Below are 137,378 nucleotides of genomic sequence, written 5' to 3'. Positions count from 1 at the left end.
TGAAATTAAGTAGTGATACATTGTACAACATGGGTGAACCTTGAAAACATTAAGTGAAAGCAGCTAGTCACTAAATACCACATATGTACGATTCAATTTTTATGAAATTTCCAGAATAGGCAAATACTAGAGGCAGAGAGGAGATTAGTGGCTGCCCAGAGCTGGAGGTTTGGGCGTGGTGGTGGGAGGATTGGGGGGTGATGCCTCAGTGGTGCAGGGTTTCTTGCTGAAACGTGATGAAAATGTTCTAAGATTGATCATGGTGGTGGATGCACAACCCTGTGAATATACTGAAAGACATTGTCAAGTACATTTTTTTTTTTGCTGCACTGCCCGTTCCCCCACCTGGGGTATTAGTTCCCCCACCTGGGAATCAACCTGGACCCTCAGCAGTGAAAGCGCCAAGTCTGAACCACTGGACCCCCAGGGAATTCCCTCAAGTACATTTTAAATGCGTGAATTTTATCCCAATAAAACTGTTTAAGTAATGTATTTTATTTAGCTTAAGATATCTAAAATATTACCATTACAGCATATAATCAATATAGAAATTATTAATGATGTATTTACATTCTTTTTTTATAATCCAGTGTGTAATTTACACTGACAGCACATCTCCATTTGAACTAGTCACATGTTAATTGCTCAATAGTCATGCGTGGCTACTGTATTGGACAGCAAAGTTCTAGAGCTTCAAGGACCATCCTATGAGTACTAAACAGTCATCAGGGGCCTTCCTGGTTATTTTAATCTTGCTCTTTCATGGAGTTTCCATGTCCCCCAACTCCAGACCCTTCCGTAGCTGCTGCCACTGAACCAAGGCAGAGGGGCAAGGATTGCAACATTGTAGGAGAGAGGGCAGCAGGGGAGAAGAGAGCGCAGTCATCTGCTCCCTGGGCCTCTACTTCTGACCCCACTCTGGCTCACACACCTTTTGTAACGTGAGCCAATCAGAGTTCAACTTCAGACTTTAACACTTATTTGTTGTGTGTCTCATTTCCGAAACTAAGGATAATAACAGTTCCATTCTCAAAGATTTACTGTGAAGATTAAATGCAATAATGGGGGTAAACTGCTTTGGATGGCGTCTGGTACAAAGTAAGCATTCTTTAGCATTAGCTAATTATTTAATGATAATAATAATAATAGTAATAAGATGAGAAGGAGGAAGAAGAAGGAGCAGAGGAATATTTTTAACAGAATATATAATTATATACATTATATATGTATATTATATATAAATATATAATATAATGTAGTATATTCCTTATCCATTCATCCTTATCCGCATCTTTGTCATCCGTTCATCCATTGATGGACACTTAGGTTGTTTGCATATCTTGGCTATTGTAAATAACGCTGCAATGAACGAGCAGAGGAATATTATCATTCCTAACGTCTCTAGGTTTTAGCAGAGTGCCTGGCATATAATAGATACTCAGGAAACCATAGCTCTCCACCCTGGAAGCTTATGACATCCCCAACAGTTGGTTCTCTAGTCTCTGCGTGAATGCTTCCAGGGAGTTTCATATCAAATAGAGCCCATTCCATTTTTAGGTACTTCTACTTGTTGAAATCCACCATCTTATATTGGACTGGAACTTATAAAATGCACAGATCTCACGTCTTACCAAGTATGCAAACTGATAAGTCCTAATAATGAATACTCCCCTGCAACCAACACAACAATCATGATATAGAACATTGCTGTCACCCTAGAAAGTTCTCTCATGCCCCTTTCCAGTTAATCTCCTCCCGGAAACCCTAGAAGTAACCACTATTCCAATTTCTAACCCCATAGATTGGTCTTGCAAAAATAAAAATTGCTTTTAAAGTTCATGTAAATGGAATAATACAGTATCGTCACATTGTATTTTTATCTCAATGCACAATTTTATTCCTATTGCATTTAATCGTATTGATTTCAGTCTTCCCTTACAGCTTGTTGTGAGCATTTTCGTCTTGATCCCATCACCCATATCTGCTCATTTCTCCCACTTGGTGCCACCTACAGATTTGATAATAATTCTTTCTTGTCCTTTGTCCAACAGGACACAAGAACAAAGATGGAGTCCAGCAGTACCTGACTAGAAATCTCCACTAATTTGAAAACGTAGGAGATGAGAAGCATTGTGGAGGTGCTGCCAAAAAGGAGGCATGGGGAGAGGCTCCATGTTGATGGAGAAGACTGAGTTCTGCCTGGATTCATGGAAAGAGGGCAGTGCTGACATGGCATCCTGCTGGGGAGAGCGCAGGGCTGCAGAGGAAGGGCTGAGACTCACATGCATAGAAATGAGTGCTGAGCTGGAGGGAGGAAAAGAGCTTGGGGCGGGGTGTATGGAGAACCGAGGACCTATCACTCACCCATAGTTAGAGGGCCACGAAAGTTTCCAAGATCATCTCGGAAGTCCTGAGCTAAGGTTATTGTTTGGTCTGGTTTTACGTTTGGTTTTATTTGTATTGCTAAGTCCCAAATGGAGTCTGGCAGCTTATAAGAAAAATTATTTTCCTGGATTTAGAATCTACTGAAATTGTTAAAACCATGGAGCGCTCTTAGTCTCTCCCCAGCTTCAAATCAGCGAGGCTTTGGGTACCTGCTGAGTGCAGGCTGGAAGGTGGAGCTGCGGGAAAGGATGTTTGGGACTTGTTGGCTCTTTTCATCTTTCAGTCAGGGGATAATTCTGGTAAAGTAAAGCCCACCTTATCAAGATGTTCTTTAAACTTTTACTTTTTGATTACTTTTGATTCAGCATCATAGGGGCTTCTGTTTCTTTGACACACATGTGAACTCTGAAATGTAGATAAGTGCATGACCTATAACAAAGCAAACCTGAACCTCCACCTGCCATCATTGGCTTTGGTACCTTGAACGTGTGGCAGGCCTCATCTACCTTATCCTCAACTATAAATGGGTGAAGGTGAGTCAGAATCCTGTCTGGGTATCAGGAGCATCCAGCCAGCATTTAGAAAATACAGATGTGGGGTCCTGGAAACTGCATTTTTTTAGAAGCTAAAATTCTGTTAGAGGTTCACAGAGTCATATTTGGGAATCGCTGAACTATTGAGGTCTCTGGCAGTTCTAATAGTCTATAAATATGTGGTAGGAGATCCTAGCTGACACCAAACAGAATTGGTCCTTTCTGGTCCATGTATTTATTTTGTTTATTTGCACGCGTCAATATACATATTGGTCAAAGTTGAGAAAACACTTTTTTTTTTTTTTTTCCCAGAGATTTAGAGAAGATGGAGAGATAGACATAAAGACAGTAGGGATGGAGTGTCTGACCATCAGGTATGGTTATAAGTTCATGGTAGATTGACATTTGATGGAAACTTCTATGATGAGGAAATGAGGAGATTAAAAAGGTATGCCAGGGGAGTTCCCTACTTGCCTAGAGGTTAGGATTCCAGGCTTTCACTGCTGTGGGCCAGGTGCAGTCTGGTCGGGGGAACATAATTCAGCATAAGCAAGGTACTGACACCTCATCCCCAGTGGACTGAACTGTGAAACCTTTGAGCATGAGGTTACTTAGGCCTCTTAGGTACCATCAGAGCCGTCATTGAACTTGTAGAAGAATTAAATCCTTTCACTTCCTCCATTCTCCTTCTGCTCCTTGTGACCACAGCTACCTTTTAAGCCACTAAGTCCCACTTTCCTAGACCGGGTCTAATCTTACACCTGCCCAGGTTTGCACCAGTTTCTAGTTAAAAGAACCCAAGGTCTTAGCCGAAGCGTGTTCTGAGATCCAGAAAAAGGAACGGTAAAACAGAAGAGGAAAGGGAGCTGAGAGAAGCTAAAACTCTTTGTCAATCATGTTGCTCACTTTGCAGTTAAGAAACTGAGGCACAGAGCACTCATGCACAGCAAGAGCGTTGCTAGCCTGGTCTTCAGTCTTTCTGGGATTCACTGTACAGAGACTTCAAAGTCTCTCTTTAGGACTGCTGGAGGTTGCTTAAATTGATTTCCTACATCCCCTGGCAGGTGGCAATAGGGGAATTTTGAATAAGACTATTAATAGAAGGTATGCATTAGGGAATGTCTAGTGAACCCACTAATAGAGGAATTATGTCTGGTGACTTAAAAAAAAAAACTCATACTGAATATTGCTGGTGTTAAACTCTGAATATATGCTGAGGCCAAGAATGTTTGATGTGGCAAAGGCGTACTGGTGATGTGGCTCCCTCTTGCTACTGGTCTATATGCAAAGACTTTATTCAAAGACGAGCTCACTAAAGTATAAAGTTAATTTCAATATAGAATGTAATCCAGTTCTTAGCATACCTGATGGCATTATATCCTGGCTTAGAGTTTAAAAATCGTAGCAGTTCACACATTCCCTGTGGAGAACCTGGGACCTAGATGGGTGAACAGCAGTGCTTCTCAAACTTTGATATGCCCAAGAATCACCTTGGAGATCTAGTTAAAATGCAGATAAACTACTGAATGGGAGAAAATATCTGCAAATGATATGAGTGATAAGGGGTTAATATCCAAAATTTATAAACCGCTCATACAACTCAATATTAGAAAAGGAAAACAACAAAGAACACAATGTTTTAAATGGGCAGAAGACCTGAATAGACATTTTTCCAAAGAAGACATCCAGGTAGGCAACAGGCATATGAAAAGATGCTCAGCATCGCTAATCATCAGAGAAATGCAAAGCAAAACCACAATGAGAGATCAACTCACACTTGTCAAAATGGCCATTATCAAGAAGTCTACAAATAACAAATGTTGGTGAGGATGTAGAGAAAAGAGAACTCTAGTACACTGTTGGAGGGATTGTAAATTGGTGCAGCTGCTGTGGAAAACAGTATGGAGGTTCCTCAAAAAATTAAAAATAGAAGTACCGTATGATCCAGCAATCCTACTCCTGGGTATACATCTGAAGAAAACGAAAACACTAATTTGAAAAGATACATGCATATGTTCATAGCAGCATTATCTACAATAGCCAAGATATGGAAGCAACCTAAGTGTCCATCGACAGATGAATGGATAAAGAAGGTGTGGTATGTATACACCACGGAATATTACTCAGCCACAAAGAGAATGAAATTCTGCCATTTGCAAGGACATGGATAGGCCTAAAGAGTATTATGCTTAGTGAAATAATTCAGACAAATACTCTACATTATCACTTATATGTGGAATCTAAAAAATAAAACAAATGAATGTATATAACAAAACAGAAACAGACTCACAGATATAAAAAGACAAAATAGTGATTACCAGTGGGGAAAAGGTCAGGGGAGGGGCAAGATAGGGGTATGGGATTAAGAGACACAAACTGCTGTGTATAAAATAAATAAGCAACAAGGATACGCTGTACAGGACAGGGAAATATAGCCATTATTTTGTAATAACTTTAAATGAAGTATTATCTATAAAAATATTGAATCACTATGTTGCATAGCTGAAATTAATGTAAAATGGTAAGTCAACTATACCTCAATAAAAAAAAAATGCAGATTAGGATTCAGTAGGTCTGGAGGGAGGCCCAAGATTCTGCCTTTCTAACAAGACGTGGGAGATGCTCTGCAGCTGGTGTATGGGCCATGCTCTGAGTACAGAGAGAAGAGAGTATCCTGACTCCTGAGCAGAGACAGCCAGCCTGCAGAGTCAGCTATTCCTAACCCTGCAACCAGATACTCCTCTGACCATATCTTTATCTAGCTACATGTTGTTTATAAATAAACTACTGTATGCTTAAGTCTCGCTGAGACTTTTGGGTATTCCAGCACTCCAAACATCTTGGGAATCAGGATCTGAACCCCACAAGCCACCTCTACTTCCAACCCCTTTTGCTAACCTCTAAGTTCTTCTTTGTGCAGTCACCCTAATCCAAACCCTATAATCCATACTCCCCAATTTACTTTATTTCCCTGTTTTCCTCCCTGTGAAATAATTTGCTTCTATAATAGGAAACGTCAGTTGACTTCTATGCACCAGAACAGTGTTTTACGGTCCTATCAGGTTTGTAAACATCATTTTATGAGACAGTTATTATTAGAACAACCATTTTACTGACAAGAAACTTGAGAACCAGAAGGGTTAAATAAACTGCCCAAGGTCGTGGAATTAATAAGTGGAAATACCGAGATGTGATCCCAGACCATCTGACTCCAAAGCCCACATTCTTGGCCACTGTAATGTGGGAAGTTGTCCTGGGAGCGTGAGCAATCCATTCTCCCTGGGATGTCAAAGACTCTTACTGCCTCTTCTCAGCCAAATTGTATCTGGTCCTAACCCACTCTGGCTGCTTTCATCTCTCGTTAGCCTGGAACAAAGTTACATTAGGTCCTGAATGTCCGGGATCAAAGTCTGGGTTAACCTTTGAGCCTCTTCAGCACTAGAGAAGTTGGCCAGATTGATGTCTGAGACCCCCAGCCTCCTCTTCCTGACCCTCCCTGCTGGCCCCCATGGGACCACCTTTCAGTCCGCTCGTCCCTCTCACTTCAGGAGCCTTTGCTTTCCTTTGTTCTCTACTCTCCTTTCCTTCTACATCAAAGGTGGCTTTTAGAGAAAGATCTGAAAAGATTTCTCAGTGTCTCCACATGCATGAGTTTTTCGAGGCAGTTTGCATTTTAAGCCTTATCACTTCATCAAGGGAGAAAAGTTCTGGGGCGCTTAGGTCAGAAGGATACATGGCTGTTGATTAGGCCCAGGCTGGAAAGGGAAGTGGGCAAGGAAAGGGCATTCCAGGCAGGAGGACCTAAGCTTGCATATCGTAGTTACTCAATAAATGTTTGTTGACAAAACACTGAAGAAGAAATGGATACGTTTAGGTCCACTGGGACCAGAGAGGGATCTCCCTGCAAAAAATCTGGCCTCCCCTCCTGAGCCTTTATCCAACTCTAAGAGAGTTGGACAGAATATGCTTAATAGAGAGGGTTTTCCCCCTTCTCTTGGCCACATAGGTTGATTTTTCCTTTAATTTAGTATTCTAAAAGTAAAAATAATAATTCCGCCAGGTACCACTTAAACAAGAGGAAATCTCTGACATTCAACCAAAGGTACTTGTTATGATGGGACAGGTTGGAATTGCCTCCTTTACCTTCCCACTAGCTCATTTGGTTATTCGGGCCTCCACAGTTTCTCCTTCTAGAAGAGTGACAATAATCATTAGGAGTCTGGCCTCTGACCTTTGGAGCCTCGTCAGGAATAGGAACCAGAACCTAGACCTTTGCCAGGGAGGCTACCTATCAACCCAGTGCATGAACTGGCAGCTCCACCCATTCTTTCGTTTTTCTGGCCCTCGCTCTCCAGCCCCTTGGCTTGTCCGTCATGAGGACCTGTGACCACTCCTCTAAGAGAGCAGCAAGCAAGAAGACAGCAGCGAAAGCAGCTTTAGGGTAAATTTCAGGCAGCAGGAGGGCTCTACCATTAGTTGATGCCTGTGTACCAATGAATAGAAGTGTATTAGACTAGACTAGAATGGAAGATAGAAGTGTGAGGAGTGGGGACCTGGGGACGCACTGGGATCATATGTACAGGCCAAGGAACAAGGGTCCAGACAAACCGTCAACTTCTTATCATCTGCTGAAACATCTCCCCATTGTCTCTTGGGTTGAGAACCAGGGACACTTGGCTGGTAAGGGTCTACTTATAGGAACAAAGAGCAAGATGAATGTGTTAGCACAGACATTTAGAAGGAAAATTCTGAGCTTTTATATTGTCAAGTGTGGCATAAGAGATGTTAACCAGTAGAACATCTTGCTAGAAAAACAAAAGAAAGGTTCTCATCCACAGAACGTTTGGGCAGCGACCTGGAAAAGAACTAGCTTATTCTAGGAACTGCCAGGTTAAATTGTTTTAAAGTCATCTCTGGCTATTCAGTGAAGGTGGTCATCTAACTATAAGTCTTCATGTTTCTGTCCCCCATTAGACACAAGTTCTTCAAGGGCAGAGACCATGCGTCATGCTTGCTTTTGCATCCTTGATGATAGCCATACAATAGTGTGGGTAATCCACCGACCTTTAATAGCCAGGGAAAAGAGTTCACAATAAATATCAAGGGCAAGAAAAAGAAGTTGAATAGTGAGAACCACTTCTGCATCACCTACTTCTGCCCAAAGCTAAAGGCAAGGGAAGACCTAGGCCCTAAATTTGCCCTAATGGAAATGCAGCCTTCCCTCAGCCTCTACTGCTCTCGTGTTGAATTTCACCCATGTCACTGTTTTTTGGGTTTTTTTATTTTATTATTTTTGGCTGCACTGGGTCTTTGTTGCTGCACGCGGGCTTTCTCTAGTTGCAGAGAGCGGGGGCTACACTTCATTGCAGTGCGTGGGCTTCTCATGGCAGTGGCTTCTCTTGTTGCGGAGCTCAGGCTCTAGGCGTGTGGGCTTCAGTAGTTGTGGCGCATGGGCTCAGTAGTTGTGGCGCACGGGCTTAGTTGCTCCGCGGTGTGTGGGATCTTCCTGGACCAGGGCTCGAACCCGTGTCCCCTGCATTGACAGGCGGATTCATAACCACTGAGTCACCAGGGAAGCTCTCACCCGTGTCACTGTTGCCTAAGCATTACAGCTTTTCCCCGTCAAAGCAAAAACTTCTAATTCTGACCACTTTGGTCACTGAGTCTCAGTCGGGAAAAACCAACTATATGGCATGTGACTCCTCCTCCGATAACCCCATAAACAGTCACCGGCAAACCAGTGTCACTCGTTCAAGCGTCATTTAGGAAACATAGTCTTAAGGGTGATGGTGACCAGTTCAGAAAGATCAGAGGGAGAATTTGGGCTTTCCCATCATTGGCTTGAAGGAATAGCTCCCAGGCTGGCTCCAAGACAGCTGGCAGGCTCTGTGTTGCCACAAAAGAAAGATTCCCCCCTGTCCAAAGCTAGGAGGGCTCAAATTCTTTCTCTACAGCCTCTCCTACCAGGCTGATGACCCCAAACAGAACCAGTTAGAGAAGGGTGACCTGGTGACGCCCAAGAAACGATGGGCCACTTCTTCACATCTTCATGCCTTGTCATGCCTATAGCCCTGGGGCTGACAGAAACATTTCATTTGCTTTCGAAACGAGAATAAAGACACCTGCAACAAGAAAACTAAACGCTGCTGGCATCACCTTCTCTCGTCCCTCCTTTCTCCTGACTTATTTCTTCTTGCCTCAAAGATGAGTATCTTCCACTCAGGCTGCCAAGCGAGGCCCACTGACAGGAGGACGATGAGCTCTCCAAGCCTTAGCCTGGTGATGTAGCTTGAAGGCATCCTCTCTGCCGTCAGGCCATTTTGGAAGACTGTAATTCACCTAGCTGTCCTGATTTGTAGGAGGCAAATCGTAAAAGAATGAGGACTCTGAAGGAGTCATGGCCAGAGAAGTAAATATCTCAGTTAACAAAATGCTTTTATTGCATAAACTTCACAGGCCTTTAGAGCTTAAAAGAAGCTCATCTAATTGAACCCTTTATAAACAGACGGAGGCCCATGGTGACAGGGCTGGGACTCAAATCCATTTCTTTTGGAGCCCGAGCTCCATACTTCTTAGTGGCCCTGGACCTTCCATGTACTTCTAGATTGGCAACTTGTTTCCTGGGTTGGGAACTCCCTCCTGGAACCCCTCAATGTGTACCTTAAAACTAAGAAGGGAAGGAAGAAATGACTTTTGGGCTTCACCGTCAGGTCCCTGAACTGAAAGAGAGCTGCCACCTTAATAAAAATTCTTCATGCCTCCTGTGGGAGTCTTGGCTTCAGAGTTTCCCAAGCACAGGAGCCATGGCTGTGACCTTAGAGATCTTAGCAGTTCTCTATACCTTGGGTTGCCATGGAAAGGGGGTGACCCCTGAGCATATTTGACAGAGATGTGCATGGGAAGGATTGGCTGGCAGGAAGGACCATGTGCCAAGTTATACTTGAGGGCCTGGAATTGGAATTTACGTCACTGCTAGCAAAACACAGCAGTAGTTAAGCTGAGCAAATCCCATCACTTCTACTTTCAAAATATATCTAGAATCTGACAACCTCTTTCCACTCCTACTAGTACCACTCTGGTCTGAGACATGATCTCTAACCCCCTTAACAACACCAGTTGGACCCAGTACTCCTGTGCTTGACTCCCCCAGTCTATTACAAAGTGATTCTGTAAAACTTGATTCCAGTCATGTAACTCCTCTGTGCAAACCCTTCCACGGCTTCCCTCTCACTCAGAGTAAACGCTGAACTACGAACCACTTACTATGAACGACAGGATCCAACAGGATCTGGATCTGTAGTCTCTGACTGCATCACCTACTGCTCTCCATCTTCTCCAGCAACACTGGTCTCCCTGGGACTCCTTCTTGGTGCCCACCTCAGGGCCTTTACACTGGCTGTTTCCCCTGTCCGGAATTCTCTACCCACCCCCTCACCCCAATAACATGACTAGCTCTGTCACTTCTTTCAAGGTCTTTAATCAAAAGACACCTTCTTAGTGAGGCTCTCCCTGACTAGCCCCCTTTAAAATGTTAACACTCATCCCAGCCGGCTGACATTTCATACATCTCTTTCCCGTTTTGTTTCTTCTCCTTCACACCTGCCAGTGACACATTACATACTTTACTTATTTGTCTTATTTGTTGTCTTCCTCTCCCACTAGAATACAAACACCATGAGGGTTCACTGCTGTAACTCCAGCAACCAGAATGATATCCAGCACACAGTAGGTATGCAGTTAACATCAGTTAATTGTTGAAAGGCCAGTGGATTACCCCCACTATTGTATGCTTATCATCAAGGATGCAAAAATGAGCCTGACACATGATCTCTGCCCTTGAAGAACTTGTGTCTAATGGGGGACAGAAAAATGGAGACTGATAACTAGATGATCAACTTCACTGAATAGCTAGAGATGACTTAAAAAAATTCAACCTGCCTGTTCCTAGAATAAACTAGTTCTTTTCCAGGTCACTGCCCAAACATTCTGAGGCTGAATGAAGGAAAGTGTGGTTTGGGTGCCCATGACATGGTAGCACTGACCTGCACCTCAGCTGGGAATGAGGAGCCAGGCCCCCTGAAATAGCGACATTTGAGCATCCCCATCCCCAACTGTTTACAACTCTGTCTCCCCCTGTAGGCGATGAATAAAGACACGCTCCCCAGGGACTTCCCTGGTGGCGCAGTGGTTAAGAATCCGCCTGCCAATGCAGGGGACACATGTTTGAACCCTGCTCCGGGAAGATCCCACATACTGCGGAGCAACTAAGCCTGTGCACCACAACTACTGAGCCTGCACTCTAGAGCCCGCGAGCCACAGCTACTGAAGCCCACGCGCCTAGAGCCCGTGCTCCGCAACAAGAGAAGCCACCGCAATGAGAAGCCTGTGCACGGCAACGAAGAGTAGCTCCTGCTCACCACAACTAGAGAAAGCCTGCACGTAGCAACGAAGACCCAATGCAGCCAAAAATAAATAAATAAATCTATTAAAAAAAAAAAAAAAAAGACATGTTCCCCATATTCCCAAATCCCATCCCTTCAGCCTGACCCTCCTTTCCTACCCAGGCCCATCCAGCCTCAGAGATCCTCCTGCCAAGTCCAGTGAACCTCAACTTGAATAAGAGCAGTTGTTCAAGGGGCAGCACTTACTATGTCAGCCACAATGATAAGCACTTTTCGAACAGTATTTCATTTCATCCTCATGAGGTAGGTAATATCATTCCTATTCTCATATGAGAAAACCAAAGCTTAAAGACTGCACTGAACACCCAACTGAATGATTTTCCACTTCTTTCTCTTCTTTGAGGACCTGCTATCGACCCACAAAGGTGGGTCATTGCTGGCATGCTGGTACCAAGCATGCCCCACACTCCTCAGGCCACGGTGGAAACTTGACCCCAGAGCAGCAGGTTCAGTTTTTTTTCCCAGAAATGTAGATGTGGATATAGAGACATTACTGTAAGGCCCTTCATGACGGGGGGACTGGAACATCAGCCTGTGGTCATGTGTAGCATGAAGGCTAAGCCAGAAAGAAGAAAGAATCAGATGCGCTGAAATTCAGGTGCACAGAGAACGTTGCAACTCCAGGGAAGAAAGAGGAGGAAGAAAGAGGCCACGCCATGGTCCACGGTGACTCTTCCACTGGCTCCCAGATTTTCTGAGACTCTTTCAATTAGGTACTCCATTCTGATTAAGACAAACCAAGTGGCTTTCAATTATTTGTAACCAAAGGGGCGTGACTCAGAGAAGTTAAGTAACTTACCAAATTCCACATAGCCCCAGAAGGATGAAGCTGGATCTTCAAAGCCCATGCGTTTCCATAACTGCCAAACCACTCGGGCTGTGTCTTCTCCCAGAGGCTGGCAGGGTAGCTGTAGGGCATTCTCTGCCAGGTCACACTCTCCTTGTCCCTCCTTTCACACCCAATACATTGTCCCAAGGAAAACTGAGGTCACAAGAACCTCCAGGGCAGCCTCAAATGAGATGATAAGAATCTGTAGCAAGTAGAAAAGAGCAGAACCATATTGTGGGTAGGGAGGGGACATCATGGGGTCATTGATGTTTTTACCAAGTCTCAGGTCTTTGGGGGGAGCAGGTGAACCGTTTCCTTCCCTCCATCAGACCCAGCTAAGCAGATGGCTAGGGTGAGGAGGGGAGAGCCCAGGAAGGAGTATGGGGACAGTCTCTGGAGAGGGGACTTTGTCCATGAGGCCTCCAAGCCCAAATTCCCCATGAAGAGAACTGCATTCAGACTTGTCCCCAAATACGCAGTCACGCCAGGTGAAGCCCAAAGAAAAGTGGGCCAAAGGCTTCTCTGGGCAGATCCATCAGAGGTAGCCGCTCCCTCGGAGCCACTTGAAGCCTGCAGCTCCTGGAGCTCTGTTTATTGACTCTCTTTATTTCTCTAATTTGTCAAGTACTGTCTGCAAGCATGTGCTTGCCTCCTAAGTGCTCAGCTTCTATCCTGCCTCCCAGGCTTCTCCAATTTGATTAGTATACTCTGCACTCCATCTTTTGAGTCATTAATGAAAACACTGATGAACATTGGGCATAAGTCAGATCCCTGGGAGGCCTCTCCTCGGCTGCCACGTCTTCTTGACTTGCTAACAACCCGGCAGGGATGACCCCTCTTTTCAGACAGGCTTTGCCTGTTGTTCAAGGGTTTTTGCCTCCTATTTTCATTTATCCATTTATTCAATCACTCATTCGTTAATTGTGCTAGGGCTAGAGACTTCCCACGATTTCTGGCAAGTGCAAATTCATGGAAAATGCTTAACAAATACTACTTATTACTACTATGAAGTGCTGTGGGGACACAAAGATGCATGGGACAGACCCCAGCCCTCAGTAAAGAGAATGAGGATAAGAATAAGAGCTGCCTCCCGCCAGTGCCAGGTTAAGTATCACACAGATATTATCGCGTCTGTGCTGGACATTATCCACCCTAGGGGGGCAGCTGTTGGTAAGGATTAAGAGTAAGGATTCCGGGCTTCCCTGGTGGCGCAGTGGTTGAGAGTCCACCTGCCGATGCAGGGGACACAGGTTCATTCCCCGGTCTGGGAAGATCCCACATGCCGCAGAGCGGCTGGGCCCGTGAGCCATGGCCACTGAGTCTGCGCATCCGGAGCCTGTTGCTCCGCAACGGGAGAGGCCACAGCAGTGAGAGAAAAAAAAAGAGTTCAGATTCTAATCTTATAATAGCCTATAATGGAAAAGAATCTGAAAAAGAATGTGCATATATATATATATATATATATATATAAAACACATATATATTTATATATCTTTGAATCACTTTTCTATATATCTGAAACTAACACAATGTTGTAAATCAACTCTACTTCAATAAAAAATAAAAGTAATAAAGAAAAGAGTAAGGATTCTAAAGTCAAACTTTTTATTCTGGCTCTTCCACTTACTGGCTTAAACCTTCTTTATCTCAGATTCTTCTTCTGTAAACTTACTAAATCGGGTTGTTATAAAGGATTTAAATTATTAAGTAAGATAATACAGAAAAGGTGCTTAGAGAACAGCCGAGCGCATAATAAGCATTCAGTAAATGCTAGCTATTATTATTATTTCATGTCATACAACTATCTGATATGAACTACTATTATCTGGGTTTTACCAACAAGAAAACTGAAGGTTAGAGAAACTAATTTGCCCAAAGTCCTACAGCCAAAAACAGAACTAGGATCCAAGTTTGATGCCAAATCCCATTTGCTTAATTATTATAACCTAGAAAGGACAAAGACGTGCATAAATAACTATTCAACAAGATAGAAAAGCAGATGAAACTGTAAGGCACAGAATATTGTCATGACACAAATAGATTCTCAATAAATACTACCAAATGATGATGATGATGATATAAGTGCCACACTAAAGTTTTAAAAGAAAGTGTTTTAGGGTGGTGTCAGAGGAAAGAGAGATCATCTCTGGACAAGGAAATAGTTGGGGACTTTGAGGGAGGAGGTGCCGTTTGAGTAGGACTTAGCATATGGATAGGAGATGGACGCAATGAGAAAAGAGAAAATGATCCCCCACGTAGAGGACACTGCATGAGCAAAGGCAAGAAGATGGGGAACATGTCGGGTGTGTCTGAAAAAAAAAAACAGCAAGAAGTTCCCTTTAGATAGTATGTGATATACGCAAGGAAATAGTTGGGAATGAGCTAGAAAGGAAAACACACGCGCGCGCGCACACACACACACACACACACACACACACACACACACACACACACTACCACACCAGTGGCCTCATTTAATAAATGAGGCCTTGAACAAAAAATTGGCCAAAGCAGAGAGATTCGCACATTCCCAGAGTCTCCTGGAACTCATACTGGGGAAGGAACCATAGTGGGGATTTGGGAAGGAGGAATGGGATTTCTTTGATATTCGGGCAAGAGTAACTTCCAGGACTCCAGGGCAGGGCTGACATGCAGCCAACACACATGCCTAAATATGGGTCCTTAAAAGATCAATGTGCTTTGAACCTCGAGGACATGATGCCAAGTGAAATGAGCCAGTCACAAGAGGACAAATGCTGTATGATCCCACTCCTATGGAGAATCTAAAGGCATCCAAATCATAGACGTAGAAACTAGAAAGGTGTTACCAGGGGCTGGGGAGAGGCAGGAGGGGGGAATTCGTGTTTAGTGGGTAGAGAGTTTCAGTTTCACAAGATGAAAATGTTCCAGAGATGTGTTGCACAACAATGTAAAGATACTTAACACTACTGGACTGTACTTTAAAAATGGCTAAGATGGTACATTTAATATTATGTGTTTTTGACAATAAACAAAAAAAACGTGAATACCACCTCCCTCAAAATAGTGTTTCCCTTTTAGACGGTAAGTGGCACTGCCCTGCGCCTCCTTCCCCTGGACCTCCCTGACATCCTGCTATAAAAGGATTCATGTCTGGCACTATTTTGAAAATCACCCCTGGGGCTAGGGGACTTGGCGCAAAGATGCTTTTGCGCTGCATTTTTCTTAAGATGGAAAAACACAACCATTATATTGATGAATGGGGGAGGTGGGCAGGGCTGCTGCTGAAGGGTGTGGAAAAAGCAAACAGACTCAACCACTATACTCTGGCCTCAGATTTTCCTGAGGCGGGATCCCTGCAAAAGCGAGTAAGCACTGCCTGGAACTCTCTTCCTGCTGAGTCACCAGGGCGGTAACCCCACCCAGCCATGCCACTGTGCTCTTTAGGCGTCTGGAGGTACAGACCCTGAGATGGTTCCTTCCTGAGCCCAGGATGATCACGAGGACCATATCAGGACATGAGGCGTCGCCACCCCGCTGGGTACACACCCTGACTGTTAACCTTGCGGGCACCTGGTTTTCCTGATGCTCCCAGCATCAGATACCCCTGACCCCTCCATTAGCTTGGAAATGCTGTGGAAGGTGTCAGAAAGCAACAGTCCAGAAGAGTTTGTTCTTGGCAGCTCTGCCGCCATCATTTCTCTCCCTAATGAACCAGTGGAAAGCCGGATCTGTCCGCGCATCACAGCTCCTTGCCCGGCTCCCGGTTCATCATCTGTCAGGCAGGACAGAAAGGGAGGGGAGGTGAAAGCTTAAGGCCCTGCTCTCACCTCTGCTCTAACTTCCTCCTCCTGTCCCGAGCAGCGGCCTCTCTCAGTCCTGCGTGTCAATCTGATTCCTCCGACTTCCCACAATCACCTCCCGCCAACCCCCAGTCCTTCACAAAAAGAGAACCAAGAACAGGGAGGAAGGGATCCTGAGCCAGAGTCCCTGACTGGCCAGGGTCCGAGGGGTGATGCCGGAGGTCAGATGTGAGTGGTGCTCCAGGATGGACGGTGCCCCCAAGCCCTGCCTTCCGGGGGCCGTGCATGCCACATGCTGCTCCTCGCTTGGGAAGCAGTAGGAAGAAGCCTAGACCTCCAACATCTGCCCTCCTGCTGGGTGACGATATTCTTTCTTTAATAAAAGTCAAGGCCTTCCAGTCCTCCCATAGAGAAAACTTAGAAGACACATAGAAGACCTTATCATTCACTCTCAGCTACGGCTGCTCTCAGGGCTTTTCCAAGGGGTCTCCCCTGGGAGGGGAAAGGAGAGCCCATGAATGGCATTGAGGACCTGAACAAGGGAGAAAGGGCACAGGAAATGGAGGGGAGGCAGTTGTGACAATTAAAATGGTCTTTATTACAGTATGGAAGCTCCTCAAAAACCTAAAAATAGAACTACCATATGACCCGGCAATTCCACTCCTGGGTATATCTTAAAAAAAAAAAAAAAAAAGAGAAACACTAATTTGAAAAGATACATGCACTGCAATTGCATAGCAGCATTATCTACACTTGCCAAGGTATGGAAGCAACCTAAGTGTCCACCAGCAGATTAATGAATAAACAGATGTGGTGCACATACACAATGGAATACTACTCAGCCATAGAAAAGAATGAAATTTTGCCATTTGCAGCAACATGGATGGACTTAGAGAACATCATGCTAAGTGAAATAATTTAAACAGAGAAAGACAAATACTGTATGATATCACTTATATGTGGAATCTAAAAGATACAACAAACCAGTGAATATAACAAAAAAGAAGCAGACTCACAAATATAGAGAACAAACTAGTGGTTGGCGGGGGACTGCAATATAGGGGTGGGGCTATGGGAGGTACAAACTATTAGGTGTAGGATAGGCTCAGGGACGTATTCTGCAACACAGGGAATATAGCCAATATTTTGTAATAACTGTAAATGGAAAGTAACCTTTAAAAATTGTATAAAAATTAAAAACAAATTTTAAAGAAATAACAGGAAAGAAAGGTCTTTTTTGGCACATCAGTCCTGCTTACGCAGTGCCTCCTGCCTGCCTGTCTCCAGCAACTTCCTAGGGAAGCATATGTGTTTTCCATTTTGGCCATCCCTCCCCCTGCAGTGGCACACACTCTCTGTTCCCCAGCCCACTGCTGGCCTGATGCTCCAGTGAGTGCTGGAATGACGTCATCCCTGCCCGTGCAGAACCCACCTTCCATTCCCTAGCTCAGCTCCCCTTCTCTACGGCAGTCCCCACGTCTCAAGACGACGGTGCTGATTTGGGGATTTGGCTCAGCCTTTCCTGGGCATCACCAATGTTGGCTTGGCCACTCTGATGGCAGCAGACACTGATCTGTGCCCCCCCCACCATATCCTGGTCACCCCATCGTATCTCGTGATTCAGCTCATCATGGCTGGAAGGCGGCCTTTCCTACACACAGAAGAACTCTTGTTGAGCTATGGTACTTCGATTCATATTTATACAGATAACAACACCTAATTTTTCTAGAACTTCTCAAGTGCCAGGCACTACCCAAAGTGTTTACATGTATTATTCATTTAATCCCTACAGCTCCGCAAGTTCTATACTGTTGTAAGCCCCGATTTATGGACTAAGGAAACTGGTGTCTAAACGTTTGCTAATATACCCAGAGCGGCATGTAAGGAACAGAGCCTGGATTCCAACCCAAGCTATTAAACTCCAGAGTGCAGGCATTTTCCAAAATATCATGCAATGAGGCCACCGAAGGTACAGAGGACTGGTACCCAATTCTTTCCTCAAAACAGGTGGCGATGCGGTGGATGGAGAAGCATACGAGGAGGCAGATACCTGAAAGAGGGAGGGGAAAGAGCGCAGAAAGGGGATTGGAGCCAAAGGCCAAAGATTTGGGATTTGCTTTCCTGGTCCCCAAGACCTGGCTCCCATGGCAGATGGTAAGCTGTGGGGTGGGAGTGAGGAGAAGAGGAAATTCTGGATTTCCTGGAAAGAGAGTAAATGAGCAGAGGGGGCCTAGAGGCGAGGAACGCAGGCAGGCTTGCCTGAGACAAGCGGTGAGATGGATACGGCACATCCGGGAAGCATGATGGGAAGAGGGCCTGGGGAACCAGTGCTGACCCTTCTGTCGAGGTCGTTGATCCCGGGCAGAGCCAGGCAGTCGCTGACTTTAGCTGTAAGCCATGAAAGCAATCAGTTTATCACTACAGCCCTCTTATTGACCAAATGTTTCCAAAGGCATGAGACACCAGTGACCTCAAAATGGGTCTTGGGGAAAGGAGGGCCAGGGATGCAGGAAGGGAAACCAAACACTAACATTTCTGCCAGCAGGGCTCAGGGCCTGCCTGGCAATGCTGGTTCCCTGGCCCTGAAGCAGGCTGCAGGCTGCCAAGCCAGGCCGGGGCCTAGGAAAGGGAGGAAGGCCACCCCCCAATGCCCTTGGGATACCTTGTCAACGGGCTAGCGTCCTTTGGAAAACAGTCCAGAAAAAACAGCAAAAGTGAGACAGAGGATTTCCTTCCTCCTCTGACCTGTCAGAAATTCCCTTAGGGCTATTCCGGGAGCCACGGGTCTGTCTTTATAACAATCCTAGACACTGGTCAAATGTTTCAATCCACCCTGCAAACAGGAAATGGAGAAGGAAGCAAGATGGAAAAGATACGTCAGAGTCTGTCACTGTTGCTGGTTCCTGTCACGGGGGATAAAGCTTAGGAAACACAGATTTTTCCGAGTTGTACTTGATGGAGGTGGAAGCTGAGACCACAGCCTAGAACTGGGGGTCAGGGGGAAACAGAGCAGACCTTTACAGAAAGGGGTTAGCAGGAAAGAAAGAGAGTACCAGAGGCAGATGGGGGAGGGGCTGCAGGGAAAAGAGGGAAAAGGGAAGGATGGGAAAGGAAAGATGGGCAGAGGAGGAAGGGGAGGGAGGCGGGGGGGGGGGGAGGGGACGGGGGGCGGGGAGAGGGGAGAGGAGAGATGGAATCCTCATTGACTAGCCTGTCTTTACTTCTCGCTGCCTCTCCCATCTGCTATATGCTCTCAGTCAGCAAGTTCTTGCCATGGACACTTAAATTCTCTTCACTTTATCGGCCCCACTGCCCAACACTCCAGGTCCTTCCTGCCTCTCACCTGGACCTTGTCAGTGGTTTCCATTAGTCTCTTAGTTTCAGTTTCTCCCATCTCCAGCTCATCTTTCCACCCCTCTAGTCTTACCTTCCTAAACTAATTTTTTCATGACTTTCTTACCCTACCATATCATTTTTTTCATAACCCCCTCTTCAACTTTCACCACGCAATTTGGTGTAATGGAAAGAACGTGGGATTTTTGTAGAACAGACCTCAGGGGCTGTCAGTCTCAGCGCTATTGACGTTTGGGACCCGATCATTCTTTATTGTGGGGGGCTGTCTTGTGCACTGTTGAACATTTAGTGCATTCCTATTACCCAGTAGCACACCCCTATCTCCCCACCTCCAACTTGCTACAACCAAAAGTTTCTCCAGGCATTGCCAAGTGTCTTCTGGGGGACAGAACTGCCCCCAGTTAAGAAACACTGACCTAGATCCAAATCCTGACTCTGTTACCTACTAACTAGATTCCCTTGGTGATGTGATGGACGGAGAAGCATATGAAGAGACGTAACTTATTTGAACCTTTAGTTTCCCTGACATTAACACAGGGCTGATAAGAGCTACCTTACTGAGCCATCGTGAGAATTAAATACTTCTAACACGTAACACATACGTAAACCTAACACAATGCCTAGTACCCGATAAGCACTCAGCAAATATTTGTTTCTTTCCCTAATCTCCATTCTCTCACCCAAAAGACTTTAGCAGTTATCATTGTATACAGTCCAAACCAGAGGTCCCACCAACATTTAGCCCCATCCTGTATGTATCAGTTAGCCATCTGTCTGTTATTACAAGGTACAAACAACAGTAGATTAAACAACATAGGAGCTTCTCTCTCCAGTTACAGTCTAAGCGAGATCCGTCCAGGCCTGACACAGCAGCCAAGTGTTGTCTGCGTCCAGGCTCTGTCTATCTCGTTCCTGCCATCTTCAACATCTCATGGTTTAAGACAGCTGTTCCAGTGCCCACCAGCACACGTCCACTTCCAACCAGGGATGAGGAAAGAAGGGTGAAAGGGGAGGGTGCACTTCTTATTTTAGACAATTTTACAATTGGGAGGTTGGCCGCATCACTTCTTCCGCTCACATTTTATTGGCCAGAACCGAGTCACATGACCACACCTAACCGCAAAGGACATGTCTGGCCAGAGAGCCAAGTGCTCAGCTAAAGCTTCTATTAGCATGGATGAGAGGAGATCTCGGGAGGACCTGTGGCTGTCAGCGTCTGTGGATAGCCCCATCCTCCACAGTTCTACCGGAGGAGCCGTATCTTCGGCCAGCCTGCACTACAGGCTATCTCCCTCAACACCTCCCACTTTCTCCTCTCCACCCCTTTGCTAGCCTTGTCCCCCGAGGGGGGCTTGCCTTCCCTTTTGCCCTGCCAACCCCAATCCTGTACATGCTTCGAGGCTGAGCTCAATCGCACCTACTCCTTTATTATTTCTCTTTTTTGGCCGTGCTGTGTGGCATGTGGGATCTTAGTTTCCCTGACCAGGGATCCATCCCATGTCCCCTGCGTTGGGAGTGTGGAGCCTTAACCACTGGACCACCAGGGAAGTCCCCCACCTCCTCCTTTAAACGTCCCCCAACCAGAGCAAGGGCTTGCTTCTCTAACCTCCAAAAGGGTTTATTGCCAGCCTGATTACCCAAATCTGAGTCATACTGGCTAGAAGGGCCAGTTGCCAATCTCTGTGCTTCTTCCCTTCCTAAAAGACTTCTAAGTTCTCTGAGAGACTTAGCCCGTGATGTTTGCTTTTTCAAGTCCCGATGTAAAGCACTGTATTAGTTTGCTAGAGCTGCTACAGACTGGGTGGCTTGAACAACAGAAATCTATTTTCTTACAGTTCTGGAGGTTAGATGTTGGAGGTGAAGGCGTAGGCAGGGTTGGTTTCTTCTGGAGGCCTCTCTCTTTGGCTTGTAGATGGCCATCTTCTCCTTGTCTACACATGGTCTTCTCTCTGTGCCTGTCTGAGTCTTAATCTCCTCTTCTTATAAGGAAATCAGTCCTGTTGGATTAGAACCCACATATACGACCTCGTTTTACCTTAGTTACCCCCATAAAGTCCCTATCTCCAACTACAGTCATATTCTGGTACTAGGGTTTAGGGCTCTAACATATCGTTTTGGGGGGACACAATTCAGCCCATAACAACCATACTGTAGATGCTCAGGAAATATTTCTTATCTATCTGATTAAAAGACACAGAAGGAGAAAGAATAATCACACTGTTAACCAACTCCTGTGTCCAGGACCTCTCAGTAATGTTCAGTGTGGTTACTTCTCTTGCCTCCTCTTAGAACTCAATATTCTTTGGCTTCTATGACTCCACTCTCTCCTAGGTCTCCTTCTTCTCAGACCACTCCTTCTTCATCTCCTTTGTGAATTCTTCTACCTCTATCATCCTCTAAAACGTCAGTGTTTGCTGCTGTTCTTTTCTCCTAACCCTAAGCTCTTTCCGTGGTGATCTCAGGTACTCCATTGCTGCAGTCATCTTCTGCATCCAGATGGTTCTCAGATCCATAGCTTCCACGAAGACCTCTTCTGAACAACTCATTCAAAGCACTGTTGCAGAAAAAAACTGGGGCACAAGGGGATGGTTGTGTCCCAGGTCTCGAGTGAGTCCCTGGGATGGGCTGCTAGGTGAGGGTCCTTGGCTTCCAGCAGGAAAGAATTCAAGAGCGAGTCATAGTAAAGTGAAAGCAGGTTTATTTAGTGAGATACACACTCCATAGACAGGGTGTGGGCCGTTGCAGAAGGTGGGAGCAGAAGGCTGGAGCCGCAGCCCCAGGGCATGGGGTCATCTGGGAATGTGAGAGCAGTGGAGGTGTGGGGTGGTTAGTTTTTATGGGTTTAGTAATTTCATAGGCTAATGAGTGGGAGGGATATTCTAACTATCTTGGAGAAGGGGCGGGGATTTCCAGGAATTGGGGCACCACCCACCTTTTGGCCTTTTATGGTTGGCCCTGGAACTGTCATGGCGCTGGTGGATCCGTCATTTAGCTCGCTAATGTATTATAACGTGCATATAATGAGGCTCAAGGTCTACTAGAAGTAGAGTCTTCTGCCATCTTGGGCTTAGTAGGTTCTAACCTGTTTTTGTCGTATCCTGTACTTAATGGTTGTGTCATTATTTTTTTTTTTTTTTTTTTGCAGTACGTGGGCCTCTCACTGTTGTGGCCTCTCCCGTTGCGGAGCACAGGCCCCGGACGCGCAGGCTCAGCGGCCATGGCTCACAGGCCTAGCCGCTCCGCGGCATGAGGGATCTTCCCGGACCGGGGCACGAGCCCGTGTCCCCTGCATCGGCAGGCGGACTCTCAACCACTGCGCCACCAGGGAAGCCCTGTCATTCTTTTAATGGTTGTGCCTTGCCCCCTTCCTTCCAGTCTCAGCAGCAAGCTCTGTTTGGCCATCCTGCTGGTGCCAAAGCTGGATTATTTATTAATTCCTTCTATCTTCTCCATCATGACACACTATCTTCCCCAACACACACACACACACACACACACACACACACACACACACACACACATTCTTCCTTCTCTGAAGATCCTTATCTCAGTGAACTGTATCACAATCTCCCCAGGACTAAACTCTCCCTCAAGTTTTACCTTCTTAATACTCCTTTTCATTGCCTCTTTTACCAGTTGACTTTAGGCCACTGTCACCTCTCACTTAGATTACTGAAAGCAGCCTTCTTTCCAATCTCCCTGCCTTTAATCCACTCTCTCCTCTTCAACCAAAGCGATTTTTCGGAAACATAAATACAATGATATCACTCCCCTGATTCAGACCTTTTAGGAACTTACCACTGGCCTTAGACAAAATTCCAAATTTGTTAGTCTGGCAAAAGAATTCTTCATGCTGTGAGCCCTTTTCAATTCAGCTTCATCTCTCACCCATCCCCCCTGACACTATTATGTTACATTACTTTATCACATTACATTACCATATTACATTACTTACAATTTCTCAAAGAGGTCTATACTCTCCTTCAGCCTCCAGCTTTTACACACGTTTTTCACTCTGCCTGGACTCCTTTTCTTTTTTTTCTTCTCCTGGTCAATTCTTATTGATATTTCAGGTCTCAGTTCAAGATACTACTTCCTCCAAGAAGCCTGATCATCATTTGAGAAAGAGTTTGTCTGCAAACCCCTTCCCAGGAACCAACCACCTCCCCCTACCTTCACACACATTAACACCCTCCCCCGCAGATTTCATTTCCTGACCCTGAGCTCCTCCTGTCCTTTGCTCATGTCTTTGTTAAAGCATTTATCACACTGTAATTTGCACTCCTGTCTCCCATTCTGGTATGCAAGCTCCTTGAGGACGGAGGCTGTGCCTGATTTCTGAGCTAGAAATCTGTTTGTCCTTCCAGATTCCCACTCTGCTCTTCTCTGCCCTGCTGTGAACCCCAAGAGGCTGACTCATACCAACTATATCAACAGAGTTCAGCCAATGGAGGGAAGTGAAGGAGGTCAAGGTTTTCGCCCCACCAGCAAGATAAGTCCTTCAACCTAAGGTCACACACAGCTCCTGCCAGGTGGCCCTCTCCACATGGCTCTCTCTTTTTGGATTCTGGGAATGTTCTCTCCTTTTACCCCTTCGGCCCCGGGTTGATAACATCATCCTTATATTACTAGCTCCAGGGTACTACGCTACGCCTTGTTTTTCTACACTCTATCCACCTTTGAAAAGTCCCTTTAGTAACTCTCCTCAAATGACTAATTACCCAACTTAAGTTTGCCAGGATTTGACTAGTTTCCTCTCTGAATCCCTTGCAAATAACCTAGGACATAAAAGTTGAATGAATGAATGATGAGTAAGTGAATGACTCAGTGAGAACAACCCAAGACCTCGGCTAGCGCGGCTTGATCAACCTCCATGTCACCTCCATTTCACAAGGAGGGGGAAGAAATCCCAGTTCAGAACGTGGAACTGAAGTGAGACGGTTCTAGGGTTGGCAAATAAGGGGATCCCGGGGGCTCTTTTGGCGGGACGTGTGGTGGGAAATCGGAAAGGGGCTGTTGGGCAGATGAGCTTTTACAAGCAGTGCCCAAGCCCTTCTGCAGAGCTTCCGGAGGGCTGGACATATCTCCCCCGTGAGCCCACAAAGGAAGTCCATTTCCTGCGGTGATGCTGTCCCAGGCAGTGACTATGGGTGGGAAGGGCTCTCAAGCCTTCCTTTTATTTCTCTTGGTCTCACCCCCAGAGAAGTGCTTAGAAAATCACTAGATATGTTGCTTCCTCCATCCTCCCCCTCAAATCCAGCAGCCAGAAATTCAAGCGCTAGAGGTGTGGGAGGGGAAAGGCCAGCAACTGTCAGAACAGGATAGACTGTATTATTGAGGAGAGTGGGGTTAAGGCCACAGCCTGGGGGCAGGATCTTCTGTCATGATTCATACACCACACAACCCGGTGGTGTCCTCCACGGTCCTGAGGGCTGTTTCGAGCTGGGAGAGACCTCAGTGCTCATCAAACCAGTAGAACCTGGGGCCCAGGGAGCGGACGTGATTACCCAAGATCACACAGTAAGAACAGACCTACCATCTCCTCTGCTACATTTACCACGATGCCTCCCGAGGACAGGGGATGCTTCCAAGATGTCACGTTTCAGTGGGAAGGACAGGTTCACAACAGAAGAGGGGGCAGACGGGCCACAAGCTTCTTACGCTCTGTGACTTGGAGAAGGGAATTAGCCCTGGCCAAGCCACAGCTACACAGCAGGCCCTGTGCACGATGCTGTCAGGGTTAAGAGTGCTGGCTCTGGGCTCAAACAAATATGGACCTGCATTGTGTGTGACCCTGGATAGATGACTCAGCTTCTCTAAGCCTTAGGTTCCTCTTGTGTAAAATGAAGATAAAACGAATATCTCATAGGATTTGGGGGAGGATGAAACAAAATAATCCCCATTAAGCATTTGGCGCATTTGAAAACTGGCACTGAATAAGCAAGTACGAAATATATGTTGGCTGTTATTTTTATCTCCAGCAGTTGTCTTACTTAATTCTCACACCATCCTTTAAGAGAGGGAGGACATAGGCTCAGAAAGGTAAGTGACTGTTGCTCAAATTTATGTATCCATTTGTATTTGTTAAGTTCCTACCAATAGTCAGGCACTGTTCCAGACACTGGGGTTGGAGCCCTGAACAAAGCCGACGAAAATCCCTGCCCTCGTGGAGCTTACATTGTAGCTGGGGGAGACGGACAATAAATAAGAAATATAGGTGAATTGTACAATACGCCAGAGGGTGATAAGTGCTGTGGAGAAACAAAGCAAGGAAGAAGATGGAGTGAGGGCGTGGCGGACTGCAATTTTAGAGCGCGGCCGTGAAAGGCCTCCACCCAATCACATTGGGCAAAGGCTTGAGGGAGGCAGGGGTGTAGGCGTGTGGATCTCTGGGGGAAGAGCATTCCAGGGAAAGGAAAGCACACGTGCAAAGGCCCTGAGTCAGGCACCGAGGATTAGAGGGGTAACCTGGAGGCTAATGCTCTGAAACAGCCTTAGAAAAGGGTTGTCCATTATGATGCTGGAAGCTGGGGTTTGAACCCAGAACGGATCCCCAAGCCCAGGCTCACAAACACACTCTGCCTTGCTGGGCCCCGTCACAGGCTCCCTAGATAATTAGCTGGTGTGATTGTGAGGGCGGGGTGTTGATTCTGTTCTTTGTATGGTTCAAAGTCAGATACCAGGAAGGGGGTGAAGAATTCCACTTCCAAATAAGTGTAATGTCTCTATCTTTAGAACCAAAAACGGGAATGTAAATTCCGGTTAAGTACATGAACTTATAAAGACAGAATATTTGAAATCAGGGCATCCAAGACATCCAGGACATGGTCACCGTAAACAAACAAAAATGCTTTTCAATCCCAAAGATCCTCAGCTATTTCTCCTTTATCCACCCCTAATAAAGAGCATATGAGAAACTCCTCCTTCACTGGCCCGGGGAAGGGGAAACTGGGTCTCGTTCAAATCCTCTATCTGCTGCGGTAGCAACAAGGTCCAAATAGGCAGCATGAAGGAGGGGTGGCTGGGAGGCTCAGAGACCCCGTCCTGACCTCTGGTCACTCTCGGGACCTTCTGTGTGCCTTCCTTTTCATCCTCTAGGAAGAGGCCCTCCACCTGCCCCCACCCACCCACCCACATTTCTGAGCGCATTGCTAGGAAGGATCGAAGAGAACCTCTTGAAAGGTTCCCACTCCAGATTATTGCCAGGTAAACACACAGTGTATTTATAATGTAATGGGCCTGTGCAGGCAGAGCTGAACAGAGGAAATTGCTCACTTTGGGGAGGGGCAGGAACTCTTCCAGGCCATTACGGTCCACTAAGTAAGTTGCCTTTGCCAAGGTGAAATGGTTCCCTCGTGACTTGAAAAGTGAACTATCGTCTACCATTTCATAAAGCATTTAAGTTACCTGGGCTGTGACCTTCCTCTTCTCTCTCCTTGAAACATCTGCAGCAGGGCTGCCATACTTCTGGTCAAAAGACTGGGAGAACAGCAGTATTTCAAGAGGGTGGGAGTTCATGTGGAAGGAGGTTGGGCAGGGAGCAGGATGGAGAAGAGACAGCCTAGAGCTATGGGAGGGGCCTCAGGGTTATACCAGAGAGGACCCTGGGCCCAGGTTCCGGTCCCGGGCATTTCCTGATACCACCCATCACCTGAGTCACCTTCAGGAAGTCCACAACTCTGGCCTCAGATTTCTCATATATAAAGTGAGAAGGTAATTGCCAAGTTCATATTCAGCTCTAAAATGCTGTGACGATAATCCAAAGAAGAAATTGCACGGGAGCATTTGTAATGACTGGGATGCCATGGTTGGGCTGAGATGATCCATCTTTGTTTCCGATCCACAAACCCCTTCAACTGAATGTTACTGACGCAGGACAGACTGAGACCTAGATGGGGCTTTCATCCGGGCGCCAAAACAAAACACATGAAGGGAGCTGGTCATTTTTACGTGGAGCTTGGAGGCCCAGAGAAAAATTGTACCAATAGGAGAGGGACACACACACACTCAGCCCCTGAAATTTTAATATCAGAAGATCATAAGCTGTATCAACAGCCTGGTATCCCAGTTGGTGCCAACTAAGCCCGCTCGCTTAATTACATGCCGAGAGCGCTACAATTTAAAATTCTGGCAACCGTGTTCTATGCAATTAAAAACAAACCAACAGGCCTTCCTTGCGCCCCAGGATTTTGTTAGTTTGCTCCTGCTGTTCTCCCACATCCCTGGTAACACAATGCTTTTCACCAAACATCCTCACTCCCCTGTTCCCCTAATGCCTGCCCATCATTCTCTGACTTCACACAAGGGGCCCATGGTCAGCTATGATTTATTGCCGTAAACAATAGCTTTGCTTACTGCCAGCCCCAGCTGCCAGGTCACTGTGCTTCCATTTTTCCCCATTAAGGAACAAGATTCCTGGACTGAGTTGAGGATGCCGAGTGGATTTTGCATCATCACTGGCTTTGAAAGTGAGAATTGAGCATCCAGCCTCAGTTAGCCTCCATTCATTAATCAGCTCTGCTTTTTCTGCCTTTCCAGGTTTTTGAACAGAAATCTTGAGTGCCTAAGAGATGCTCTCCATCGGCCAGAATCACAGGGGACAGAGAGCCCTGACCCCAGCACGCACACTTCCAGGGATCATCCCAACCAAATGTTAACGCCAACTACATATTCTCGCGAGAGCTAGGAACCAGAAGCTATTGGGTCGGGCGTGAAGTTTAACATCTCCCCAACCTCCCACCCCTTCCTGCCCCAGCAAATACTGACACTTCACCAGGGAGCAAAGGAGGCCCCATGGGGTACGCTTAGGGATGGAATCTCCACATCAAATCCATCAGCAAGACCTGGGTGTTCTCCTTTTCTTCACCTCCGGTGCCACAGCCCCAGTCCAGGCCTTCCTGGGTGTTGGGCAGACAACTGTAACAGCCTCCGTTGACAGCTGTGACTTTCTGTTACTCTAGTTAATCCACCCTCCACTCCACAGCCTGGAGGAGCTTTTCAAAATTCAAAGTAGATGATGTCACCCATGACTAAAAACAATGAATTCTTTCTACTTAGAGTAAAATCCAAACTCTTTACTATGGCCTCAAAGACCCCCAATGCAATCCTCTCTTGAGGGACTCCTTATCTTTCGGGTCTCAGCTTAAATCAGTGCTTCTCAAGCAGGAAAAATTTTGGTCCCAAGGGATGTTTGGCAATGTCTGGAGTCTTTTTTTTTTTTTTTTTTTTTGGTTCTTACAAATGGGGGTGGAGGGTCCTCCTACTGGCATCTCGTGGGCAGAGGTCAGGGATGCTGCCAAACATTCTACAATGTGCAGGATAGTCACCAAAACAAAGAAATGTCTGGCCTGAAATGTCAATGGTGCTGAAGTTGAGAAATCTTGGCTTAAATTCATTTTCTCTGAGAGGCCTTCCCCGACCATCTTTATCTCAAGCTGGTTCCCACCCCGTTGTCCTTCACATCACTAACCACAATCTGTCAGTATGTTTTTGTTGTTGTTTACCTACTTGTATTGTTGTTTACATACTTGTATGCTCCACCAGGTTAGAGACCAAGCACATCTTGTTCAGCTCTTTTGCCTCAGCACCTATCACTTAGTAGATGCTCAATAAATATTTGTGGGAAGAAGAACAGGAAGGAAGGGAAGAAGGAAAAGAGAAAGGGCAGCCAAGATTGAACGGCATCCCTTCCTATCATTTATGAGCCTGTTGCAGTGTCACGCCCACCTTCATCTTTATGTGGGAAATCTTCCGCTCAACTTGGCCAATTGCACTGATGGTTTTAATAGAGAATAAGCTTCCTGACCTTTGAAGTGTTTAAAAAAGTCTATGCTGGGTGGTGGCATGAAGATATCTAGATTTCTTCAGTATTGACCTGGTTTCCATAAGATGTTATGGAAAACCCGAATGAACTTTTTGGCCAACCCAATATGAGTGGAAGGCACATGTAAACCCCCAGCCTAGAGGGGAGGGATGGGCGATACCACACTGCATCCATTTCTCTAGCAGCTGGTAAACCCATTCAGAGGGCCAGCCCCCAGTTCAGGCTCTAGTTCCTTTTCTTTGTGACCCTTAAAAGAGCGTTGCCGATAAGCACTTCACCTTCGGAAGAGCATTCTGTCCTTTGTCAGCTACCTCAGACTGCCCTTGAAGGAAAAATAAATTGGCTTCAAGTTTTCCCAACGCCCATTTATAATTCCTCACACAAAGCCCAGCCATTTACACTATTTTGTCCTCCAGAGGCCAGCTAACTCTCTCAGAGATGACCTTCTCTCCACCTCCACCGCAACGACTCCCAACCCAGTCACCTCTCCGCCCACTCAGGGCCACCAAGGACCTGTGGGAAGGAGCTGCCAGCTCGGAGGTTACTACAATGTGCTCCTTACTGGAATGAATCTGCCTACATTTCCCTCTTAAACCCCAGAGATTAATGTTATCTTATTAACAACACAAAATGGAAAAGACGGAGCTCTTTCAGTTTAATCTGCTTAGTTTCCAAGGCTGCACAGAGCTTCTCCGGGGAATGCACTTGGCTTTTGTTAGAGGAAGTAAAAAAAAAAAAAAAAAAAAGAAAAGAAAAGTCTAACATATTATTTGGCATAAATCTGCCTATTTAATTTATATTGTGAAAACCCACTGATTAAATCCTGGGCCTGTCACTTTCTTCCTACGGAGTCTACAAATATCATTGCTATTAGGACGTCTCACACCATAAAACTCCCTACTGCAAATCCCACGTTTATTCACACACACACACACACAAGATCTGCTCTTTATTTTCATCAGCGCCATCTGGTGGTCTCTCAAATCCTCTAGGACTTTTAAAAATTATTGAAGCCCCCAAAGAGTGCCCGTGTATATATGTGCTTTCTATCTATCGTATTTGAAAATGAAACCAAGAAATTTTTAAAAAATTATTGATTCATTTAAAAATAACAATAAGAAACTTGTTAAATTTTAAACATAAGGTATCTTAATGAAAAATAACTATATTTTAAAAAAATTCTATGAAAAGAGAGTCATTATTTTACATTTTTGCACATCCCTCTAATGTCTGGCTTAATAAAAGGCAGCCGAACTCTCCTATCTGCTTCAGCATTCAGTCTGTTTCAACATCTTGTTTTGGTTGAAACATATGAAGAAAACCTGGCCTCACACAGATATGTAGTTGGAAAAGAGAGGCATATTTTAATAGTCTTTTCAGATAATTGTGGGCATTCTTCTTTGATACTATACCAAAACTCAACAAGTTGTAGTTTCTTCAAGATTAGTTGGAATGTAGAATCTGAAACCGTATCCATGATCTTTTTATACTATGCTGCATTAGAACCCATTGGTCTATCCTGGGCTTTGAGTGGATTTTTGTCTTGTTTGTTTGTTTTGCCTGCACCCTGCAGCACATGGGATCTTCCCTGACCGGGGAAAGAACCCACGCCCCCTGCAGTGAAAGCACAGAGTCTTAACCACTGGACCACCAGGGAAGTCCTTGAGTGGATTTTTTTTTTTTTTTTGGTTTTTTTTTTGCGGTACGCGGGCGTCTCACTGTTGTGGCCTCTCCCATTGCGGAGCACAGGCTCCGGACGCACAGGCTCAGCGGCCACGGCTCACGGGCCCAGCCGCTCTGCGGCATGTGGGATCTTCCCGGACCGGGGCACGAACCCGTGTCCCCTGCATCGGCAGGCGGACTCTCAACCACTGCGCCACCAGGGAAGCCCCTGAGTGGATTTTTGAATGCTTGATTTTGTAGCTCCATTCACTGTATTATGGAAAATATTGGTTCACTGAGTTATGCAGAACTTCTAGAAGTTGACACATTTCGTTATATGACATAAAAAAAATCACAGTCATTAATATTGCTACCAACCTCATCAGAAAAACCTTTTAAGTATCAGCAGGCTGTCAAAGCACATGACAGACTCAAGTTTTCCAAAATCCTAATTTTTACCTGAAAGCTCAAATTTTATCATTGGGTAACAAATACTGTCAGTTGTTTTCCTTGAAGTAACAGTCTCACTTCATTCATTTTCGAGAATATATCCGCCAAATTCTCAAGCCCGAATAACCATAGTTGGCTTGACAATCATTCTCTTGAGTAAAAATGGTGACCTATGACAAAACAAAGCAGCCAGTGCAGCCAGCAACTCAATCACACGTGCTTTCCCTCGAGACAACCTCTACAGGCAGCAGGTGTGCTTTATGGGAACTTCACATTTCATCACACAGAACCTTCAAAAGATGACCTCATGAGTCAAGATGTCATTAAATTGGTAATATTTACTGTTTTATCCAGGATGTTCTTAAGTGGAATTGGCACCTCCTCCGTTACTGTAAGCACGTGGTGGTGGAGAATACAGGGAGTTCTGTGCAGTTGGGTGTCACTGCCACGGCAGGTGCTAAGGTGCCGGGAGTTTTACCTATCATTGTTTTTGTACTTCCGGTGCAGATATCAACACAGCAAAAAGACAATTCTTTAATATGATTGGGAAAATGGTTTTGATCTCGCAGACCCTGGGACGTCTGTGGGCCACACTTTGAAAACCATTGCTGTATGGGCTGTGGGACAAAGGAGGGAGGGGCCGTTATATTCTGTCATTAACATCGTTTGCTCAGAGATGGCTACAGCAATAAGATCCCCATGCCCAGAACCCACCTCCTAAACCCCACATCCCATGTTATTCCCATTGTCCGCAGCCTGTTCAGATTCCCTATAGAAAGTCTCCTTAGAGATACATTTTTTCCTCACTCCTGGGCAGCCTAAATAGCACAGGTGGGAACCCAGGTGGAAGCATTACCCCCCCCCCATACCCCCACACCCCTGTTTATCACCTAACCTAACACAATGATAAAAGAGGACAAGAACAAAGTACCCTGTGAGGTGAGGAATGCAAGATAAGCAGTCTGGCAGAAGCTAAAAATCCCCTTTACATGGGCTGCTTGCAATCTTGGAATCTCAGTTACCTTTACCACCCAGTGCCTATTTCAGCCTTACTCACCTTTCAGGTCTCAATTTAGACATCACTTCCCACCTCTCCTCTCTCCCTGTCTCCCTCTCCCTCTCCCCACCCCATTTCTCCCTCCCCCGTCCCTCTCCTTCTCTCTCTCTCTATGTATATATACATATATACTTAGAGAGAGAGAGAAACAGTATATTCTCATAGCGCCTCATTTGTCTGTAGCTTACCCGATTTTCCCCACTAGATGGTAAACTCCCAAAAGGGAGAAGTCATTCACTCTTGGGGTTTAAAACACAGAGGGGGCGTGTTTAACACGTTTTTTATTAGTGGATGCCTTTAGATGGGGCTTTGCCTCTCATGTGCCACAGTTCCCCCAGCTCCGCCCCCGACTGCATCTTTTTGTCATAAGAATGCATCATTCGTTGACCTGCCTGACCCCCCAGCCCCCCACCTCCTGCATCCCAGACCAGAGGAGGCCCTCCATAAGCATTTATCAGAGGGATGATTTTTTTCTTTTCAGGTTGGGTAAAGCACAGAACAAGATGCGAGTCAGTATTTCTTTAACGACCCCTGCCCCTCACTAGCCATGGCCCTCAAGACTGTCTTGACCTGCAGGAGTCCTGATACCAAAAGCTCAGCCTCTCTGTACACCTGTGCCAAACTGAATCTAAGAGACAAGAGTTTTGGGCGAAGTAGAAAAGGATAGCTTTTCTGCTTTGCCAGGCAAAGGGGAACACAGCAGGATCCTGCCTCGAAAAACTGTGTCCCAGCCCAGGAGGATTTGATGAGAAGTTTTATAGCAACAGTTCAAGGGTGGGGTTGCTGACAAGATTAGGGTGTGTGCAGGGCCTCAAGTGGTCGTCCTAATCTTGATGAGCTTCTGTCTCCCATTAATCTGGCCTCAGGCGGTTTCATGATGCTCCTCCCTTGATTAGCAAATGTTCAAATGTGCTCTTTGGAACTCAGGAAAGATCATGGAGGCTGGAGTCTTGCTTACAAGAAACAGGGGACAAAAAGGCCTCTACGCCTGGGAGCCCCACAGGGTCCCACTCGGTTTCACTCCCATTGTAAACTTCTTCAGTGCATCCTGGCATATTTGGTCTCACAAGGGGGACTATGAACTTCGAGGGGCAGAATCCAGCCTCTCTTTCTCTGGCCCAATTCTCCATTGCCTCTCACCTCCCCAACCCAAATGTGACCACTTAATTTGTCAACCACTTAAGTTACAGTCAGCTTCGACACCTGGGTAGATAGCAGAGCGTCTGCTTGAAACAGGAGGGAAGGGGGCAGGGTACAACTTTTAAAAGAATGACATAGACATAGGACATGACAAAAACTGGCTAGAACCAACTAAGTCCAAGATGGCGGAAGATTTGGCTTCCAGTAGACCTTGAACCCTCATTATACACTCATTGTAACACATCAGCGTATGCTAAATGACACCCCCACAGGCACCATGACAGCTCCGAGGCCAACCATAAAAGGCCAAAAAGTGGGCAGTGGCCCAATTCCTGGAAATCCCCACCCCTTCTCCAAAATAGTTGGAATAATCCTCCCACTCGTTAGTCTATGAAATTACCCAGCCCATAAAAACTAACCACCCCATATTTCAGGGCCACTCGCCTTCTGAGATGGCCCACTGTCTGTGGAATGTGTTTCTCCCTTGACTGCTCTCACTTTCCGAGATGACCCCATACCTTGAGGCTGCTCTTGCCTTTTGAGACAGACCGCATTCTGTCTATGGAATGTGTCTCTCTCTAAATAAATCCACTTCTTACCTATCACTTTTTATCTCACTGAATTCTTTCTGCGGTGAGACATAAAGAACCTGAGCCTCACTGAGTCCTGAGACCAGGTGTGTGATCTCAGATGACTACGGGTTCAAGTCCCAATCTGGGTTTCAGCTGGGTTCAAGTCCCAGCACGTGGGGTCAAGTCCCATCTGAGTTGTGCAGTTTCCTGCTCATGAAGAAGAGAATTCTCTTCAAGCAGGAGGACTCTGTTCCTGGAAGATCGAGTCTTACAGAAAACAGAAAGGGGTATGGTCTTATGTGTGGGGAAGGGCTGGGGGCAGGGAAAGTGTGGTAGGAGTTGGGGAAGGTAGGTTAGGAGCAGATCGTGAAGGCCGTGCTAAAGAATGTGGCTCTTCAACAGACGTTGGGGTGTAACATGATCAGACCTGTATTCCGTGAGCGTATTCGCTAGGGCTGATCTTCTGTCCCAACCCTCCCCCTTTTCCTCTTATCACAAGGAAGTCTCCAGCGCCTGCCATTGAGACTGCACAAGAGGCCCTCCTGATTGGGTGGTTGCCGTGTGACCAGCGTCTGAGAGGAGGGGCAGGGCAGACGTCCACCCTTCACCACCACCACCCAATGCCCCTACGCCAAAACATGTTCTCCAACTCAAGCTGGTTAGACTAGATCGGGTGGGGACCCGAGGGCTCAGAGGATTAGTACATCCCAGCCTTGAATGAAGCACATTCCATAGTCAAGTAAACAGGGTGTGGTGTACCTTGGTCCAGCCCAGCTCCTTTCATGGAGGGGTGTGTCCATGTGTCACAAACCTAAGAGCGCACTGCAGGCCCGTCCAGGACCTGACATTCCTAACCAGCTCTGCCCTCTAGGAGGCCTGCATGCACCTTCTCTCTTAGCACTTTCTCTGTTCATGTATTCTCACCAGGTGCTGCTTGCATTGCGCAGGTGGCTCCCCTCTCTCAGCTGGGAGGAAGAGATGAGGAAGGGGGTGAGGAAGAGATTCCATTAGGACCAGGAAGCGGGTCCTGGCCCTGGCCCCAATTCTACTTTTCAAGAGCAGGGCTTCTGTAGTTACCTTGCTATATTACTTGGGGCAGGGGGGCAGCCTCGAAGCAAATGACCTCTGGAACATCTGCAGAGAAACCTGAGCTCATGAAGAAGTACCCTCAAACTGCTGTATTCACCGTGGTTCTGCTGACTGTAAAAGTAACATATATTCATTGAAAAAAAAAGTTTCCAAAGTGCTGAAAGTAAAGAACCTTTTTAGATTATCCATGATACCTCTCCATAAAGATATCAGTAACTGACTGTTTCCATCTTTTTCTTATGCCGACCAAGTGGATATTTTTTTTAAAAGATAGAAAGGAAAGGAAATATATTTTCTGTATATAATTGGGATCAAGTTATTTTTGAAGTTTTTGGTATCCTGCCTTTTAACTTTTGAACACTTCCCTATTTCCTTAACTATTCTTGAACAATCTAATTTTAATGGCTATGTAACCTCACATACGGTTGAATAATAAAATCAGAGATAGGAATGAGGGTGAGGTATCGCCTGGGGCCACTTTCACACAAAGAAGAGACAGGCGTGTGCTGCTTGCTCTGAGAGGAAGCCACCTCAAGCCTTTGTGCTCCCCCTTCCCTTAAGACTCAACTCAGGTGTCACCGCCTCCCTGAGGCCTGTGAAGCCCCAGCTCAGGCACTTCCCTGGTGGCGCAGTGGTTGAGAGTCCGCCTGCCGATGCAGGGGACACGGGTTCGTGCCCCGGTCCGGGAAGATCCCACATGCCGCGGAGCGGCTGGGCCCGTGAGCCATGGCCACTGAGCCTGCGCGTCTGGAGCCTGTGCTCCGCAACAGGAGAGGCCACAACAGTGAGAGGCCCACGTACCGCAAAAAAAAAAAAAAAGGAATCAGCCTGGCAGTGCAGGGGACACGGGTTCGATCCCTAGTCCAGGAAGATCCCACATGCCATGGAGCAACTAAGCCCATGCACCTCAACTACTGAGCCTGCGCTCTAGAGACCGCGAGCCACAACTACCGAGCCCGTGTGCCACAACTACTGAAGCCTGTGTGCCTAGAGCCCGTGCTCTGCAACAAGAGAAGCCACCGCAATGAGAAGCCCCCACACTGCAACGAAGAGTAGCGCCCGCTCACCGCAACTAGAGAATGCCCAGCAATGAAGACCCAATGCAGCCAAAAATAAATAAATAAATAAATAAAGTTTTAAAAAAAACATGCTCTCATGTTCTCAGATCCCATGTTGACTGAGGAAGAGGGTAGAAGTAGACCCCCCAAATCTTGTTTGGGTCATTTGTAGTCACTAGAACCCTCCTGTAAATAATGCTGAGACGACTTGTTAAACAAGTCTTGTCTGCATCTGACTCATTCTGTGATATGAGTGCAGGGGCTAGAATCAGACAGATCTCGGCTTCACTGTTTGAGAGTTCTGTGGCCTTGGGCCTGTTACTTGACTCCAGTCTTCATTTTTCTCAGTATACAATGGAGAGAATAATGGGATCCGCTCTTACGATGTTGAGATGTTGTAAATGAGATAATGCAGGTCAAGTCTTAGCACAAGGCGTGGCGCATTGTAGCTAGTTGTTATTACTAAATGAAATTTCTGGGTCCACGTTATAGAATTAATGCCACATGGTCAAACCGCTTTGCAGAAACATGGAGCCATTTATATACATACTCCTCTCACGGCATCTTCTCAAGCAAGGAGTTGGGTCAATTTTTCATCTTTGCCCAATCAGCCTGACAAAGGTTATGTGGCCCTGGTCACACCTACTTTGAAGTCCAGCACAAGGTCACCTTTCCCCCCACAGTCTTAGCGCCCAGCACCCACCACAGTCACCGTCCGTGGGTAGCAGAGGACGGGGCTAAGAGGGATGCAGTGAGTGAAGGTCACAGTATTAAAGCACGAACGGGTCAATATAAAAATTCAGAAGCCACTTTTCCACATGCAGCTGAATAATGAAACAGTGGACTAAAGTGCCAAAGAATGCCCCCAAACAAGATTCTTCTGTCTGTTTTCACCCTCATCCCCACCCAAAGCACAATCACGGCAAGTGAGAGCACAAAGCCTGCTTTGTGATCAGCCTCTGCTCCAGAAGAGGCCCAGAGAGAGTAAGTGGTTTGCCCAAGGTCACAGAGCTCGCAAGTGCTATTAAGAGTTATCAAGACCGCGAGGAAGCCGTGACTCACAGCTGGCAAACCTTGTCCACAAGTGTACAAGTCCATTGGTGTTTGTCGTCTTAGCCACATTTGCAGCTTCACCAGGAATGTCAGTGTGGACAGTGATAGGGGGTGAGAGACAGCACATACTTGCTAGGAGCTCTGAAAGCCAACATTCACGACCTGGGCGAAAGGAAGTTATGTGAAGAAACTGAACTGCCCGGGCAGGCATTGGTCAGTGCTACGTTTCAGAAAGGCCCCTGGGGTCCAGCTGGGGGCTCTAGGACCTTCAGGGAGGTTCCTCAGCCACCTCCTCTTTCCTGTACCATATCTGCCCCTCTCTCCAGTTATTTCACCCCTACGTATGGAAATTCTCAAGAAACAGCCAGTTACTTGGACATCTTGTATAATCACCAAGAAAAGAGGGGAAAAGGACAAGTTTACAAAGCACCACAGCAAACCAGAAGTCATTATTGTAATCGTTTTATTCAAGTCTGTGTGTGCTCTGGTGGTGAGACCAGGCTGAGATCAGCATCACACTGTAATACGATAAGAGGTTTAGCCATTGATCCAAGCCTGCTTGGCATCCCTAGTTAACAATTTACAGTACTTTGAAAAAAAAAAAAAGCCGAAGAAAAGAACCTGATAAGTTTCCTTCAGGACTTTTCTATTTTTAAATATTGTTGACAAATTACAATAACTTAAATCCCAAAGCAAAATGGGAATTCAAGGACACGGGGTCATCACACATGGACAAGACACTGGAGCAGAGAGGGCTTAAGATGAAAACTAGGAGCTACATACTGAGGAACAAAACTAACGTGTATGTGAACTTCCACTTCACCTAGACTTGAAGGCTCTAAGGGGGAGGAAAATCCCAAAGAAAGGTTTTCTGTGAATTAAGTAAAACCCATCTCCAACTCCTTTCCTTAACCCTCTAGAAGATACAGATAGTCTCAGACTAAATCTCCGTGTGAGTGTGTGAACATGCGTGTGTGAGATTGAGTGCGTGAGCATGAGTGTGTGTGTGTGTTTATCATGGGTAGTTAGAGGAGAAAGTCGACAGGTTCGCCACCTCCCTTCTTTGCTACAACTAGGTCTTAAGAGCTTGCGGCTCAATACAATACAAAGACAAAAGCCTGATTTCAAGTTCCCAAGAGGAGCTACAGTAAGGCTTCCAAACTCCAGAGGCCGGGAGGGATGTGGGTTGAAGCTGTGCTAAAGGGCGGTAATGGGGCAACTGTGGGCTGGAAACAGAGGCGAGAGGCCCATGGGCCTTCAGTGGTCCTGCGAGAAGAGCTACAGGATGGACACGCTCAACCCTCGCCCCCGTGGAACAGGTCCCTGAACAATCGTGGAGAGGAAATGATGGATGAGGAAGCAGCAGGAGCAGAGAGGAGGTCGGCTGAGCTCCAGGGAGATTGCACGTCCTGCTGGGTGTCTCCAGTCACAAAGGGAGGTGATGGCTTAGCCACAGGACAACTCCTCCCCGGACAACGAGCTACCTCAGAGCCTCAGTGGACCTAAGCTAGGCTGATTTTATCCCAGAACTTCTAAACAGTGCCCTAAAATGTGTTCGGAGGAAAATAAGACATGGCTTTGGAGCCAACAGGTCAGCAACACTGCTTCCTAGCCATGTGACCTTGGGCATGTTTCACAACCATCTGAGCCTCAGTTTCCACGTCCTTAGATGGAGGTAATATCCCCCACCCCACCCTCCCAGGATTATTGTGAGTCCAAAAAAAAAAAAAAGAAGAAAGAAAAGAATATAAACCTTTAGGACAGCACCTCTCACCTAGAAGAAATATAATGGTTTCATATAATTTATTGTTAGTCCCCATACCCGGGCCAGGATAAACCCATGCCTCATTCAGTGATGAAGAAAAGAGCCACAGCCAGCATGGCTTCTGGAACTGGAGGGAAAGATAAATGATGAGAGTAAAATAAAGATGACAGAGAATAATAATGGTAGCGAAAAAGATCCCAAGGGAGGTGATATGACGGCTGAAGGTCACTGTAGGCCAGGCACAGTGCTAGGCAGGCACGGGAGTAAAAACACCTCTAACTTCTGTCCTTTCTGGAACTGGGAGAGAGAATGATTTATTCACTTCTCTGCAAGTTCAAAGATGGCCCAAAGAGGTTTCAAATGGACTCTGAAGAACCCTCTCCACTGTAATCCCTTCCCTTTCCCTTAAAACACATACACACCTCTAAGTGGCCTCAGGGTTTCAGAGAGGCTGAAAGGAAGCTGGGGGACATCCAGGAAGAGTCACCTCAGTCACAGGTCCAAGGCTGAAAACTGCCCTAGGTGTTTCACTGCTGTTAAGTCAACACATTCCTATTCAAACGCAAACACTTTCAGAGAGCTGCCACCCGACTCAGGACTGAAGGGAGGGGCAACCAGGAAAGACCTAACCCTACCTCACAGCTCTGCCTGAGCTTGTTCAGGGGAGGAACAGGTAGGGCTGAGACTAGGATAAGGTGAGGCACTCGCCTTGTACACAGAATTTAAGGGGTCACCAAAAACAAAACAAAACTCAGTTATCCAGATGAATCATTATTTCAATGCAATACTTTTAAAAGTTAAAGTTAATGAAAAGTGCACGATGAACACAATATCAAAATTTTAAATAAAGTCGGGATCTGTCAAAGCAAGTACCTCGGTGTGAAGGATTTCAGGAACGTGGGCCAACACGTCACGGTCTTGGACTACAGGGAGTGTAGAGCAAGACCACCACATCCACGGGGCCATCACTCACCAGGACCCCTCTTGATAAATCAATCTGACCTCTGGGTTCAGATTTCCTGAATGTCTAGCTCACACATCCCAATAGGAAAGGCCTATCTCTGAACCTCTGAAATTGTACTCTGGTGTCTGTCCTGAGATACCTATCTAGCTGCCAGGTTCACGCATGCCAATCAGGCTAGTAAAACTAGGTTGTGGGTGTTTGCAGGGAGGGGGGGTCAGACCAGTCAGGAAGGAGATTGGGTCAGGGAAAAGGCAAGTCTGTTTCCAAGAGAAACAAAGAGAGGAGTAGGAAAGCTCATGCCTCAGCTAACCAGCTGGGCCCCGAGGCTCTTTGCAACTAGCTGTGGTCATGAGTGAAAGACCCAAAGGAAGGCCATGGGCAGGGGATGCAGGGAACCACACAACCGGTAAGAATCAGGAAGAACCAGTCCTACTGGCTCCAGATCAAGGAGCAGCCCAACCTCCGGCAGGACAAATCAGGGCTCCCTGAAGTGGACAAGGGACAGGGTGAGGCCTGTCAGTAGTGTAACAGGACAAATGGAAAATAATCTAAGTGAATGAGAGGCTCACCTGGCCCGTACAGCCAACCAGAAGCCCGGGCCGGGTCAGGCTAATTAGCCACCTAAGCCCCGTTAATTAGCCTTAATCAGCTAGGACTCCAGTTTCTGCCTCCTGCCCTTCCAAAGCCAGTGCCTGGGGCGGCAGGCACCCAGGAGGCAAGGCCAGGGCAAAGCCAGGGACTGAGGGCTCCCTGGAAGTAGCACTGGGTTTCCCCTTCTGATGTGGGCTTTTATTCATTTGAATTCCTGATCTAAGAAAACAATGATCTGTCTGAACAAAGAGAGACATTTGGGAATGTGTTCCTCACAACAGCTGGAGCTTGAAAGGAAGTCATCTCAGGCCTGAAGCCAAGGAGAAGAGGCAGGTGGTCTAGTTGGTCAAACCACATGAAATGGCCAATATTTGACTGTTTTTGACTTCCAACCACACGCACACGCACGCACACGCACACGCACACACACTGTTCTCCACAAAAGGAAGCAACCCAGCAAGGGGAGGCTTACCAGTGCTAGACCAGGGGCCCCAGGACCACAGATTTTCAAGCTAGAAAGGCTTCGTGCTTCATCATCCTCAGTTCACAGCTGGGCTCAGAGGTCCAGAGAGGGGAGAGATGTTTGCGACATCACACAACATGCAGGCGGGTAGCTCCGATCACCAGATTCCTGCCGCTCGTGCCACCACGTTCACTTACAAGGCACTGTGAGCTGCTCTCCCCCCAACCCCGGTCTACAGTCTCTGGCAGAGTCCTCAGGAGAAGCCTGCCGCTACAGAAGCGGCAACACCTGCTCCTTCCCCGAAATTCTTCAGGAGACAATGGTGTTTCTGACCTGCCCGACCCACACCTGAGTCAAAGGCACAGGCTAAAAGAAACACACGCAGAAAAGGTCAAGGTCCTGCATTCACAGAGGGGCCTGCCGCACGGACATTTCAACCGTGCGGTGTACCACTCAGAGCACCCAGCCCTCGGCACCCGCTGCTCTGTGCTTTGTGAAAATCGAGCTGGAAGAATTAGGAATGCTCGGGAGGGCTCTTTCCCTGTGGGGGAGGGAGCAGGGAAGAAGCCTCCAACGGGGGGCTGTGAAGCAAGACTGTTGATACCACGTTAGGCCTAGATGCCCTTGGGGTGTCTTATGGCGTCCCTGAGCAACTGTCGTCTGAGGGGAAAGGGGCCTTGTGAGGAAGCCCACACCATGACCCATGTCCCCCTTTCCCAAGGATTCCTTCTGGAACCGGGCTGCTTCCAGCCTCTAAACACATCAGAACTTGGGAATGACTCCAAGAAACAAGAGACCCCGAATCATCACCGGGATGTTGCCTCCAGCTCCCCGTCTCCCATCGCCCCCTCTGTAAGACACTAATGGTAGGACCATCAGCCTGACAAATCAGGTGGGGGAATTAGGAGGGATGCTTGTGAACACCAGGGGCGACATAATGCAGTAGAAGAGCATGTGCCTGACCACCGTCCCCATCAGTCATGCTAAGCCAACTCCAAATCATTCCTCTTCCAGAAGCCAGAGGAAGCAGGCAAGTCCCCTAGAGGCAAAGGCGGTAAGAACTGCATCGTCAACTTCAGCGTTTGTCCTATTCGCCGGCAGGGAGCCACGGGCTTCACGGACCTGCTCTGATGCACACTCTCTTGCCCTTGTGAGGGAAGCAGGTGATGGTTGCTTTTACAGGAAGGAAATTTGAGAGGGACTAAGAGACAAGCCCAAGGTCAGATAGCAAAAGCAGAACGGAGAACAGAGCCAATCTGTTCAGGTCTCAGGAGTCTGGTGCCCGACTCAGCAATCAGTCCAAGCAGCTTTTTAACCTCTCTTCACTTGAATCTTCATCTTTAAGCGCTTCCCCTTCTCTACCAGTAAGCATAACGAATGTAGAAGGCAAATAATGTAATTTTGTAAAGGTCAAGAGGAAAGGATAGCACAATTCTGAGTCATCCAAATGCAAGGTACCACCACCACCACCATCATCTTCACTACCAGACCTCCGGATACTAAAAGATGGGAAGATAAGAGCATCTGTCAAAGCATCTTAGACATAACATATGAAAATAACTGGGACATCTACTCAGCCCCTGGCAGTGGCCTGGATCCCCAAGGACAGAGGACAGTCCTGTGCAAAATCAGTGGAAGGAACTGAAGGAGTCAAGGAGAAGGGGCAGAGAGCAGTATCTGTTTCCCATCACCATCTTCCATGTGGCAGCACCTGCCAAGAGGGGTGGGAAAGTGTCTGAGGAAAGGGAAAGGGGGTCAGCTACTGCTGCTGCAGGGGTTTGATCCCCCGCTCCCAGGCCTGCCCCTGCCCATGACCGTGGAGACAAGGGAAGCTGAGTGGACAGAAAGCAACACAAACCTGTTACTATTACAGGATCCTTATCCCACCTGAGCCTTGCCCCACAGAGAGAGTGTGGCAGGCAGGGGCCCCTCGGAGACCCGGTTTGGAGGAGCTGCGAGATGGTAAGTCCTCCATCTTCGTGGAAGTCCACAGAAGCACCTTCAGAATAACCTCGCTTCCGCTTCTTGCGGGTATAATCGCTCCCTTAGCAGACACCCAGCCTTCCCTTGTCTTGCCCTGGATGGATGAGGAAGAACCGGGTTCAACCTCTTACTCGGCGGCAGCGAGCCATCAGTCTACTCCTCACCAGTTACACTACACTTCCAAGACAGACAGCTGCAATCCAACAAAATGACAGAAAGCAGAAAATGAGCAAAGGAAGACTTCCTGCCTCCTTCCACAGAGCACTGTCCAGAGCCAGCATGGTCTGGACGACACTGTATGCTGCACCCACCGGGGGGCCATTTAGTGGGGCTAAGGGTTTAGAGATGTGTTAGTGGCTTAGGGCCTGGGGCCCTGGAGAGTCCTGGGAAAGGGCACAGAACAGGCCATCTGTGTCCCTCTCCCCATCGGGAATGAAGGGGAGTCACGTGGTTGGCTGGAACTGCTGACGGGATTCACACTTCCCCCCTCCTAGCCGAGGAGTGGGGCATGGGGGCAAAAATAATCTCTTACGTACTGTCTTCGCTGAACAAAGAGACGGAGAGAGATGAGACGCAATAACAGAACCCTGGACAACAAAACCAACAGTGCCTCCCCGCCCAAGACTACACGGGGCCCTTGAACCAGAGGGTCTGCCAGTGGGCTCGTAAAACAACGAACAACTTGAAAGCCAAGGTCTTCCCCTTTTGTCCTCCCCAGGGCAGGACTTCTATTGTAGTTACAGAGCAAGCAATGACCAAATCCATCCCTCGTGCCCGGATGGCTGCTCTCCTGTCCTGGCATCCAGGCAGCAAACGCAAGGAACCTGCAGGTGGCCCTCCAACACCTGCAGAGAAATAGTCCAGGACAGAAGACAGTGATGTGTAGAGTCTTGAGGGGGGAGGAGCGTGACCTAAGGACTCTACTCCTGTCAAGCTGTTATTCCCATGCAAAGACAACTGTTCACACTTGCTGCAGGAGCCTGAGGGTAAGAGGAAATGTGGAGATACACGTCAGAATGCTCCAGAAGAAGCTCAACATTCAAGTTAAGGAAACAAATTCCAGAAAAGCCGGGGTTGGCCTCTGTTGTCCTTCCTACCCAGCTCATGGTCCAGAGCCCAGCAGGAGGGCTATCTGTGCACAGAGACAAGAAGCCTTGGTTGGCCTCCAGTGCTCGGAATTTGAAGGTTACTGTACATCAGGGGCTCACTGAGCACCTTACAGACATCATCACTCACCACATCCATTCACACAAGGAACTAAAAAGCGCTCCGTTCTACTTCAAGGGCATCACAGAGTAATGATGGATGAGAAGGAATCCCCACAGTTCCAACTCCCAGGGTCCAGGACCCACCCCCATATGCTGTTCTGGTGCAGTGCAGAGATATCTCCCCACCAAACACATAACCTGAAGTCCACTAATTCCAGGGGCTGCAAGAAAGATCAAGGGAAGGGAAGAACACATACAGATCAGATGACCAAACGGACTAACACAAGAACTTTGTCTCTGGTTTCAGAACTGTCACCAGTGAGTCTCCCTGGAAACTATTCCTGGGATGAGAGTGTGTTTGTATCAGAACCTGGTCTGACCACATCTGGAGCCCAGGTAGGAGATGGGTGCCGTCAACAGGTGCTGGTTTCTGCCCTTCTTTGAGTGTTTACAAAAGGAGTGAGGACAGACAGACTCCGTTACCCTCTTTGCTGCAACTCAACTGTATTTCCTAACTCCCTCCCCACCCCTGTCTCACAGAGGCAGGTCCCTACCACTGGGAGGCTCAGATGAATAAGTGGGGCGCCTGGAAGTGCAGTAGGCGGTACTAGCTGCATCGACTCCTGTGCCCGACACTGGGGCACTTTGCCTTTAGTCCTCTGGCCGGCACCGAAGGGCTCAGGACACAGAGAAGCTCACAGCTCACACCAAACGAGATTCTGATTCATGAGTATCAGGGAAGAATGTGGAAGAGGTGCAAAATCAATCACAGAACATCCAATACTGGTGTTTGGAAAGGCTGAACTCAGGGCTAACAGAGGGAGCCCAGGAGGGCACACCCAGGGGGCTGAGGAGAGGGGGCAGCAGACAGATTCGGCTGAGGGACTCTGCAGGGTCACCTCGAAGGCAAGGAAGACTGTGGAGGGTGGAGGACATGCACGCACCCCTCCCTGCCCTACACAGCCACGGCCCTTCCAGTGGACCTGGGGAGAAGGGCCCTGCAGGGCACGAAGCCCTCTCAAGGGGCCCTGCTTCCATCCCTTCCATCTTCAAAGTGCATTATCAGTGCAAGAAGGAGGGCGGGAGCTCAGGGGGTCCAATTCTGGGACAGGGCTGCGCCAGCCGGCTCCCCCCATCTCCTGCTTCCCCCTTGCCCGCCCCCAACCCTTTTTGCGCTAAGACCAGAACTCTTGCTGGATCTCGTAAGGGGCAGGCCTGTGTGTGTTCAGTGCGGCTCTGCACAGCGGCACGGTGCCGTCCTGACTCTGGCCCTCCGCGTCCAGGTCCAGAAGCGTCCGCTCGGCGGGCGGCAGCGGCCCCGCCTGGAAGGGGGGCAGGGCTGGCAGCCCAGGCCGCTCCTCCACGGTGCTGCTGCTGCTTGCCAAGCAGGAGTCCAGGTTGCTGGGCGTCTCCGTGCTGGAACTGTTGGCTGGGGAGGCGCTGCGGGCGTGGCTGGGAGACACGAACCACCAAGGGTCCAGTCGCTGCCGGTTGGCAGAAGGACGCGGCCGAGGCAGAAACTCCAGGGTCTTGGGTCTCTCCAAGGCAGAGTCCTGCTGTGTGTTCCAGCGCCTTGGGGTCGGGGGAAAGACCACATTGGGGTCAGGGAGACGGGGGAATTCCCCTGGGTCTCGGCTGGGGCTGGGGGTTTTCAACATTCCTGGTCAAAGAGACAAAGGGAGAGGCGTTCGATCACGGCGCCACACACGCTGCTTCCTCCCCACCTCGCCGCGTCCCTGTCCGCTCGGGGTAACGTGAATTGCGAGCGCCTACTATTTTTCATGCAGTGTGCTGGCAGGCACCGGGGATGTAATAGTGAACTACAAGGCCACGGTCCCTGTGATCTGATAATAATGGGACACACGGGGCTCGTATCTGTCGTGAAACTTGAGGAAATGTCTGTTCATTCGCAGTTCATCCATTTAATAAACGTGTGACAAGAACAAAGCTAGGTGTCAGAAACCTAAAGACGAGTAACCTAGGGGTCTCTTTTCCCAAAGAGGCCACCTATCTGATTGTAACCAAAAAATCTAAGCAGGGGAAGGGCAAGCTGAATGGTCCAGTACTACTGTCGTTCACACTCAAATCTCACTGAGAGGGTATTGCCATGTTCTCTTCTCCTACGGGATCCGAGGTGGTTTCTAGGTCAGACTGCGGTCTTCTAGGGCGCAAGGGACAGGGTGGGGAAGGCCCAGAGTGACAGTGCACGTCAGGGTGTGCTGGACGTCAGACGGAGAAGGCGAGCGCGTGCACCGGCACGGCGGTTCACCTGGACACATCTCCGCGTCTGAGCGATGGGATGAGTGACTAAGGGATGAGTGATGGAGGGCGTGATGCCCGGGCGGAAGCTCGCCTTCTGAGAGTGTCTGGACTCACACTGTAACGAGAGACAAGAGCCCAGCTGCGTGGCCGAAAATACCCTCCTGCGTGCAGGGCAGGATTGCTCTCGGTAACTGCAGCCTCCTCTGCAGGGAACAGAGCTGGACTCCTGCCCTTGTCCTGAAAGCACCGCGCCGCACGCTCCCAGACCCAGGGCCTGAGCATCCCACCGGAGTCCTGATGGGATTCTTCCCAGAGCCTGCCTGTCTGCTCTCCCTCCTCAGGGAAGACCCCCTGAGGCACAGGACAGAGAGGAGTCGGCCACCTCCCGCGGCCCAGAGCGGCCTGTCTCGACTGGCTAACGGAGCTGACCCCGATATCTCCACTCCTGGGGGAAGCACGAAGGCGGGCAAGAGGAAGGAGGGGGCGGGCAGGCCTCACCTGCTCCAGGGCTGGGGCTCAGCCCGTTGCTGGAGGGGCTCCTGCTGGCTCGAGGGGCCGCCGGCTTGAGGGCCCCATCGGAAGGAGTCCGCCGGTGAGCGCTGGGCTCGGCGCGGGGGGCCGTGAGGGTGACGTGGGTGGGGGTCAGGGACTGCCTCGGGTCTCGCTTGAAGCGCTCCACTCGGACATTGACCAGGGGATTGCGGGTGCAGGGGCTCAGGGGTGGGGCCTCCCCGGGGCTGACGGGCATCTCGTACACCACAATCTCATCACTGTCGGAACGCAGCAGGGAGCGCGTGGAGTTGCACTCGGAGATGGAGGAGAGCGAGAGCAGTGTGAGGGAGGCAGAGGGGTCTCCTAGCAACAGCACGGGCTCCTCCTTCTTGAAGAGCTTCCGGGATGGGGGGCTGGTGCTCCGACGGGGGCGGCTGGCTCTCTGGAAAAGGCCCTCGCGCCTCTTCTTCTCCTCCCGGGCTGGCGGCTCGAGCTCCTCCGGGGGCAGCAGCTGGCACTTGCCAGCTTCCAGCAGGTCACAGCCGAGGCCCGTGGCTGCCAGGACGGCCCCACAGCCGAGCAGAGCCACCTCACAGCGGCGGTGGTGGGGGCCGCCCCGCTTGAGGCTGTTGGTTGGCGTCAGCTGGGGGGTACTGGTGGCCGAGTTGACTGGGGTGGGCTCCTCGCGGACGCCGTCGCCGGGGGGGCCGTCCCCATCCTCTCCACGAGGGAATGGGATACAGAGGTAGGACTGGTTGGGTGACGGCTGTGGACGACTCTCCCCACTCCGTGGACCTTCGCTGTCCTCGTCCTCTGCGAAGATGAGAGGAGTGGAGGGGGAACAGAAAATGGGAACGAAGCGGCAAGAGTAAGAACCTGGTCCTTCTCCCCGACCCCAGGCCCCTGGCCTAGTGCCAGGGATGCAGACGTTGAACAGTCTGAGATGCAGGACAAAGAACCAACAGGGCTTCATGCCTCCACACTCAACTGTGACCAATGTGGGGGAATCACTCTCCACTCCACAGCCTGTTTTCCTATGTGCAGAAAAGACGATCTGCTAATTTGCTCCTTCTGTCGTGGGGACCCTCAACACAAGAAGTGCGGTATGAGTTTCCTAGAACAGACAGATCCCTAATTATTTTACAACTTGAAACTGGAAGGGACCTTGGATTTTTAGAATAATGGCCTACAGACCTGTCTTAAGACTAGCGTCCTGCAGGACGTCCCTGGTGGCCCAGTGGTTACGACTCCGCACTCCCAAGGCAGGGGACCCAGGTTCGATCCCTAGTCAGGGAACTAGATCCCACACGCATGCTGCAACTGAGAGTTCGCATGCCCCAACTAAAGAGCCCACGAGCCACAACTAAGGAGCCCACCGGCCACAACTAAGGAGCCGGCAAGCTGCAACTAAGGAGCACGCCTGCCGCAACTGAGAGCTGGTGCAACCAAAATTTTAAAAAAAGAAAAAGACTAGTCTCCTGCAAAGGATTAGAACCCCCTGCGTGGGTGAAGGCCCATCTACTCTGTGGACTGACTTATTATGATCTTGGAATTCTAGAGAGAAGAGTACTTTCTGAGAGAGCCTGGAGAAGGCCTTACCCATTCAGTAATCACAGGGCAACACTGGAAAAGCTTCCTTGGAGGAACACTGAGGTGTCTTCTATCACCATCTCCCATTCTGTGGACTCCCCACATTAAAATACACAGAAATAGACCCAGGAAAGGAAACTGCCTGATTCTAGGCCTCCCCCTTCTTCACTGCCCTAAGAAGACTATAACTGGCCCCTTGGGATAGGAGGCCAAAGGCAGGTTCCATGGCAGCAGTAGTGATTTGAGAAGACTCAATGGAATGAGAGTAGAGCAAACGGAGAAGGAACAAGCGGAGTGGAGGGTGGGGGGGACCAGGAGTTGAGGAAAAGAGGAAACACCCCCATGAAGCAGTACTAGGGGTCCTTAAAGATTCCGAGAAGCTTGGCCAAGAATTCCCTGAGGGAACAGGAGGAGAGTCAAGACAAAGGCAGTACTTACCCATCTCCATAAGGCTGGTGAACCCTGGCAGGGCTGGACTATTCCTCGGCCCCTTCCCCAGGTTGGGGGCACTGGACGACCACTGTTTGTATCCATCTACCAGGGACTTGAGGCTGAATGAGAGGAAGTGAGGAAACTGTTAGAACTGGTTACTTCCTTTACCCTCAGCTCCCTGGGCCTATGGAAATGCCTCTCCCTGTCTGCTTGATTACAGCAAAGCCCAAGAGCCTCGGGGTATAGGCAACAAGCCTTACTGAGCCCACCCGCTTCATTAGCAAAAGTGCACATGCTCTAGGGAATGAAAAGCAGAGACATAACCCACCCCTCACATGCGGCTATGGAGCTGCGGGAAGACCTGCTGGGCAGGCTGGCAAGAGGACAGCGAGAATAAGGACTGCCGGGCACTGGCCAGGGTCTTGCCGAAGCCCAACTTAAGGGAGAGGCAATCACTCCGCAGGCGCTGACTATAACACACTGGTGACATTAGAAAAACTGCAGTGCTGAGATCTGCAATGCAAGGCAAGCACCGGGCAATGAGCTAGCAGAGATGGGCCAGGCCAGGCCACTCCACTCACACCCTTTCTCAATTTCTCCTTCCAAGCTTACGGCATGCTCAGGCAACTTTCAAAGCCATCCATGTTTCAAAAACAAAAATCAACCAACAAGGCTGCACCAACCCAGTGCACTTTGGGACAGACCTATGTGGGCAGTACATAAGGCTGGACTCGAACCCTCGGTTTGTCTGGGAATGGAGAGGAAAATGACAGGCGCTTGCTTTCAAAACCCTGTAATCAGCTCACAGTGGCAAGCCAGTAACTCCAAGGTCACTGACTGGGTACCCCGCCAACTCTCTTATAGGATAGGGGCATCAAAGGCCCAGAAGCACTGGTCTTTCCCCTAAAGGACAGTAAAGAAGGAAGACTGAGGAATCTGTGGGCTATGACTGCCCTGGAGATACCAGTATATAACCAGGGTGGCTCTCATTTTAGGGCTAGAGAGAGCCATTCAACTAAAACCCACTCTTCCCAGCCCATCTTGAGGGAGGGAGAAGGACCAACTTTCTCCCTGACTGCAGACTTCTGCTTCAAGTGCTATCAGAAATACCACTGAATTAAAGTACCTCCCAGCCACCAGTGGTTTCAACCAAAATACACAGCCAGAGAGAAGCGTGCTGCCCAACCCACAGCCTGAGACTTCTCACTGGAAGTCTTATAACATCACCTCCAGCTCTGGGTCCAAGGAATCCAGATCAGCAGAGTCAAAGCCAGTGCTGACGACCAAAGGATAAACAGCCATGGACTGTCTCCCTATAACTAAGGATGCTGGGAGAATCCCAACAGGAGTGGTCAGGGGAGCAAAGGAAACGTCAAGTCAGACCAACACAGGAATTTTCCCAAGGTGCACGATGGTACCGCTTCCAAAAAAAAAAAAAGGAAGTCAGCATGGCCCTGGCAATAATGAGGCTTGATTCTGCGGGGTGCGCTGTGAGGAGAAGGAAATGGAGGGAGGGTTATTACCAGTACATGTGATGAGAGGGTGAAGATTAGACTCACCCCAAGTGGAAATGTGGAGATTCTGATGGGGTACTTAAACCATTAGCTTTCTCACGTCTCTGAGGGGATCTTCAATGAATAAAGAGAATCAGTAGCAGGCAACAGTGGGTACATGCAGCTCAGCCTCTCCCACGTGAGAACCCTCAAGGCTGGGCCCCAGCCATGTCGCCAGCTGCCCTCCCCTTGTCTGGTCAGCAAAGCCCCACACCATGAAGGAATCTTAACAAGATGACCAGGCCGGAACTACCACGGGCCCAGGACCTCCCAATCTGTGGGACAAACATCGCTGGGCAGCCACAGCTTAATTACAGGGGGCTTGTGAATCCTCAGATCCCCGCTGTCTACAGACAGTGCATATGTTTCCTACAGATATGTACTATTGTTTTAAAGGATGGAGATGCAAATTCACTTAACATTACTGAATTCAATACAGCTTTTTGTCATTACATATTTTCTTCAGTCAACAGGAACTAACATTAGAAATAGTATCCTATAGAGGCTCTCAACATTTTCTGACATGGAAGAGGTCTTTTCTTGAGACTGGGTGGATTTTCCTTATTTCTTCAATAGGAACTGAGAATCATGAAAAATTAAGTCACATATTTTGAACTGCTTCAAAAGTTTTGAGGGCAGATCTATGTAAGTTAATGTAATGTAAGAAAATTCCGAAGTTAATGTTTTGTGTGATGTGAAATGCAGTTAATTTACTAGCAAGAGAAAAAATACCTTTAAATGAAGCAGAACCAGAGAAACTATTGGCATCCATAGCCAGCCTGGTAAAGCCTATCTGGAAACACACTAGTGTCAGAAACACCAAGGGACCCAGGGTGACGGAGTTCCTCAGGCTCGGCTCAACCCTACTTCCAGCCAAGGCTCAAAGGTCAAACTGAGGAGTGCTTGTACCTACAGAACTTAGTAGAGCAGAGCAACCTGCAATCCCCAGAGGACTCAATCACTGAATTCTTATACAGCTGAGGCAGTCTGCCCTACATATCTAAATATTCTGTTCTAAGGTAGCTAGTGATTTCCAAAGCCTGGCTTCAACTTCATGAACCAACCTGTTATTTTCACCTTCGGCACAGATCTGACATGGGGAAGTAGATTTTGGACATGAAATCGTAGTATTCAGAGAAATACCCAGGCTCGTTACAGGTTCAGGGCACCTCTAAGTCTAACAGTCAACCTTAGAAGCTCTTTGAAAAGCCACTAAAAAGGATGAAGGGGGCTACTGCTTATCCTCCCACTTGGAAAAGTCAAGAAATAGGGCTCTAGATTCTAACACAAGAATAAGAAGTATATCCCATGACATGCGTTCTTCGAGTATGAAGGAGAACTGCATGAGAAGCACGGACGAATCATGAGAGCAAGTATTTACATATGCTTACTACGAGCCACCCCATCTTCTAGGGACTTCCCAAATACGAGCTTATTCATGATCAACTCCATGAGATGGGTATGGAGAGAATCCCCATTTGATAGATGAGAAAACATAAGGTCCCACAGCTGGGCATGGAGGAGCCGGGATTCACACCCCGGCAGCCTGGGCTCGGCAGCCATGCTCTTCACGACTGCACTACAAGCAACTGGTCTGTGAAGCACTAGGACCACAGTGAGAACACAAGCACATCCAAGGCACCAGGGCGTGCCATGTGCTTTGCCTAGAGGGGCCACTCATACATGGTAGGCGTGGCTGGTGGGTGGGGTCATAAGGAAGTACCAGTGGCCCCGGAGTCACCTCCACCTGCACCTCCAGGGCGGGGTTATTCTGCCTGCCCCTGCTCTAGGATGAGCCCCACGCAAGGGGCGTGTCACCTCTGTCCCTCCTCCTCTCTCCTCTGGGCAGACGTTTTAAGGGGAAGAGCCAGGTGTAAACAGAACACTCAGGCTGAACTCCTCACACGCAGTGAATGCTTGGGCTACTTGCTCCTCTGAACAGGAGGCCTCCAGGGCTGGGCCAACTGTAACTCATGGGCTAAATCCTGCCCATCCCTTGTTTTTGTACAGTCTTACTGGAACGCAGCCATGCTCGTTCATTTACATATTGTCCATGGTCTGTGGCTGCTTCTGTACTACCACAGTGGGGCTGAGCAGTTACTACAGAGACCACGTGGCCCACAAAGCCTAAAATACTTACTATCCGGCCCTTTATGGAAAAAGTATGCCAACTCCTGTCCTAGGGGCTTCCAGGGAACAAGGAGATTGGAAAACCCTATTGTCAAGATCAAGAAGCTTGTCATTTCTCTGAACGCGGCGAAACACGCAACAGAGAAAAAGGTATTCCACATCATAGTTTTAAAGGATTTCCCATCCTCTGGCTCTTACCCTTCGTCTCCTGAGGCAAACTCCTTCTGACCAAGTGTGCCCGGCCCCCACGTCCGTCCCTTCTTCTTGGGGGCCCTCTTCTCCTCCTCTTCCCCCTCCTCCTTGGGGACGACACAGCTCCGTCCCCAGGTTTTGCTGCTTTCGCCTGGTGTCACTGTGAATAACAAAGGTCGAATGGGAGCTGGAAAGCAGAGAGGTCCCCCCAAACTAGCCTCTCCCCGACCGGACATGCACTCTCACATAACTGGAGCTGCGGGGGATAGTCAGACCTTGTCAAAAACTCTGTGCCCGAGTGGAGCCTGCCAGGTAAGTAAAGGAGTTCCCAGCCAGCACTCACTCAGTGCTTTCAAAGTACCAAACGTGAGAAAACCTCCCAGATTCTCCCGAGTCCAGCATAAAGTGGGCACTCAGGCCGGCCAGTCACCAGAGCTCCAAGCAGACCTGACTTCAGGAACATGTTTTGTTGCCGGGGACTGGCTTGGGGGGGGGCGAGGTGGCGGGTGAGGAAGTAGGTGAGAGATAAGGGGTAAGGAAGATGTAGAAGTGAAGACATTTTGGTAAGAAAGTGCTGGAAAGGAAGAAAGTGAGGAATTCAACACTGTGGAGAAGGAAGTCAGGGGTAGGAGAGGGGGAAGGAACAGGCCTGGAGAAATGTAACAGATAGGAGAGGAGGTGCCTTCTTCTGACCCTGATACCTTAGAGCAAGGGTTGAAAGCCAAATGCTTCAGAGACTGGCCTTATATCATAAATGGATGGAGTGACCCAGTTCCCAGAAAACAGGGAGTTGAGGGGACTGAGGCAAAATACAGAGCGTACGGAAAAAAGAATCCACTGGTTTGATTTGATTTTTCAAGGAAAGCCAGAAATCCAGGTCTTGGGGGGGGGTTTGACGAAATCTCTCTCTCTTTAAATTAGGGCATACAACACACTTTACATATATGCATATATGTGTGTCTGTATAAGTTCTTTTTAATAAACACCGTCATAAAATAAAATTGGTTCGGATTCGGCCTATCGCAAAGTAGCTGGCAAGTTGACCTTGGAACCTACACTTTGACAAAGCCCTTTCCTGGGAAGCATGGAAAAGAAAAACCATGATGCCCCAAACATGGCAGTGAGGGCACAAGGTCCCCAGGCCAGGGTACCTTCGTCGCATCCCAGATTGCTTTGTAATCCACTAAAGAGCCCGCTGGTACCCACAAACCCCTTTGCTGGTGTCTCACTAAGAGTGAAAGGGTCAAGGTCATGGAGAGACGAGGCGGGGGGTAAGGGTCTGCGTACACATGTGCGTGTATATACATATTGTGGAGGAGAGGTAGCAGAGTTACGGACGGAGCCAGCCTGGACCAGCTGGTGGCTGGACAGAGCAGGGGACAGGTGCCCCTGGTGTGTTCTGGCCCCAACTAATTTGGGAAACAGCCTCACACTGGATGGCTCGCAGGCGAGGGATGATGGTGGGGCTCGCAGGAGGGCTAGAGCGGCTGTTGATGAGACTCTTCCTTTTATCCATGGTGGGCGAGGCCTGTACCGTGAACTTGTGCTGGAAATCTGCTTGGGGAAAGACAAACAGATGCGTGTGCATTAGGATTTTCCCATTCTCAAATTCCTACGAGCTACAAGGATATATACTGCAACACAGGGAATACAGCCAATATTTTATAATAACTCTAAATGGAGTATAACCTTTAAAAATTGTGAGTCACTATGTTGTACACCTGAAACTTGTGTAATATTGTACATCAACTATACCTCAGTTAAAAAAAAATTCCTATGAGAGAACTGACACTTCCTGGCAGACTTGAGGGACAGGCCCTATTTCCTGAGAAGCTCCTTTTCACCTGGTAAATGTTCTCTTTCAGAATCATTTCTTTTTCCCATAGGGACATGGCGAGATGGACGTATGAAGAGAAGGAAATTTCCTTACCCAAGTGAACTTCATTATATCCTTTCCATAAAGCCGTCTATATAATGTACATATGTCTATATAATGTATATAGGTGTAGCAAGTACGTGCTTAGAATAGTTTTTAAAAATATCATGAGACCTTGTCGATTATTCTAGGAAATCTAACTTAAAATTCTCCATCTCATACAGTCTATCCGTACACGCCTCCTTCTCTCAGGGACCAAAGCAGGGAGACTGATGCTCCTCGATAAGTGCGGGGTACCAGGACTAACCCACAGAACCTGGGGAAGTGAGGGAGATGCGGTTAATGGTCCAAATTCTGATGTATTCCAAAGGCATTTACAGCGTACATGAGGAATGTAAAATGTACATTCTCTGAGTTTCTGAGCTTCGTTCTCCCCATCTATCAAAAGGCTATAAAAAAGATCTGCACGTTTGCACCTAGGCCTCCCCCTAGACTGTGATCTCCCTGTAGGGGAGCTCCATGGCTTTTCTATCTGCTTCCTTAGCACACAGCAAGATGTTGGCACGTGCCAGACGCCCCGGAGGTGCTTAAAGACTCTGTGTTGCCTGAAAAGAAAAAAATGTGCAACGACACATTCACTGAATTTCACTAGGTGGATTCTCTTGTCTGCACCTAAGCCACCATCCCAGTGCGTAAAGTCATCCGCTACTACTCCTATTATGCCATTTCCCCTTGGTTCCTTATACTTCTAATAAGCTTGCTTCCTGGGGCCTTACAGACTCAGAATACAATGAACTTTATTTACATAACACACACTTGAGTACTTACCTCCCTCCGTGGGTACGTTACGCCCCCGCAGAGATTCTAATTCATAGTTTCATATTTCTTTGCATTTTCCCAAGGCTGTACCTACTGCAAATGTACCTTTGTTCAGCTAATGTGTTTCTGAAAGGTTATGTGTAAATCAAATCCTTAAACGTTCATCCTAATCTCAACTGCACACAGAGAGCTAATTACTTACAGAAACCCTGAGATGAGTTATTTTGCAGACTCACACGCACGTACACACACACCCTGGGATTCTTTTCCCCAGTGACATAGTCCTTCTCCAGGTTTGCCTAGAGTGAGATGTGCCTGTGTGCACGGCCGTGCTACTCGCAGCCTGCAGCCAGGCCTGTCACACTCACGGCCTTCCCCTCGTATTCTGTGTGTAGTCAAACTACCAAATCCCCCTGGAAGGCGGAAGCTTTCCATCAGGCCACGCTTTCCACGGAATAGAATGGACCTTCCTAAACCAGCTCCGTGATGAGCCCTGGGGTCTCCCGTTTCTGAGCTCAGTCCCTGGTTCCCACAGAACCCCTGCCACACCAGCCCCTCGGTCCACGCCCACCTCCCCCAGGTCCCCGGACACCAACCGGAAGGGAGGCTGATGCGGTTTCCATCCTTGAGCTTCAGTCGGTTCTTCCTGAACTTGCCCTTGCGTTTCTTGACCCGGGGCTTCTCCTGGCACAGCTGGTGGATGATGATGTGGAGCTCCCGCTGCAGGATGTCGATCTCCCGCTCGGCCAGCTCCCGCTCCCGGCGCCGCAGCAGCTCCTCCTGGTTCTTCTGCTGGAGTGCGGCCCGCGTCAGCTCCTCCTCCCAGGTGTGCAGCTCCTGCCAGGCAGGTAGAACCATGGCGGGGGTGTGTGTGGCAAGTGGGCCGTGCAGAGGGGGCTCGCCCCTGGGGGGCCAGTGCTCACAGCAGCCTGGACAGCTCTCCTCGGACACCCCACGCTTCAGTCCCCAGCGGAGGTGGGGGCTCAACAGCTGGCTGGAAAAGGAACACCTGACCACTGCAAACGGAGGCCAGGCAGGCTCCGAAGAGCCATCCTGAGGATACAGCTCGAGGAGCCACAGGCCAAGCCCTGGAGACGGGGGCTGATAGTTCCCTGTGCCCCTTGATTGACTGATTAAAATTACCTGTGACCAGGACAAGCGATGGCGTTTGGGTGGAAAATATAATCATATACTCAAATGTTACAGATTTGGTTCTATTTTGATTTTTTCTCTCTGTTACATAAAGGAAAGTTTTTTAAAACCAGAGCCAACTTACTGTGATCTAGCTTAAAATGTGCGTGCTGTGAATGAATCACCCTCCAGGCATCGCCTAGCATTCAAATGAAAATAAATAGATTTCCAGGGTGGCTGTTCAAAAGGTTCGTGAGGCGCGTCATCTAAATCTCTGTTCACTTGGTGAGTGACTCCACTGAGCGTGTGGTTTAACTGGCACCTTATCTGAAAGGACAACCCTTTGCTCTGGAAGGATGCGGACAGCACAGCAAAGAGAAGAGGGAACATTTCCTGAAGTCTCTGCCAGGCGCTTTCTCTAGAAGGTGGGCAGAACCTCTTCCCTCCCTCCCCTTTTTCCTCCTGCATGAATTTACAAAGGAGCTCACCATGGAATTCCTGGAAAGAGGTGGGGGCTTACGGCATCAGGAAACAGGAGAGAGCCCAGGAAAGAGAACAAAGCATGCGTATAAAATTTAAACATGTGGACTCTAAACTGTTAACACTGGTTGCCGCAGGCCTAGGATCGAAGTCGGGTGGAGGCAGAGGACTAAAACTTCAGAAGCTTTCATGTCAACACCCTGAGAGAACCATGTCTAAAAAGGGAGAAGTTTTCTTCAAAAAAGTAGCCAGAGCAACACTTCTGTGGTTGAAATTCAAAATTCTCAATGAAATGCTCCCCTATAAGAAGTCATTCTGGACTAGAACAAACTACAGAAATGGAACCCAGGGCTAGAAAATAATATGTGAACACATATCGGGGAAGCAGAGCAGCGGGCAGACAGCAGAAGAGAAAACAAACAAAATGGGAATAAAGTATTCTGATGAAAGGAGATTTCCGTTCAACTTGCCTTCTATTCTCAAGAGTATATGAAAATGACCATGAAAATGACAGAAAGGAGAAAAATGAGAAGAGGATGAGCACCTTGAAAGTTGTCTGGTACGTGGTAGGTCCTCAGTAGTTGCTGATTAACTGCTGAGTCGAGGAATGAATGAGAGAAAGAAGGAGGAGGAGAGAGAAGACAATTTTATAAATGCAGGTCCTTCTTTATGGGAACATGGATTCATCACAGTGCCTGAGAAATGAGCTTGAACTTTTGAACTTCTCCTTCTTTGATGAAATAAGCCCCAAATAAGCCCCAAAGATTAACTGTTGTGCGCCCTCCACCTCCTTGGCTTCCCGGTCCCACTGCTTTGTTTTCACCATCAGAACAAAAACACATCGAAGATTCAGAAAAATTATTCCTGGTTGGTTATTTTGCTGCTAAATGGGAAAGCTGAAAATTAGTTCGAGCTAATCTCAGCCTTCCTAAGTCCTCTCTCCTGCATGCTCTTGTCTAAGGGATGACTTGGGTTTAAGCTCCTTCCTTTAAGGGAACTTGAACCCCAGCCCAGAGACCAATCCATCCTCGCATACACAGAAGCAGCAGTAGGTTGAGACAACCTGAAGAGTGAATCGTATGGGAAAACAGGACATTTATGGAGCCCTCAACTATGGTACCATATACCTGGAAACCCTCCAGCGTGGTAAATCCCCTTCTTGCGAAACACCTATTTGGGTATCAACTCCATCGTATGCAAATCACATCTTCCACATACAATGATTTAAGAGGAATCTCTCCAGAGAGAAAGCTAATGAGCTTTCTTGCCCAACTCCAAGCCTTATAATGGAGAGGTATCACAGCATGGGTGTTAAAAGCAAGGACTCTGGAACAAAGTAGCTGATTTGTGGCCTTGAGCAATTAAAATGGGCATCACATGTTATATGGAGTTAACAGCACCAATATCACAGGACTGTAATACATCAGGCAATTATTACCTTATTATGCAAGATTATGTAAGAATTCATATAAATCACTCATAACAGAGCATGGCAAATAGCACATGCTCTACCAATGTTAGCTATTACGAGAATTGGTTTGACTTTTTCTAGTAACTACCTCCTGACAAAATCCAACTTTCATTTTTCTTATTGGCTGGTACCCTTATAATTCCATCAATCAAAAGAAATAACCATGGAACTATATTCAATATCCTGTGATAAACCATAATGGAAAAGAATATGAAAAAGAATGCATATATATATATATATAATATATAACTGAGTCACTTTGCTGTATAGCAGTAATTAACACAACATTGTAATTCAACTATACTTCAATAAAAAATAAATTTAAAAAAAGAACAAGGAATAAGCAGGAGTCAGTGATTCAGCAATCTCAAAAAAGGCCAGGAACTCTGGGGTTCTTCTAGTTGGAATAGAACTAGTAATTGGAACAGTCCCTTTTAATCATTCTGCTCAATGGTCAGTACAGATCCACCCCTCTCTCCCCCTGGGTCCTTAAAGAATTGTCATAAGCTCACTGCATCCCCCTGCAGAATGCTCCTTGACTTGCCAAACAGCACAAGGATTGCTATGTTGCATCAAAAGAGTTATATCTTCAAATCAGCTCCAGAAATGATTTTTAAGTCCTTTGTTTAGGGAAACGATGATATTGGAAAGAAAATGGTTTTGGAATCAGAAGACCCCAGTTCAAGATTCTGCCTCCTCACTTACTAGCTGTGTGACTTTAGACAGACACTGACCCTCAGCTCTGAGATGAAAAAGTTAATAACACCTGCCCTACATGCTGGCAGCAGGGGCCATAAGACTCCTGGATGAAATGGGTGAAGAGGTCTCATCAGACCTTTCAAGTGAAAGAACTGGGAAGCCATAAAGATAATTTTACATTCTACTATTATTATACTGCTTCCCAAATTTCCACAGAGGGGAGTGAGAAGGGAAAGAAGAAATTAACCAAGTCTATCCATGGACATCCCTTGGGCCCCTAGCCACAGGCCCCGCAGGATAAACAACATAACTACTTTGATTAGCTTCCTCTGTGTGATGCTGACTGCTAGCCAGACACTACGGGCATAGAGAGGGGCCACTTAAGGAATGGTCTCCAAAACAAAAAGGCAAATGCGCTATGGGTCTCTGAACTCCTCAGTTGGTTCAGCCTTTGAGCCCTTTTCATAAAAACATGAAAAATGCCAAACAACTTCAGACTCATGGTATTTTTAGCCCATATGGTGTTTCTGATTCTGATCCCCAAAGACACTGGCAGGATGTTCTGATAATTGCTCTCAGTATTGAAGTATCCCTACATCCAGTTAAACCCCTTCTACAAGTCCACTGCAGAACAAAGAAAGCTTTCTAGAACGCTCTCGTATTTCCAGCCGGCGGGGCGAGACACCCTGCTGGTACTTGCCCAGCCGTGCTCCTCCTCCAGTTTGGACAATAAAGTAGATACTCTGCAAGGACAGCTTTGGATTCATGACTCCCCCCACTTATTCCTGCCACATCCCAAAAAGAAAGAAAACTTCTCCATCGTTTCAGGTCACACCTGAGGCCTGGAGAACTCTCCATGTTAAAGCCAGGAAGGAAAAAGCTGCTCTGTTGCCATAAACCAAGCAGGAACGTGGTCGTGTCAGAACCGGTCCAGAGGCCCCAGTGGAGAAGATCCACTAATTCAATGCATACCTTTTGCTTCTCTTTCTTACCTTTTCTTTGGCCCTGAGTTGGTCAAACATCTCCTGAATCTCATGTTTCCAGTCATCTTGCAGGCAGTGGAAGGAGTCCTTGGGCATTTCAAAGAAACCAGACTCCTCTATGGTAGTTAGCTGGTCCAGGATATTCGTGAAAGATGGTCGTGAATGGGGGTCAGGATTCCAGCAATCTGCATGGGGCACAGGAGTCAGCAGGAAGCATTAGCGGACAGAGGCAAATGTAAGATTTAGGGTATGACGTGACCTCATTTGACAGAAAACCACCTCTCATTTCTCCTTCTAGAAATAGAGACTGGGACTTAGGGAACCCCAAACAGGGCTCAGGAAGTAAAGCAATCTGCCCAACATCACAATCACCAACAGTGAAGCTGGAAACCCAGTGCAGCAGCTCTGCACGCATTCCATTCTCACTATTGATTTCACATAGGCAAGGCAAGTCCAAAGCGTTTTCTTGCACGAACTACAGCCACCACAGTTTATCAAGTTACTACACGATTCCAGTCCTGACAATGGGTAACTACACCTTGGGCCCCAATTTCCCATAAATAAATGAGCTACCCTTCCCCAACTCAATGAGCTGATGAGAAGGCAAGGATGAAAAGCATGGGAGTCAGGAAAAGTGAATTCTATCTACTCTCAGCTGAGCCACTAACCAATGGAGTGACCACCTATCCATCTAACCTCTCTCAGCTTAGGATTTCTCACTGACAAAATCATAGGGCTTGCCGAGATGAATTTTAGAATTCCTTTCTTCATAGATCTTCATTTCTATATGTAAGACACTCAGAGGTCTTGAGATAAAAGCTGCTATACCTTCTTACTTTGGATTAAATAATAATATTCTGAAGCACTGGATAGCAGCCTTCAGTTTCTAAGCTACGTTCTGCAGTCACTAGATGGACAGAAGGGACATCGGTGACGCCAGTGTAGCAGGGTGCTGACATCATCCTGTAGTAGCTCTTCCAACCATCTTCAGGATTCCTCCCTGACTGACTCATACTTCACCTCCTCTTTCAGTTACTGACCCTGCAGAACTGGCCACAATCTATCGAGTGCCGATAGAAAAATAAACGGTCTCCAGTTTTGTTCCAGCCAGGGGGCACTCACCTTCCATGAGTTTGGCAAAAGGTTCCGGGCATGTAGAAGGAATGGGAAGGGCAAGCTTGTTCATGGCCACTCCATAAGCGACTGCTAAGCCATCGATTCCTCGGAAGGGCACCTCACCGGTCAGGAGCTCCCAAAGCAGCACCCCATAGCTAAGGAGAGGAAGAAGACAGAAGCCGCACCATGAACCATAGGTGCAACTTCATGCAAATATCTCGCGAGGCTTTGACGAGCATCCCACAGCCTCTCTGACATGTAGGGAGACTAACAAAACAGAAGTACTGCTATAATATAAAAGGGAGACCATAAAGCCTACCGGCTATCAGCGAACACTCTGAAGTCAAGCACACTTGGTCTTTTTCCTCAAATCCTTATGTGTGAAGTGCAAATAACACAAGCAGTCTGACAAGGCTGTCATGAAATGAAATGCACTGCTCTAGTGTTTTAATCAGTGCTCAAGGGCCACGTCTATTTTGTGGTTGCTACTGTGAATGTAATAAACTGGGAGAAGAGGCAGGCTTCTGGGAATACATTTTTTCCTGCTTTAAGAAAACTTCAGCTTAAGTCACAGATACATTATTTTTTATTTTTTTTAATTTTATTGAAGTGTAGTTGACTTATAATGCTGTGTTTAATTTCTGCTGTATAGCAAAATGATTCACTCATACATATATACATTCTTTTTCATATTCTTTTCCATTATGGTTTATCACAGGATATTGAATATAGTTCCCTGTGCTATACAGTAGGACCCTGTTGTTTATCCATCCTGTATACAATAGTTTGCATCTGCTAATCCCAAATTCCCAATCCTTCCCTCCCTCACCCCCTCCCCCTTGGCAACCACAAGTCTGTTCTCTATGTCTATGAGTCTGTTTTTGTTTCGTTGATATGTTCATTTGTGTTGTATTTTAGTTTCTACATATAAGTGATATCATATGGTATTTGTCTTTCTCTTTCTGACTTACTTCACTTAGTATGATAATCTCTAGGTCCATCCATGTTGCTGCAAATGGCATTATTTCATTCTTTTTAATGGCTGAGTAACATTCCATTGTGTATATATACCACATCTTCTTAAACCAATCGTCTGTTGATGGGCACATGGGTTGTTTCCATGTCTTGGCTATTGTAAACAGTGCTGCTATGAACATAGGGGTACATGTATCTTTTCGAGTTATAATTTTGTATGGATATATGCCCAGAAGTGGGATTGCTGGATCATATAGCAACAGATACATTTTTTTTTAGCTTTATAAAAGCAGAGAGATGACCACTCGAAACAAACATATTTTGCTCCTGTGAAAGATTTCTTTCAGTGCCCACTAGGTTGAATAGATTCCTGCCCCCGTCAGCGTGAGTGCATCCTTAACGGTGACCTCTGTCTAATTCAAAGGGGAAAGTTTCACAAGGGTGGGCTGCATCGGTAGAGCAGAGCAGCGCATCAGCTGTGAGGGCTTCAAGTTCTTTCCCCACCTTTCAAGTCCACATGAAGAATTTCTTTTCACACGTTCTGTAGTTAGGGAATGGGGAGCACAAAGCTTACGGAATAATTATTCTATGAATTCACAATCAGAACCAGGCAAACTCATGTAGTGTTTAATCCTTCCAGAATAAGTCAGGACCAGAAACCATAAGGCCATGAACAGTTGCAAGAGGGCCTCTCCTTATATTTTCAACACAAAGCTCAATTTTTTGGTAATACTCATCAGTAGTTTACAACCAACAAGAAGACATATTTATTTTTTAAAAAAAATAATAAACCCAGCAACTATTCGATCATGGTACCTTTTATGTGCAGCATGCTAAGACATTTACAAACATGATACTCAATCCCTACAACAAACCTGCAAGATAAGTATTATCATCATTTTGCAGATGAGGAAAGCAAGTTTTAGATAGGGTTAGCAGCATATATTAAGGGCATACGTGGAGTAAGTCACGGTGGACCTGGACCAATTCTCAATTCTTTCTCCCTAGAATGCCCTTCGACCAGTTCTCTGCTTGGTAAACTCTACTAATCATCTCTCAAGATATGATTCAAATGTACCATCATTTATTCACTCATTTTAAACATCTATTAAATATTTACTATGCATCAAACTCAATGCCAAGAACTGGGATACAGGATAAAAAAACACAGATCTTATCCACAAAGAGACTACCAAGAGGAATAGAAAAAGCATCAATTAGAATATGGAAAGAGGAGTCACAACAGAGATACTATGACAGCACAAAGGAGGGTCACCTACACCAGACCAGGACGGAGGCAGGAGGTAGCTGAACACTGAGTGAAACTTTGCTAATTGAGGGAGGAGCCAGGGCTCCAGAGACAGGGATCAGAGAGCACAACAGCATGGGCTTGCCCTCAAAGGATCCCATGGCCTGGCCTGGCATGGCTCCAAAGGAGAGCAATGTGCCCACCAATGTGCCAGGACATCCCGGGGGTCTCTACAGAGGGACCCTCGGTGTGGACTGGCCAGTGTCCTTGGACAATGGCTTTCCCCGAGTGAGTCCTCCAAATACTATCATTTTCTTTATGTATTTTGACAGGAAAAAAAAAAAAAAAGCCCAGTAGACTGGTAGTTGCAGGTCTTGTCTTGTCCTGACAAGAAGGCGGATCTTAGTCTGAGGCTGATGGGAACAACTGGACACTTTAGGAAGCCTCCTGACACCACAGCATGTTACTCAGCCCTTGTTTGCGCTGTCAGGTATTCTAGTTGTTTGTTTACCAGCCTGTGGGCTCCTAAAGGGCAGGGACAGTAGTTCCTAATCTTTGCATTCTCAGGGTCTTGCTCAGGCTCTGGGATGCCTAGGCCCTCACATAATGAATGATTGGTGGGTGGGTGTAAGAGTGAGTGTGTAGTCCGATGGTCCTTCAGGCTGCCCTGGGTGCCCCAGAGTAAGCCCCAAATATCATCAAGAACTATACTAGGACACTTCCTGCCAAACCTTTCATGTGACTTATCCAGACAGCAGTCATGCTGGGCAGCGTCCACCCAGTGACCTCTAGGAGCTCTCAGCGTTGCTAACTAGATTCCCGGTTACAGAGACTCCCATCTTCAGTTGCCTGCTCTCGGCATTACTGCCCACTTCCACCCTGAGGAACAAAAACTCAAGGTTCCCGAAACCCCTTTCTTCCATCCAGGCAAAGACAATCGATGTCCCAAGCCTAACCACCTGGAAAGACAGGGTGTTTTCGAAGATCCAAACACGCGTCCTGTTTGTGTCCTGGCGTTTCCTCTGTGATGGTGTTTACACTGAGCTCTACTCCGTGGAGATGTCTCAGGCCACCTGGAAGGGAAAGAAGCCAGGGACCCTCCCCTCCCAGCTTCCACAAAGGCAGCTCTGCTCTCACCTGGCTTGGTCCTTTGTTAATGGGCATTCCGTTCCATTTGAAGGGCTCTACAACTAGGAAAAGTGGGAGAAGTGCTACTCAAGAAAGACTTAGACAGACTTGAGTCAAATGCCTGCTTTACCACTTACAGCCGTGGGACCTTAAGAAAGCAAGTTCACCTCTCCAAACCTGTTTCCTCATCTGTGTAACAGAGACAGCAATCCCTACCTCATAGAAGAGCTGCAAAGTAAGAATAACAATAACTACCCCGCATCCTGAAACCGCCATCTATGGTTCGTAAACACCGTGTGCTTCCCTCTCGGAAAGGCCTGAAATGAGAAAGTGGCTGGGGAGAGCCGTGCCGAGGGGTACCAGCATTCAGGGAAGAAGGCTTTCTGGGGATGACTAAACCAGTCGAAGTGTTCCTCTGCCAGCGTTCCTCTGTATTTTTATAACAGAAGGTGGGTGATGTAAATGAAGGCTTGCTGCTCCTCTGTCAGGAACAGAGTCCAAAAAGGGGGCTGGAGAAACACACATTAGATGGGTCTGAGCCTCAGGGAGAGGTGGACAGGAGAAGTCCACATGATTCACCTCAGGTTTAGCCTACTTTCTTGCCCTCCCAGGGTTAAGAGAAGGTCAAGAGCTCTGTTCAAGACTGTTTACGAGCAGCCTCGAAGTACCAGCTCAGCTAGAGCTCTGCCTCGGAGTCCCTTCCCCCCAGAGAAGTACCAGAGCCCACAGTGCTGCCAATGATTTCCCAAGAGTCAAAGCCTGAACCCAACCCTCAGAAATGCTCCCAGAGGTGCAGTCATCTTTTCCACTGTTTGATAATATCACATGTGGGAGAGGGATGTTTTATTTTTTTCAAAATGAAGAAGAGCCCTAGAGTGAATAGCAACCCTTCCCAACCGAAGGTGCAGCAATTCTGTACCTGTGCTGGGCCAGGGCTGTTTTTCTTATTAACCTGCATGGACTTTAAGACTGTCAACTCAGGGACCCGCCCTCCAAAAGGAGAGGGTGTCCCTTGAATGGGCTCCTGCACTTGGTCATCAGCTTGTGAGCCCACATCCCGGGAACCAAGCTGACTGTTTAATAATCTTTGGCAAAGACAACTGAACTACCATATGTGAAGGTACTTTGTAAACTGTTAGGTAACACACAATTTACTATTCTTGCTGTTAACCAGACCCTCATTCAAAATGACAACATATTTACTAACTTATGTATAAATGTGTATGTTAATATATTTATTGACATAATAAATACTTATTAACATGGCAATATGTTCATGCTCTGTTACATTCAAAAAGCAGCTTACAAAATAGAATGATACCATTTTAAGGGATGGGTGGGTGATCACAGGAACAGGAATAAACACACCAAAATGTCAACATAGATTATCTTTAGAAGTGTGTTGTGGGTGATTTTTTTCTTTTCTTTCCTTTTCTTTTTCTTTTTTTGTTTATTCATATTTTCTATTTTTTTCTACAGTGAACATGTTTTCCTTCCGTAATTTAAAAAACGTAAAATGATTAATGAACAAAATGCCTCCACCTCCTCCTACACACGACAGGCAGAGTCACCGAGGGACGATGGCCTCTGGCTGTCACCAGTGCCCTTCCTGCACAACACAACCAAAGGGCAGGCACTGCTTTTCTTGAGGGGGTCTGGGCCATTCTTATCTTACGCTCCACCACAGCACAGAGGAGGCCTAGAGAACTATACTCGAAGAACAGTGAGACAAACTCAGCTGGCCCTGGGCACCCACCAACTGCAGAGGCCCAAGGCCCCGCATGAGCTCCAGGAGGGGAGTGGGAGGGAAGGGGGTTGGATTCAGGCTCAGCCCTGTACCTGACAATGAAGCCATACCCTTACCTTACACACTCCAGGCCCATAAGGTAGAAACAAGATAGAAATAAAATGATACGTGGAAGACACCAAGCCTGTTTTGCAGAATACCAGGGAAACCACAGATATGCAGACAACCTGCTGGCAGCCCCTTCAGGCACACTGAGGGACTAGGACAACCAATGGTGAACTTTGATAGTGAACTTTAGACATCACAGGCTGAAAATCCACCCCAGTAACATAGGAAACCCCCCCTGAATTTGCACATGCAACCCATGAAGAGGCATGAAGAACAGCTGAGCCTGGGCAGAGAACTCCAGAAACGTACAAATTACTTTCCACCGACCATTTCCCAGCACCCACCGCCCCCGCCTCTTATTCCCTACTTCCATGATAAACATCCTGCTCAACAGCTGATCAACTGGGGAGACATATCTGAGCATTGCCTCCTGCCTCCTCGCTTGGCCACCCTGCAATAAATCCTTTTTCTCTCTGCAAAAGACCGTTGCCTTGGTGTTTGGTCTTTCCATCGTACAGCGGGAAGCAAGTCCACTTGCTTGGTCATAACAGAGTAAGTGTGTATTCAACAAACATTTCTTGGAGGAATAAATGCATTACAAGTCAGTCTGGGAACCAGCTCTGTCCCGAGTTCCTAGACATGCTTTGGCCCTCTTGGGACAGGCTGCTGGGTCCCAGGCATGGTGGGCCAATCACCCTGGAAGAGGGCGCCCAAAGCGCAGGAGTAAGAGTATATAGATGGTGACGTGGCTAAAAGCACAGAGTTTCAAGAGACACATATCTAGTTCAAATCACAGCTTTATCTCTACCACCTGGCTGAACCTAGGCAACTGATTTCAATCATCTAAGCCTTGGTTACCTCATCTGTAAAACAGAAATAATAATAGCTACTTTTGGAGTCATCTCCAAATTAAAGACAAGCTTCTTGCCATGGATAAGCTCTCTTTCCCCTTTTCTGTGGGATATAATTATTCTGAAGTCACTTTCACTCAGATGTAACCATTCAGAAAAGAATAACACGCCGAGGGATGCTGAAAGGACCTGAGTTCCTGAATGATCTCAAGGTGCAAAGCTGCCCCACCAGCCTAGACAGGCTGGACTACTCTTGAAAAAGAAGTACACTTCTACCATCAGTAGGTCTCTTTGCAATAGCAGCTTAGCTTAATTAATACATTAACTAATCTCATTAGCCTACAGTCAAGCAATGAAAGTGTAGGTTGAAGCATATGAAATTGCTGCTTTTGTGGGTGAAAAACAGTTGAATATCAGGATACAGCTCAACCTAATGAGATCTAGTCAGATATTTTAAGGAAAGGAAAACTCTTTTCTTCACAATAGGTACTTCACCCATAATTAATGTGTAGTGAAATAAGATTCAATATACAGAAGCTATAAAACATCATTGAAAGAAATTAAAGAAGGTCTAAATAAACAGGAAGATATCCCATGTTCATGGATTGAAAGACAATATTATTTAGATGGCAATACTCCCCAAAGTGATCTACGGACTTAACATAATCCCCATCAAAATTCTAGCTGCCTAATTCTCAGAAACTGACAAAATGATCCTAAAATTTGTATGGAAATTGAAGAGATTTGGAATAGCAAAAATAATCTTGAAAAAGAAGAAGGTTGGAAGACTCACACTTCCTAATTTCAAAACTTAGTACAAAGCTACAGTTCTTAAAACAGGTGGCACTGGCAAAATGGGAGACACATAGATCAATGGAGTAGAATTGAGAGTCCAAAAATAAACTCTTTCATTTGTGGTGAACTGCTTCTTGACAGGGATGCCAAGACAATTCAATGAGGAAAGAAACAGTCTTTTAAACAAATGGTGCTAGGACAACTAGATAGCCACATGTAAAAGAATGAAGCCGGACTCCTACCGCACACCACATACAAAAATTAGGTCAAAATGGAACAAAACGGAACAAAATGGACCTATATGTAAGAGCTAAAGTTACAAAACTCTTAGAAGAAAACATACGTATAAAACTTCATGACTTCGTTTCTTAGATATGACACCAAAAGCACAAGCAATCAAAGAAAAACTGATAAACCGAACGTCGTCAAAATTAAAAATGCTTGTGTTTCAAAGGATACCATCAAGAAAGTGAAAAGAAAACCCACAGAATGGGAGAAATTATTTGCAAATCATGTATCTGATAAGGGACTTGTATCTGGAATATATAAAGAACCCTTTCAACATAAAAATGGAAGGACATATAACCCAATTTTAAAATTGGCAAAGGATTTGAACAGATAGTTATTCAGAGAAGATATACAAATGGCCAATAAGCACATGGAAAGATGCTCGATGTCATTAGGGAAACACAAATCAAAACCACAGTGAGATATACCACTTCACATCCACTAGGATGGCTATAATAAAAAATAACAAGTGTTGAGAGGATGTGGAGAAATTGGAACCCTCATGCGTTGCTCATGGTAATGGCTGTGGTAAAAAACTGTCTGGCAGTTCCTGAAAAAGTTAAATATAGAATTACCATATGAATCAGAAAATTTCACTCCTAGGTGTATACCATCCAAGAGAACTGAAAACATATGTTCACACAAAAGCATGTAAACAAATGTCTATAGCAGCATTATTTACATTAGACAAAAAGTGAAACAACCCAAATGTCCATCAACTAAAGAACAGACAGACTGTGGTATACCCATATGACGGAATATGATTCAGCTATTAAAAGGATGAAGTTCTGAAAAACATATATGAACCCTGGAAACATTATGCAAATGAAAAAGCCCGTCACAGAAGAGCATATACTGTATGATTCCATTTATATGAAATGTCCAGAAGAGGCAAATCCACAGTGACAGAAAGTAAATTAGTGGTTGCCAGGGTGTAGGGGGAGGGGTAGGGGGTATGAGGGAATGACTACTAATAGGTATTGAGGGTTTTTTTGAGTGATAAAAAATATTCTGGAAATAGTCAGTGGTTGTCATGGGTTGAATGGTGGCCCTGAAAAGATATGTCCATGTCCTAATACCCAGAATCCTTATTTGCAACAGAATCTGCCCCAGAGTCTCTGGAGAGAGTATGGCCCTGCTGATACCGATTTCAGACTTTTGGCCTCTAGGCTGTAAATTTGTATTGCTTTAGGCCACCAGGTTTGTGGTAATTTGTTACAGCAGCCTTAGGAAACTAATAACAATGATGATCAATGTGAAACATTGTAAATTTACTAAAAACCACTGGCTTATACATTTTAAAAAGTGCACTTTACAGTATATGAGTAATACCTCAATAAAGCTGTTATTTAACATATACACACACACAAGCTCACTTTACAACAAGTAAAATATACACACACAACAAGCTCACTTTACAACAAGAAGCAACAACTTCATAGATGAAATACGATGATAATCTACAGTCCTTTCTTTTGCCTACCAAGGTGATGCTACCGTCTCACAGTCATGAGGATGCTTACTCTGTAGATGCTCATCCTCCCATCAGTGGGAGAAAGATTTTTAGATCCAACATGTCCTTGTGACCTCTTGGGCTGACATTAACTAAGGGGAACGGTTGGTCTAACCTTTGACTCTGCAGTTCTGGGCGCATGCTTGAGACCTATCTTTTCCCATTTCTATATCAATGCTCGACAGGCAAGACAGAGCCTTGACTAAAAGGTTAACTGGATAACTGGAAAGGATAATTTCCAGCCCACCCAGAAAAAAGAGACAGCACAAACAATACTCATCAGCTGAAGGGCTTATAGTGAGAACAAGTCCAACAGTAACAGCCACTGTTGCTAAGCAAGCCAGGGTGACCGTGGGGAAGGTCTCCAGGACTGTCTGGGTACCCTCACCACCCTGGAGGTCAGTACGCACTGCCCCTAGAATCTCCTGGTCCTTCCTAGGGAGCAATCACCAACACAAAGGGGCCTACACAGAGGTGGTACTTGCCCCCTAGCACTGGGGGGATTTCTGGCAGATGAAGGTGTTAGAAACTGTCCTTTGGCAACGTGGGATTTAGTGTAGATTCCTCTGAAGGGGTCACCTAGACCTACCTGGGGTGCCTGGGGTTCTATGCAACCCCAATTCTCCAAGTCCCGAAGCATCTGTGCAGCCAAAATAGATCTGGGGAGCGCTGACCCTGCACCTCTGGACCTTACCTCCACACGTCGCTGCCTTTGGAAAACATGGAGGCACGAATGACTTCAGGTGCCATCCAGGCATACGTCCCTGCTGCGCTCATCTTGGTGGTTCGGTGCCATTCCCGAGCCAGGCCAAAATCGGTGATCTTCAGAACCTTTTTGCTCAGGTCTCCGTTCTCCACCTTCTGAAGGATCAGTACTGGGCAAGGAAAGGAATACAGAAGAAACCAGAGTCTGCGTGAATCACGGGGAAACCACACAACAGAGCCCTCCCGCCATCCTCTTGTCCTCTCCTGCAGGCTCCATCATGTGGCTCCCATGGGTGGGTGGTGGGAGCCGCCATCTTTAAACACCTAGGACGCACCCATTTTGGCGCCAAGTACTTTACAGGCATTATCTTCAACCCTCGCAACAACCTCATGAGGTACATACGATTGCCGTCGCTGCTCTACAAACAGGTGAGGAAGCTGAGATACAGCACCACTAAATAAATCTTCCAAGGCCACTCAACTAATAAGCCAGGACTGAAACCCTGGCAGCCTGGCTGGAGAGCCTTCCCTGCTGCCATGCCACCATACGGCCCACTCACAGCCTACCCTTCTGAGGAGCGGCTACCCGGCCTTCCTGACCTCCAGGCCACCGCTGGGCTTTGAGCACTCTCACAGCACCAGGAGTGGAGGTTGCCTGCTGGGCTTCTAAGGTTTCCGACAGTGTCTCAACAGTTTCCATGAACCTCTCCACGTGACTTTATTTAAAGTCTTAAGAAAGCATGTCTTAGTTTCAGGTGGCCAACATTGTTAACCAACTATCCTCCAATATAAAATAAAAACTAAAGAAAAAAAAAAGCAGGTCATTTGGGCAGAGATTTTCCCTTAATCCAGGAACTCAGCAGCACCCACTGGGGAGTGGCTGACAGGCTGGGGGTCAGAGGGCACACACGCTGAGGCTCACCCAACATGACGGCTCCAGCGAGAAGCATGCCCTCGTGGGAGCCAATCTCCCCCAAAAGAGCAAAAACGCCCATCGACTAAAGTGCTGTAAGCAAAGGCCAGAAACCCTGCCTGAGTCGGCAGCGAGCGAGCTCCTGGGATACGAGGAGGCCGAGCCTCCATCTCCACAGGTGGGACGGTTCCAAGGGCCCTGGGTCAGCACCACCTCTGTGGGCCAGACGCTGAGCCACAGGGAGTTCAGAGCTCTGTACACAGGATTTCAGGGAAGGAAGGAAGATTCTCTCTGCTCTTCCAAGTCTAAATGGGGAGAGTGGGGTAAGGGGGCTGGATTTGGGGGCAAGAGCCGCAGGGAGTCCCTCAAGTCACACGACGGTACTTTTCTCTTCCTGCTCCCCCAAACCCCGCCCCGGCACACGTCCACTGAAGTGTTACATAATGAAAGGACATGGGCCAAAGATCTCTACGTCCTACATGCTTCCCAGAACATCAGCAGTAAAGAGGGATTACAAGCAGCTATAGGGCTGGAAGCATAAGAGAAGTCAGTGCCAGCCACTCCCTAGATCTAATGGACTAAGCCTCCTTCCTCCACACCCTCCCCCCTGCTCCCCTGACACACCCCGCCCGCTCCAAGCTTCCAGCATCCTGATGGGTCCAAGCCTCTAAGAGCTTGGGCAGATGAAAACGAACAAACAAAAAACAACTTCCTACATCTCATCTAATCACAAAACTCTTTCCAGATTCTTCTGTGCCTCTCTCCCCTTCTCTGCGGGTAGACAGATAACAGACTGACATGCATGCAGACTGCTGGGCAAGTGGCACCACAGAAACCCACCATGCCCTCTGCAGTGGCGGCAACCAGCTGCTGAGCATTTCCCTGAGTCGCCCTTAAACGGAGGATTCAGAGAGAGCCTTTCCCCTTACAGATCTAATGGGGCTCAGTCCTGTCACCCGAGGCCACCAGGTGGCTGGGACAGGGTGAGGTAGGAGCTGGGTAACAGTTTCACGATGCTGTATGGGTCCAGCTGAGCTTTCTCAGAGCCTCTGCAGGAAAGGGAAGGCAGAGAGGTTTAGATTCTGCGACAGGAAATTGGTTTTTACAAATGGGATGGCATGTTGAAGATGATTTTTAAAATACATCAGTCTGTCAGATGGCTTAAGAGGGATGGCCGAAAGATGAAGACGGGGCAAGAACCAGCCCAGGGGCAGTCTGTCTAAACTGGAATGCATTTAGACAGTGCACGTCCAGCCCAGTTGCACCTAATCTCCATGACTCCCTGATGCCTTACATCCAGCTGACCTCAAACATTTATCCCAACAGGATAAATGCCCCTGAAGGCATCTGAGTTAGAAAGCCCTGGCCTAGGGATTCTGCCCCCAGCAAAGGAGAGTGGGCTATAATCCTGGCAGCTAATAATTCCGGCAATGATTCTCAAGAACAGTGTCCTGAAATACTGATATCTACCAAGTACGCATTACTATTAACAATTAAAGCAACAAAGTTTGTGAAAGCTTTACTTTTTTTTTTTTGGAGATTTTAAAAATTGAGATGAAATTCACATAACGTGAAATTAACCATTTTAAAGTGAACAATTCAGTAGCATTTAGTACATTCACAACGTCGTAAACCATCCCCTCTACCTAGTGCCAAAACATTTTCATCACCCCCAAAAAGGAAATTCCATACCCATTAAGCATTGTTCCCCATTCTCCCCTCTTCCCAGCCTCTGGCAACCAGCAACCTGCTTCCTATCTCTATCGATTTACCTATTCTGCATATTTCATATAAATGGAATCATACAATATGTGACACATCTGGTTATTTCACTTAGCATCATGTTTCCAAGGTTCATCCACATTGTTGCTCATACCAGCACTTTACTCCTTCTTCTGACTGCATAATATTCAATCATATGTATATACCACTATTTGTTTCTCCTTCTGTCCATTGACAGACATTTGGGTTGTTTCCATCTGTTGGTTACTGTGAATCTACTATGAACATGTGTACACGTATACTTGTTTGAGTACCTGTTTTCAATTCTTTAGGAGTGGAATTACTAGTTTATATGGTAATTCTATGTTGAACTTTTTGAAGAATCAGCAAACTATTTTCCACAGCAGCTGAACCATTTTACGTTCCCATTAGCAATGTATGAAGGTTCCAATTTCTCCACATCCTCACCATACTTGTCATTTTCCTTTTCTTATTATAGCCATTCTAGTGGATGTGAAGTGGTATCTCACTGTGGTTTTGATTTGCATTTCCCTAATGACTAACGACGTTGAGCATCCTTTCATGTGCTTTTTGGCCATTTGTATGTCTTCTCTGAAGAAATGTCTGTTGTTTTGTTGTTGCGTTATGAGTTCTTTATATACGCTGGATACTAGACCCTTATCAAATATGTGATTTGCACATATTTTTCCCTCTCTGTAGGCTGTCTTTTTACTTACTTGATAATGTCCTTTGATGTACAAAAGTTTTTAATTTAGATGAAGTCCACTTTATCTATTTTTCCTTTTGTTGCTCATACAGTACTTTTGATGTAATACCAAAGAGCTGTCAAATTCAAGTTCATGAAGATTTGCCCCTATGTTTTCTTCTAAGAGTATTACAGTTTCAGCTCTTATATTTAGGTTGTTGATCCATTCTTCTTTAATTTTTGTATATCATATGAGAAAGGGGTCCAACGCCATCCTTTTGCATGTGGATATCCACTTTTCCCAGTACTGTTTGTTAAAGGGGAAAGCTTTACTTTTTAAAACAGAGTGGAGCATAGTTCTCTCCAAACACGTTTTCCTGGGTAGGAGAGAAAGGTTATATTCACAGCAGCTTACTTATCTGTACCACTGCTGTGAGCCCATTCCAAGCTTCTACCGCTGACAAGCAGCTGCAGCAGTAACAAACTACTGTGCTTTACTTCTTGGAAAACGTAAGGGTATTTTATCAAAATCTGGTGAAGTCCATGAAAGTGCATTGTGTAAACCTCCCCTTTCATGGGGGGGCAGTGGAACAAATGCTGAAAACTAACAAATCCAAGTCAAGAGGGGACCAGCCAGGATAAGAGAAAGAGGGAGAAAAAGATGCATTTGAACTAAAATCCTAGTGATTAACCAGATATAGGGGCTTGATGGAGAAAGGAGACATCTCCCGCCTTTCAGACATGGGTGACAAGTAGAATGGTCGCGCCCCTGACTGAGAAGTTGAAAGACAAAGCCCATTTGAGGAAACCAAGTTCAGTCTGGGACATAATGGATTTAGGGTGACAGTAACAACAGTCAGTGCAGAACAGAAAAAAGAAAAGAAAAAAAAAAAAAAGAGCAGACAATCTAAATCCCAGGCTTGACATTTTCTATGTAACCCTGGGTAAGTTTCATAGACTCTACATCTCTATTCCTGCTTCTGTAAAATGGGGATAAAGATTAAAGGCAATACAGTAATAAAGCACCTAGCAGAATGCCTGACACATAATTAGGAGCTCAGGACATTACAGCTATCATTACTATGATTACGACTAAGTGTCTCATACATAAGTGGAAACCATGGGACTCCAAGTTCAAGGTATTGAGAATCCTGGTAGGAAGCCTGGCAGGCCCTGACACAAAATAACCATGTAATAAATTTTTACTGTATAAATAAATGGAATGGTTGATTAAATAATAATGATAGCTACCCATTATTGCTCATTTACTATGTACAGGCATACCTCGTTTTATTGTGTTTCACAGATATTGCATTTTTTTACAGATTGAAGGTTTGTGAGAACCCTGCACCGAGCAAGTTTATTGGCGCCATTTTTCCAACAGCATTTGCTCACTTCCTGTCTCTGTGTCACACGTGGCAATTCTCACAATATTTCAAACATTTTCATTATTATTACGTCTGTTATGGTGATCAGTGATCTTTGATCTTACCGTTGTAATTGTTTTGGGGAACCACAAACCATGCCCACATAAGATGGGAAACTTAATCAGTAAGTGCTGTGTGTGTTCTGATTGCTCCACCAACTGGCTGTTCCCCCATCTCTCTTCCTCTCCTCGGGCCTCCTTATTCCCTGAGACACAACAATACTGAAATTAGGCCATGTAAGAACCCTACTATGGTTTCTAAGTGTTCAGGTGAAACTCTCTCACTTTAAATCAAAAACTCGAAATGATTAAGCTTGGTGAGGAAGGCATGTCAAAAGCCAAAAAAGGCCAAAAGCTAGGCCTCTTGTATCAGTGAGTCAAGTTCTGAATGTAAAGGGAAAGCTCTTGAAGGAAATTAAAAGTGCTACTCCAGTGAACACACAGATGATAAGAAAGCAAAACAGCCTTAGTGCCAATATGGAGAAAGTTTTAGTGCTCTGGATAGAATATCAAACCAGCCACAACATTCCCTTAAGCCAAAGCCTAAACCAGAGCAAGACCCTGACTCTCTATGAAGGCTGAGAGAAGTTAGGAAGCTGCAGAAGAAAAGTCTGGAGCTAGCAGAGGTTGGTTCAAGAGGTTTAAGGAAAGAAGCCGTCTCCATAACATAAAAGAGCAAGGTGGAGCAGCAAGTGCTCATGTAGAAGCTGCTGCAAGTTATCCAGAGATCCAGCCAAGATCATCAATGAAGGGGGCTCCACTAAACAACAGATTTTCAGTGTAGATGAGACAGCATTCTATTGGAAGAAGATGCTACCTAGGACTTTCATAGCTAGAGAGGAGAAGTCAATACCTGACTTCAAAGCTTCAAAGGACAGGCTGATTCTCTTTTTAGGGGCTAATGCAGCTGGTGACTTTAAGCTGAAGCCAATGCTCATTTACCATTCCAAAAATCCTAGGGCCCTTAAGAATTATGCTAAATTTACTCTGCCTGTGTTCTCTAAATGAACAACGAAGCCTGGATGACAGCACATCTGTTTATAACATGGTTTACTGATTACTTTAAGCTCACTGTTGAGACCTACTGCTCAGAAAAAGACTCCTTTCAAAATATTACTGCTCACTGACAATACATGTGGCCACCCAAGAGCTCTGATGGAGATGTACAATGAGATTCTTGTTGTTTTCATGCCTGCTAACACAACATCCATTCTGCACCCCGTGGATCAAGGTGCAACTTCGCCTTTGAAGACTTAAAACTATTTAAGAAATACATTTCTTAAGGCTAGAGCTGCCATAGTGATTTCTCTGATGGATCTGAGCAAAGTCAACTAAAAACCTTCTGGAAAGGATTCAACATTCTAGATGCCATTAAGAACATTCATGATGTTCAAAATATCAACATTAACAGGAATTTGGAAGAAGTTGGTTCCAACCCTCATGGATGACTTTGAGAGGTCAAGACTCGGATGGAAGAAGTAACTGCAGATGCGATGGAAACAGCAACTAGAATTAGAAGTGGAGCCTGAAGATGGGACTGAATTGCTGCAATCTCATGATAAAACTTTAACAAATGAGGAGTTGCTTCTTAATGGATGAGCAAAGAAAGTGATTTCTCGAGACGGAATCTACTCCTGGTGAAGATCATTGAAATGACAAAGATAGAATATTACATAAAACTTAGTTGATGAAGCAGCTGCAGGGTTTGAGAGAACTGACTCCAATATCAAAAGAAGCTCTACTGTGGGTAAAAGGCTATCAAAAAAGCATTGTATGCTATAGAGAAATCATTTGTCTATAGATGAGAAATAAAAGTCAATCAATGCAGTAGACTTCACTGTCTTATTTTAAGAAATGGCCACCCTGATCAGCCAACGGCCCTCGACACTGAGGCAAGACCCTCCACCAGCAAAAAGATATGACTCACTGAAGGCTCAGATGATGGTTAACATTTTTTTAGCAATAAAGTTTTGTGGTTTTTTTTGTGGCCTCTCTCGTTGCGGAGCACAGGCTCCGGACGCACAGGCGCAGCGGCCACGGCTCACGAGCACAGCCGCTCTGCGGCATGTGGGATCTTCCCGGACCGGGGCACGAACCCGTGTCCCCCGCATCGGCAGGTGGACTCTCAACCACTGCGCCACCAGGGAAGCCCGCAATAGAGTATTTTTAATTAAGGTATGTACAGTTTTTTTGTGGACATAATAGACTACACTCAATAGACTACAGCATAGTGTAAACATAACTTTTATATGTACTGGGAAACCAAAAAAATTCATGTGACTTGCTTTATTGCAATACTCACTTCATTACGGTGGTCTAGAACCGAGCCTGCAATATGTCCAAGGAATATGCCTGTAGTGGCTTGATGCTCTTTACATGCTGTATGTAAAGAGCCTGACAACCATCACCTTAGTTACTCCTTAAACCAACCCTATGAATTAGGCATAATTATTTTCCCTAGTTTACTCGTGCTGAAACAGACACAGAAAGGTTGTCAGTTGTCCACAGTTAGTGAGGGTTGGAGATGGATTCCAAAGCCAGATCTCTGTTCACATGCTGTGCCATCCAGAGGACAGAAAGGAATCCTATGAGTCTTTAAGGCTTGGCTCAATTTCCACCTGATCCCTAACACTGTCATTAATCAACTAGTATTCACTGCTCTCCTTGTTTGTGAAGTACTCCTTCAGCACCCCAAACCAGTACCATACAATTTAACACTATATGCTTCTTTTAATTATTCCCAACTGCTGCATGTACGTGTCTCATCGTTTCCTCTAGAATGTGATGGAATATGACTCCTAGGGGGCAGAAACCCCATTCTCTTTCTTCTTTTTTTTTTGCGGTACGCGGGCCTCTCACTGCTGTGGCCTCTCCCGCTGCGGAGCACAGGCTCCGGACACGCAGGCTCAGTGGCCACGGCTCACGGGCCCAGCCGCTCCGCGGCATGTGGGATCTTCCCGGACCGGGGCACGAACCCGTGTCCCCTGCATCGGCAGGCGGACTCTCAACCACTGCGCCACCAGGGAAGCCCCAAATCGTGTTTTTTACACACTCTTTTATGTGTATATACCTTTGACAGTAAACTTTAAAAAAAAAAAGAAGACTAAACCAAGGGCTTCCCTGGTGGCGCAGTGGTTGAGAGTTGCTTAGTTTTGTAAAAGTGAGTGACAAGCACAAATGTAGCTGTGTATACTAGTTTCCTAGGGCTGCCTAACAAATTAACACAAATGTGGTGGCTTAAAACAACCGAAATCTACTGTCTCTCAGATCTGACGGCAAGAATTCTAGTCTAAAATCAAGGTGTCGGCCATGGCCATGCTACCTCCAAAGGCTGCAGGGAGAATCCTCCCTTGCCTCTTCCAGCTCCTGGTGTCTGCCAGCAATTCTTGGTGTTCCCCAGCTTAGGGCAGCATAACGCCAACCTCTTCACTGGCCATCTGCCCTCTGCGTCTATCTCTGTTCTTCACATGGCATTCCCATCGCTATGTGTCTGTATCCAAATTTCCCTCTTCTTATAAAAACATCAGGCATTGGACGAGGTCCAGTCCCTATCCAGTAGGACCTCATCTTCACTTGATTACAAAGATCCTATTTCCAAATAAGGTCACATTCACAGGTTAGAACTTCATCATGTCTTTTTCAGGGGGACACAATTCTATCCACAATACAGTAAAAATATTGCCTTTGTTAGATGAAGGCTCTCAAGGAAATAAGCTAAATACAGCGTCTGGCCATGGTCCCAGAGAGCTGACTAGAGCCCTTTCTGGGAAAGTCAGTAAGCACGATCATATATGAGTAGTAGAAAACCTGCAGAGATGACCACAGTGGGGACATGTGGCAGCAGGGAACTGCGGGGAGAGATGAAGATACTGGACATCCATCAGAAATTTGGTTGGGGAGTGGGCTCCCTGTATTTTCTGTTCCTAAATTCACTCGGGTTCTTGGGGTTGGGCAAGGAAAACACTTCCGTCTGCCCAGCCAATGGGACAAAGAGCTTCATCAGCACATGAGCAAGACAGCCAAATACAGAGAAGAATCCTGACCAGGCTCCCCAGGTAGTCATTCTTCAGGTTAAATTGACGGAACACCAGCAGTAGGTGAGTTGGTGATGAGCGTCCTGAGTCACACTACCGGATCTAAACTGCCCCCCTCTATGTCCGATGCACAGCTGCTCTCCTGGGATCTCCTTTCACAGTCCTCGGGTTTCCCTTCATCTATCTCCCACATCCTGTACCCCACTTTCTCTTTCTGCTGCTTTCCTCTTACTTTGGTGATATGCATTCTCCAACAGCTCTTTAGAAAGAACGCATGGAAGGTACATTTTTTTTGGTTAGAAAATGTCTACATTCCATCCCCATACTTGGCATAAAAATGATTGGAGATTTTCCTTCATCGTTTTGAAGGCATCATGCATCAATTTCTTGCTTCCAACACTGCAGTTAAGGAGCCCCGAGCCATTTTGCTTTCTGATGCTCTGTATGTGACATGTCTTTTTCTTTTGGGAAATTTTTAGTCTCTTCTTAATCCCCAGTGTTCTGAAATATCAAAGGAATAGGAATACACCTTGGGTGGGGACTTCGTGAGTACTTCCAAATCTGAACTCTCATGCTCTTCAGTTACAGGGAATTTTCTTGAAGTATCTTACTGTTATTTTCCTCCCCTATATTTCTCTGTTTTCTCTCTCTCTAGAACCTCTATTATTTAGGTATTAGTCTTTCTTTACTGGTCCTCCAGTTTTCTTATCTTTTCTCCTCTATTTTTCATCTTTTTTGCTTTTTGATCTTCTTTCTGAGATGTCATCACTTTTGTCTTCTAACCCTTCTATTGGGTTTCTTCTCATTTCCCCTATCATGATTGTAATTTCTAATGGACCTCTGTTTTGTTCTCTGAATGTTTTTTTCATTCAGAGCACATGTAGCCGTGTAATGCCTGTTTCTGTAATACGGGCACAATATCCTTTCTTTTACCTGAGCATATTACTAATGGTTCTTTTTTTATTTCTTTGTTTCTCCCAGTGCAGTCTGTCTCAGCTGCTTTTTCTATTTGTGCTTTGGTCTCTAATGCACTTTTGCTCAGAGTTGCTGTACTCCTTGATTGTCTGTTCATGATCAAGAACCAAATTGGGCTTATGCTTTAAAAAGGAAATCCTTATGTTTCAAAGGTACATACTGAAATATTTACCCAAAAAAATATAATGTCGCAGATGTACTTCAAAATAATCAAGGGTGGCAATGAGTGGGGTGACTGAAGAGACAAGATTACCCATGAGTTGGTCATTTTGGAAACTGAGTACATGGGGGTTCATCATGCTGTTTCTCCTTCCTTGTATGTGTGTTTTCCATAATAATAAGTTTGGGCGGGGGGTGAGGGCAAGGAGTGAGGGATCAAAAGCTAACTAGAACCTCTAAGCACACAGAAGGAATCTGTCAACTTCCAGCTTCTCTGTAGGGAGAGCCAGGGAAACCTAGACACGAATACCTGCGGTCATTCTGTTGAGCTGGTCAAGCACTCTTCCAACTGTGGGAAAATAAAGGTCTGGCTGCCAGTGTGCTGGGAATCAAGTTGGGGGAGGGCCAAGGTGGTCGCAGGCTTCCGTATGTAAACAGTTATCTCATCACTCCATTTTTAAATTAAAGTCCCCATACCCATACCCTGTGCCTGCGTCCCCCAGTCCAGAAACCAGTTTCCTCTTCCGAAAGGAAAGGCAGTCAGCTGGCCGCACGGAGTGGAGGAGGAATGCATTTCATATCATCGCTACCTGACCCGTTTTATTTTAGCACCCGCTTCGCTCCAGTTCTGGAGGTACCTGGTGCTGCCAGTTCCTAGACTTTTAGGGATTCTGTGATATAAATTCGTTCTTTGCTTTCCTCACTGTCAGGTTAAAATTATCTTTCTCAAACCTCCTAAGTTAGTTATGGCTCATCTGTTTTCCAGCTTCTAAAACTTCGCTACTGTTGTCTACTCTGCTGTTGGTCTTGCCGAGTTCCTGTAGTTCTAGCTGGGTTTTAAGAGAGAGCACAAGCTGAGGTAGTATTTGTATGTGTTCAGCCTGCCATCCCAGCCCAGATCCTGCCTTTGCTTTCGTTAGTTTGCTGGGGTAGGGAGAAGGAAACTGACGTAGTCTGTATCCAAAGGTATCCTGCAGGGGCTTCCGGCTTTCCTTGGCTTGTTTCTTCTATCTCTCCCAGTTGGAGAAATCTGTCCTCTTGCTCGCTCCTGTCAAAGCTCAGAGTTCAACCACCAGATGTACGTCACAGCATCCTCTCCCACCTTAACCAGAACTATCTCTGAGCTTCAGCTAGGCAGAAAGGAAAAAGCAACAGATGAAGACCCAGAACGCCTGGTTTCTGGCTTCAGCACTGTGCGATCTTCACCAGGCCCCTGTGCCCCCATCTCTGACATTCTCAGAGTCTATAATTCCCTGAAAGCTGTGTTGGTCTCTCCTGGGGTCAGCCAAGCTCCACCACCCACCTGAGCTGAAGGACGGCTACACTCAAGGGCGAAGAGGAGTTAGGCCAAATGATTCTACCCCAGAGAAAAGCTCCACTCACCAGACACAGCCAGGCCTGAGTCAGCACTGGAGACGCTAGCTTCCTGCAGCCCATTGCCTGCAGTGGAGGTGGGAAGAAGACCTTGGGCTCCAGCCCCACCCAGCAGCCCAGGGTACCAACAGGCCAGCAGTAAGCACACAGCAGGCCCTCTGTGGTGCTGAATCAGCCAGAGCCACATAGAAGAGCCTCACTCATGGGGCACCAGCATGCAGTGAGAGCACGGCCAACATCCAAGCCCCAGCCTCTCCTGCGCCCTGGCCCTCAGCCCACTGTCCCTCCAGGCAAGACCAAGAGAGGCCAGACAGACTTGCTCGCCCAGGCAAATGATTCACCACCTAGACTTCTCGACTCTGCGTCTCAGCAGAGGTGTGGTGCTGCCATGCCGGCAGCCGCTGAGGACCCAGCAGCGTTCAGCACTGTCAGCAGAGCCGCGCTAAGCCAGCATAGAAAACCGTGCTTCCCAACAAACATTTGGGCACAGGCAGCCAGAAATCCCTGTCGGAAGAACTACAGAAAGGTGGGGAGGACCGGGTGCTTGGGGATTTCGGTTCCACCCCCTCTTGGTAAAGAAGAGGAAACCAAAGTTAACGGATGTGTGCGATGAACTCCTGGCAAAGCCAGAGAACATTCGGTACAATGAGTGACCTTGTCCTATGACCCAGAGCCAGGGCAAAGCTGAACTGTAATGACCTCCCTTTCTGGGCCTGTAACCTGAAGAGGCATAATAGGCGCTCAATAAATACTTGTCCTGAATGAATGCATACAAACCACCCGCAAAGGTTTCTAATTAAGTCAGTTAAGGAGTGGCCCCCAAATACCTGTTTGAGGGTTGACCACAATGGCTTCACCAAAGAAGCTATGGCAATGATTCCTAATCTTTTAAAATATGTCCGTTCAGCTTACAAAATGTTATTATGATGGCAGATGTACTTTTAGTGTGTGTTGATTAAGAAAAAAACAATAACCAGAGCTCATGTTCAGGGGGGGCCTTCGTGTGCGCTGCAGCTGAGCTAAGTTATTTAAATGCATCATCTTTTTTTTCTTTTTCTTAATAAATTTATTTATTGGCTGCATTGGGTCTTCGTTGCTGTGCACGGGCTTTCTCTAGTTGGGGCAAGCGGGGGCTACTCTTTGTTGCGGTGCGCGGGCTTCTCATTGCAGTGGCTTCTCTTTGTTGCAGAGCACGGGCTCCAGGTGCACGGGCTTCAGTAGTTGTGGCACACGAGCTCAGTAGTTGTGGGGCACGGGCCTAGTTGCTCCGCAGCACGTGGGATCTTCCTGGACCAGGACTTGAACCCGTGTCCCCTGTACTGACAGGCGGATTCTTAACCACTGCGCCACCAGGGAAGTCCTACGTGCATAATCTTATTTAATTCTCTCAACCATTCGGGAAGCCACTTCAGACGTGGAGCGTGAAATTCAGAGAGGCTGGTCCACAGGTGCAAGAGGCAGGGTCAGGACACAAGCCAGGTCTGGAGGAAATCACAATGAGAGCCCAGGACCACCATGCTGTATTAAACACCCCGATGAAAAGTGCTTTTAAATGAATTTGTATTTTATCAACACAACAGCACCTACACACCTTTGAAAAACAGAAATAGGAATAGTTACACTTTCTACAATGCATTTAGATTCAAAGGCACCTAGCAGTAGCCCCCTCCCCAGGGGTCTGCAGCCCACCACTGGGAACTGCTGACCACAGTGCTGCCACTGGAAGGCCGTTCTGCAAAAAAACAGCCAGTAACTGTCCCTGAGGAAAGGATCCACCTGTCTGCCATCATCTCGCATCCAAGCAGGTGTCCCAAAGCCTGTGCTTCCAGAGGAGTGGATGGGAGGGCATCTCCAAGGAAGGGTTAAAAGAGAAGGACAGAGTCAGCAGCATTTGTGATAAAGAGAAAACAAAGTGAAAACACAGCAGAAACGAACTGCTACTTTAGCAATCCTGGCAACGTATCATGAAAGGACTAACAAGGGATTAATGATAGGAAAAGAGCCTAAAATCTGTGACCTAGACTGCTAGTCGCCCTGCAGTGGTTACTCTCCCCTCCTCCCATAGTAACAGAACCCTCCATTTCAAGATGGGCACCTGGCCACGGATAACATTAACATTTCCCAGGCTCCTTGTTCCAAGGTACAGCCAAGTGACTAAAAAGTATCATGTGGCTGCTTTCTGTAACCTGTCTTGAAAGACATCAGCTCAGGGCCTTTGGCCCTTCTTTTCACCCCTTCCTACACTGTGCTGCCCAGAACATGAACGTGATAGCTGGAGCTACCATCTTGGACCAGGAGGAGAAGATTGTGCCCAAAAGTTGGCAGAGCTATGGATGGGAAGGAGTGTAGGGCTCATGGAACAGAGATGCCATGCCAACCATGGACTGTATCCCGTCCAACTTTTACATACAAGAGAAGAACTTCTTATTTCAGCCACTGTTACTTTGGGTGTCTGTTTCTCAGAGCTCACCTAATCTAACTAATACAAAGTTCAATTCCACTACTACAAAATCTCTTTATAGCAGAACAGAAGTAGACATATTAAAATTGAAAATCTAAACCAAAAGCAATATTCCAGGCAATAAAATCTCCATAAGATATAGCCAAAGATTTGGATGGCCTCTCCAAGCTGCTATAAAATGATTCAACTTGAAACGTGTTTCAGCTGCATATTTTTTTAAGTAGAATGTCATGTTCTATATTAAGTGTTTACTTAAATCCCTCCCCCCCAGAAGCCCACGTGTATAGAGGGCCCATATGCATTGTGTTAAGTACAGAGTGTTCAAATATAAATTAAACCAGTACCTCCCCTCAAGATCACTAACCAAGAGGGAGATTCAGGGAGTAAGAGAAGCTAGAGCAGGAGGTCTTTATTTTTTATTATGAGCCTTGGGATATAATTTGGCTTGTTAAACTAGATAATGTACATGCATTACTTTAAAAATATGTGTAAAAGAGATGCAGTAGGCAATTTAATAATATATGTGACTATATGATAATAAAGTATTAGTATACCAAAATACATAATTTGATCATACTACTTTTTGTTAAGAATATGCTATCGATCACATAGAAAAACACCTGAAGGATATATACCTAAATGCTATCAGTAGTTATCTCTGGGTACTGGGATTTGGGGTAACAAGTTATTTTTTTTTATGTTCATCTATATTGTTGAAATCGCTAAAATAAACATGTATTTTTTTGTTAAAATTATGTCATTTAATAATAACAATAGCTACCATTTCTTGCACGCCTGCTATGTCCCAGGTATAATACTAGGAACTTCACATACGTCACCTCATCCAGTCTTCATCGCAACTCTGCAAGGGGGGTAACATCCTCATTTTATAAATGGGAAAGCTGGGCTCAAAGGTTAAGTAACCTTTCCACATCTAGGCAGAGAGAGAGGCAGGAGGTGACTCCTGCCCGTGCTCCTTCCCCTATACCTTGCTGCCCCCTCCCCTCGGGGGTCCCAGTGTTTAATATTCATCTCTACAATACCTTGCATCTCCACAGTGCTGGTCTCTCCTATGCCACGGTGTATGAACCACATCTGCATCTGATGTGTCTTGGGGTGGGCTCAGATCATAAATTAATTGGGCAGGCTGCTCACCTAATCCTATGTCCTGTATGGACAGAGCCACTGCTAAGAGTGGTTTTCTCTGTCCAAGTTTATGGCTAATTGTCACTGGGAGGGACAAGGAGGGATAACTGTGTCCAGAGCTGAAGAAAACTGGCAGAGAAGCCCCGGAAGCTAGGAGTCAAACCTAATTCTACTTGAGTCCACTGTCCTTTCCACTAGAACCCTGAGGGTCTCTAAAACCAAACCATTTGAGTATTGCTCTAGATCCTTCTAAGGAAGGGAACCGGTCCCTTGACATTTAAATGGGAGTGCTTTAGAAGTAAAGGCTGTAAATACTTGAGGAGCTAGAAGACACTCAAAGTGGGACAGCTTTGGCAAGGTGCAGTGGCAAAAGCTTGCTGGGGGGCAGCCTCTCACCAGCCTTAATTCAAGGCACAGGTGTGCTAAGAGCACTACGGCTGAGAGTACCTTAGCTTGAGGGTTGGGCGAAAGGTATGGACGGCGGGCAGGACAAGTCACCCTCCTACGCCGCCATTTTAGACGCTTTGAGTTTTGCTTTGGGTCACACAGGCTGACCCTGCAAACTCAACACCACTGATCATCTTTAAGTCACAGCCCTCGCCCTCTAGATGGTATAGCTAGGCAAACCATCAGGAAGGTCAGTGGGAGAGCTGGGGAGAGAAAACTTAAATGTTCAAAAGTGTGAGGATAAGAACTCATAAAGCAGAGAAGTCCTAGGAGCCTAAAGTGCCGCTACCAACACTTCATCCTCGAGGCAGGTGTGTACCTGGTGCTAAGCAGTAGCAGGTGGGCCCAACACAGTTGTTCAGTGAAGCCCAAAACAAAATGTTCTCAATCCAGAATCTCCACTTCAATTTACAGAATCCTCTCCCATCAGCCCTTCAGCCACTAGGCTGTAATCACCATGAAACACCCAACACTGACCCATCTCTAACTTTCCACCCACCTCTAGGACCCCTGGTGCTTGGCCCAGTGCGTATCTAACTGTCCCTTTCACAGGGCAATCTTCAGTTCCTGCCCCCACCCATACCAAGCCACCATCAGCATCTCTTCTTCCTTTTCTAAAACGTGTGCCCTACCCAGTGATTCACCTCCCGAACAGCAGAAAGGCCCTCCACAGAGTGGTAAGAAAGACTGAGTCTCATATATCAGAAAGGCAAAGAATAAGCATCAGCTCTGAAACTCTGGACCTGGGTTCCACTGCCCACTAACAGGGAAACGTTACTCATTGCTCATTCATCCCAGAAAGGACCATTCTTCTTATTCAAAAATGGGGGAAGAGGTTATTTCAGGGAGGAAGATTCTCCTTGCTCCATCACAGTCCAGGGGTCAGAAAGGCTCCCCTATAAGTCCAGCCTGGAGCTATTAAAAATGGCCAAGGTGCACTGGATGGAATTCTGAGGCGCAAGGAGCAGCCCCTCACCGGAGGGTCACATGCCCCAGCAAGTCAACTCTTGAGATGCTGGGCTTTGTCCACAGACCTCAGGGCCCCACCCTGCGGAACTGGAGCGTCCACCTCCTTTCTGGGAAGGAGGCACCACCACCATGGGTGGAAAGGGATCTGAGGTTAACTAAAGCCTCTAAAATACAACCGACGTCCAGGATCACACCTAGAACTGGGAGAGTATCCAGGTTGTTACTCCTAGGGATGGACACTCGTCCCTACTAACATTCCTGCGTGAGAATCCACTGACTTTGGCCAGTAGAAGATACCAACTGCTTTGGTTCCTGGAAAAAGTCAGCAGACACCCAGATAGGCAAAAGGGGGAGGAACACAGAGGGATGAAGAGATCATCTTATAGAGGAAAATAGGAAGGCACGTCCCTCATTCTCACGTCTCTACGCCCATTCATTCTGGCCACAAGGCCACATCTGTAACCACTACCATCATCATTGCTGGTATTTACGGAGCATGCCAGGCACTGTGCTAAGCATTTTACGTGCACTATCTCATTTAAAAAACTCAGGAGATGGGTAGTGTTTTCACCTCTATTTACAGATGAAGAAACAAGCTGCGGCTGAAGCAAGTGAGGATCTGCCTCAAAGTCACACAGCCAGGAAGTGGCAGAGCTGAGATGACTGGCTTCAGCTGCCACGCGCTCACCGATGATCTGATTCTGCCCCATCTTATTTGAGCACCTACTGTTGAGGACTCTGGAAATAACAAAGGGACTTCCTCCGAAGATGGTCACAAAATACACATGTGCTCTTGAAGCCGTAAAGAAGGGTCAGGGCTTAGTCCAAGGGAGAGCATCAGAAGGCCACTCTCGGTAGGCGAAATAATGTGATTCCAATCCAAAGAGAGAAAAAACCTTGACGCCTTGGAGAAATAGGAAAGAGTCCCTTGTAGCTGGAGCAGAACCTTCATGAGGGGGAAAAGGAAAAGATGGAGCTGGAGTGCACTGGGCTGGGGCAGGAGCGAAAGACGCAGGCCGCACGGAGGAGCTGGGATCTACCCTGGAGTCACAGGCAGTTTTTAAGCAGGGAAGTGGTGTGATCAGATTTGTGTTTTAGCAAAACACGGTTGCAGTGAGACAAATGGAACTGAAAAAGCAAGAGGCTGGCAGCAAGGACACAATAAGTAACATATTACAACTGTCCAGGGCACGTGGTGAAGAGTGAACTAGATACTGGGGATGGAGATGGGGATGATGGGAGAAGAGACAGAGTCATTAATTACACGTACGGGGAGAAGGAACGGCTGGCTAGTCAGGGGAAGACCCTCTGGCTTTGCACGGCATGCGGGAAGGTATGAGCATCCAGTGAGTACAGGGGCTTTTAGGGGCCCTATTCCCCTACGTCTGCACCAACATCCTCCCACCCACCCTTCCCTTCCAACAGGGACCAAAGCTGCCCATCCCCCCCAGCCTCTCCACAACCACGGAGGAACACGGCTCCTTCGCTTCCAGTTGTAGCCACCAGCTCACACGTCACTGACTGCCACCGTCTGGACCACGTGCAGCTCCACGGTCCTGGCATGCCGAGACCAGACGTTATTTGCCACAGCGGCTCCGTCCTGCACTGATCTGGCATGACGGGCCAGCCCCTGATGCCAGGGCCCCGTGCTTCACAGCGTCGGCCACAGGTGTGCAGCTGAGAGCTCGGGGAACGGCCCGGGCTAAGAATCAGGCCAGAGGGGATGGATTCGATAGATGAGCTTCCCAGGGCCGGCTAGGGTGTTACTCTGGAGAACCAGTCCTCAGACAGGCACCTGGGCCTTAAGCACAATTCCGACAGGCTGGGTAGTTACCACGACTGCGATACGGGGGCAGTATCGCAGCACCCCAGGAGTGTCCAGGCTTCCGGGCCATGCCCCGACTCTGGCTGGCTGTGTTGTGACTATGCGCCACGGGGAATAAGGGAAAATCATGGGCACCTGTGTGGACCAGCGCTTGAGAAACAGCTCAGAGCACCAGCCTTCTTCAGAATGTGCCCACATGTGTGCTTGGCACGCAATTCAACAGCAAGAGAGGTGGATTTCTGCTGCCTTTATGAGCTGAAGGATAGAAGGGGACATGGTCGGGAACTACTCTATTTAGAGACTGACAATGGCTGGTCTCAGGCAGGCACAGCAATTCATCAGGCTGTTTCAAGCTATTTTTCAGTGACCCCTTGACCAGCCCCAGCTTTCCACAGGAACTTCCTTTTCATCTCTTCTTTGGATGCTCTACCCCCTTCCCACCTCACTCATGCCGCTGAGGAAAAGTCTTCTTACAGCCAAGCTTCCTGTGATTAAAACAGAAAAGCCGGTGCCACCTTGCTGGCCAGAGTCCCCAGCGTGTGTTTGCCGGACACCTTGCTGTTGGCAGAATCCTAAAATATGACTATTTCAAAAGACGTCCGTCCACTTGGGCACCTATAGCCATTGCCATCTTGTGCAAATTAAGCCCAGATAACACAGCTGGGACTCCAGCCCTGAGCTCGTCCAGACACGGCACCAGCAGGAGATAGAAAGCCAAAGGCAGAGCCCCCCCGCAGCCACTTTCCTTATTAAAAAAAAACACCTCCAACACCCGCCTGCCCTGAACACTCCCACCATCCTGGCTCAAAGTGACTGAGGACAGATGCCAGATCTCTGTCAGGCCTCGGACGCACCCAGCTACAAACTACATAAAAATAATCACAAAAGAGTCAGCATCTCAGACTGCTGATGATTTTGTCAACAAAGAGTCATTCTTCTTTCTTGGCATGTGGGTGTGGGGTGCTGCTACATCACCGGCTCCCCAGAACCTTGTATCCCCAGCTCTGCCACCAGAGTTCCCGGGCAGGCAAAGGAGGTTGACTTTCAAAATGGCACAACAACATCTCCCATCTTATATGCTTCCTCCAGTGGGACCCTGACACCCCTCCCACTGAAAGGTGGGTCTACTTTGCCTCTGGGTGAATCTGGGTGGGCCTGAGGCTCACTTTAACTGCCAGGATGCAGAGGAAGTGACACTGTGGGACTTCCAAGCCAGGCCAGAAAAGATGATGCAGCTTGTTCACCAGATCACCTGTGCTTGAAGCCTTGAGCCCCCACATAAGTAGTCCGAGAGCCCTGAGACAGCCACACTCAGGGAGGAGCGACACACAGGCAACCCCACCAGCCATCCAGCCTTCAAGTCCTCCCAGCCCAGGCACCAGACATGTACACAAACAAGGCTTTCAGAGGATTCCTGTCTCCATCTGTGGCCTCACCCAGAGCCTTCACATCTTCCCAGCTGAGGCTCCAGACGCTGAGAAGCAGGAACAAGCCATTCCTACTGAACCTTTTCCAAATTCCTGACGCCAAACCCCACGAGCATAAAGAAATGGCTCTTGTTTGGGGTGGTTTGTTCCGAGGCAATAGGAACGGAAACAGTTGGTGACATACTTGTGAGTCTATTCTCATATCTGCTGCCACCAAAGCAGCAGCTGCTCTTGGAAACAGAATTTTAAGGAAAGGAAAAGCTCCCTTTTATTGAGCATTTACTTTGTGCCAGGCATTATGCTAAGGGCTTACATGCATAAGTTCACTTAACGCTCATTACAGTGCTATGAGTTAAAGCTAGGATTATTCCCATTTGACAGAAGAAGAAATGGGCTCAGAGGTTGAGGACCTTGCCCAAAGCCAGATCTGCCTGACTCAGAGGCCCTAACACTGTACCACACTCTGCTCTCCAGCCACATAGAGACAGGAGCTGTATCCACAGGGAAGCCTCAACTACTTGGGAACCTGGCTTTCCTCTTCAGTAGCCCAGGTCTGGGAATTCCCTAAAGAACCCGGGTGACAGGGACACAGTGTCGACAAACACTTGGCCTTGTCTGAGCTGGGACAGGCCCCTTCCCTGGAAAGTCATTGCTGTGGCCCACCACCCTACTACCAGTTCCCCCTGAATCCTACTCCTTCTTCTCCCAACTCCTCCATCAAGGCCTTCCAGAGGATTCTGACTGCTTCAGACACCATCTCAGAGTCCCTTGGCACACCATTCCACACTGCTTCATACTGTCCTGGTTGTTTGGGTGTGTTTACACAGTATGGCTCCCGAGGGTGGGAAGAACATGGTGGCAGAGACATCTATGTAGGCCTATGATAAAGTGACCTGTCATATTGCCTACAGCATCTTCATAAGAGCAGACACATCCATTTCTCACAAGGATCTATTGGGTTGAGAATCATCACCCAGGCACAAGGCAAACATTCCAGGCTCTGTGACCTGCACTTCACCCAGGGCATCAAAGGGGAGAAAGGATTTTTTTTTTTTTTTTTTGCGGTACGCGGGCCTCTCACTGTTGTGGCCTCTTCCGTTGCGGAGCACAGGCTCCGGACGCGCAGGCTCAGCGGCCATGGCTCACGGGCCCAGCCACTCCGCGGCACGTGGGATCTTCCCGGACCGGGGCACGAACCCACATCCCCTGCATCGGCAGGCGGACTCTCAACCACTGCGCCACCAGGGAAGCCCGGGAGAAAGGATTTGAGGGCAGAGGAGGAAGCAGCACGCCCACTGCAGACACCCATCACCATCACCTTGCAAGCAAGGAATCCCCAAGTACAAAGTCTCAACACAGTGGAAGTTGCCACTTTGAACCACCAGTCCTTAATCGTCCTGGAAAGCTAAGAAACACAGATTAAAGTTTCCTGTGAGTCATCCGCAACCTCTCTGCCTAAGAGTAGGAGTGACCAACCTCCAGGCCTCCGCAGGTCACACTATCTTTGTTCTGACTCACCGTCTTCCTCTCTATGCTATGGATGTCCCTCCTAGTACCTTCCTTCCTCCTCCGTGCGCACTGGGCTGGGTGAGACAAGGTACGTGCCTGCACCTCTCCAGCCTACCTCCGAAGAGTACTCTACAAATCCCACTCCCTGCGGGATGGAGTTGAGGATCTTACTATGGCTGGGAAAACTCAAGACCACACAGATTCTCAAGGTGCTACAGGTCAAGTTTCCAGGGGAAAGCCGGTCTGTTCTTTCCATCCCTGCTACCTGGGAAGGTGCGCATATCGGGCACAGCCAGAAACTGCTGGGAATAAGCTCAAGTGCCTTATTTGCTGTACTTAAGGGATGTCCTTCCTTTTTCCTGAGCGGGGACATTCTTACTCTTCCCAGAAGGTCATTATGGTTGACTTTCCCATCTCAGCCGCTCCTCCTATATACTACATCCCAAATCGAGCACCAGAAAGCTTATGAGGGGCCTAAAACTGACCAGATTCATGATCCATCCAACCTAGAGCCATGCATATAAAGCCAGACTCACACGTTAGAATCACAGGGCAGAGATGTGTTCATTGCAGGGAGGATCCTAAAGGAAATCTAACTTAGGTGGATGTGGCTTATTTTGTCGGGCACCGGAGGGCTCACAGCAACACTTCTTAAATCCTTCTTTTTTCTCCCACTCATGGCCCTTCCACAAAGAAGCTCACAAATTTCCTGCTTAGAATTCCTTTTTAAAAAGTGTTTGTCGGGCTGAATGTGTAGGATTCTAGGCCTTGTCCCCTCTCCTTTCCTCCCATCACAAAAGCTCGAAAGTAGTAGTAGTAACAGAGTCAAAATTCTCTTTGCGAGGCAGGCAGGAAAAGGGAGCAGCTGAGAAGCTTTGCGCATAAGAGTCCGGGTGCTGTTCCCCCAGCAATCAATCAGAGAACTAAGGAATGAATGGTGAAAAGTCAAATTTCTTTTTCATAGCGTTAATCTAAAAATATAAGTGGGCACCACAAAACATGCCTAGCGGTCTGTCCTCCTTGGGGCATGGAATTGCCACACTGGTCCAACACGGTCCATCTGGTTACAAACTCAGCTGCAAAAGCAACGCCCCAGGAAGGCCTGCTCACCTCCCAGATGACACGGAGCTAAGAGTCAGGGCACCTGAAAAACCACGAAGGGCTCTGCCATTAACAAATGCGTCCAAACCCTTTCTGAATGTTTACATTACTCTTCTGGTTAGAAATTTTTAAATTCCATAAACCAGCATCTGTGAATTTATCTGAAATCTATACATACGTCCCTTGTTTAACCAAAAACAAAACCACAACACAAACACAGGCAAAAACAAGAGTCAATGAAGCAGAAACTTCTGTTATGACCCAACTTTTGCACAGCTGTACGTAAGCATAATTTTGGTTCAGGGCCAACACTAACAAGAAGCAAAGCTGAGGCAGGCTACAGAATGACAGCTGAGGTTCATGTGGTGCTTCTGGAGGGGGAAAGGAGAAATGAGAAACGAGTTCTCAGCTCCTGTGTATTTTAGGACCTCAGGTCTACAGGTGTCAGAGGCCCCTGGGCTGCAACAGTGAAGGATCCCCTCCCTGCAATTCTAGATGCGGGGACGATCTGCCCGACAAATGCCCAGGATTCAGGTTCAGGCACCACCATTCTCTAGCTCTATTCTTGCGCAAGGCAGTAAACCTCTCTGAACCCCATGTTCCTCTACTGTAAAATGGGGGTTATCACCACCTCTGCCCGGAGTACCTTAGATACTGTTCCAAACAAAATTCTATAGCACCAAATACAAAATGGGATCATTCTTCATCCTATCTCTAAGAATACTGGGGAGTGCCATTTACTGCTTCACCATGAATAATAAGCTAAGGGGAAAAAATCAGATAATGCCACATTACACTAATAATCTTAAATCAACTGAGAGAAGTTTTATGGGAAAAATTTACGTTGATTTTCCATTACCACCCGTGGGACTTGATGGGGCATCCTTCCTTGTCACTAGCTGCTACGCACATGGGACAGACAAATAATTTAATCCAAATATTAGAAAGGGTAGGTCTCCTATGGGGGAGGTGGGGAGCGGGGAGAGAAGAACCTCCAGTGGCAGGGAGATTGTTACTGATCCACCCCCGGGACTCCTGTCCCTAAGCTCAGGTAGCCAGGAGTTGACTGCTTAAGATATAAAAATATTTTTCAATCTGATTAAAAAATGGGTAGAGGACCTGAATAGAAATTTTTCCTAAGAAGATATACAGATGGCCAACAGGCACGTGAAAAGGTGTTCAACATCACTAATATCAGGGAATTGCAAATTAACAACCACAATGAGATACGACCTCACACCTGTTAGAATGGCTATTATCAAAAAGACAAGAAACAAATGCTGGAGAGGACATGGAGAAAAGGGAACCCTTGGGCACTGTTGGTGGGAATGTAAATCAGGGCAGCCACTATGGAGAACAGTATGGAGGTTCCTCAAAAAATTAAAAAATAGAACTACCATATGATCCAGCAATCCCAATTCTGGATATATATCCAAAGGAGATGAAATCACTATCTAGAAGAGATATCTCCACTCCCATGTTCATTATAGTGTTATTCACAATAGGCAAGATACATAAAAAACTAAATGTCCATCTACGGATGAATGCACAAAGAAGATGAGGTGTGTATGTATACACACACACACACACACACACACACACACACACACACAATGGAATATTATTCAGCCATAAAAAAAGGAAATCCTGCCATGTGTGACACCATGGATAAACCTTGAGGGCATTACACTAAATGAAATAAATCAGAGAAAGACAAATACTGTACGATCTCACTTACATGTGGAATCTTAAAAAGCCAAAGCCATAGAAACAGAGAGTAGAAAGGTGGTTGCCAGGGGCTGAGACATAGGAGAAATGAGGAGAAGGGTACAAACTTCCAGTTACCAGATGAATAAGTTCTGGGGATGTAATGTACAGTACCGTGACTCTAGTTAACAGCACTGTATTATACACTTGAAAGTTGCTAGGAGAATAAATCTTAAACATTCTCACCATACAAAAACATGGTAGTTATGAGAGGTGATGGATGTGTTAACTACCCCTACTGGGGTGATCATTTCACAGTATACATGTGTGACATCACATTGTGCACCTTAAACATACACAATGTTATATGTCAATTATATCTCAGTAAAGCTGAGGGAAAAAAAGAAGCAAAATGTTTCTACTGTTTTTTTTCCCTGAAAATTCAGCTACCTAGAAGAGCAGTGAATACTGTTATCCTTCTACATAACACAGTGAAGAAAATGACCAAGTTCATGTTGGCAAGCAGGAAAGACACAGACTTCACCCCTCAGCTTTGACCTCTGGGCCCTGTAAGTCAGTCATGCCTGATTCCTCAGATGGTGTCTAGAGCCTCGTGCCACCACTGTCTACCATACTGTGGACTGGCTGGAAAGCCAGACAGAGTAACCGGCCACTGTCAGGGTCTGGGGGTGGCTGAGAGAAAGAACACAGTCACGAGACTCAGCAACCCCGAGGGCGTGGCTTTAGGCAAGCCACTCAATTTCTCCAGGTCACAACCGAAGGCTCCTTTAAGCTCTAACCTTACCAGTAAACACAAGAGAAAATTAGAATCACTGGAAACCGAAGACTATCACTGTTTTCCCCAGCCATGCCGCTTTCCCCTTCCTCTGGGGTTCTGAAGGTTAACAGAATGCAGAAACAAAAACATACAGGAAGTGTCCAGACAGCAATGTGCACTATGGCTAAAATGGCAGGAGAAGATGAGGTATACTGAGCAAATCATATATGACCATTAAAAAAGCCAGATTCGCACAGCGGAATCTGGGATAACTTCTTGTCTTTTTTCAATCATCCTTCTTCCTGTTACACTGCCTTATCAGACAAATCAGGTTGCAAAAGTCTCAAGGATTTGCAGGGAGAGGTGTGAGCTACAAGACCCATCACTGCCAGGGCCCTGCAGCCCCACTGGTGTGGCGACAGGCCTCGCCCCTGCCTCACCCACAACCGTGCTCCCAGGGATGGGTAGACAGACGCAGCCTTCAGAGGTGGGCGATTCCAGAGGCAAACAGTAGGCTTCTGACTTTCCCAGCAACTCCAAGGAACCCCTTCCTTAGGGTCCCAAGATCCTGAAAAGTTTATGAAATGAATAGATAAAAGCCAGGGCTGGACAAGAACAAAGGCAGCTCACTCAGTAAAGGAGTTTGAGTCCATCCAGAAAGGAACTAGGGACAGAAAAGGCAGGATTTCACAGCAAAATTGGAATTTCTGCCAAACATAGGGAGTGCCATATGCAAGTCCTGTATTAGGCAGGATTCGAGGGATGGGGGAGGTAGGGAGCAGGGAAAGGTGGAAGACGGAAAAACAACACCTCTGCTGTCAAGAATCCTAGTGGGGGGAGGAGGGGTAAATTAGGAGGTTGGGATTAACATATATGCACTACTATATATAAAACAGATAGGGGCTTCCCTGGTGGCACAGTGATTGAGAGTCTGCCTGCCGATGCAGGGGACACGGGTAGGTGCCCCGGTCCGGGAGGATCCCACATGCCGCAGAGCGGCTGGGACCATGAGCCGTGGCCGCTGAGCCTGCGCGTCCGGAGCCTGTGCTCCACAACGGGAGAGGCCACAACAGTGAGAGGCCCACGTACCGGAAAAAAAAAAAAAACAAAAAAAAAAACAGATAATCAACAAGGACCTACTGTATAGCACAGGGAACTATACTAAATATTTTGTAATAACCTATAAGCGAAAAGAATCTGCAAAAGAACATATATATATGTATATTCTATATACCTGTAACTAACCACGACATTGTAAATCAACTATACTTCAATAAAATTTTTTTTAAAAAGGAAAAAAAATAAATTCTTCAAGCTCAAGGCTTAAGATATATATACTTTACTATATGTAAATGTTATGCTTTAATAAATTAAATAAATTTATTTAATAAATAAAAAATTAAAACACTAAGAAAGAAACAAACACCAAAAAAAAAAAAGAATTCTATTGGGATTCTTGTTTTCACGAAAAAAAAATTGTTAAAGGAGACCAAAAAACCCCTTAATTTCCTTTGCTTCTAAAAAATAAATTTAGGGTAGGAAGGAGACTGACTTTTCTTTATATTTCAGTTGTACTATTTTGACCATGTGTATGCAATGCATTTTGTATTGTAAAAATCTATAGTGCAGGGGAATTCCCTGGCAGTCCAGTGGTCAGGACTCTGCACTTTCACTGCCGAGGAACTAAGATCCCACAAGCCGCGCAGCGTGGCCAAAAAAAAAAAAAAGCTTACTGGAAAAAAAAAATCTATAGTGCAATTGGAGAAAATATGACTAAAATATTGAAAGTGCAAGTGTAAGACAAATTATACTCAAAAGTACAAGATCACAAATTGTGGATCTAAATACTGAGGGAATAAATATAGCTGCTGGAATTACAATACTACTGATCGCTAGATATATGGACAACTTACTTTGTGCCAGGCACTGCTAAGAGCTGCACCTAGGTGATTTTATTTAATCCTTACTTCTACCCTGTAAAATGAGAGAGGTGGGATTATGATTATTCCCATTTTACTTTTACAGAAACTAAGCAAGTACATCCTTTTCTGAAGGTCCCAGCTAGAAACAGAGCCAGGACTCAAACCCAGTGTCACCCAGAGCTCACGTGGGTTCATCTCCAGCAGAAAATGGGGTTTACATCTCAAGTGCGGGCTCTAAAGGAGGAGAGTTTTGGCATTGTTTGGAGCTCTGGGGGACACTGGGAGGCAAGGGGGTTCATGCATGGGAAAAGGCACAGGGCTGGAATCTGTGATGATCAAAACCGCAAACATTTCTTGAGAATCTTTTAAGGGCTGGGCAAACCCAGATTTGGAAATAAAGCCGCAATACAGAGAAGGAAAAGAGACAATCACACTCCATTCTCCTTCCAAAAAAAGACAATAATGCTCAAAATAAAATCTCTGAATATTCCAGAGTCTTAAAAGAGACTGTGCCACAAGAATGCTAAGTTGATTTGGGGAACCCAGGAGGGGGTATGAGAAAGGGCATTCTCTTTGACCCTGGCAGCAGACAAGGGAGCGACAGAATATACTGCCTTCCTCCTGGGGCAAAAGCATTTTAATTATCAGCTGAGAGGCCAGCAGAGCCATAAAACTGGCCAGCTGTCCCATGCAATCAGGCCAAAGGCCATAACAAGACGAGGCAGCATTTCTCAGGGGGCCGAGCGCTGCGAGTTAAGGCTGGGTCCAGAGAGAGCAAGAGGCACAGGCCTTTCCCACAAGAGGCCCACGCACAGTAGGAAGGAGCTGCAGGGGATCGATGCCTTTCTGTGGCTTCCACTGAAACAAATCTGCCCACCCATAAAACTACCCCTGGCTGACTCAGGAGAAGGCAGCTCAGGGCTGCCTAAAATCCCCATACGACTTTAAAAAGGGAAACCCAACTGTACCCTGTGTACGCCTAAAATAACAAGGGATAGAAAGAGGGGGAAAAGGGGTGGCCCCTTCACTGAATGTGGTTCCTGGGTGATACCTGCTAGACATCATTTCATGCCATCTTAAGACAGCACTGCTCTCTTCTGTCTTCTCCACATTTTACAGATGAGAATCCTGGCGCTCCAAGAGGCGTGCCCCGTGTCAGGGACTCAAGAAGTAGTTTAAATCCCAGTCTCTGACTCCCTAGCCGGTGTTCCTTCCATCAGACCACAGTGGCTCCCGATGCCAAGCTTAAGGGGGAAATGCTTCCTTCTCATATCAAAACCTCCAAGTTTCCCACAGAGAGCAAAAATCCCAAGGAAGTTAGAAGAGAAGGGGACGTGTGATCTACAGCTTTAATGCCTCGTTTCTGTGTCTCACGGCCACGTCTAGTGCACTGATCAGGCACAGCCTCCCGCTATCCTGTGGGGGAGTGGGCACAGAGGCACACGATTAAAACCGTCTGAAAAAGCCTTATGTTGATTCAGAGAACTGAGTGGGAAAGCAGCAGCAGGGCTCTGAGACACCAGGACGCCCCTCGCTTAGCTCCAAGGACAGAAGTGGCATTTGACTGACTGCGCCCTGCTTCCAGGATGAAGGCTGCCCTTGGTGTACTGCGAGTCCCCATCATGATTCATGTGACCGGAGTATCTTGTCTCGGCAAGGCCATCTGTCACACCCCGGGGAGCAAAGGGGGAAAGGAGCACCTGTGGGCTCCTGTCAGCTGCTTCCCTGCTGAACCGCTTGGCGAAGACTCCCCATCAGAAGCTTTGGCCCCTGCACTGAAGCCAGGAAGTGGGCAGCCTGGGTGCGCTGTAGCCTGACACACAGACTCAAGATAGACCGTGTGGTCATCACGCACTCCCAAACACACACATTCACACTTCAGGTCACATCATGTCAGTCCTGGGAGGGAAGGACTTCAGGGACCATCTTGTCCAAACCTCTCATTTCATAGATGAGGAATCTGAGGCCCAGCGAGATCACCAGATGTGCCTGGGAGCGCCTAGCCGGTGCTCTGCCCCCATCCTCTTCTTACCCAGATGTCCAATTAAAAAGTTCTCCTGGGCATCCCTGGTGGCACAGTGGTTGAGAGTCCGCCTGCCGATGCAGGGGACACGGGTTCATGCCCCGGTCTGGGAAGATCCCACATGCCGTGGAGCGGCTGGGCCCGTGAGCCATGGCCGCTGAGCCTGCACGTCCGGAGCCTGTGCTCCGTAACGGGAGAGGCCACAACAGTGAGATGCCCGCGTACCGCCAAAAAAAAAAAAAGAAAGTTATCCTTTCTTCATAACCTTCTCTGAGTCTTAGATTAATAAAAACTGTAACCCTCTTCCCCCAAAATGAGCCTACACACATTTTGTACAGATCCTTGCTTAATAAGAGGAGTACGTGTGGTTCAACAGGAAGCCGATGGGGGTCCTGACAGGGACTCCAAGGTAAAGAGATGGGTGATTTGGGGAAGAAGTTACATTTTTCTCTTGCCTCAACCAGACCGCTGTCACCACTCTGTGTCCCAGTTTCCCCATCCATAAGTGACCCTGAGCTACCTCACGGGAATGAGGGAAAGCACCAAGTCAGGAATGGAAAATTTTCCAAGAGTTGTGGACGGAAGGAGACACAGGCAGGCTCTTGTCTCCTTTGAGATCCCGAAGCACAAATCTTGACCCTGAGCGATGACAGTGCCAAAGGCCACCTGCGAAAAGGGGAGATCGCTACTTAGCTGTTGCCAAATTTGCTTGGGGAGGATTGTGGGGAAGGGAAGACATAATAATTTACCTGACTTTCAATCGTGGCTCAAATCAGAGGAAACAGAGGTGACGGGGAAGAGACTAAAGAATCATGTGGACATCAGAGCCCGTACACCTTTCTAAGCCCTTCTTGCCCTGAACCCAACCCCTCACTGTGGCTGTTTCTCCCAAGCTCAAGGCTCAATCACAGTCCAGAAATACCTACCAAGATCCTTCACACAACACAGTCCTCTGCTCCAACTCCAACCCAGGCTTTCTAGGTGTCTAAATGCTGCCCAGGGCCCCAAGCTTCTCCCTGCGCCTGAGTAAGCTGCAGAGAAGTCCCCAGAGTCACCAGAGGAAGGAAAGGTAGGCAGCTTCCCCAAGCAAGCTGGGGGGAATGAGGGCAAATGTTCCATGAAGAGGGCAGTTACCCTTATGAATCCTTAGAAGGGGTCCCTCAGCCCCACAAACTTTGGGAAAGGGCTGAGGCAAGAGAATCCAGGGGGATTGTCCAGGGCACCATCGCCTCCTGGAGAGCCACGCTCGCACTGGGCATGTGTGTGCTGGTTTTAGGTCCTTCTCTGTGACCCCACAGGGAACTCCTCAAGGGCAGGGACTGTGTCTGGTTTTGCTTCCTGTTATAGTCCCAACACCAAGCGCTCAAAATGACACACAAATGAGAACCATCTCAGCACAGGAGACAGCACGGCCAAGCGAAAGGGGGAAAGCAAGGCTCCCAGGCAAAGTTAAAGAAGTGAGAGGTGCAATGAAGCCTGCAGGTCAGACCTCCTGGCCTCGCCAGCTTCTCCTGCTGAGTCACCTGACTGGTTATTTGCCTCATTTCAGCTTTATTCACTTATGTATTTATTTTGACGTGCAGAACGTGTCTCTGTACTCATGGAAAATGCTATCCATCAACTGAACACAATACTTTGGGACATGCCTGGTACCTGTTGGCCAACCTTAGGTATAGCCTCCTGTAACCAAAGGAGAAGTCTAACTCATTGAGTGAGTGCTTGTACACTTTTGCCAGGAAAAACTCTCAAAACATGTCTGACATCCTCCAACTCTCTGTGCAAGGGAACTTGTAGCAAAGAACCACAAAGAGCAGAAATGGGGAGAGAGACTTGGCAGTGCCTGAGCCAGGTACTGCTGGACGTATCTCACTTGGGGATGCGTTCAGGAGGCACCTCTCGAAAAGAACTGGGAACTGGGTGCTCTGCCTGATACTCTGCTGCCTGCTAGATCTACCCTGGGAACGTCGTACAGTTTATCTCATTCTCCTATAGGAGAATAACAGCTACTCCTCATTCTTGTCTAAGTCCTTTCTGCCACATGGCTCCTTGCAGGGATGCCTGTGCCTTAGCGGCTGCATCCCTCGGGCAAGAAGGGGTTCCACCTCAGTGTACAGGAGAGAGGACACTAGGGCGTGGATTCAGTGGGTCACAGAGCTCCACAAGCCTCACGGCAGGCAAACCCTCAGCCTGGAGAAATTCTGCACAGGAAACGCAGTCAGGGGCTGTGGCCAGTATCCGGTCAGGGGGCACTCCAGGACTTAGAACGTGATGGCCAGCCTGACGCCAAGGGCGAGATGGACGCTCTGTCCTCCTCACACTTTAAGAAAGCAGGTCTCCCGCTTCCTTACCTTGGGAACTTTGAGAGAAGGCTGGAGAAAGGCACAAAGCACATGCTGGGTGGCAGGGGGGTGCTCCCAGGCATCCAGTTGCCAGAGGACCAGCCAACTGAACAATTCAACAAAACTGGAATAGATGTGGCGAGGAGAACCGCAGGGAATTCACAGCTGGGAACAAAAGGAGAGCTGAGGCTGGAGGCGACAGACAGGCAGTGGACCCAGGTGACGGGGGGAGTGGCCTGCTCCTGCAGCACCTGGCAGCCTGCACCTGGCCACAGGGGAGACATCGGCCAGTGAGAGTTATTCGGGCCTGGCATCCGGGAAGGGTGTGGGGAAAGAAGAGGGCAGGGGCGTTAGAGGTTGGAAACGAATGCCCTGTAAAAAATGCCGGGCTTCCCTGGTGGCGCAGTGGCTGAGAGTCCGCCTGCCAATGCAGGGGACACGGGTTTGTGCCCAGGTCCGGGAAGATCCCACATGCCGCGGAGCGGCTGGGCCCGTGAGCCATGGCCGCTGAGCCTGCGCGTCCGGAGCCTGCGCGTCCGGAGCCTGCGTGTCTGGAGCCTGTGCTCCGCAACGGGAGAGGCCACAACAGTGAGAGACCCGCATACCGCAAAAAAAAAAAAAAAAAAAAAAAAAGCCACACTTGGCGCCTGAAACAGGTTGACATTAGGAAGGATCAAGGGCCTGGAGATTATGAGGAGGAAGAGCAACTTCCATGCGAGTGAGGCACGGGGGATGTCCTCCAACAAGACAAGGGGAATCTTCACCCTCCGAGATCCTGCAAGTAGACTAATTCAAGTGATACTTTCTTCACTCGTTCATTCATTCATTCATGTGCCTGGAAGCTAAAGATACAAAATCCATTTGGAGATGCAGCAGATGCTCCTGACAGCACAGCCAACAACGAGAGGAGGCCAGGGGATGCGACAGGGCAGCGGGCTGCAGGCCAGCACGGTTTCGATCTGTCCTTCAATGGCCTGTGCTGGGTAGAGCCTGCACTCACTTCACCATCATGCCCACCACGCCCTACAGCGTTACACCGGTGCTTCCCAGACTACGGGCCCTGAATGCAAGGCATCTGAGCTTGCAACCACTGGACTAGCGGCTCTGGTCCCTTGTCCCCTTAGTATTCTTCTACATACTATCAGGTCATCTAGATTTAGCACCAAATGACTACTTAGCATTGACTCCAGTGACAGGCCAGTGGGAAGGAGAAGCGGCCGGGTTTGAGTTGAGCACAGGAAAGTGAGCAGGGTTTGGATAGGCAGAGAGACGAGGCGAGGGTACTCCTGAAAGCAAGGTTATTCCCATAGCAACAGTAAGTGTGATGAGGGCCCAGTGGTTGGGAAGTAGTACACAGTGTATTCCAGGGGAAGGAGGAAACCGGCTTGGCTTAAGGGGGAAATGCCTTCAGAGGAAGAAGAGGGCGATAAGGCAGCAAAGACCCAGGAGAAGTTTACGTTGACATTTGAAAAGAGGAAGGCAGGGATGGCTAGTCCCAAGCCAAATACGGTTCACCGCTCACCTCTGCTCTTCCGGCTATGAAATTAAGAATGAGTTCCTCACACGTCAATGAAATGTGGGTGCTCCCTGTGCGCAGAGGAATATTATTCCTAATTATATAAAACTAAAGCACTACAGGGTCACACAAAATAAACAGGGGGGCAGTGAAACACCCTGGCTGCCCCACTGCAGAGTGCCGGCAGCAGTGCAGCCATGAGGAGTCAGACCTGGGCCCAACATCTGGTCTTAGGACTGGCAGTGACAGCCTAGAGAACCGGCTGCCCACTCGGACCCTCCACTTCCTCATTTGTAAAATAAAGACATTCACAGTCTTTACTCTGCAGGGCTGCTGTGAGAATCAGATGAGAAGCCACATAAAATGCTTAAGACAGTGCCTGACCTAAAGAGAGCACTCAATAAGCATTAGTTGCTTCTTGTTGTTATTATTATACAGGGGTTTGGTGGTTGTTATTATTATTACTATTATTATTATTTAGGGCTTTGGTTATGATGATGACGATGATTATACAGGGGTTTGGTTTAGTTAATATACTGTATCTAAATAGTGGAATAATGTAAAACCTTTAAATATCTTGTGGCAGAAGACCATTTATTTAATAAGAAAGTGGTCACAGTACACCAAGCAGTCGGGGGCAGTGGGGAGGGGAGAAAGCACACTACAAGCGATGGACTTCTTAGGGTCTCCTGTGTGAGATTTAGGGGTGAAAACAAATATGCATAAATGCCAAAAAAAGGAAAAACATACACTGTGTTTAGCTCTATGTTCTTCTGTGCTTTCTAAGGGAAGGAAAGAAGTTATTTAATAATAAAATAAAAGTAATAACACTACCTTCACTTGGAGTAAGGCTTTTCATTTTCCAAAGCTTTTTCACATATCTCAATCTTATACTAATTTTATTTTTAATGGCCCCTATTAAACTGCTATTCTGCCAAACGCCCTTAAACCAAAATCCTGAAATCCACTTATCTAGCCCCAAAAGGACAATCTTTCCACTAAAAGACCATCTTTCACTAACACCTTTGCTAACAATCAAGTAGCTGGTTTTCGCCAACGTGAGGAGCAGAGACACATAAATCCACTTTTATAGCCAGGGCTTTAGTGAGTAGTTTCATGAAGAGGTGTTTAAGTTAACGATGCACTGTAATAAAGTAGTAGAAACCATCAGTTAAATCAGGGGTCTGAGCCACACGTCCCAGGGCCTGGCTAACCCTGCTCATTTGGCTCTAAGATGTTCCACATCTAGGATGACACATCCTCCCAATGCATGTCCCCAGATTCCGTGGTAAGACTGCCAGCTGCTTCCTCACCAGCCATGTTCTCTCTCTTCCTTGGTAACAGACCCTGATTATTAGCTAGGCTCCACGCCACCCAGAATAACATCCTCCATCTCCCAGCAGCCCCTGCGCTAGCCATGGCTGTGGGACTCCATTCTGGCCACTGAATACATGCAGATGCGTTGTGCTGGACTTCTGGGAAGTTAATGGGAGTCGACTCAGCCACAGGAGCAGCTTCTTCTGTGCTTCTGCTTTTCCTGTTCCTTCAGGCTTGTGACCTGGACCAAATAACTGGCATTTCACCAGCCGTCTTGGACCATATGACAGCCCCAAGATGCAAACCATGGGATGATGGAGAGAAAACAGGAGCCTGGGTCCCTGATGACATGTGGAGATGCTCTAAAACCCCATCCCGGCCTTCTTTTCAAAGACAACTTACTACAGATGATATATGAACGTAGGATATTATATGCTATACACATCTGGCAGACAGCACATGACTTTTTTAAGTGGGTCATCAGGATAATGAAGCATTTTAATAAATCACTTTTTTACTGAACCTTTTGTAACAGCTAGATGTTTATCACCAACTACTTTCTTTTTCCACAAAGACAGCCCCCCTATATACTTTACTCTTTTCTCTAGTGGTTCAAAGTCAACTAACACATATAATTCACAGAATTCTGCCCTCACAAGACTGTGATCAAAATCCAGCTCTCTGGAGCCCCTAATAAAAACCAAGAGAACCTGGCCAGTATCCTCAGGTCTGCAAAACACAAAGAAGTTATGACACTCAGACTGGAGGCAAACAAGCAGCACAACATTTCTAAAATGATTTTCAAGTCATGCACACACAGCAATGGAGCAAGAGCAATGGTGTCATCAGGGCTCACGTTGGATAAATTCAATCCCAGGCAAACACCCGCCCACAGACAAATGTCAAGGAGCCACCCCAACTCACATGTGAGATTTATAGCAGGCATTAACATCAGCACCACCCATGCAGCCCAGGGCGCTATGGACATTTCAGGGCCTCAACTGTCTTGACGAGGTCCTTTAAAATACTGCCCTATGTGTAAGTCCAACTCCTACCACCATACACTGTACCTGAAGGTCCCCCTCAGCAATCCTAAAACCCACGTAAGGACAAAGAAGGACCAGGGCTTTGTCTCCAGGGTGACAGAATGACATTCAGGTCCCTTGTTGTCTCCTGCAAACAGCATAACCTCGGCAAGTTAGCTTTTCCTTCACAAGAGCCTAGACTTCTAAACGCAGGTCACAAAAGGTAAAACCTTGTACTTACATCTTGAAATTACACCCAGATTTAAAACTTCGCAGAGGAAATTATTAACTTTTACTATCATCCTAGCCCAAGTTTTTAAATGGGCTCAATTACATAAGGTTAGTGCACTTAGCCTTATCTCCCAGATAAGGATGTAAGAAAACATTTTAAAATTCAGCTTCTATATCACATTTTCTACCAACACATCCGCTTGTGCTTACCCCATCATCCAAAGCAATCTCTAGGTAGAAATTATTTTGAGAAGCGGGTCACCAAAAATTTTAACTTATTTAATACATTTATAGAACAGAATTTTGCAGGAGGGATGAGAATAATCATACAGTAAAGAGATAGAATATGGCAGAAGGAAAAGAGAGACCAGATTTTATTTTATGCAACTTAAATCCTTCACATGCATTACGTCTAAAATACATATCTAATGCTCCATACTCTCAGAAGGATGAATCTTGCTTTTATTAAGGGGGAAGATGGTGCAGGCAGAAGAGGTCAGGGTAATAAATGCTATTTTAAAGTAAACCAGAAAGTATACTTGTGTATATATAGGCCATATATGCTTTTTATTTTTATTTTATTTTATTTTATCTTCTGGCCGCACCACAAGGCATGTGGTACCTTAGTTCCCTGACCAGGGCTCGAACCCGTGCCCCCTGCAGTGGAAGGAAGCATGGAGTCCTAACAACTAGACCGCCAGGGAAGTCTCCACATATGCTTTTTAAATGTCTGGAAAAATATGCCAAATGTAACCACTGGGAGGAAAACATGACGGGTGATCTTTCTCTTCTTTTTGTTTATCTACACTTTCTAATTTTTGTACAACAAAAACACTTACTACCTATGTAACTTAAAACGTATTTTTTAAAGTTAACAGATTCACAATAGCATCAACAGAAAAGTAAGCCACATCTGGAACAGCTCGGGACAGAACAAAGCCTGAAGGATTTCTGGGCTCAAAGCTGAAGGATGCAGACAGTGAAGTTCCTGGGGCCCCAAAGTCCTAACGCCCTCCTCTCTGGACAGGATGCTCACTGTGATTTTAAGCATATGCCATTTAGCAAACTGTATCCTCTCTACCATGCAGTTTAGGCAAGGGAAAGTCGAAATTACCACACAAAAGCAGCATCCTCCCAGCGCCTGCTGATTCAGCCAAGGAAAGAGACTGAAGTTTCTACCAACTCGCCATTTAATTATGTGTAACACTTGCTTTACAATCCAATTTATGGGTCCTAGATGTTTAATAAAGTTACCTCTCAGTTCCCTGCTATTAAACACTGGGCAGTTATGACAATTAATTAATACCACCCCAAGGCTACCAGGAGGGCTATAGCTCTACCAGCCAGGTCGCACTCTCCAAGTTGAAATGGCCACCTGAATGGGCCTCCCAGCTTGAACAACATGCCCCTTCTGGCTTATACCCCTTCTCTGGTGGGGACCTCAGGTTGGGGAGTTAGGTAGAAATGCAAACAGGTGGTATTGGTTTGCTTTACCTGTTGCTCCACTGAAGAGGAAAATCCCTTTTGTGATCACAGGCACCCCTTCCTCAAGTGGAAAAATAAATCTCTATGTTTTGTTTGCACAGTACATCAGAATTACATACTGCCAACCACGCCTGCTCATGAAAGCTCAGAATTATCCCAACCCCCTCCGGTGCCTCATTCTTCTCCTCCTAAACCAATTTTTCTTGGCATTCATCCCACCCCCTACATCTCAAGTCAAGGATGGACTGGTTTTAAGCAAAGCGTTTCACTGCCCCCTAAGATTCCTGAGGAATCCACTCCAACTGAAGCCATGGACTGAGTCTGAAAGTGCTTGTAAGCCCTCCAGCCTCATCTCTCCGTACTCACTGTTGCTGGATTTAAGGTCGCGGTGGATGATGGGGACAATTGCCTCATCATGTAAGTAGTTCATCCCTCTGGCAATCTGCACGGCCCAGTTCACCAGGATGTCTGGGGGAATCCTTTTCCCAGATAACACTCTATTCAAAGGCCCTCCACGAGCAAACTCCATGACCAAGCAGAGGTTGGGCTCCTTCAGACACACTCCCCTAAGGGCAATGATGTTGGGATGCTTCAGCATGGCGAAGAGCTTGGCCTCCTGGCGAACATTCTCTATGGTCTGGCTGATGTCCTCGTCCGGGTCGTGGCGAGCTGCTTTCACGGCGACCTCATCCCCTATCCAGAAAGCACGGTAGACCTTCCCAAAGCCCCCGATGCCAATAATCTCTTCCAGGGTTAGCTCCGCAAAATCAATCTCTAACACTGAGAAAGAACAGAAAAAAAGAAGCAAGTCAAAAAAATGTGAAAAACACCATTTTATCACCCATTTACCTGGGTGGGTAAACACAGCAAGTTGTCTGTGCACTTAGATTTTCTGTCTTCTCACTATAAACTCCCTAAAGACAGGAAATGTGATTCACTTTTTTTCTGTTACGTTATCCTTAGTGACTAGCACAGAGCAGGCATTCAATGCGTATTCATGAAATAACTTCCACTTGGGAATTCACGCAGAATCTTGTACCGAGGGCAACCATTCTAACTAAAAGGAAAATTGGGGGAGATCATTTTCATGAGACTTATTCACATTTCACTGTGTACATACTGGGTAGTGAGAAGCATAAAATCCAGTGCCACGGCAGACACACAACAACCAGACCACTTTAGTAGCGGTATGATCCAAAGATGAGGAAAATCACTAATTCCCACCGCAGGACAGGGATTAAGGGCGAGTGGGGAAGGGATTCTCAAGGAAGGAAACATTTGAAATGGGCCCTAGAGAATGAGTGGGAGGGATCTCGTCAGGCAATGACGATCAAGGTGGAGAAGGACAATCCAGGTAGAGGGAAGGTCATGAGCAAGAACTGTGGGGCATGGAGAACATTCACAACAGCCAAGACATGGAAACAACCTAAATGTCCATCGACAGAAGAATGCAGAAAGAAGATGTGATACATATACACACTACTGTATATAAAATAGATAACTAATTAGGACCTACTGTATAGCACAGGGAACTCTTCTCAATACTCTCTAATGACCTACATGGGAAAAGAATCTAAAAAAGAGTGGATATATGTATACGTGTAACTGATTCACTCCGCTGTACAGCAGAAACAACACAACATTGTAACTCAACCATACTCCAAAAAAATAAAAAAAAAGAACAAATAGCATTTAGTTGGAAAAAAAAATGTGATATATATATACAATGAAATACTACTCAGCCATAAAAAATGAAATAATGCCATTTACAGCAACATGGATGGACCTAGAGATTATCATCGTATGTGAAGTAAGTCAGACAGAGAAAGACAAATACCATATGATGTCACTTATATGTGGAATCTAAAATACGACAGAAATGAACTTATCTATGAAACAAAAACACAGATACAGAGAACAGACTTGTGGTTGCCAAGTAGAGGGTGGGAGAGGGAAGGATTGGGAGTTTGGGATTAGCAAATGCACACTAGTATATATAGAATGGATAAACAACAAGGTCCTACTGTATAGCACAGGGAACTATATTCAATATCCTGTGATAAACCATAATGGAAAAGAATCTGAAAAAGAATATATATGTATATCTGAGTCACTGTGTTGTACAGCAGACATTAAACACAACATTGTAAATCAACTATACTTCAATAAAAGGAAAAAAGAAAAAAAGAACATAGGCCATGAGAGTATATGGCCTATCAGGAACTTCAGGGAGTCCAGGGCAGCTGGATTACAAGCATTAGGGCAGATGAGGCTCAAAGCCTTGCTGGGGTCAGCCAGGTCATGAAGTGTTGTTAAAGCCATTCTGAGGGGCTTAAACTTCACACTGTAAATGGTAGGAGTCATGTATCTTTAAGAAGGAGAGTGTTGTCAGTCTTGTGACTTAGAAAGGAAACCAACTCCGGCAGCCATGTGGAATATAACAGCAAATGGAGGCCACTGCAGTAACCCAGGAGCACGAGCACAAGGGTCTGAACCTCAGCAGCCATGATGACAGGAGGAAAAAGTAAGGAGGAAATTGGGAGATCTTCAAAACTTGGTTCTACCAAGACCTGGTGATTAAGATGCTTGAGGAAGGAGTCTCCTAGGCAACATCTTACCCCAGCAGTAACCTGGGCCACAGGTCCACCCCTGAGATTGCCAGTATCACACCCAACCACTCATTCCCCATCCCAAATCCAGAGTTTGAATCTACGGTACTACGATTTTATCTTTAGCTCTGCTTAGAAAGGCTTCCATGGACAGTTAATAATAACCACCAGTGATTATAAATCTTGGGCTAGATATGGTGCTGCTATACGAGCCAAGTGCTATTTCATGTTTCTCTCATCAAAACCCTATTCTCTGTCTTCTAAGTCTCTTTCTTTGTCTTTACCTAGCTGACTCATAAGCATCCCTCAGGTCTCAGCTTAACCATCAATCTAATAGAGGAACTTTTCCTAACCCCCCGACTAAATGAGGTCAGGCCCAAGTCAAGCACTTCCATAGGAGTCTCTATTTGGCAAGACTCAACAAGGTTATAGTTACTTGTTCATCGCCTATCGTCCTGCTAGACTGTGAGATGCACAAGGGTGGATCCTGTCTGCCTTACTCACCACTGTCCTTATCATGCCAAATACTCAGCTGGTGACCAATAGACAGGGAAGGAAAATGAGGGAAAAAATCTATCTCAGTATGAAATAAACCAAACTCAGATCTGGGGGGAAGAAACTGAATTGGACCTCCTGAAACAAATACAGAGAATAGTCACACTTTGCTAAAAAAAATAAGAACACAAAGATATATTTCTGAACTCTTGGCAAGACCAAAAGAGGAACTGCCCACCGCTGACTGTTCTCTTCCATTCTCAGCCAGCTCCATGAAGCCTTCATTCTCCATTCAGATGCTGGTGGGGCTCAAAACTCTGTTTTTGCTTAGCTATAGCACTTCTATCCTACCTAGGGCTAATCATTTGTATTTTGTAATGCACCCAGCAGTCTGCACAAAGGAAACTCTTAGGAAAACTTAGTTGGACTGCCTTTAGGTATACAAAAGATTATCACCTCATCTAGCACTCTTTTTGAAGAATAAATGGTGTGGCAGGTCCTGCAGACTAGCAGTCAGCATCCATTCTACAATCCTCCAGCACACCTTTCAGTACTACAGAGGTCAGAAAGCTAAAACACTACATTTTCCAGACTCCTTGACAGAGTGCTGGTTAGCCAATGAGATGCACAAGATTCAGAAGGCAGAAGTGAGACGGAGATCATCTCCTCGCTGCTTCTTCTGGTAAGCATGGCTGTGGAGAAGTGGGATTTTTCCTGCAATAGCATGTCAATGTCCAATTAGCTCTGTGGATGTGTAAAGGAATGTTGCAAGGCCAAGCAGTCACCTAATCGGACAGCAACTACGACAGGGTGTTTGAGAAGTCAGCAACTCCTGATTCTGTACCATCTCAGTTAGAGAAGCAGCAGCTTGCCTGGTGGGCCAGGTCTGCAATGTTCTGGGAGTTGGTCCTCTAGGTCCAGCCGACAGCCCCTTCTCCCCAGCCTTCCAAAAAAATCTATAAGCAACTAACTTCTTGTGCTAAATCATTTTCTGCTTAAAATAGCTTGAGTGTTTCTGGGTCCTAAAATGAATCCTGACTGATTACTAATTCTTGCCTTATCTCATCTATATGAATGAGAAAAATATGCCAATGTCAAAGAGAGATTAGACACCCTCTTGGAGAAAACTGTAAGTTATCCTAGGAGTCCCCACGGTCATAGACGGAAGAAACACTTGTTTTTTCTGCCAGATTTTTCACTGATGAAAAGTTATGTGCCTTTTTAATAAATGTGCATTTACATACCTTATTTCCTCAACTGAATATCTGAATTCTCCTTAAGGGAATTAACTGTTGTATTTTCTCTTGTACCCACCCTCTTCTTTCCTCTGGTCTGAAGCATAGCTGTGAACACACAGGACGTGTTAGATATTTATTTAAACATATGGGGATTTAAAAGATGTGATTCTGAACCAGGGTGCTGAAAGGACAGCTCCTCCAATGGTATTTCACAGAAGGTAGAAAACCTCTGTGGGGAAGGCGAAGAAGCAATGATCTCTCTCTGGGTAGAACAAGAACTCTCAGGTTCTTGCTATTTCGTCGAGGAAATATTATGACCAGCCTTCAGAAAAAGTACAGAACAGAGCTTACAAGAAGAAAGACAAAACAGTGGGGGATGTGGGGAGGGTCCTTTCTTTTCCCTTCCCTGCTAAGAAGTCCCTTTGGATAGAAACTAGACCTTCACTGCAGCTGCGAGGATGTGGGACTCTCCTCCCTTTCCCTGCCCCAGTCAAGACCTGGTTGTAAGTAAGAATCAGGTCAACTCTCACACAGCACATTTTTCGGTTTCTGTGGAAGAATATTTCCAGGAATATCAGGAACAAAACCTTATCTCTTTCAGTCTTGGAGTCAAGATGTTATTCCCTCTCAATTATATCCCTGGAAACTAAATATACAGGCACCTTCTGGTGAGTTTGGGGCAAGTGAATGGTACATACCTCACTCATTTAAAAATCTTAAGTACGTCTGAAAATACACCCTTATATTGCTAGTGAAGGCAAGAAAAAGAAATGTAAATTAGTAATATCCTTAATTTATGCCCTGCTTGAAAACTGACACAACTCTCCTGTAAGAGAAGCTTTTTTTTAATACCTAGGGTTATATATCTCTGAAGATGATACATTTGGAACTTTACATTTTCCATCTTTCACTAAAATAAAGAAGATGAGCAAGCTCCTGGGTTATTTATATTTGTCAGCCCCGTGGACAGCTAAACTCTAATACCTACACTGGAGAGGATAAAAGCACTCTATAAACGTTAGATGATTTATAATATCACTCTTATATGCTTTCTTTGTCACAAGATTTAGTAATTTCCCCCTCTTCCGTTTTGATTAAAGTTTGAAACAGAAGTTTCACTTTGAAAAGCAGTATTTGAAAGTAAAACTGAACATTATTACTTCACTCTGTGTCTTCTATTCACAATCTAATATCAAAATTCATGTCCCAGAGAGGAAGTTGAAAAAAGTAACTGGGGAAAAGTTGTCAGAGGCTCAATTTCATTCTAAGTCTCTGGAGACCAGGTCAACAATCACCTTTATTTTCTGAGTGACACTAAATGAACCAGTGGACCCAGCATACAGACCAGAGGCCCTTTATCAGATCACCAAGATTTGCTCAAGATTTCCTTGAGCAAAGCACTGCACTGAAATTATATATTTACATCACCAATTTCCCTCACGTGTGACTTCTAAGTACCTCCTCATCTTCTCATTTCTTTATCCCCTGGTATTTAACACAGTATCTCTCTTTCACTGGGCACTCTAATTGGTTTTTGACTAGAATGAAATTTTGTGCATTATCAAAAATTAATTCCAGTCAAGATCAGAATTTAGTGTGGCTAAATAAAATAACTTACCAAGACCTTCAAATGCTGTTGTTCAAGTCAAGTCTTTCAATAAGTACAAGGTACTTCCTACTTTCTCATCACCTGAGTTTTGGATATCAGAATCTACGCTCTCCCAGGTAACTTGTGTTGCAGTCTGGGTGAAGTCCTGGGCACCCACTGGAGAAGCAGCTTCTAACCTGGCACAGTGTAGACCTGCCTGGCTTTCTGTGCGTGGGTTCTTCCCACCTAAGTCACATTCGCTCCTGACTGCTCTCACAGCAGCGAGCACAAGATATTAAAGAAACTCAGCTCCCCTTCATGAACCTCACAGAGCTCTTCTACTCTGATATTAGCGGTCTCTGAAAAAAAAAAAAAGATCACCAAACCTCCCCCACAAAGACCCTCAAAATCTGACACGTTTAAAACTACACTGTTTTCTAACATGCCAGGCCAACATCTCTTCCGGTATGTGACCAAGTTCATCTTCAACACTATTTGAGACATTATCTGCTAGGACCCTTAGCCTTGATCTTTCCAGCACTAAGGCAAAAAGGTGTAACACCTAGAAACAAATTAAAGTAATTTGTCACCTGCAGGTATTATAAAGATTAACTGTAGAAGGAGGAAGTTTTAAACTGAATAAGAGGGAGAGAGAAACAAAGGAAATTAAACATTTGAACATCAATTTGACAGTCAAAACACCAATAAAAAAAGGACAGTAGAAAAACAAGAGGTTATGATTTTGATATTAATAAATGGTATTTAATAAACATCTTAAGATATAATTGTTCAGGTGAAAATAAGTTACAGGACCAGAAAAATATCTGTTACAAATAAAATTTTAAAATTAAATGTTTAAAGTTGGCCCTTGGTAATGACTTTTTTAAATGAGCTAAGAGACAAAGTATACAAAATATGGAATAAATAATGATATAAGTGAATTAACAATACTTTTTTAACAGGAAAGAAATTACGGAAACCCTCAAATACAAAATAGTGTAAACTACACCGGAAGATACTTACATCTTTCTTCTAAAACCACCTAGCATCACTGATTAAAGGATTCTAATGGCAATTTAACTCCTTTGAAAAACAAAGAAAATTTCATTTCAGGGTGTGGAAAAGGGGAGCTCCTGGGAAACTGGTGAAAACAGGACCCTAGAAGAAAGGCCCTGGGAGGGACCCCTGGGCATGGTCCCCCTGAGATTTGGCAAATACCAAATATAGGCGAGGATCTAGGGTGAGAAGAAAGGAGAAAATATATTGTCTGGGTGTCAAGGCCCTGGGACTTAGCCACTATATCTTGTGCTCCTGATCTCTCATGGGGGAATGACATACTTTTCCCTTGCTAATCATTTCTCCACTCATCACCTGCCCCTACACACACACACACACACACACACACACGCACACACACACACACACCCTTATAGCACATTATTTGGTGAGACTCCTTAAGGGACCACTTTTTAAATACAAGATTAGGATCCAAGAAATCAACACCGTACTTCAAAGATACTTCAGCCTTGAGTTCACATAGGCTTCCGGGACTTGTGAGCCAGCCCAGCCCTGCGGGAGACACCCCCGTCTCCTTTAAAGCAAATGCCTTTCAGGGGCGGGGACAGGCGGTAGAAGAGGTCGGGAAGGTCCCTGATTTGGGGACTAATGTTATGACAGAAACCACCAGCTTGCCTAAAATCCTTCCAGACTGGGGGGGTGGGGAGGTTGGAGACAGGAAGATTCTCCTGCTGGGGCTTCAAGATGTGGGATCAGGAGCTGCTGCTGAGGCGGTCGCGTGAAGGTGAAGAAGCCCAAGCGCCCGAGGTTCCAGGCGAGGCCTGCGGCATGTCTATCTTACTGATTGCACCCGCCAAAGCCCCTGCAGCCCGAGCCCGCGCGCACACACACACCCCCAGGTCAATCATTGCCCACCCAAGCTTAACCCTCGAGGAGGGCTCCCCTCCCCCTGCGACCACCCCAAGGCATCCATCATACCCCCCACCCCGCTCCCCGCCGGGCTCCCGGGCCCCGCCTTCGCCTTACACTGAATGGGCGGGTAGCAACTGGGGTCTTCGCCTCCGGGCTGGCAGCGGCTGGAGAAGGCGCTGCGCGGGGTCACGTAGTTGCTGGGGAAGATGCCCACCCGCTGGTTCAGCTGCCCGGTCCACCAGCCCTCGTCGCCGGACACCTGCGAGTCCTTGGACAGCACCTCTACCACGTCGCCCAGCCGCAGGGTCAGCTCGTCCTCGCCCGCCGCCTCGTACTCGAACACGGCCGTCCAGTAGGGCAGCGGCGCGTCGGAGCCCAGCTCCCTGGGGACTGCCGCCGCCGCCTCCTCCTCCTCTTCCTCCTCCTCCTCGGCCCCGGCCCCCGCTCCATCCTCCCCCGGCGGGGCTGCAGCGGCGGCGCTCGCCAGGCAGCCGAGAAGCGCTCTGGAGGGCTCCATGGAGCGGCCGATCCATAGGGTGCGGGGCTGCTGCCGCCCGCAGGAGCCGCCGCCGCCTATTGTTCATGCGGCTCCGCAGAGCTGGGGGGACCCCCCTCCCCCGACGGCGGCCGCAGGTAGGGGCCGGGCTGGCGGGGCGGGGAGAGTCGGCTCGCTAGGGCTGGGGTTGGGGCTGGCTCAGCGCGGCTACAAGTGCACGGAGCGCGTAGTGCTCACCGCAGCATGGGGGCGCGGCGGGCCGGAGCCCCCGCCTTCGCGCTCGCCCCCTGGGGCGGCCTGGCCACCTCCGCCGCGGGTACCTGCTCGCGCAGCTGGTGCCCGGTGCCGCCACCCGGCCGCCGCTCACCCCTCGGCGCCGCGCCCCGCCCCCTGCGCCGTCCGCACGCCCGGGACCACCTGACGCGGACCTGGCTCCGCCCCAGCCCTGCGGACCCTAGGAGGCGGGGCTTCACGGCGCCCGGGCCCGCCCCCGCACCATCCTGCCTTCCCATTGGCCGCCGCTGACCGGTCCGCAGGTTCCTCCAGCCGCGGTTGGGGCTGCCCCGCCAGCCGCCCGCCCCGCCCCTCTCCACCCCCTGCGCCTACGTCGCCCTCCCCCCCTCCTCCCGCCCCAACGTGCGGGCTCTCTCATTCTCAAACCCCAGGTTGACCCATTTCTCTCTCCCATTGGACCCCCGCATCTCCAACCATTGGTCCGAGGTACCTGTCCGTTTCCTGGGAGAGTTCAACACCGCCCGTCAGGAAGAGGCTGCGGCCTCATTGGGCGCCTGAGGAAGGATGGGTGGATACTCAAAGGTAAAGCCGAGCCCTCATTCAGACCAAAAAGGGTGAAGGAGACCGTTCCCTTTGTTTGCCGCTAAGAGGTAGGGATTCCACTGGGCAGCATCTGTGTTCTTCATCCTAAAGTGAGATTTTGAGAGTGAGCAGAGGAGAAGCGAGCTGGGTTGCGGGCCCCGGGAGAGCTCTTTCTTCTCCAGCGCCTTCTTACCTTTGGATTTTCCCTAGTCTTGGAGCTGCCTCTGCCCTAGTCCTACCAGGTGGATCAGCTTCCACTCCAGTCCGACTGAATTGCACCCCGACTCCTTCCGTAACCTTTCATTTAGTAAGACCTTCAGGCCCACTGGAATGTTCTTTAGAACTCTTAAAACTACAGTTCTCGCCTCTGTGAAGACTGCATACAGCTCGCCCTTTCCTAGGTTCCTGTAAGAAGATATTCCAATACCGTTGATTTTTAGAATTCAGACGAAAGACCACTTTACCGGAGCGCAAACTGAGGGTGGGAAAGCTGTCGGTGAAGTGCGCTTGGTCTCTCTGAAGAGGCTCAGTTTCTCTACAAATCTTGGAATTTTTTTGCCTGGGGGGAATTGCACCTTGGATCACAGTGACCTTAACAGAAATCAGATTAAGAACCAAAGCTGAATATACATCAAAGCGATACTGCAGTTCATGAGCAAGGCTGACTTTTCTACATCCTTTCGTTGTCCTCCACTTCTCAAACATGAAAGAAAGAAAGAAAGGAAAGAAAGAAAGAAAGAGATGGCCCCTAATATTTCTTCTGTGCTTTAATCCTTTCACGGCAATATAGATTTCCAGTGAGATGGTTCTCGGACATTTCAAAACAAGCCCATGCTGAGAGATCTAGCCTGATCTCTACTAAACTTTTCCCCTTCCATGGTAGGAATAGATTCGATTTATTTGGCATCCACTGAGTGTTTTTTGTCTAATTATAGCTTGGGGGTAATTGTTAGACATACTGAAGACAGTGGGACAATTTGGAAAGAAAGCCAGGGCTGGCGTCTCCAGCTTTGCTGCCACCAGCTGCAAGATCTTGGGCAAGTACTCAACCGACTGCTCAGCCTCAAAGTGAGGGGGTGGACTGGAAGATCTCCTATGATCTTGTAGGCCTGACATTCTGTGGTTTGTACATGAGTATGGCTACACTCATGTGTCCCACATGAGTGTCCCACCCATTTCAGGCCTTGAAGAAGTTAGGGTAGAGTGCCATACCAAAGGTCAACTGCAGTAGGTCTTGAGAAAGAATTTCTGAGTAAATGCCCTAAAAGAGTGTTCAGATTCTTATTGTGCATAGGATCAGTGAACTGGAAAAGATATGGATGAGTCTTTGAGTAAACTCCCTAAATTTTGTTCAGAATAAAACTATGGCACTCCCAAGCAGAAGAGATCAAGTAAGGAGGGGGTAGAGGTATTTCATGTTTTAAAAAAGACCATAAGAAGAAAGGTTTTCTTGATAAAAATTTAATTTGGAGGAAGAAGGAATTTTCCAGAATGATGTAGACACACGGAGAGAAACAAACAGAAAAAAAAAAAAAACACTAAAAAGATGTAGAGAAAAATTGTCAGTGGTGATCTCTTTCAAGTGGTAGGATTATGAGTAATTGGGCAATTTTTATTGTCACTTTGCTTATTGATAATTTTGTATGTTTTACTATACAGTTTTGATCTCTACTTCTTCCCCACCCAGAAAAGAAGAAAAAAAAATCCTTGATCCCTCTCAGTAGGAAAAGTCTAATTACCCACATAACTTAAATCTTTCATGAAGTGTCATTCATCAAACATTTCAAGAAGTCATTCAGTAAATATTTGTTGAATGGATAAGTGCTAGGAATTCAAATGAGGGAATATCCTTCAGGCTAAAGCTGTCTAGCAGAAGTTGTCTAGCCAGGTTTCATGGAAGAGGCAGAACTAAAGCCAGTCCTGGAGGTGGATGTAGGGGAACAGGGAGGAACCTGCATTCAGGATTGGAGGGTGAACATGGACCCACCACAGAGGTGGGGAAGCCTGAGTAAGCCCAGGGATACAGTAAAAGGATGAGAAAGAACTCTGAAAAGATAGGTTGAGACCAGATTTGTCGAGGGCCTTGTAATTACTTGTTTCAGACAAGTAAATATTTAATTGACTATTTGTAATTATTTAATGTCTAGCTTGTTCACCATGAGGGCAGAAACCCTCTGGTTGTCCACAGTTATCCCAGCACCTAGAGGGCTCCTGGCACATAAATGTTTCTCAGTACATATTTGTGACTGAATGACTGACTTGAATACCAGGCTGAGAAAAAAAAGTCTGTATTTGGTTTAGCAGATAAAAGTTTAGCCCTGAAAGCTTTTGAGTAGGGCTGGGAGGTGATCAAATGTTACCATCTCTGAGGATGAGAATAGATGAGGAATGGATGAGGAGGTGCTTAAGTCGGGCATCCAAAGGTGTATACAGTTTGATTAGTGGAGAATAGGAAGCGTGGAAATGGAAATTAATGCAGTGGATAGAAATCACAGAAATATCAGCTTGAGAAGAGGTAAGAGAGCAAAAAGGGAGTGATGGAAAACAAACTTTACTAAATAAAAAAAGGGCAGATTGCAAAAGACTTTGAAAGGCAAGTAGAATTACCAAGATTTCACAACTATTAAGCAAAGGGTGACAAATGTCACCCCAAAAAGAATCATTTTCTCTACCACACTGAAAGGTATAGCATAAGGCAGGGAGAAAATAATAGCAATTGGTGATGTGGCTTGCCAGTGGACTTATGTCAGAAGATCATGCTTTCTCCTGGCTCTGTCCTTTGAAATCCATGTGACTTGGGGTAGGGTACCTGTTTGAACCTCAGTTTCCTTATTTTTAAAGAGATGTAAAAATAGAACCTTATTTTTATAGAGGTTTGTAGGATTAAATGAGACAAGTCCTACAAGAGCTCTTAGCATGCTGCCTAGCACCCACTAGATATTAAACGTATTTATTTTCTTCTTTCCTCTACCCATCACACTCAGAAGCACTCAAGGGAAGTAATTAGTTAATTGCACGCTAGGAAACTGCAGAGGCTTCTTTTTTCTTTTTTTCTTTTTTTTTTTTTTGCGGTACGCGGGCCTCTCCCGTTGCGGAGCACAGGCTCCAGACGCGCAGGCTCAGCGGCCATGGCTCACGGGCCCAGCCGCTCTGCGGCATGTGGAATCTTCCGGGACCGGGGCACGAACCTGTGTCCCCTGCATCGGCAGGCGGACTCTCAACCACTGCGCCACCAGGGAAGCCCTGCAGAGGCTTCTTGACTGAGAGTTAAACCAGGGTTTTTCCCTTAAAAAAAAAAAAGAGAAAGAAAGAAAAGGGAGAAAGAAGGAGGGAGAGGGAGGGAGAAAAAAACCAACAGGCATCATAGACTGATGATTAAAGTTTGGGGCCTTGGCTTTTAACTGAATCGGAATCCATACTCACTGTTTGCAATTAGGCAAGTTAATCCCCTGGTCCCCCTAGCTCCCTCATCTGGAAATTGGGGATAATAACTATCTCACTGGGCTCCTAGAATGATTAAATGACAGGATGTATATTATGTGCTTAGCACAGAGTCTGTCAAGTGGTAGTAGTTATTGTTATTATTTGAGCCTAAAGCATGATTTGGTAAATGAATATCACTCTCTCCTCAGGTCTTCTGGGAAGTATTTTAAATAAGTACTTTGATGCTAAAATCCCTCAGGCAGATGTTCAGCTTTTCCAAGAGTCAGCCCACCCCTCTCACCTCTCACAGTACACCATTTCAGGAGAGGAGCCCTAGTTCCTGATTCATAAACCCCATTTGCAGTAATATGACATTCAGTAAATGTCTGGGGACAATGTGTGGTAGGGCTGATAGGACAGAAGTTGGAGCCAAACATTCGGGACCAAATCATTGTCAATGTCACTGTCATTGTCACTGTGGACAAGGCACTTCATTCCTCTGAGTCTCCATTTCATTTGTTATAGAATGAGGCTGTTTGGTTTGTTTTTGTTTTTTTTTTTTGCGGTACGCGGGCCTCTCACTGTTGTGGCCTCTCCCGTTGCGGAGCACAGGCTCCGGACGCGCAGGCTCAGCGGCCATGGCTCACAGGCCTAGCCGCTCCGCGGCATGTGGGATCTTCCCGGACCAGGGCACGAACCCGTGTCCCCTGCATTGGCAGGCGGACTCTCAACCACTGCGCCACCAGGGAAGCCCTAGAATGAGGTTGTTTTGAGGATTAGATGAAGTCAGGAGGACTCCCTGCAGTACCTAATACATAATAGGTGCTCAATAAATTGTAAATGTTCTTATCACAATCGATAGTATTTTAATTCCTGTCTTCTGAGGGTTAATGGGGCTTGAAACAACAAAATGGTAAGAAATCTTCCCTCCTTTCTTCTCCCTTGCATCTCCTACAAAAACCTCAGTTCAGAAAACAACTGTACTATGGCAGCTCTTTGTTTATTTCTTTTTTTAAGATTTTTTTTTTGATACGGACCATTTTTAAAGTCTTTATTGAATTTGTTACATTATTGCTTCAGTTTTGTGTTTTGGTTTTTTGGTCACGAGGCATGTGGGATCTTAGCTCCCCAACCAGGCCTCGAACCCACACCCCCTGCATTGGAAGGCGAAGTCTTAATCACCAGACCGCCAGGAAAGTCCCATGGCAACTGTTTAGAATGTCTCGTCTCTTAACAATGATCAGAGTCTTTTAATCAAGGAATAAAGATCAAACGTAATTTCTGCTTCTTTCAGCCTGGTTGCAGAGCTAGCCCCGTGGGACGGCTCTCTATGAAATTACACCTCTTACGACCATGCTGGGTCTGCAAGGATTTCATTTAAGCCTTTTAATCAGGGACCCCAAATAGGTCCAATCAAAAGAGAATTAAAGGGAAGATTATCTGTACAATTGGGGTTTTTGAAGAACATGAAATGACTGGGAAAATGATCACATAAAGTGGAAAGGAAAAAAAGAAAACTATCTGTTGTAATCTTAAAAAAATTTAAAGTAAATTGGATAAATCAAGAAAAAGAACTGTATATGTAATATATTTATTTTATGGAATGTATATTTACATTAATATTATTGAAAGAAATATATCAAAATGTAAACTGGGCTTCCCTGGTGGTGCAGTGTTTAAGAATACACCTGCCAATGCAGGGGACACGGGTTCAAGCCCTGGTCCAGGAAGATCCCACATGCCACGGAGCAACTAAGCCCATGCACCACAACTACCGAGCCTGCGCTCTAGAGCCCGTGAGCCACAACTACTGAAGCCCGCATGCCTAGAACCCGTGCTCCACAAGAGAAGATCCCCACATACCGTGTAGCCACTAAGCCTGTGCTCCACAACTACTGAGCCTGCGCTCTAGAGCCCGTGAGCCACAGCTGCTGAGCCCACACGCCACAACTACTAAACCCCACGCACCTAGAGCCCGTGTTCCACAACAAGAGAAGCCACAGCAGTGAGAAGCCCGTGCACTGCAAAGAAGAGTAGCCCCTGCTCGCCGCAACTAGACAAAACCTGCGCGCAGCAACAAAGACCCAACTCAGCCAAAAATAAATAAATGAATAAATAAATTTAATTTTTTAACAATGTGAATAATTATCTCCAGTCTAGATGATTATCTCCAGTCTAGGAGTGATATTTTTTCTTTGTCCTGTACTATTCAGTATTTTCTACCATTAAAATGTACTGATTTTCTAATCAGAAAAGTATGTTATTATTAATGGTCATTATGAAAAATTTTAAGGATGTGGAAATGTGTATAGTATAACAAATGAAAAAGTAGTGAAAAAATCCTTCATACAATACGATTACAAATGTGTGTGGGTGCACGCGTGCGTCTGTGTGCATCAAGTGTAGTACCCAGAATCTCATTATTAGTTATTTCTGAGCTGAGTGGTGGAGTATGGGTAATTTGTATTGCCTTCATTTTACTTTTATTTTCCATATAGCTAAAATAACCATGCAATACTATTAGAATAAAGAACCACAAAATCTTTTTTTTTGGTAATAATGAAATAGATTTCAAGCTGAAAGCATTATTGCGAGTTAGAGAGATGGTAGAGGAGGTAAAAAAGACCCCGAGGATTACGATAATAATAATATTAATAACAATATTGATAATGACTCCTATGAATTGAGGGCACACTGCGAATGCCATCACTGTTTACAATCATTTTTATTTTTCAGAGTCTTTAATGACTCTTCCAAGCAAACAGAAATTCCTGGAATATGAACAGTCCATTGCTTGCCTATCTTTTCCACCTCCTGGAGGGAACATTCTTAGTTATATGCAGACAGACATGTGGCTAGGTACTTTTAGAACTATTCAGTAATTTAGCTTAGCTGTGGTCTTACTCACCTAACACAGGCATAGACTTCTTTTATTCTTCAGCTTTTCAAATCTCCGTCTTTAAATCATGTTGGTGACCAAGACTTAATTGAAACTTCAGCTCACTGTCTCGCTTTTGAGATTAATGCCTCCTTATCAGAAAAAAAAATCAATTTAAAGATTTTTGTTATTTCTTATTTAAATAAACCAGTAAGATCTGATGAATGAGCAACTCTCACAGTTGTTCGTGAAAAATAGATTTTATGAGAGCAGGAGCTGTGTAGTTACAGATGTGGCACAGCAATGCCCTCTTAGAGACCATGGTGGACAACCTCGCCACCGTGTGGTATTGAGGAGTATGGCGGCCATATATCTCTTTTTTAATGACATTTTTTTCTAGTTTTACACTTCTTTTTTAAGTAACTTTATTTATTTTTAATTTTTGGCTGCATTGCGTCTTCGTTGCTGCGCGTGGGCTTTCTCTAGTTGCAGCGAGCGGGGGCTACTCTTCGCTGCGGTGCACAGGCTTCTCACTGCGGTGGCTTCTCTTGTTGCAGAGCATGGGCTCCAGGCACACGGGCTTCAGTAGTTGTGGCACGCGGGCTCAGTAGTTGTGGCACGCAGGCTCAATAGTTGTGGCTCGCGGGCTCTAGAGCGCAGGCTCAGTAGTTGTGGCGCTCGGGCTTAGTTGCTCCATGGCATGTGGGATCTTCCCAGACCAGGGCTTGAACCCGTGTCCCCTGCATTGGCAGGCAGATTCTTAACCACTGTGCCACCAGGGAAGTCCCTAGTTTTACACTTTAAGTGCTGAAAGTAACCTTCGTGATCACTGGGTGGAGCCTCTTCAATTGTTGTGGAAACCAAAACCTAGACCATGGATATCACTGGGGCTTGAACCCAAATCTTCAGACCCTCTTCTGGCCCTTTCTTGCCACACAATTACTTCTAGTTCTTCAAGTTCGCTCAGAGACTAGCTGCATGTCATTTGCGGAGAAACTTAGCACCATCTAATGCAATAACTCAATTTTACATCCAAGGAAGCCCAAGTCTAGAGAGGACAAATTACTTGCTAAAGGGTCCACAGCTAATTCTGTGTCCCTTGTTTTTTATTCCATTCATTCATTTACTCACCAAACATTTACGCATGTGTCTACTATGTGACAGGCACTATTCAAGGCACTAGAGATACAATAGTGAACAAAAATAGACAAAAGGCCCTTCATAAATCACGTCTTCTAATAGGAGAGACAGACAAATAGAATAAGCAAGTAAAATACCCAATATAATATTACAGAGGGATCAGTGTTAAGAAGGGAAAAAAGGCAGTGGAGGGAGAGAGTGGAAGATGAAATGTTAGAAGAGGTTATATTTCAGAGTGGCCAGAGAAGTCCTTAGCAAGGTGACTTTTGAAATAAAGATCTGAAGAAATTGAGGAAGCCAACCATACAGATATGGGGCAAGAGCATTTAGGCAGAGGAAACAACAGTGCAAAGGCCCTGAGGCAGGATCATACCTGTGTATTGAAGAAAAGAGCAAGGAGACCAACCTAATAGGTATGAGAGTTCCAGGGTAGCAAGAAGTAGGAGAGGTAATGGGGTGCCAGATCATGGGGTACTTTCCAGTCAAAGGAGGACTTTGGCTTTTACTTTTGTGAACAAAGAAGAACAAAAAGCATTACTCATCACCCAGTTCTACCAGGGTGAAGTCGCAACCCACTGGGGTCTCCCACTCACAGTGTGCCCTGAGAGGAATTCAGAAGGCAAAACAAGATGAGGCACTCTGTGCTCAGGATAAATGGGCCGCTAGATAGTAGCCACATGTCTCAGGAAGAATTTCAATGACCCCAGATTCTTGCATCTTCCATACATGGAAAAGCACTAAAGTCATTAACTTGAGATGTCTGTTCTTTGTGACCAGCAACACTCTTCTACCAAGATGCATGCTTGACTGCATGTGTTCCCTAGCCCCCAAAATTTGTATGTAAACTGACTCCCTAATTTGGAGCAGTTCCTCAGAGCTCAGTGGCTGTCTCCTGGGCTACAGTCCTTAGTAAGTCCCTGAATAAAACTGAAACTCAACAACTCTTATGTTGTGTGTTTTTAAGTTGACACTTTGAATGAGATGGGAGCCATTGAAGAGTGTTCAGCAGGGGAGTTGCATGGTCCAACTTTAACAGGAACACTCAGGCCACTAGGTTCACAATAGGCTGCAGAAACAAGGGCAGGGGCATGAGATGGGGAGGCTCTTCAACAATCCTGGCAACAGATAACAGCAGGTTAGGCGATGGGGGTGACCAGGAGTGTGGTGAAGGGTGGTCAGAATTGTAAACTATATTTTGAGGGTAGAGCAGCTAGCTTTGCTGGTGGATTGGAAGAGGTGGGGAAGAAAGAGGGGTCAAGGATGACAGCAAGGTTTATGGCCTGAGCAACTGAAAGCGTAGCCTTGCCATTAATGGAAAACAGCATCTCAGCAGCTCACTGCTAGGCATGCTCAGTGTGAGATCACCGCCCCACCCCCAAGTGGAGACGTCGGGTGGGCAGCTGATTATGTAGGTCTGGAGTTCAGCCAAGAGCTGTTAAGTAGTAAGAGTCTAGTCCAGAAAGCATGAACTCCATAAAGTGACTAAGGGCACCATAGAAAACATTCAAGCCCAAATGGTAAAATACTTCCTATTTTAGCATGGAGCTTTCCAGATTTCTACCCCCCAAAATTTGTTTTTCATTTTCACTGAATGAATGGTTCTTTAAATTCTATAGTGCTTTACACTTTTCAAAAGTTTCACACACATGATTTCATATAATCTCATAATAACCCCTTTTTCCCCCACCCCTAGATTCCCCCTCCTACCGCCACTGGTAACCACTAGTTTGTTCTCTATATCTGTGAGTCTACTTCTTTTTTTGTTTTATTCACTAGTTTGTTGTATTTTTTATTTACTCTTTATTTTTATTTTTGTGGGGGCTGCGTTGGGTCTTCGTTGCTGCGTGAGGGCTTTCTCTGGTTGCGGCGAGTGGGGGCTACTCTTCGTTGCGGTGCACAGGCTTCTCATTGCGGTGGCTTCTCTTGCTGTGGAGCACGGGCTCTAGGCGCCCGGGCTTCAGTAGTTGCAGCACACAGTCTCATTAGCTGCGGTGAGCACGGGCTCTAGAGCGCAGGCTCAGTAGTGTGGCGCATGGGTTTAGTTGCTCCGCGGCATGTGGGATCTTCCCGGACCAGGGCTCGAACCCATGCCCCCTGCACTGGCAGGCGGATTCTTAACCACTGCACCACCAGGAAAGTCCCATTTGTTGTATTTTTTAGATTACACATATAAGTGATATCATACAGTATGTGTCTTTCTATGTCTGACTTATCCAAAGAAACTTTTTAAATGGCTCTGCCTTGCAGAGTTGAAGGCTGTTCACCTTTTGCTCACAGACGTGACATGAGTCTCGCGACACTGGTCAGGTCTGTGGGATGACGTTTGCATGTTTTCTGGGTTACAGAATGGAGCCCCGCGTGGGCCAGTGGGAGCCCCAGAGGGCGGCCTGTCAGGCCAGTGGAACGTCAGGGAAATGATCTTGTGCTTCCTGTTGAACTAAAGGTGGCTCGATCCCGATTTGAAGACTTCCCTTCTTTGTTTCTTTGGATTGTGTTGATGCCCAGGTAAGGTGCCATTGCTTGCAGCAGTGTGATCTGTCTCTTTATTATTTTATTACTTGCCCTTAACCCACCCCCTACTCCACCCTCCCATAGCTTTATATGCGATGGAATTGACATTCTTTCTTTTGCGTCTTGTCGTCTCTTGGGGACAACAGCAAGGGATGGCAGAGTGACTGAGAGCTTATTGAGTACCAGGCAATAGGTTAGGAGTCGATTCACATGCCCTCATTTGGCGTACAAGGACAATGCTGCTGACCTACCAACGAGGCCACCGCTTGTAACAACAACCAACATGGAAACAGCATTTTCAGTTCCCAAAACACTTTTACATATAGGTGCACTGACTAGGAGTATAGCTTCTAGAACCAGACTGTCTGTGTTTGAATCCCAGTTCTGTTATGACTGGCTGTGTGTTCTAGGACAATTTACTTAACGCGTCTGTTAAACCTGTTTCTTCATCTGCACAATGGGGATTTAAAAAATCGTACCTACCGCCTAAAGTGCTTTTCTATAGCTTTACTGCAGTATAATTGATATACAAAGAACGGCACGTACTTAATCTTTTAAATTTGATAAGTTTGGATGTATGTAAACGCCCACAATCTGAAGTGGTTTTAAGGATTGAGGTAATGCATGGGCAGCTCTAAGAACTGTGCTTGCAGTCTAGTGAACCCTCAATAAAGGCAGATGGGATTATATTACCTCTTTGGGCCCCCCCAAAAAAATTCCTATAAAGCAGGCATTCTTTTTAACCAACTTTGCTAATAAGGAAACTGAGGCTCAGGGAAGCTATTTAATGTGATAACTCAGTAATAAGTAGCAGAAGCCCTAGACCCAGTCACGGGTAACAGCCTTCGATCCCCAAACTTTTCCTAGTTGGAATCCATTTCCTCCAGAGGGTTGGTTTTTGTGTTAACTTTCTCACCAAGTCTTCTGGTGTCCACTGGCTTTGTGAAAGAACACACTGAGATTGGAGGAGAGTAACAGCAAAAGTAACCTTTCTTGGACACCTCAGTGTGTCAGGCTGGTGTCCAGCACTTCTCATGCCTTTCACATTTCATCTTCACCAAAAAACTATGTGCTGGGTACTTTTAAATAACCCCTTTGTATATAAACTGGGGCCCAGAGCCATTAAGTTACAGCAGTGGTGTGAGTTGGGGCAGAATCCAAGATCCACCCTTTTATGCACAGGAAGACTTTCAGGTTCCGATATGGGAAGGCTTTTAGATCCAGACTGGGGGAGGCAGATTGACTCCCGCCCCCTTATGCTAACCGGTCCCCAAGCCAAGCTGTGACAGCCAAGCAGTGACACCTGGGGCAGCCCCACCCACCCTTCAAGCTCAAAGGCTATGCAGGCTCTCAGCCCTCCCAGCCCAGTGCCGGGCCAAACCCCTCCACTTGAGACGCAGAGAATCCCTGGTCCAGAGGGTGTCTCCAGGCGTGGAGGATGGACTGAAGGTGTCTGTTTGGGGCCAAGGAGAGCGCAGAGGAAGTCTGAGATTTGGACTCCATCCCACGCCCCGTCACCATCCCCATCGCAGGCCTCACCCACCCTCCCGGGTCAGGGCTGGCAGTCTGCGCTTATTCCTTGCCTCCTGGCATTTAGATTCCCTTGCTCCTCTTCTGGGCCTCCAGCATGTCATAAGTAGAATTTCTCATGGGTAAATGGGACAATTTCCCCACTCAGACGTGAGGCTAGGTGTGGGAGAATAGAAACCTATGGGGGCTTGGCCTGAGCTTAGGTTTTAATCTGAGCAACCTGGTGTTTCTCTCTCTCGATCCTTCCTTCCCCTCCCTCCCTTCCTTCCTTCCTTTCTTCTTCCCCCCACTCTTTCCTTCTTTCCATCCTTCCTTCTTTTTACAGAGAGAGGCAGAACCACAACGTACAGCTTGAGCGAGCTCCGATCTCCCTACTCCCACCAGAGGCAGCCTGCTTCCTATCCTGGGCGAGCTGGGTTCAGAACAGGCACTTTGCACACTTCAGGTGTCTTTGGTGCGGGGCGCGGATGTGGCCGGGTGTGACTGTTCTCCCCCTAAGTAAAGCCACTGATCGTAACTATATGTCCGAGTGCCTATTAATAACCGCAGGCAGCCCACTTGTCCCCTGTCACTCCAGCTGCTCCAACAGTGACCCACTCTCTGCCCTGCCCTCCTCCCTCGTGAGCTACAGCTGGGTCTACAGATGCCATCTGCTCCACATTCCCCTCTCTCACGTGCCTCATTCTCCATCCCTGGGTTGCTCTCTTCTGGGGCCGTGACACCAGGTCACTAATACGGGAAGTGAGAAGGAAAGGAAAGAAGGAAATAAAATAATAACAACTGATTCTGATAAACCCTCCAACCCTTAACATTCTACACCCGGGTTCCTTCCAGTCATTCACGATGAAAATAGCGCTCCTGGGTCTCAGAGTTCCCAAGGCCTGTGGTTTGGATAAGGAGCCTTTCCACTGGGTAGGCTTGCTACAGATGCTGAACCCACTAACAGCCGAGGACATGTACCTTCTTGTTGGTGAAGCCTTCAGCCCTCCCATTCTGTTTGTTTCTTCCCTGACTCAGCTTCTCTCCTTTTTTATAAACTGCTACCAAGGAAGGACTTGAAATTTGAAGTATAAATAAATAATACCTCAACTATTACCTGAAATGAAGATTTGAAACTTAAAAGGGACCCGAGAAGAGAAGCATCTCAATAGAGAACAAGAGCTCTAGGAGAGTCGGCTCTGGGTTCTACGTCCCCAGTTACTGACTGGAGCATCTCTCATGCACATTCGCATCGTCAATAACACGAACCCATTCCTACCTTGGAGCAGAGGATGGCACCAGATCGCCCTCAAGATCTCTCCTAGCTCTGAAGAAACGGAGATGAACAGAGGAACGGACGCCACCAGCAAGCTGGGGAAAAGGAATCTTAAGAGCCTGTGATTTCAAAGAGCCTTCTGGTTGGGACCCCTGAAATCAGATGGCCAAGTGTGGCCTATACAGCATAAATACTATGACGCTGACAGTAGTGATATCAGCCTCAGGCCCTTTTGTAATTCCATCTCTTCAAAATCATCCTTCTCTACTTCCTGCAAACATAACTTCCTCTGCCTAGTGGACTCCTACCTACCCTTGAAGACCTAGCTCCAAAGCTCCACACTCTGGGAACACTTTCCTGACCATCCTGAAGACACACAGGAGGTTTCCTCTCTGGGTCACACAGGACTGACCTGCACTCAGAGCCCTCGCCACTTTGCACTGCCATCTCCTCCCCTCCCTTGACCATCAGATCTTTGAGGAAAGAGACTTGGCCTTCATCTTTGCCTGGCACATTCCTGGTTGTCCTACTTTGGATGGGGAGAGGTAAGAGTGGTTATATAATGATCTACCGTCATGAAGACTTTCCCTACATTTTCTCATTTAGCCTTCACACAGCCCTGGTGACATGACTTGCCCAGGTCATTTGGTAAATAGTAGAACTGGAAGATCTCACCCAGTTTGGGGACCATCAACCCCAGCTTGTAGGTGTCCCTGAAAGCCTCCTGTCATGTAGGAGTCAAGTATTCTTTTTTTTTTTTTTTTTTTGCGGTATGCGGGCCTCTCACTGTTGTGGCCTCTCCCGTTGCAGAGCACAGGCTCCGGACGTGCAGGCTCAGTGGCCATGGCTCATGGTTCCAGCCGCTCCGCGGCATGTGGGATCCTCCCAGACTGGGTCACGAACCCGTATCCCCTGCGTCGGCAGGCGGACTCTCAACCACTGCGCCACCAGGGAAGCCCTCAAGTATTCTTAAAGCACTGCGAATGTAAGCAAATATGTTATATGTCTTCTGTAGGAGACACCAGATGCGTTGTGTGCTCAGATCTCTCCTTTTCTAAGAACTGCTCCCATACCCAAATCCACATCATAATGGTGACGCCCCCCGCTCCAAGCGCCACTTTGGCCATTTTGGTTGATTGAGCCAGATGCAGACCCCTGGCCCAAGCTGGGCCACATAGCCTCCCTGCTCTAGGTTTGGAGTGGGAATGAAGGTAACTCAGATTCAGTCACCCTGGCCTCTTGATTAGAGCAGATACAAATCCTGGAGGCACAGACAGTTATTTTCTGACAAGGTGGACTGAAAAATTAAAGAATGCCAAACTGCCACATCTGAATGGAAGAGTGAAGCAGATTTAGAGAGGAGACAAGACAAGGGGCAGAGTCTACCTGGCATTCAGGCCTTAGTTCAGGTCTGTCCCTGGCTGCCAGAAATGGCATCCCAGTAAGGACCATCTTTTGCTAAACAGCTCTGATGGCCTTCAATCCCTTGCGACTAAAAGATGTGTCATTAAGCAGTTTCTAAACAAATTCAATTCAGGCTAATGTAGGACAGAAGTCCCTCCCTAGCCCATGTAAGAGCTGTGCCATTCATTCATTCAGTCAGTCAATTAGTCAATGAATATTATTGAATGCCAGCTATTTACAAGATTCATAAGAAGTAGAAGAGAAGTTGGCTGTATCTTCTATGATATAAACCAGGCACTGGGTGTCAGCCTTCAGGCCAGCCAGCTCTCAGAGCTCCTGAAATTCCCCAGTTGTGCCCTGGGAGCCCTTTGGTGGCACCTGATGGTGCCGTCACTTGCAGTTATTCCTGAGAGGCTCTGGAGCCTTGGACACCATGACATTTGTCTGCGCATCACCCCTCCCCTTCTGGTAGCAGCCACTAGACCCTACTCTTACCCCCCCCCACAACATACACACATACTTTTGGGGAGCTGCCCTACCCCATTCCATGGTCTTTTGGTGAAGCTGTTCATCACAGGACTCCTCCCCTGATCACGGTGTGGACACAGGACCTAAGTGGGCGATCAGAATCTCTTCCTGGGGAATCTGGATTTTGAGTTGAGACAAATACAGAGAGTCATCTCATGGCAGCACCCCATAAAACAGACTCCCCCGGTGCCCTGCTGAGAGCAGGGCAGCCCACTCCCCGGACTCGGTTGTTCCTTTAAAGCTGTGGTCACTCCAGCATCCGTCACTCAAAGAATAAATACCTTCTGAACGAAATCGGCCAATCAGTTACTTGTAATCTAAGAGTCCCGAACTGTGTCCTTTTCAGATCAGTGCTCATGGATGAATGAAGAAAAGAGAAGGAAAGTAGAAGAAAGAGGAAAGTTGCTTCAGGTTCCCTACCCAAGCCTACAGCCCAAGCCTCAATCCTATTTTTAAGACCCTTTACTGAGCCTGTATTTATCATGAGGTTTTTTTTTATTATTGATGGAAATCTACACAAGTAATTTGGCTGAAGGCTGAAGCTTATTTCAGGAAAGCAAGTCTTTCATTTCTCCAAAGCCCCTGTTAGCTCCTCCCGCACCTGTTCTCTCTTCTGTCAAGCCACCTATCGCTAATTTCCAGAGCAAAAAGAACCAGGATCCAGATTCCAAAACAGGATGTAAGTGATGCTTAGAGAAACAGGTGTGTGATTTTTGTCATAAATTGTCTTAATATAATCTTTCCAGTCAACACATATGCCTCATGAAAATGCATTTCTTATCTCACAAAGGTTGCCTCCCAAAGTAAGACTCATAGAATCCCCCCAAATAAACCACAAATCCAAGCCCCTCATTTTACAAATGAGGAAACTAAGGTGCAGAGCAGGTAGCTTGCACACTCGATAACATGGAGCTAACCAACAGCAGGTCCAGGACCAGAATTCATGTCCTTTCGCCACTAGGTCGGAGTTTTTCCACTATTTCATGCCTCCTCTCACACTACAACTCACTTTCTTTAAATATAAGAATTTCCTTAATCTGTATATAAATAAATATTCTATTGGGCGATAAATACCTGACAGAAGTTCTGTATACAAAAACCCTAAAGTATGTGCCTCCACTAGTATTCAAGACCATACTTTATGCAAATTGTCAGTACGGATATAGAATTCAATTGCACAATTTAATGTACACTCAACTCTTAACTAAATACAATGTAAACAAAGTTACCTGGTACTCGGTTATTATTTTTTTTCACTCCCCAAAGTGAATGGTAGAATTAGAACCAATGAAAGAAAAATGACAAGGAATTTGATTTGGGCAAGACGTGTTTAAGCGGATGCTCAGAGGTGGTGAGTTCTCCATCACAAGAGGTCAAGCAGAGGTCAGACAAGCAATCATTTTTCAGGGATGTTAGAGAGCACTGGTTCTCCAACTCTTTCATAAGCACCAGAATCATCCCAAGAGCTTGTTAAACAGAGATTGCTGGGACCTACCCCCTGAGTTTCTGACTCAGGGAGTCTGGGATGGGGCTTGAAGCCGTGCATTTCTAACCAGTGCCCAGGTCATGTGATGCTGCTGGCCCAGGACCACACTTTAAGAACCACTGCGGTGGTTAGGATGGGACATTTCACTCCAGCTAAGGTATACAAAGCTAGGTCACATTTCTATTCAATGTCTTATCAGACAGCTTGGGTTCAGTGTTGCCACATGAAACTGGGCTTCTTTCCTGCCTGGGGCTACCTTTGGTGATAGTCGAAATCCTGCACATACCTCTGTGCTCACCTTGAAGCTGGGACAAAGAGAGCCTCCTTGAGGCTGACAGACACCTAAAGTTGCTCGTAGTGTAGGATAGGCGGCCAGAGACACAGTGTCATAGCTCGCACCTGGACGTGACAATCCTCTGAAATCAGTACCATGGGCACTGGAACACACTGTTGATGGTCATCACGAAGCACCAGTCCTTACTTGTTCCGAGTGCCTCTCAGAGGGAGAGCCAGAGAATCTGCCATTGCTGCCCATGGGACCACAGTTGAAAAAAAGGACATTTTGCTCAGCCCTGTGATCCTTGCCTACACCTGTGAAAGGACACAGCCAACATTTACTGATCTTTCACTCCATATGAAGTATCGCTATTAGCAAGTAACACGTAGCTCTTATTTAATCCTTTTAACAACACTGTAAGGTAGTAATTGGTAGAATTGAGATTTGCACCCAGGTGCTTCAGTTCTACCAACCACACTCGTTTTTTTCATTGGAGTATAGTTGATTATAATGTTGTGCTAATTTCTGCTATACAGCAAAGTGATTCAGTTATACATATATATACATTCTTTTTCATATTCTTTTCCATTATAGTTTATTATAGGATATTGAATATAGTTCCCTGTGCTATACAGTAGAACTTTGTTGTTTATCCATTCTATTTATACTAGTTTGCATCTGCTAATCCCAAACTCCCACTCCATCCTCCCCCAACCCCTGAAACCACAAGTCTGTTCTCTATGTGCACAAGTCTGTTTCTGTTTCATAGATAAGTTCATTTGTGTCATATTTTAGATTCCACATATAAGTGATATCATATGGTATTTGCCTTTCTCTTTCTGACTTACTTCACTTAGTATGATAATTTCTAGCTCCATCCATGTTGCTGCAAATGGCATTATTTCATTCTTTTTTTATGACTGAGTAATATATCTAGATATAGATAGATAGATAGATACCACATCTTCTTTATCCACTCACCTGTTGATGGCCATTTAGGTTGCTTTCATGTCTTGGCTATTGTGAATAGTGCTGCTATGAACATAGGGGTGCATGTATCTTTTGCCATACTGTTCTCCATAGTGGCTATACCAATGTACATTCCCATCAACAGTATAAGAGGATTCCCTTTTCTCCACACCCTCTCCAGCATTTGTTATTTGTAGACTTGTTAATGATGACAGATGTGATGTGGTATCTCTGTAGTTTTGATCTGCATTTCTCTAGTAATTAGCAATGTTGAGCATCTTTTCATGTGCCTGTTGGCAGTCTGTATGTCTTCTTTGGAGAAACGTCTATTTAGTTCTTCTGCCTATTTTTCTATTGGGTTGTTTGGTTTTTTGTTGTTGAGTTGCATGAGCTGTTTGTATATTTAGGAATTTAAGCCCTTGTTGGTCTCATTGTTTGCAAATATTTTCTCCCTTTCCATAGGTTGTCTTTTCGTTTTGTTTATGATTTGCTGTGCAAAAGCTTGTAAATTTGAATAGGTCCCATTTGTTTATTTTTGCTTTTATTTCTATTGCCTTGGGAGACTGACCTGAGAAAACGTTGGTATGATTCATGTCAGAGAATTTTTTGCCTATGTTCTCTTCTAGGAGTTTTATGTACACCCCACACTCTTAATCAGAGATAAAATTGTTGTCAGTGTAAGGAGTAGAGAAAGAGCTTGTCCTTCCTCGCACTGTTACACTAGGCCAGAGTTTTAGCCCCTGGTTGTTATAACGGTCTTTCCTCACCTCTAAAAACCTGGGCTCCTGAAGTTTCATCTGTGTGTTTCACACATGCACACAGTTATTGATTCCAAAGCTCACTCAAAGTACTAGGTGACTAGGTCAGGAAGGGTTTCCAGCCTTAGACACATTCTGCCCACAACAGCCTTTCTAATCTGATAATCTCAGTACTAGTGTTGAGCCCAAATGGCCATTCTAGGCTCACCCTTGCCATTGATTTAATTTACCCTTTGGGGAGCCTTGGTGTCACTTCCTGCCTGCTGACCTTAGATGGGACCATCTCAGGCATCGGAAGTGTTGAATAATATTAAACTGTAAAGAGATGTAGTCTGAGTATTAAATCCCTTTCATTCAGGTAGACTCCTTGGCCCCTGATGCATATTTCTCCAACCTCTTCCCAACAGTCAACCACACACAAGGCATCAGACCACACCCTAGCCACAAAGCTTGCCATATTTGCTTCCTTCCTCCAGGACAATGGGCCACCACTGGCTCTATCTTTGCATAATTAAAGGGACAACTCAGACAATTCTTGCAAAATAGGATTTGCCCCAAGGTCCTTTGTAGTACCCATCCTAGACTTTAGCATGTGCCTCTTTGAATAGGCAGCTTCTCTCTCTAATGAAATAACTAAACTTTTACCTTCCTTAGGCCCTTCTATCCAAGCATTGGCAGTTTAATAGTGTCATCGTTCAACATATATTGAGCACCTATTATATGTAGGGCACAGTGCTAGGAGCAAAAGATAGAAATAAGATAAAAAGCTTTCCTAAAGGTAAAGGATAAAAGCTGTACAAGGCTGCAACATCCCCAGGTCTCCTGCCCCAAAGGTGACAGGAAGGGCGTGGGGAGGGGAGCAGTGGTAAACGAGAGGGAAGAGACAGTAATCAGTAGTCTGAAGACTGTCTGCTAGTAAAACCAGAACAGGCTGACATTAAGTCTATTTAAGAACAGCCTCAACAAAGAAAACTTATTAGCCAACACTATCAAAATAGACCCACTTTCTAAATATGTAGCTAAACTTTTCACTCTCCCACAACCGCATATAGAAACATCTCACAAGAATAACTTTTTACAACACACCCTCTGCAATACACGCCACTGTTCCCATCTGAATAGCAAAATAATTGAGGTGCAGATGGTAAGTGACTTGCCTGCTATTGTGAGGCAAGGCAGTGAAAACCCTAGAAACTGGTTCTAAGGAGCTTCCTGGGAACTGCCTTAGATTTCACAAAGGGTCCTTAGATAAGCATTGCAGTTACCTGTGACTGCACAACAAATAACCTATCACCCCCAAACTGAGCCACTTACAGCAATAACCATCTTTTGCTCATGATTCTGCATTGGGACTGGGCTTATGAGGGCAGTTCTCCCAGTCGTGCCTGGGGTCTCTCATGAGTTTGCAGTCATCTGGTGGGTTGACTAAAGCAGGATGATCTCAGATAACCTCACTTACAGGACCAGGGTCTTGATGCTAGCTGCTCCTCTCCAGTTGATGTCATTCAATTGTCTGCTGCAGGCTACATGGCTGCAGAAGCGTGTCAAGAGGGCTAAGGTGGAACTGCAAGATCTCTTAGGCCTAGGTTCTCGAACTTGTACAGTGTCACTTTTCCAACATCTCATTGGTCAAGAAGCAAGTCACAAGACCAGTCCAAATTCAAGAAGTGGGGAAATAGACTCTACCTTCTGATGGCAGGAGCTGCAAAGTATTATGGCCATGCTTTTCACAATGAGAGATAGCTAGGCCTCATTTTTACCAAGCTACACACATTGGCTGTTATTGTCACAGCTGGGACCCAACCAGCATCCAAAAGCCCCTGCTACCTATGGGGACGGTTGCAAGAAACATCTTCTATGTTGGAGCTTGAGAACTTGGGGGCTTAGCTTTAGCCCCTGGATGATGCCTGAACGCCTGGGATATCATCACATATATATGCTGAAATTATAAATGAAGTTGCAGACCAGCAATCATTGAGTAGACACGTTAGTGGTTATTGCTGCCATCAACGCCCAGGTACACAGAGCAGACACCATACATTCATAATCACATCCTCACATGATTTCTCAGGTGATAGCCTCGCATCCCCAGACATGGCCCATCACTTCTTCAAAGACAAGTTAATACAGAGCAAACTAATTGTCTTCAGATTTCACAATACGTTTTTAGAAGAAAATACTTTGCTAGACCTGATTATTGTTTTTCTTTATAGGCAGGCCTCTCAATATTTGGCAGAACACAAGAAATTCCTGGCTCAGGCAAGGAGATGAAGGAGTGAGGAAGGAGCCAGAAATGGCTCTGTACAAGATGCCTAAGAGAGGCCAACCTTGCTACAAACGGATTAAACTTGTCCAAGTGAGGGCTAATGAAATCTAAAAGTTTTACAGCCTCCTTTGAGATATAACTGATACAGTAAACTGCATATATTTAAAGTAGACGATATGGTAATGAAACCATTACCTAGGAAACCATGGACACAATCAAGATAATGAACATACTCACCAAGCCCATAAATTTTCTCATGCCGCTTTATCATCCCTTCCTCCTGTCCCTCTCCGCTTTACCCATCCCCAGGCCATCAGTAATCGGCTTTCTGTTGCTAATGATGACTTTGCATTTCTAAATGCAAATAGGAAGACCTAGTATACATTCTTTTTTTGCCTGGCTTCTTTCACTCTGCATGATTATTTTAAGTTTTATCC

At 46.6% G+C, this 137,378-nt stretch overlaps 1 protein-coding gene across 1 annotated transcript; it reads right to left on the bottom strand.

Annotated features, from left to right (window-relative positions):
- Positions 1 to 44,341: 44,341 nt before the first annotated feature.
- Positions 44,342 to 115,999, bottom strand: MAP3K9 (mitogen-activated protein kinase kinase kinase 9). Its single transcript, XM_060140091.1, has 12 exons — positions 115,319 to 115,999; positions 107,712 to 108,125; positions 70,798 to 70,978; positions 61,456 to 61,604; positions 60,343 to 60,518; positions 56,166 to 56,406; positions 54,306 to 54,428; positions 52,881 to 53,034; positions 50,559 to 50,627; positions 49,006 to 49,118; positions 46,984 to 47,790; positions 44,342 to 45,883 (listed from the first exon to the last, which is right to left on the bottom strand). Exons 1-12 carry the CDS (start codon positions 115,719 to 115,721, stop codon positions 45,399 to 45,401), a joined length of 3,315 nt encoding a protein of 1,104 aa, XP_059996074.1. The 5' UTR covers positions 115,722 to 115,999; the 3' UTR covers positions 44,342 to 45,398.
- Between the last annotated feature and the right edge of the window lie 21,379 nt (positions 116,000 to 137,378).

The sequence above is a fragment of the Lagenorhynchus albirostris genome, chromosome 1 (assembly GCF_949774975.1).
Source record: "Lagenorhynchus albirostris chromosome 1, mLagAlb1.1, whole genome shotgun sequence".
NCBI classification, from domain to species: Eukaryota; Metazoa; Chordata; class Mammalia; order Artiodactyla; family Delphinidae; genus Lagenorhynchus; species Lagenorhynchus albirostris.
This window is presented reverse-complemented; position numbering and strand designations above follow the sequence as displayed.

Coding starts and splice junctions, on each gene's coding strand:
- MAP3K9 (XM_060140091.1), bottom strand. CDS start 115,721: ATGGAGCCCTCCAGAGCGCTTCTCGGCTGCCTGGCGAGCGCCGCCGCT. Junction 56,407..60,342: donor AACTCAGGGCCAAAGAAAAG/GTAAGAAAGAGA, acceptor CCTGCCTGGCAG/GAGCTGCACACCTGGGAGGA. Junction 49,119..50,558: donor TCTCCACATTTCCACTTGGG/GTGAGTCTAATC, acceptor CCTCTCATTCAG/CCTCAAGTCCCTGGTAGATG.